General features: G+C 42.5%; 17 protein-coding genes, 1 long non-coding RNA gene and 1 other non-coding gene across 40 annotated transcripts in view; 9 read left to right on the plus strand and 10 right to left on the minus strand.

Moving 5' to 3' along the window:
- Positions 1-741: 741 nt before the first annotated feature.
- Positions 742-1402, minus strand: LOC115671159 (uncharacterized). The gene has a single exon (XM_030592629.2). It carries the CDS (start codon positions 1307-1309, stop codon positions 956-958), a length of 354 nt encoding a protein of 117 aa, XP_030448489.1. The 5' UTR covers positions 1310-1402; the 3' UTR covers positions 742-955.
- A 476-nt stretch (positions 1403-1878) lies between these two features.
- LOC115671152 (mechanosensitive ion channel protein 10-like) lies at positions 1879-4229 on the minus strand. The gene is made up of 5 exons (XM_056320854.1): positions 3669-4229; positions 3460-3583; positions 2942-3235; positions 2657-2856; positions 1879-2531 (listed from the first exon to the last, which is right to left on the minus strand). The coding sequence occupies exons 1-5, from the start codon at positions 3977-3979 to the stop codon at positions 2261-2263; spliced, it is 1200 nt and encodes a 399-aa protein (XP_056176829.1). The 5' UTR covers positions 3980-4229; the 3' UTR covers positions 1879-2260.
- Positions 2031-2677, plus strand: LOC130140710 (uncharacterized). Its single transcript, XR_008818686.1, has 2 exons — positions 2031-2079; positions 2177-2677. It is a non-coding gene; the product is annotated as an uncharacterized LOC130140710 (long non-coding RNA).
- Positions 4161-6767, minus strand: LOC130140753 (mechanosensitive ion channel protein 10-like). The gene has a single exon (XM_056321065.1). The coding sequence runs from the start codon at positions 5250-5252 to the stop codon at positions 4161-4163; it is 1092 nt and encodes a 363-aa protein (XP_056177040.1). The 5' UTR covers positions 5253-6767.
- Positions 6768-6900: 133 nt separating this feature from the next.
- LOC115671158 (vacuolar protein sorting-associated protein 2 homolog 1-like) lies at positions 6901-9328 on the minus strand. Its single transcript, XM_030592627.2, has 5 exons — positions 9027-9328; positions 8032-8162; positions 7751-7855; positions 7377-7637; positions 6901-7292 (listed from the first exon to the last, which is right to left on the minus strand). The coding sequence occupies exons 1-5, from the start codon at positions 9061-9063 to the stop codon at positions 7155-7157; spliced, it is 672 nt and encodes a 223-aa protein (XP_030448487.1). The 5' UTR covers positions 9064-9328; the 3' UTR covers positions 6901-7154.
- A 10583-nt stretch (positions 9329-19911) lies between these two features.
- On the minus strand, positions 19912-21021 carry LOC115671156 (protein BIG GRAIN 1-like A). The gene has a single exon (XM_030592625.2). The coding sequence runs from the start codon at positions 21019-21021 to the stop codon at positions 19912-19914; it is 1110 nt and encodes a 369-aa protein (XP_030448485.1).
- Positions 21022-26283: 5262 nt separating this feature from the next.
- LOC115671154 (protein Brevis radix-like 4) lies at positions 26284-32843 on the minus strand. Of its 2 annotated transcripts, XM_030592624.2 has the most exons (7): positions 32510-32843; positions 32308-32409; positions 32003-32174; positions 31450-31853; positions 28456-28591; positions 27509-27909; positions 26284-26650 (listed from the first exon to the last, which is right to left on the minus strand). In XM_030592624.2, exons 3-7 carry the CDS (start codon positions 32126-32128, stop codon positions 26572-26574), a joined length of 1146 nt encoding a protein of 381 aa, XP_030448484.1. In that variant the 5' UTR covers positions 32129-32174; positions 32308-32409; positions 32510-32843; the 3' UTR covers positions 26284-26571. The 2 variants fall into 2 exon arrangements, with proteins under 2 accessions (XP_030448484.1, XP_056176878.1); XM_056320903.1 differs by having other exon boundaries at positions 32003-32409; positions 32510-32842.
- Positions 32844-41167: 8324 nt separating this feature from the next.
- On the plus strand, positions 41168-47520 carry LOC115671125 (phospholipid:diacylglycerol acyltransferase 1-like). Of its 2 annotated transcripts, none has more exons than XM_056320902.1 (7): positions 41168-41655; positions 42892-43114; positions 43202-43485; positions 44637-44961; positions 45215-45474; positions 46276-46768; positions 47183-47520. In XM_056320902.1, the coding sequence occupies exons 1-6, from the start codon at positions 41183-41185 to the stop codon at positions 46757-46759; spliced, it is 2049 nt and encodes a 682-aa protein (XP_056176877.1). In that variant the 5' UTR covers positions 41168-41182; the 3' UTR covers positions 46760-46768; positions 47183-47520. The 2 variants fall into 2 exon arrangements, with proteins under 2 accessions (XP_056176877.1, XP_030448460.2); XM_030592600.2 differs by having other exon boundaries at positions 47206-47520.
- A 6433-nt stretch (positions 47521-53953) lies between these two features.
- LOC115671074 (nuclear transcription factor Y subunit A-3-like) lies at positions 53954-61064 on the plus strand. Of its 2 annotated transcripts, XM_056320908.1 has the most exons (7): positions 53954-54026; positions 54138-54325; positions 57695-58089; positions 58402-58514; positions 58586-58657; positions 59192-59371; positions 60345-61064. In XM_056320908.1, the coding sequence occupies exons 3-7, from the start codon at positions 57780-57782 to the stop codon at positions 60714-60716; spliced, it is 1047 nt and encodes a 348-aa protein (XP_056176883.1). In that variant the 5' UTR covers positions 53954-54026; positions 54138-54325; positions 57695-57779; the 3' UTR covers positions 60717-61064. The 2 variants fall into 2 exon arrangements, with proteins under 2 accessions (XP_056176883.1, XP_056176884.1); XM_056320909.1 differs by lacking the exon at positions 53954-54026 and having other exon boundaries at positions 54073-54325.
- Positions 61065-65242: 4178 nt separating this feature from the next.
- Positions 65243-70224, plus strand: LOC115671075 (alpha/beta hydrolase domain-containing protein WAV2). 2 transcript variants are annotated; one of them, XR_008818704.1, is made up of 8 exons: positions 65243-65526; positions 66168-66203; positions 66354-66432; positions 66546-66600; positions 66677-66793; positions 67600-67764; positions 68687-69026; positions 69866-70224. XR_008818704.1 is itself a non-coding variant. In XM_030592546.2 (8 exons), exons 1-8 carry the CDS (start codon positions 65289-65291, stop codon positions 69880-69882), a joined length of 960 nt encoding a protein of 319 aa, XP_030448406.2. In that variant the 5' UTR covers positions 65246-65288; the 3' UTR covers positions 69883-70224. The 2 variants fall into 2 exon arrangements, 1 of the variants encoding a protein (XP_030448406.2); XM_030592546.2 differs by having other exon boundaries at positions 65246-65526; positions 68687-68939.
- Positions 70225-71721: 1497 nt separating this feature from the next.
- LOC115671076 (PHD finger protein ALFIN-LIKE 4-like) lies at positions 71722-75411 on the plus strand. 3 transcript variants are annotated; one of them, XM_030592552.2, is made up of 6 exons: positions 72051-72140; positions 72321-72353; positions 73710-73795; positions 73872-74100; positions 74184-74319; positions 74901-75411. In XM_030592552.2, the coding sequence occupies exons 3-6, from the start codon at positions 73792-73794 to the stop codon at positions 75165-75167; spliced, it is 636 nt and encodes a 211-aa protein (XP_030448412.1). In that variant the 5' UTR covers positions 72051-72140; positions 72321-72353; positions 73710-73791; the 3' UTR covers positions 75168-75411. The 3 variants fall into 3 exon arrangements, with proteins under 3 accessions (XP_030448409.1, XP_030448410.1, XP_030448412.1); XM_030592549.2 differs by lacking the exon at positions 73710-73795 and having other exon boundaries at positions 71722-72140; XM_030592550.2 differs by lacking the exon at positions 73710-73795 and having other exon boundaries at positions 71722-72140; positions 74904-75411.
- Positions 75412-76293: 882 nt separating this feature from the next.
- LOC115671072 (ankyrin repeat-containing protein ITN1-like) lies at positions 76294-78787 on the plus strand. The gene is made up of 3 exons (XM_030592543.2): positions 76294-77100; positions 77430-77874; positions 78153-78787. Exons 1-3 carry the CDS (start codon positions 76519-76521, stop codon positions 78584-78586), a joined length of 1461 nt encoding a protein of 486 aa, XP_030448403.2. The 5' UTR covers positions 76294-76518; the 3' UTR covers positions 78587-78787.
- Positions 78788-81238: 2451 nt separating this feature from the next.
- On the plus strand, positions 81239-83071 carry LOC115667992 (threonine synthase 1, chloroplastic-like). Its single transcript, XM_030589511.2, has one exon. It carries the CDS (start codon positions 81350-81352, stop codon positions 82907-82909), a length of 1560 nt encoding a protein of 519 aa, XP_030445371.1. The 5' UTR covers positions 81239-81349; the 3' UTR covers positions 82910-83071.
- A 10630-nt stretch (positions 83072-93701) lies between these two features.
- TRNAK-CUU (transfer RNA lysine (anticodon CUU)) lies at positions 93702-93774 on the minus strand. Its single transcript has one exon. It is a non-coding gene; the product is annotated as a tRNA-Lys (tRNA).
- A 106-nt stretch (positions 93775-93880) lies between these two features.
- On the plus strand, positions 93881-96508 carry LOC115671179 (UBP1-associated proteins 1C). 2 transcript variants are annotated; one of them, XM_056320910.1, is made up of 6 exons: positions 93881-94043; positions 94168-94242; positions 94705-94835; positions 95204-95708; positions 95885-96001; positions 96086-96508. In XM_056320910.1, exons 1-6 carry the CDS (start codon positions 93957-93959, stop codon positions 96146-96148), a joined length of 978 nt encoding a protein of 325 aa, XP_056176885.1. In that variant the 5' UTR covers positions 93881-93956; the 3' UTR covers positions 96149-96508. The 2 variants fall into 2 exon arrangements, with proteins under 2 accessions (XP_056176885.1, XP_030448514.2); XM_030592654.2 differs by having other exon boundaries at positions 95888-96001.
- Positions 96509-97411: 903 nt separating this feature from the next.
- On the minus strand, positions 97412-102743 carry LOC115671180 (uncharacterized). Of its 10 annotated transcripts, none has more exons than XM_056320915.1 (7): positions 102505-102743; positions 100868-100939; positions 99875-99991; positions 99079-99193; positions 98890-99007; positions 97803-97858; positions 97412-97703 (listed from the first exon to the last, which is right to left on the minus strand). In XM_056320915.1, the coding sequence occupies exons 2-7, from the start codon at positions 100875-100877 to the stop codon at positions 97697-97699; spliced, it is 423 nt and encodes a 140-aa protein (XP_056176890.1). In that variant the 5' UTR covers positions 100878-100939; positions 102505-102743; the 3' UTR covers positions 97412-97696. The 10 variants fall into 10 exon arrangements, with proteins under 10 accessions (XP_056176890.1, XP_056176887.1, XP_056176886.1 ...); XM_056320912.1 differs by lacking the exon at positions 102505-102743 and adding an exon at positions 102119-102496; XM_056320911.1 differs by lacking the exon at positions 102505-102743 and adding an exon at positions 102079-102496.
- Positions 102744-108812: 6069 nt separating this feature from the next.
- LOC115671233 (mitogen-activated protein kinase kinase 2) lies at positions 108813-113713 on the plus strand. 6 transcript variants are annotated; one of them, XM_056320907.1, is made up of 10 exons: positions 108813-109017; positions 109179-109263; positions 110039-110173; positions 110833-111057; positions 111153-111335; positions 111444-111667; positions 112279-112324; positions 112581-112675; positions 113100-113158; positions 113327-113713. In XM_056320907.1, the coding sequence occupies exons 1-9, from the start codon at positions 108935-108937 to the stop codon at positions 113122-113124; spliced, it is 1101 nt and encodes a 366-aa protein (XP_056176882.1). In that variant the 5' UTR covers positions 108813-108934; the 3' UTR covers positions 113125-113158; positions 113327-113713. The 6 variants fall into 6 exon arrangements, with proteins under 6 accessions (XP_056176882.1, XP_056176880.1, XP_030448605.2 ...); XM_056320905.1 differs by having other exon boundaries at positions 113330-113713; XM_030592745.2 differs by lacking the exon at positions 113100-113158 and having other exon boundaries at positions 112581-112679.
- Positions 113714-119092: 5379 nt separating this feature from the next.
- On the minus strand, positions 119093-133828 carry LOC115671056 (uncharacterized). Its single transcript, XM_030592519.2, has 15 exons — positions 133577-133828; positions 130716-131219; positions 130366-130645; positions 128668-128966; positions 126487-126657; positions 125452-126201; positions 125249-125343; positions 125060-125119; positions 124891-124979; positions 122790-123368; positions 122436-122510; positions 122257-122327; positions 122102-122159; positions 120407-120599; positions 119093-120135 (listed from the first exon to the last, which is right to left on the minus strand). The coding sequence occupies exons 2-15, from the start codon at positions 131090-131092 to the stop codon at positions 119429-119431; spliced, it is 3804 nt and encodes a 1267-aa protein (XP_030448379.1). The 5' UTR covers positions 131093-131219; positions 133577-133828; the 3' UTR covers positions 119093-119428.
- A 2121-nt stretch (positions 133829-135949) lies between these two features.
- LOC115670937 (protein ALP1-like) overlaps positions 135950-137218 on the minus strand; it is a 1879-nt gene continuing 610 nt past the window's right edge. Inside the window, exon 1 of the mRNA XM_030592345.2 lies at positions 135950-137218. This exon is cut by the window's right edge and continues 610 nt beyond it. Within this exon, the coding sequence (XP_030448205.2) occupies positions 136266-137218 (953 nt within the window). The 3' untranslated portion in view covers positions 135950-136265.

Genomic DNA, 137218 nt, shown 5'->3' on the forward strand with positions numbered 1-137218 from the left:
CTGTTACGGAAAAGAGAACGAAGGGGAATTTCTTTCAGGCAAAGAAGGCGGGAACGAGTTTCGCTGATGTGCATATCTTCCTGAAGGTGGATTTTCGTTTTCCGGTCGTTATCAGAGTGAATGTTACGAGTTGCCTGGGGGCGATAAGCGTGTCCGAACTTAATGGCATCGGGCATCAGACCAACAATTGAAACTGGACATCGAGAAATCGACCGGAGAACCAAAGGAAGACTCGATGGCATGCTATGCTGTCAGGATGGAGCTTCCATTGCATCAGCTACTGTACTCAACAAGACTGTCTACAATTCATAAGTTCGGTTTCTAAACTCTTAGTATGACAATTGGAAAATTCTCATGCTCTAAATCGCCGCAAACTCAAGTTTGCATCTTCGGCAGGTTACTGAATGAGACTCATGTTTTCACAGAAGAAGATGTGCGGTTCGCCTGCAGACATGGAATCACAGACAGCTCGTGCGTTTCTGAGAATATGGAGGACACACCATGAAACTATGAAAACCAGTCACCTAGATTTAACCATTGATCTCCTCGAAAGTTCTTTCGCATATCGGAGCTCCATATAGTTTGAATCTGACTGATCAAATGAAGATTCATACAATTGCTCTGTTTCTTTACTGGTCTAAATCCTATTACTCGTGCATCATTCAGCTTCATCATGCCTTTCGAATCGGTGTCGCTGAAATGCGAATCGATCTATGCTTCAATCCATCAGTGGAATGGATGTGTGTGAATTCAGGATTTTTATTTGCCTAAAATTTGATAGTTCATTTAATGCATGGACGAACTATTTCCACCGGGCCTCAATCAAAGCACATCTCATAAGTCATAACGAACGCAGATTATACAAAGATAGTAAATTTTGTTGCAGACATGACACTGGCATATATACTTATGAAAAGAGGGACTGCATACTCGAAAGTCTCCCAGCAACTTTCGATCAGGTCCTCTTGACGGGATCGAAATTGGCGACACCGACCACTGCACCGATGAGTGCCCCGAGCACGACTCCCCCGGCACCGATGCTGAGCAGGAAGTTCTTGAGCGACGGCGAGACCGCGGCCTCTGCCACCTCTGGCACCACCATCGAAGCCGCCAGGGCAGCCACGGTGGCGGCGGCGATCGCCTTCTCCTTCAGGGACGCGCTCACCTGGAACTTGGTGGATGCCCGGACCGCTCGCGACGGCCTGACCACCACAGGCAATGGCTTGACAAAAGCGTCGGAGCTTGGCAGCTTCCGGCGGTTGCTGTGAACCAGCGGCGTGGCCATCGAGACAGCGGAGGTAGAAGCCATTGGTGGTGGTGTCGAGCTTCGAAAAATGCAGGGTTGAAGACGAGAGAGAGAGAGAGAGAGAGAGAGAGAGAGAGAGAGAGAGAGAGAGAGAGATAGTGAGTGAGTGTGGATTTTGCGTTGGTTGAGAGGTGGGAGATGGAGATACGGAAAAGCAGGCGTTGGTTAGTCCAGTCGACGACGACAACCCTCGCTGATGTGGCGGGTTCTCGTGCAACCATTGGTGGATAAGGTTATCTCTTAATCTTTTTGACGTGCGAATTCATCAAAATGAACAAAAAAGAACAAAAAACTATCACAGTTTCATGGTTGAAGACAAAATAATGTGATCACATTCTGTCAAAGATGACATCCAACGTTAACGTTGTCGCACACAAAATCAGAAGTAAGATAAGAAACTGCGCTCAAACAGGTCATCTGATCTCGTTCCACTACAACCTTCCGGCCGTAACCGAGGGCGAAGTGCAAGGTGAGCTTTTAGTTATACAAGAAGAAGAAAATGGAGTTCTGATCCAACCAATCTTGTCGAGAAGCCTCCGTTCGTGAAACAGTTCACGACCTGCTGGTATCGAGAATGTCTCCAGTTAGCAAAGACGTTTCGTTAATGCAGTGGCAGCGATAAGAACTTGTTCCTTGGCCAACTAAGATGATGAACAAACATTAGAGCATGCGAGATCTTGAATCACTGATGTCGAAATGACAGTGCTCCAAACTTTTCATGAGTCCTAATGGTCGGATGTAATTGTCGTGCATGATCATCCTAAATGCTGGTGGTTAAGAGAATTCGGACTTCGCTTTGAATTCTTCTGTGTTGAAAGTTGGTACTTTATAGATTATAATTTGTGGGTCTAGACCAACCATGTTCGATAGGGTTAATTACTCGAAGAACAGAAGAGATTACTTACCACAAACATTATTGCCCTGTGCTGTCGGTGATTGCGTATAGAGGGTAAGTCACGTCGGACCGGCTGCAGCTGAGGATGGTGAGCCGACATTGCTGAGGTGGACTTCATGAGGCAGCAGACGGTATGCAATCCCGACCTCCTCGAATATCTTCTTGAGCTCCAGAACCAGCTCGCATCTCCGGCTACTCCGATCCCCGGATTTCTGAAAATTTATGGTGTGAGTGACATAGAGACCCATCTTCATCTTGTTCACATCTTCAATCTCCTTGACCAAGACGCTGTGGCTGGGACGCCAGTACTGAGGCTTGCTCTCCAGATATCTGAAATTTTGCACAATCTGAGGCGGGTCACCTCCGTTGCAAATGAATCCTTACAGACCGACCATTCATAGTACATGTAAACTACTTGCCAATGCAGAGTACATGAGGGATAATAGATGGCGTACTCTTTTATTTTAGCTTTCATATCTCCGATGCTCTTGATTGAAGTGGAGAAATCGATGGCGAATTCCACGGAATCGCTCATCTCCGGACTCCTGTACAAATTGCTGATGGGTTTTGTCGCCAAAACTGAATTTGGGTAGTAAATCTTTTCGTTGTCATATCTCAGGACTGTTGTTAAGATGTTCATTTCTTCAACCACCATCTGCAATACATTTTGACCAGTAAAGCCAAATAAAGTACCAACAAAATGAGAGAGGCGATACGATTATAGGATTATGAAAAGTGACCTGAACTCCATCGATTACGCAACGGTCACCCACGTCGAACGGATGCATCACAAATACAAATATGATCGCATCAAAAACAGTTTTTGCTGTGTTACCGAATATGAACACCACCAGGAAAAGCTGGGATGAGATGAACAAGAGCACTTGGGTTGTCAAAAGTCCCATCACCAATAACCAGACTTTGAGGATCACTATGAGCACAACCCCCGAAGTGAGCCTGTTCAGCTCTTCAATGGTGGTCTTTGTATCGTTTAAGGAATGCGCTAGCGACTTGCGTTCTTGGTAAACCTTCACCTGCAACAATAAAGTCTCCTTAATGAAAATTAATCGACAATGGGAAGATGTACAAATCTCTATCTGCCATACTTTACGAAAACCAGGAAACTAGGAAACTTTGTGTGGTTACAATGACAGTGCAACCATCTACCACAGGAAAGAATTTTTACTGAAGACTGAAAACAAATAATTGCTCCTCAAATGAATCATCCATGAGACAAGAATATCGATCGTGGACTCACCAACCACTTTTTCAATGATGACCTGGTGATCTTTCCGGTTTCTGTGGCTCCTTCAAACAACAGAAACGCATTGTCCGCATCTGCCTTTTTCATGAAGTGCAAGAGGTCCTCTTCCTCAATGTACCTGAAAACAACAAAAGAAAAGAGGTAGTGAAAAATTTATCCATCACTAGTTTGCAGTTAAATCTCCAATTAGTCGGTATCCTCAATTGTATCCAGGCTTAGCTACGTTTCTGAATATCTGATAAGCGGCATCTTTAGCACCCCACTCACTACTAATCTTGCTCTCTTGTTTCTCTCCCTCCTCGTCATCATCCCCGTGGTTGAGCCTACCCATGGATAGCCCAGACCTACTTATCACGTCAATCAACCCTTTCATCATCCACGCCGAGACCTTCCCTTGGTTGATCCTGTGTAGCTTCTCCAGATCAATCACTTCCTCTTTCTTCTGTTCCGATACTTCATTCGAAGTCTTGAAACTTAACTGGCTGTTGCTCTTCGAATTCCCGTCCATTTCCATGAAGGGAGGCCCAGAGAGCGAGCAAACAATGTACTGATGAAAGAACGACTCTTGAATCCGATCGAAGAACCGTGTGCATTGGAATGAAGAAGCCAGTAATTTTATCAGCAGAGTCTTGATCAACCAAATGGCAGATGCAATAAGACAAGAAGCCAGAGTCCTCGTGACGTAATTCAGGATTTTAGCGGTGTGCGTCGATCGCTTCACACCGTGGTTTATCAGCAGCGCCCAGGCCAGTAGGACCAGACCTAACCAGAATAATTCTCGGGCACTCTTCTTCAATCCATAGACAAGAAGCCAGAGTCCTCATGACGTAATTCAGGATTTTAGCGGTGTGCGTCGATCGCTTCACACCGTGGTTTATCAGCAGCGCCCAGGCCAGTAGGACCAGACCTAACCAGATAAATTCTCGGGCACTCTTCTTCAATCCATAGACAAAATAAAGAACTTTCTTCTTGAGAAGGAAGTTCCTCTCAATCATGAACACCCATATGTTTATCAACCATTCAGTGACCAATTTGCCACAGAAAATCACAAGAACTAGAATACACCATTTCCACAACTTCAAACTCCAGATCATTTTAGGTTTCGACTCATGCACGGTCAAGCTAGCAATCAGAAAACCTGTGATGCACATGAACGCAATCCACTCTACCAAAACCATCTTCTTAAAATTCTTACCCGACATTTTCTGAACTTCCAGATTTGCAGTCTTGTGCACCTCGTCATCGTCGTCTTCGTCATTGCCTCCGCCCGACGAAACAAGAATTGGTGTTCTTGGAGTGGCTGGAGCTGTTTTCACATTTTCATTTGAAGTAGCAGAACCGACATGAGCACCTGGTGAAGCCACACTAGGTGAATTCCCGGAGGACGAACTCGCACTCTTCGACTGGGACTTGACTTCGGCTAACTCTGCCTTATTAGGATATGACTGTTCGACAAATCTCGATTTCGGCTTCGAATATGCGGACCTCGCGAGTAATGATTTTCTTCTAGTCAAAGTGCCGGTTGGAACCATAGGAGGCTGACCTGAGGCAGTCTGGCTTGGTTCTGTGGACCCTTGTCCAAAAAACGAGCTATTCAGATTCGGTACTTGCACTTTCAGCGCAGCATCCTTAACATCTTTCAACTCAGGATCGGGATCCATTGAAAGACCCGACTGCGAATTCTCCAAAGAAGAGCCGGGCTTCTCGACTTCACCTCTGGAGCCCGAAATCACAGCCACCACTTTATCTTTTCCTTTCTTCGCCACCGCACCATTATTTGCCTCCATTTCGTTCTCCAATCTTCTATCGCGCGCTGCTCCTCGAAAACCGCCACAAGTACAACGCTTCAGTCTCCCCTGTCATGAATAAAGCTCATTGCACAAATGCTTTTTCCAATTTGGTGAAGTAAAAGTTTAGCTGACTGAACTATATAAGCAAAGGGAAAACAAACTTTCGCAGCAAGATCGAAACATTTCAGCCGAAATCTGTAAGTGAACCATCGAAAGTGCGCACATGCAAGAGAACTAGAGAGGGCTCAACGATTCAATCGAATAAAGAAAAACAAAGAAAGAAGAAAACCTGCTTAGCTAATATTTTTCAGGGAAGAAAAAAATAAATTTCCAAACAAGGAAAGGTGGTTTTGAACGTGCAATGGGGTGGCTTCTTGGTTTCCCGGGAAAGGATATTTAAATAGTAGCTAGGCTACTGGTGGCTAACGGTCAAAACCTGGTATTTCTTATTTTTTGCAAAAGTTAAATGGATAAGAACATGAAATCCAGCCTCATGCCCGAATCATATGTTTTGTCCACCCTTCATGATGATGATTCGTATATTAAATCTTGGTGAGGCCAGTTGTCTTTGAGGGGGCGCCAAATAAGAACTCTACCCATGCAAAAAATAATTAGGTTGCTCCACATAAATTATTGCAACTAGTTTGCACAGATTGTTCAGTGAAATAAATAGATAAGTCATCATATAAAAAGGTGAAGAAAAAAAAAATTTAATTTGTGGGTTGCAGATGGAAGTGAAATGGGGGGAATAAGTTATGTTGCCTTGGGGGGTTCCATGGACAAGATATTGTCACTGTACCTGTAAGTCATATTGGCATCGGTATGAAAATAACGACCTGGCTCGTGATGAATGTGAATCCACAACCATGAAGCAGTCACAAGTGAGCTGTCAGCTGAGCATCATATCTAAACCTAGCGATTGCTCGTCGAAGTGCTTTCAGTAGCTTAACGCATCCGATCCGAGTGAAGCGTAGTTCAAACGAGCGAGGCCTCCAGCTCGGTACAAGGCGAACCACAGCTTTTGGTGGGCTGGAACGAAACCGGTATCTGTCGAGGAAAGAACAAGACCAAGAATGGTTTTTTGGCTCATGGCAGAACTGGTCATTGCATCCTCTTCCAGCATTAGGCTTCAATATGACGGAGAGATACAACTAGATACAAGTCAACCGTATCGCTACTCATGAATGATGAGATCTTTCGGATGAGAACAGCCGTTTGCTTATGTTGGATTTCGCATCGGCAATGCCGAGTTCCACAATAGGCATAACAGAGTTCGAAAAAAAAGAACAACTATGAAAGTTATCTTCTGTTTCTTTCTTGTTCCTGGGCAATGCCAGACTGTAGGATAGCCGAACAGGCAGAACCTAATGCGATTCTTTTGCTTTTTTCTTTCGTTTTGGAAATATGAATTGCTTCGCCGAATTCATTAGCAACTCTTCCCGTCTTACATAATATCTGCGAGCATTCTAAGTACTAACTACTAAGCTTCCCTCAATAGATATCAAGCCTTTATCAAAATGGCACACATTGGACTGGCAATTTCACAACTGAGGGCAAACAAGCAAAACACTCACCAGAAGTAAACAAATCCAGACCGAATGACATTACATGATCATGAAGATTAAATGCAAAAGGGCCAAAGATGTAACATAAGGTTAAATTAATTAACAGATAATAGTTCGACTACTGATTAAACCATCGGCAATATTTCCACGATACCTCTCAATCTCCATGTTACATGAATGAATTTAGAGCAAGTAAATAGAAGTATCTCCATAGAATTCTCAACGATTCAGGTCCAAGTAAAAGGAGGCACTATTTCAACAAATGATAAGATCGCCAGATGAACTCCGAATTCTTTACATCAAAGCTGATGTACACGTCGTAGGACGTGTGCAACTACATCTTTCTTAAATTATCTAACCTTGCCTGTAAGTCACTGTCTATTCCGCTGTCTTCGTTCGCTGTGGTTTCTACTTGTGCAACTTTAGCTTTTGCAGCTGGAGCTGCAACCGCAGTTGATGGTGCATTTACAAGCTGTACAAAATGATTGAAAATAGAGAGGTTAAGATCATCATAATAGCTCAATCATTTCATAGACGTATTGAATAAAGACAATACCTCTTGGTTGACATCAATACCGATCTCATCTAGAACCTGGTTAACTAATTCTTCCGTTTCCTCCTCTTCTTCATCACCTTCCAGAGCATCGTCAATGGTATCACCCATCACTTCACTCGTCATTTCCATCCTCTCGTTCTGTCTCTCGAATTCTTGCATAATTTTCTGCAACGATGGCAAGTTCATCTGCCTGTTCATCTGACCCATTGCCTTCGTCACGCCTTTCATTGCCTCCCCCATTGCTAGTGTTGATTTCATTGTCTGTGATAAATTCTCTCAGAACCACAAAAAGGCAAAAGCTAACAGGACTAGAGTCTCTACAGGGCATGCATTTACAGGGAATACAGAGAACTTAAGCAGGAATGTCGGCGCACCTGAATTCTAAGAGAAACACCCTGAAGCTGCGACTTCAGTTTATAAAATTTGTCAATCTGATGGCGTGTTCTAATAAGGTCCTTTGCCATCAACCTTACAGCTCCCTGAAAGTAAATTACACAAGAAATCAATGACACAGTTGAGAAAGCTGACCATCAATTTGTCATGCATATAATCAGAATCACCGTCCAAAAGCAAGCTGAAACAATGGTAAGCCAGACTAGCGCAAACATGTACATGAACTGAAATGAAGATGTAACAAAAGAGTCGTATGACATACCATCTGCCCTTGCTTGGCATTCTTCTTGATCTCTAGGATCAGCTTCTTCTCCTGTGTTTGAAGTCCTTGTCTCTCCCTGTCAATTTCTCGTATGGACTTGTCCAGCATCCTCTTATTCTCCCGTAGAAGCTCTAAAGCACAACGAATTCATCAGTTCTGTATTTTTTTTCTTAAGTTCTGTTCATAAGATGACAGCTTTGATCACGCAAAAATCCAAGTAATCTACCATTTTCAACCCGCTGAAAGAAAAAAGTATAAATCCGTGCTCTATATGAAGGATCACGAGAGTTGAATCGGTCATGACATGAACAAAACAAGCATGGCCATTCCCCCAACATATCAATCACCAAAATTCACCATGTAAATACCATATCCTATCAATCCCCGATGATTTCATAGCAATAGCCTGATCGGGCGAAGCACCTCACGCGACAATCACACTCCCGACGGCGTAATCCCAAAATGAACAGTTGGAACCGCAATCTCATCTCCGCTCCTTCTACATAACTACTGAAATTCAAGCTCATCACGACAACAAACTAAAATCAAACAAATGACATCTACAAACCATCCGAAGCTGCCGTCAAATTTTCCTTCTCAAATCTCTCTCGATCATTCCTCTATGATTTTATAGCAATAGCTGACCGGGCGAAGAACCTCACACGAAAATCACACTCCCGACGGCGTAAATCCCGAAACGAGCAGTTCGAACCGGAAAATCATCTCCGTTCCTTCTACATAGCTACCGAAATTCAAGCTCATCACGACAACAAACTAAAATCAAACAGATACATCGACGAGCTATCCGAAGCTGCTGTCAAATTTTCCTTCTCGTGTCTCTCTCGATCATTCCCTCGTCGGCCCACACCACCGCTCGCAAATCAAACAGCGCGAAAGGTAGAACAACAACACAACGGTCGGCGATCGCCGGCAACGGATTAACGAATCCCAGGAGCCGCACGAGCGCAGCGATTCTCGCGATTGAAGGTTCAAACCTGCGGGCGTCTTGCGCTTGCCGAAGATGAAACTCATGTCGATCGGCTCCGACGAAGACCGCCGCGAGTTGACCTGAGAGAGAGAGAGAGAGAACGGATCCGGCGAAACCCGAGCCCCCTGGCCTGCGCGCGCGCGTTCTTGCGGATTCGCCGATCTTCGTTGGAGATGATTGCAAGGGATTTTGCAGCAGCAGCAGAAGAAGAAGAAGATGAAGAAGATGAAGATGAAGGTTGAAGATTGCTTCGACGCTTGGATGATCGATGGCGCTATATCGTACACCTCTCTCTTCACGCGGTGTCAACACCTCCTCCGGAAAGGAAGAAGAGAGGAAAAAAGTGGAGTCGTTAAGGAATTGGGTGTGTGTGTGTGTACTCAATGCATCCGAACCCTTAATTTTAGTGGACCCCACGTGGGACCCGCGTGATCTAAGGGATGGGATGCACCGCATTCACGTGTGGCCCTATGTACCGGGAACAAGTCGGAGCCGGATCGAACCGTCCAATTTGCGCAAGTGGGGCTGTGCTTACGTGTCCGAAAGTGGACCCACGCGTATGGCGTATGGAAACACATCGAATTCTTCTCGTCTTTCAGCCTACCTTTTATAAAAAGAAAATTCCACAAAATGCTCGCGTCCCTTTTTTTCTTTAATTAATAGCATCAAAAAATCCAAACTAATATAATCGTACCATATTTATTCTCAAACTAATTTTCGTGTCAAAAAAATTTCAAACTGGTACACCCATGTCACAATTACCAAAAACTAAACCTGTCAAACGGATGGGTTGAATAAGGTATGGGTCGAGTTGAAAATGGTCCGACCCAAATTGATCCGTTTAACCCATTCCCATGCAATACAAATTTAGTGACTCGTGCGCGATCCAGCTTATATTGCTAAAATACTTTTATATTTAATCACATTCAAAAAAACTCATACCTAAACTAAGGGGAGAGCATGGAGTGAACAACCGCGAGATTGAGTGAGGGTGAGAGAGATTGAAGAGAAAGTCAAAGAAATGGGTTGGGTTTAAGTAAGCAATGAACTCATCTAACACTAATAATATTTTTGACCTTACCATTACTCATTTATGACCCTAAGAAGGTAGACGTAGCCACAAACTCTAGACAGGTCCTCTAGTGCACTTGTTTGATGCAAGTGGTAATCCTATTTACTATTTTAAAAACTCAATTACAGGACATTGTTACCGGAATGTGGACTAATAATGTGAACTTTGTACTGCCCCTCCAAAAAAAACTAGAGATAATATTGCAATAAATAACAACTCTGTCCATCAAATATATATTAAGAAATAGGTCTATGACATATTTTGACAGGTCTATCCAAAAATAATTTTCGTGTCATAAAAAATCTTAAACCGGTACATTTGTGCCATTACCCCAAGCTGATTTTCGTGTTACAAAAAATCTCATTATTTTGGGTAAATGTGGCACAAATATTTCAATTTGGGGTAAATGTGGTGTATATGTATCCATTTGAGACTTTTTATAACACGGAAATTAATTTAGGGTAAGTGTAGCACGGTTGTACCGGTTTGGGGTTTGTGACTAGAAAATTAGTTTTGGGGTAAAAGTAGCGCAAACATATCGGTTTGGAATTTTTTTATTATATTAGCCCATTTTGAGATGTAACATGATATGATAAAGTGTACAAAATTATAATTTGAAAATACAGAATAATTGTCAAATAACATTACAAATATCTTAGATTCCCAAAATTAATTGTAAGTCTCTCTCATAAAAATATAATTAAACTTATTTCCAAAACTCATTTGCAATTTAAACAGTTATATCACTCCACAGTCCACGCACATTTAAAAAAATTTTCCCCAAACAGGTACGTTGGTGCTCTTTTACTAATCTTTTATCAAGATGTTTTGGTGACAGTACGGTACGATATAATTGATAAAACCATAATCTTTTTTGCCGGGTCGTAATTTTAAATTGTAAAGACAATTGTCGACTAATTTGACACTTACTTCAATTTGAGTCTCTCATGAACCATTTTAAATAAGGGATTAGAAAGGAAAATGAAGGGCTTAAAATGATTATTATTTAAAGGAAGATAAAAATGAATAAAAAATTATGTGATATTCTCCACTCTGATCAAGATGGTATCTGAGGCCCGTTCAGTAGAAACGGGCCTTGAGCCCAGGCCCAACTTAGCCCAATCCAACGGAGGTGGCTTCTTGGTTTTTTCCCATTGTCTGCCTCTCCTTCCTCACTTCTAGGCCCGGTCAAATAGTGCACATATAGAGTTATTTTTTCTATAATAATAATAATAATAATAATAAAAATGCTAAATTTACTAAGACCGGTTCACAAAATTGGCTTATTAAGAGATGTATCGGGTTGTCATTGCTTTTTTTTTATATGGTTTACTTGTTTAAATGGTCACTCACGGTCCGATGGATTGATTAGTAAATAAGTTTTATAAACCGATCTTAACAAGTTTAGTATTATTCTTTAATAAAATTTTAGGTTTACTAGTGAATAGTTAAAAAGAACAGAGAAATTTCGTTATATCTCTCAAAAGCTCGGGGACAATGCAATTTGCACTAGGAAATTTAGAAGGTTGCATTTTAATATCTCGTTATCGCAACGGTAAGGCAGGTGAAACAAGACTTACTACTAAGTGGCTTGGAGAAGTCTTAGTTCCGATATTTCATTGTCTAGCTTGGAAACTCCAGTTTTACAAATAGAAATCGCATTGCATCGCTAAAGTTGCGGTGATGTGATTGTTCTTCCAAGCTCAAAAGGGATATTTCGTATCGAGCTCTCTCTCTCTCTCTCTGCGTGCGTTTGATTTAGTATTGGCAAGTGTCTTTAGAGCCCTAAAGTTCCTTAGATAAATTAAAATAGCGTGTGGCAAATTTTTTGAAGAATTTTGAGGAAATGCAATTGTATTAAACCTTTGGCTTAAAATAGGTCGAGAGGTCACCCACTCTCGCCCAAGGTAAGGCGAGGCGGTCTAAAGGTCACCCGACCTCAGGCGAGGCCTGGGTTGCGCTACTCAGGCGTCGCCTGAGGTGTAGCTGTCGCCTGAGTTCGTGCAAGGCCACCTGGGGTCACGTGAATTATCTCGTTTGGGGTCGGGCAAGGCCACCTGGGGTCGACAAGCCTGAGGTGCGGCCGTCGCCCGGGTTTGTGCAACGCCACCTAGGGTCGCGCGAAATTATCTCGCCTGGGGTCGGGTAAGGGCCACCTGGGTCCGCGCGAGTTATCTCGTCAATCATTTCTTTTCTCTAGTTCGACGGTCTCTTCGTTCGAATTATATCATCAATCATTCCCTCACGACGAAGGTTCTGCTTCTCGAAACGCCTTTGGGTGAAAACCATTCACTTCACATTCATTTTTTTTTTTTTTTCGTTTGACTCTCTCGGCGGGCTCGCGCGCGCGCGCACGCACGCAAGATGCGAGCGCACGTGATTGAACGAAAGCGCGTGTAGGCGAGCGAAGTCCAATAGTACGGTCAACAGGGGCTTCTTCCTTTCAAAAGGAGGGGGGGCGACATTATTACAACATGTGCTTTCCAACAGGGAAAACCGTGTCCCCCTTTTATAGATTCTTCCCCCCCCCCCCCCCCCCCCCCATCCACGCGCCGAGCATGAGGATTGACGCGCACGCGCCGCATCGGACGGCCAGGATTGCGTCCTCAGTCGCGATCCCCGCCCCCCCAATCATCGCGCGTCTCGCGGGGAAAAGTCGACGTGACGTGTCCGGTGCGGTGCGCACGAGTGCATGCGGGACCCGCCCTCCCCTTTTGCATTGCCAGGTTGTCACGTGCGGTTTTGTCGTCCACGATCGCCAACGACACGCGGGGCGGGGGGGGCGCGAATCTACCGTAAAGAGAAAGACCAACCAAACCAAAAGTATATATCGGCGACGGTCGTTAGGCAGCGGACGCAACGATTACAAAAGTCAATTATAACAAAAAAAAAAAAAAACACGAGTGGCTCCAAAATTCGAGCCTAATTATAATTTGGGAGATACTCTTTTCCAATATCAAGACGTTTTTTTTATAATTAATTTTTTTTTTGGACGAGGACATATGAGTTGCGCAGAGGAAAAATAATCTCGATTCATTAATGGAATTATGGAGTGATGACGCATCAGGACATATTGTGTTAGAATTATGATGTAAACGTCGTGGCAACGGTTCATTATCGGAGAATCGTGCCGTAACGATCCGATCCGACGAGGGATCAAAGAGACTGGAGAAGGAGCAGCTCCCGATGGGCTTCTGGGATGACGAAGGAGCATACAAAACCAATTCTGAACGTGGTAAATTCGGCCAATCATGAATGGGTATTTTTCATGGATGGATCATACGCATACTCTAATTAATTACATTAGAGTTTATGTGCATCCATTGCTCTTATAAATCAATTTCGCGTGTTATTCTTTATATCCCTAATACCATTCAAGCATATATTACCTATTTCGGCAGTGCTTTTCAAATTCATCGCTACCGACTACCTGATATTCAAATTTTTTTAATTCTTTTCTTTTTTTGGAATGGAGCATTTCGAGTTTTTAATCAAAATCCTATTAATTTTTCGGGCGAACCATCGGCATGAAATATGGCTATTTTTCATCGAAAATTGCTCGATTTTCCGAGCACGGTGCATCAGCTCCAACGGAAATTAAACTTTATATCCGGTGATTGAAATTAAAGTTTAGTTGCATAATCACAAATTAAAAGTTAGGGATCTTTCCAAAAACACAAAAGTTCTGTCGGCACGGTAATACGTGGGCCCCGGAAAAGTTACTTAGCTTTGCAGACTTGACCAACTCCGACTTGATCGGGCCACGTTGGCAAAATAACGAGCAAAAACTTAATTATCTTTTACTTTATCATGATTCATTAACAATTTTTTTTTTCGTAATTTCTATACAAAATGTCAAAATATCTAAAAAAAACCTCAAAACTTTTACGATCAACGGGCAAGATTTGAAATTTTTTGCAACCCAACTGTTATCGTGGGGTTGAGGATCCTTTTTTCGAGAATTCTTAAAAATACCCATTTTAGGACAGAGAGAGGGGCGTTCAGATGATAATTACATTGTCTTTTAGCAAATTTATCGGGTTATTAGAAACAAAAACAACTTTATTAGCTAGCAATAATTCTTCTTTTTGTCAACTCGAGCAAGCCAAAGAAAAATCTGATGTGAATTTTTTGTGGGGCCGATCATTTTTTTTTTTTTTGCTTAAGTGTTTTTTACTTTACATGATAGGACACATTATCTTCTTAATCATGCCATTATCCCAACTCCAAAACTTTTTTGAATGTAGGTGGCACTTTATTCTCCTTTTGATTTTGCTCAAGTCACCTAATGATTAAACATAACCGCTTCAATCACATCTTCCGGTAGCTCTCTTGCCTGTTTTTAAAAAATTTACCCTCCCGGGTCAGGCAAACTGAGATATTCAACACGCGACACGTGTCCACATATTTTTCTTTTAGCCTCGTGACCGAGCTTTTTATATAAATTATGAAGTGAACGAGCATTAAGGGTCATAGTTGTATATGCTAATGACCTATTAGTTGCCTAGAGATACATATCGACTTGATCGAACTTTCCGAAATGGGTATAATTGCCCCTATTTCCCTAGGTTTCTCTTTATCGGGTAGGGGACGGTCAGTCGATTTAGGACGGCAATCATCTTTAGATTCCTTGTGTCCCAAATCATTTGCCTTCTTTTATAAGTTTTGACCCTCTTTTACTAGCAAAGGAAAATGGAGAGCTTCTTTTTATGCCGGTGACAAAAACTTGGGATATAAATAGTCTAAATAAGGTTTTTTGCCTAACATCGGTCCATGTCATTCTTCATATTCACGTTTCGATCTTCATTTGGGTTGATAGACCAATTTGGCAGACAGCTACCGATGGCATATTCACGGTTAAACATGCTTACTAGCTCATCAAATTGTGTACAAAGTGTGGTAAAATCTTTGGGATTTGGAACAAAATCTGAAAAGCTTAAATTCACGAGCAGCACAAGATGATGTTATGGAGGACAGTAACTAATGTTCTATCTTGTTAAGCTAATCTAGGTAGATTGCTTCACATCCCAGACCCTTCTTTCCCGTTGTGTGGGAACCTAGAAGAAAATTTAATCGGTATCTCTTCAAATCGTTGCCCTTTGGCCCATATTAGGCAGAGACAGAGCCCATGGGTTATTATCTCGTCTGCTTGGAACTTCAACTAACCAAAGGAGATGGTGCACTACTTTCTTGATCCGGGACAGATAGGACAAAGAACGGGCATGGAGTGCAATCTCTTCAACCTTTTTGTAGCCACTCTACGTGCTAGAATGTTGCGTATAAGAATGCAGCATTACATAATCAGTCTATTCCAAATCATTCCCAGGCAATCAAGTTGGTATTATAACATTTCATGGATTTTTCGAACACGCTCATGGAAGGGAACACAGACGTGAAAAGCGAAGAAACATATTCACTTGGGGAAAGGTTAGACCCTCGGCTCCCCTGCTGGATCAATGATTGAAGCTTAATGTAGACGGCACATCAAATGATAATAAAGGGGCCCTAGGTACTATTGCACGATCGGCTAGAGGCTCAGTTATCCAAACATGGACGAGATGCGGAAGATGGAGTTCACCAATGGAAGTGGAAGCTGCAGCTTTTCTCCTCACTTGCAAATTTCCTTAGTCCCTCAGTATCCACTCAGCGGTGTTTGAAAGTGATTGCAAAGTCTTAATTGATGTCATTCAATAAAAGGATCATTGCCCTTGGAGTATTTAGCCTTTTTGTCTCGGACTCTCGCTTTCTACTTCCCAGCAACCTGTGATAGAGTTTGTTGGGGACTCATAGACTCAACAATAGTGCTGCTTATGAGCTTGCAAAATGGGCTTTTCATCATATAAGAGCTGCATCTTCTTTTATTTTTAATAATCTCCCATCTAAGTTTAAAATATAGTGTTGGTGGAGTATTCTTTACTTTATCTCTTTAATGTTGGCATGGGTTTTCTTTGTAATGTTTGACTGTTTTGTTGGAGTGGAAAGTTTGTTCTAGCCAAAAAAAAAAAAATCTAACACCTTTAGAATAATTTATCTCTATGGAATTTCTTATCTCAACAGGCATTGGAAAATTTCAAATACTTTTCTTCCACCTGTAATCCATATTCCAGATTTACTAATTAACCTCTTTCTCACCCATAAAGTCCATAAAACAACTCATTCAACACATTCCCCAGAGAACTTGAGTAATATGCCCCATCGATCGGGTTTGATGAGGTTGAGAGTATTTGGCTGATGAGGGCATATTTGTCTATTTCCTTTATTATTTTATGTATTGTGGCAACAAAGGTGGTATTTTAATTTTGGCATATTGGCTTTATTATAAATAGCTAGCTTAGGATCATATCGACCTATAACCAGGCATTCGGTTCAATTTTTCTCTCAACAGATCAGCACGTGCAGATCAACGTAATTAAATTGCACGAATATTTTTTATGCAATTTCAGAGAGATTCATCGAGAATATCGAGAATTTCATAGGATCCCGTGTGAAGAAAATAATACTACTCCAAAGTTTTTATGGCCCACTACTTATCAAGAGGAAATGCCATGGGATCACTCCCATGCATATCGTACCGCAAAAGATGTTATCCGCCCAACATTAGACGAGTACAAGCGGAATCAACCAGAACCAACGGAATTTTCGCAAGACCCATGGGACTTGGTCCGATTCCTAATCTCGACCCAGTATTCTAAAAATAAAAAAAAAAAATTCCCAGAATTCTATAATGTTCTCTTGAATATTTTTTTTTAAACCTTTCTCCTCTAAGTCCGGGTGATATTTGAAGGATAGACTTACAATTACGATCAAATTGAATTACTCTTTATCTTTCTAAATGCAAAAAAAAAAAATTGCACATTATAAGATATCTATGGAAAAAAAACTAATTACTCGAATTAATCAAGCGAATAATAATAATTAAATTTTTATGGAGGAAAATTATTGGTCGGGGGGTATTATCTGAGTGTTTTCTGCATGTATTATACGCCTCAGATTGATGTTTGGTTGGTAAGGAACATATGCCCACTTTCATTTATTTTTTCACCGCCCCCCCCCCCCCCCCAAATTTTTTTTTTAGCACAGTGGCATGGTTGGTGCAATCGGCTGGTCCTGTTCATTTACCTTTTTTTTTTTCTTCTTCTTTCTTTTGGTACTAGTACTACTTTGATCATCGGTTTTTGTGGGGGGTCGGGTCGGATCAGAAAATTGCAATTTCACTAGCAATCGTCCCTTCGATTCTCGGGAAAAATTCCGATCGGTCGTCCGACTTTTCGCGACGTGAATCCGGGCAAATTTTGATTCGATCAAGGTCCCCCCGTTCATATCTTATAATGTGGCTCATCATGAAAAATTGTAATCTTGAAGGCCTGATGATTAGAAAGAGGGAGAGAGAGAGGAAACAAAGTGCTACTCGACCACAAAACATGTAGTCCACTACCACTACATTGGAAATCCAGAAGTGTTGGGGATGGACCGTACAGAAATTGATCTTCCTTTTTCTTTTCTCTCTATTTTCAATTATTTTCGCGGGAAACAAGGACAGGGAGGGACGAGCGGGTAGCGGGACTCCTCGTTCGAGTCTAGGTCTCTATAGGGTCAGCATTAAGAAGTCTCGCAATCGAGATTCTGCACAATATCGAGCAGTTTATATATATTAATCGGTTGGCAATTCGATGACTTAAGAACCTTTGGACGAAAGTGGGTCCGATTGGATACATCGGCGGGCTCGTAATTAAGTTTGGTAAGGTGTCGATGTTCTGCTACGCACCCGCGCGTGGCTCGACATGATCATATTTTATTTAATTTGAGTAATTAGGGGATGCATCAAAGAGGGAAGTGGAATTGAGGGTGGGCAATGAAAGTCAACCGAGGGGTGGCCCCACCCTTCAATGGAATCTCTCAGCACATCATCCAAATCTATTTTTTTCTATTTTTTATTCCCTTCTGGTGCAAAAAAAGTTGGTTTGGATTTTCTCCCACATCCTGTCTGATTCTGCTCCAATTCTTCCTCCTTGTTCTTGACTTGACTTGCACCACCAATTGCTTTTGTGTGGCCCTACTACTAGCTTGTTACGGGTATTCATACCTGACCCGATTCATTTTGATTCCAAATTTTCTGATTACACATTAGCAGTATGTTCGGCGTACCAAAACTGGTGGCTAAAAGAAATTTCAAACATAAAAGATCATGTCGGGTCAACCCCAATTGGGTTTTCGACGAAAAAAGAAAATCACTAATTGGCTAAGTGGATTAGAAATAAGGGAAATTTCACATCTTGCAGAATGTGAAGTTTCACATTTGGATGTTGCTCAACTTATCGATATATTGGGTTTAACCCGCAAAAATGTGATAACTTACGAATCTTTCTAATATGGTGGATCGATCAATGCCGCCGGTCGCAACACGTAACTCTGAAAGGTGACAAATGGCCAAAACCAGCATAGCTCCTCGGAAAGACGGCACCTCAATAGCTTCACGGGCAACTTTCACATTCATTTTTTGAGAGAAAGGTGGATTTCGATAAATCTCGATCCTCAATGAACACCTCATTCTCGTGATCAAACATTGTGATTCATCGAGACCACGAAAGGAGTAGCGTCCGAGGTACACGAATCAACATCCATAGCCAACTAAGGTAAAGCCCGATTGCTTACACAGCTCACACAAACAGCATTAAGACGCAAATGCTGGTGACAATGAGTCAGTCATTCAATTTGAATGCGATTGAATATTAAAGTATATGCTTTTTCTCTCGTTAATCTATAAAAGCGAAAATAGACGATCGATATCAGTGATAAATACTCTATATATATATGTGTGTGGGCGCGCGCGCGCGCGATAGCCCTAAGCCAATCGGCTTTAAGAGTGGGAAACAACTATAAGCACGATCGAATACTGACCACGGGGACATTCCAAGCCGAATCCAATCGCAATCCATCCAACATCGTGACACAATTATACGAAAGACGGGAAGAAAGTCAAAAAGACATATTCATGATGGGCATCGAAGAAGGAGGAACACGATCGAAGTCCTCCTCCTTCTCACTGCCACACACACCCCCCCAAAAAAAATTATTTTAAAAAAATAAATACAAAATTAAAAATAAAGAGAACCAATGTTTGTTTTTTCTTGCCTTTTTTCCGACGTTTAATATTGATAATGATAAAAAGGCGACGCCTTTTCTTTTTTAAAAACCAAAAGAATTGCATCCCCAATGTCGAGGCCATGTGCTGCGCAGGTTGAAAAACAAAAGCATAAATTTGCCTCCTCAGAAATTTTACCCCCAATGGGAAATGGAATTCGAATAAATGTTTAATAAGAACGCGATAAATTTTAAACGGTCCGCGACAAGTTGTAATTGAATTTTTGGCTCGAGAGAACGATGGGATCGAACATTCGGGGCAACGGTATGAAATCGAGAACGGCGGCGGGAGCCGGATCTGAATTAGCCGTGCGAGGTGAAAAACTGTTCCAAACGTCTTGCTAATCAGAGAGAGCGCGAGAGATAAATTTCATAAATTATTGTATGCATCCCTAAACAATACCACTAGTTACGGAGGTGGCAACACCTGCCGGCCTCCTTGTGGTCCGCCGTCGTATCACGAGTTGGATGAACTTAGGTAAGTTTGAAAAATTCGGGGGTAGTGGCATCTGGCATTTCGAATAATTCCGATGTCACAAAGGAAAAAAACTATACAAAAAAAGGAAAAATCAGGAATTTTATGCCGGCAAAAACAAATATTACACCGAAGATGCAGTCTAAAAAGGGAGTAAAAAGTAATAAAAAAAAAAAAAAGGAAGAAGAAGAAGAAGATGAAGGATTACAAGAACAAGCCATGAGCAATGGCTTGGTTCTTCTTCAAGCAGGTGGTCTCGTACACCGGCAGCTCCTCCCTGTACCTCCCGACGCCGATCAAGTGATCCAGCTCGAAGAGATCCGAGCTCGCGTCGCTCTCCATGTCGTCGTCGTCGTCGTCGTCGTCGTCTTCGTCGCTGTAATCGCTCACCACCACTCTGTTCTTGCTCATGCCCCTCGCGTCCATCTTCTTCTGGAAGTAGCGCTCCCTCTCCGCTTCGACCCTGGCCTCTCTCTCCCTCTGGGAGACGAGGCTGAGGCTCGCGCCGCCGTTCTTGGCCTTCCGGTCGTCCTCGTAGATGCATTTGTGGCCGCAGGGCTGAGAGTCCTCGCCGACGATCACGCTCACGGGGTAGAACCGGACGGACCTCTTCAATTTGCTTCTCGTGCTCGGGGTCTTGCTCATGCAGGACCTCGAGAAGGAAGATGCGGAGGAGCATGCCGACTTGGACTTGCGCTCGAAGCTCACGTCGTCGACCGCGCCGACGTAGCACATCTTCGCCTTCTTGACGTTGCCGGAGTTGAAGATGGAGTTGAGGAAGCTCGTGATCCGGCCTCCCGGCGAGATGGGCTGCTTCACCTTCTTCAGCTCGCCGTAGATCTTGAGCGCCCTGAGCTTGGTCTTCGAGAACCCGCCGGCATTGTCGCCGCCGCCCTTGCGGTCCTCGAGGAGGGCCCTCGGCTTCGCTCGGTGGGTGGACTCCGTCTCGGAGGACGACAACGTCGAGAACGTTGCGGCGGAGCTCGAGTCGGAGGAGTTGCGCGAGCTCTGCTTCTCCATCCACTCCTCGATCATCATGGCCCTCCGGAGGTTCGACAGCTCCCTGTGCGAATATGACGAGGAAGAAGACGAGGCTCCATGCCTGGTCTTGTGGGTGCCCTGTTTCTTGATCAGGGCCGGGTCCGGGAACAGGGGAGAGGCTTGGTCCTGGCCGCCGGACTCGTCGATGGAGCGGTAGATGGACTCGAGGAGGGAGGAGGAGAAAGACGGGGTCTTCCTTCTCTGCGGGGCGGTGGGCTGGGCGGCGGCGGCGGCGGCGGACTCCCTGCTGAGCGGTCTCTCTCGCTTGTTCATGGCGGCGTCACATGCAGTGAGGAGGATGCAGGGGGGGCAGGAGGAAGGAAGGGTTTTAAGTAAAGAAACAGAGGAAGCGAAAGAGAAGAAGCAGGGGAGGAAGTGGGGACAGCGAGGAGTGTTAGTTTAAGGCGAGGTTTGTCTGCTGAGAGAAGGTCAAAAGCTGCAAAGGACACACTGAAGTGAAGTGAAATCGCGAGCAGATCACGTGGAACAGAGCGAGGAGGAGGAGGAGGAGGAGGAGGAGGAAGAAGAAGAGACAGAGTGTAGAATTTGGACATAAAAATCACTTCTTTAAATGTCTACTATCTCTCTCTCTCTCCCTCTCTCTCTGTTTTCTTTTGGTTTTTGATTGAAAGGTGAGGAAGGGAAGTGAGCTTTTGGAGAGGGTGCACGAGGCAAAAGTTGGAAAAGCAGATCTCGCCCTTTTGGATTTGGGCAAAGTTGTTTTATTGAGGAAGTGTTGGAGGGAGAGGACTATAAGCTGTGTGTGCACTCTTGGAGAATTGGCGAGCCCCGCGGGGGGGCCGCCTCTCCATTTAATAATAGCCCGGAGCATCGAAAAGCAATTCCCCCTTGATCCCTAGCCGCGACATGGATGACTCATTTTCCTATCGGGAACAGTCCGGTGTTGGAGGGATATCGTCCGGGACGACGTGTGGGGTGACGTCCCGGGGGAAGAACGGGGGTGGATGTTGGGGGGTTCGAGGAGGTAGATAGAGACAGTATACTTACAGCTCGATTCGGTCGGCGCGGGTTGCGTGTATGATAAGAGATTCGGAGAAGTTTTAGCGAGAGAGCGTGATAATAAATAGAGTTTTTGATTCAACCCGACATTCACGTTGCTTCCGGCATTCGAGGAAACTCGCATAATTAAGTGTGCATTTAGTGGGGCTTTTACCCCTCATTTCACTGAGGCACAAAAAATGATTACCAATACGGTTCTAAACATATTGTGTGAATGACAATTCAGTCTTAAACTTCTCGATTTTCTCAATATAGTCCTGGACATTTGCACGAAATTCCAATGCAGTCATTCCGGCCAACTTCCATCGAAAATTACTAACGTGGCGGCATCCAGCCATCGTCCTACGTGTCACACCGACATGAACAACTTGCGGATCGCCACGTCAATGATCTTCTGGTGGCAATTGGCCGGAAAGGACCGCATTGGAATATGGCACAAAGGTTTAGAACTGCAATGGCAGAATTGAAAAGTTCAGGACGAAATTGACATCCGTGCAATAGGTTTAAAATTGAATTGACAATTTTCCCCCGTAAAGTCCATAATGCTAGGTTATCCGGTTTCTGACTTGTGGAATACTCAAATTGTACACTATTGCATCTCCACAATGAAATAATAGATCCTCAGGGCCAAAAGCAAGAACCAAAATCATTACCATCCCAAGACAGATGAACTATAGAGTCTAGCCACTCTTTTTCTCTGGATTACATATCACTACATCAAATGATATGATGGCACTTGTTTATTTTCAAAGGATTAATTTCACACGTCACAAGAAAAAAAAATTAAATTTTTAAAAAAAAATTTGAGAAAATTCCTCCATCTCTTACAAATAAAATCAGTGTTCATGGATAGAAATGTTTTGGATGCTTCGGAAAGTATCACCTTCGTGTCCGCCCAATCAATGTTGGAGCACCCAAAGTTATGCCCACTGGCTTCTATTGTCCACACCCACTTCTCTAAGGGACGTGATTGGTGAGACGATTCCACGTCAGTGATTCGATGTATTGGACATAAGCATGTATGGAAAAAAAATTTGTATAGCCGCTGTTCGAGAAAGAACCTTTGCGAACCTCACGGATTTTCGATGTATGATTGGCTCGATGTAGCAGAACGAGGCTATGCGACGCTTGCTTTTATGGAACATGAGATTTTCGTTCGGACTCGGGGTCCATAGATGCGGCGCGACCACAACAGTGGGAATCGGGCGCAGGGCTTCACTCGTAGACCCGTTAAAACGGGGTGGCTCGGGTCGGGTTCAGGTCGGATTAAAAAATGGTCCGATCCAAATTAATCAATTTAACTCGTTTCGATCCATTTCCATGCGATACAAATCAAGTGACTCATACCCAACTCGATCCATATTACTGAAACACTTCCGTGCTTAACACAATTCAGGAAAATTTATACCCAAATTGAGATGCGAGGGCGATATCGAGTGAGAAGTCATAAATGTGAGTTGGGTTTAAGTTAATTATGAACCCATTTTACATCCATACATATTAAACCCATTTGTTGAATATAACATGGGTTAAGAAATAGATAGAGAACCACCCGCCTGGGTGGCGCTGCTGGAGCGCGCACTCTTCCTCTCGCAAAAGGTTGAGTGTTCGAATCACGAGCGCCATGAGGGTGACTTTGCCGTGGCACGTGTGTGGTGGTAGCGCGTGTCGAGCCCTGGGTTTCTTTCCCATTTGTCGGCCATGCGGGGTCCCTGGATTACCAAAAAAAAAAATAGATAGAGAGACCTATTTTCGCATGTATAATTCACCCAATCAACGGTCCTGTGATAGAATCAAATTCCGGCAGGCCGGAAAGGAATTTCTCCATTCGAGAGAGCATAGCATAAAAGCATCTGCGTTGGCACGTGTGCACGAGAGGTTGGATTAATTATTGCTGTGGCCTCTCCAATAATTTTTTTCTTTTTTTCTTGGCCTTTTGAAGGCTGACAAATCCCCAGTGAAGAGCAGCGGTGGGGGGATTAGGGTTTTCGCTTTGGACTTAATTTAGAAGGCAAGCAAACATCGGCCAGCCGAGCAAAAACATTGATCACAGACAGGGAGAGACCCAACAACGCCTCGCAACACAGGATCAGAACTTGTCCCGTTTCCGTACGTGCTCTTCTCGTGCCAAATTAGCAGGCTTTTTTGAATTCGATTAATTTAGCTTTTCTGTCTTCCGAGACCGATCCTTCCTGGTAAAGAAAAAGATAAAAACGATTTTATGCGAGAAGCTTGGTTAGATCCTGTCTCTTGAAGAGTTAGGGCGTGCATGGTAACGATTCTGTGCTCGGAAACTGATCCTGCTAAAAAATGATTCTTTTTTATTACGTCCCCGGGAACAATTTCTAAGCATTTGAAAGCGGTTGGTAACTGCTCAAAATTCCTATTCTTGAAATAGAAAAAGAACATAAATGTGTTTGATAACTACACAAAATTTCTTTTTATTAATAATATTTTGAATTTTTTAATATTTTTTTCTTTTTTTTTTCTTTTTTTTTTCTTTCCTTCCCTTTCCTTCCTTGGCCATGGCCGGTCGCCGGCGTCAGCGACCGGCCAAAGGCTAGGGCCGGCGAAGGCGTTATGGCCCTCGCCACTGCCCTCGCCGTCGCGACCCATCTCCCTCGCCTGGGTCGCGACGGTGAGGTCGAGATGAGCCTCGCCAGAGGCCGACGAGGGCCACGACACCCTCACCGGCCCTGACCTGTGGCCGGTGGTCGGCGGCAGGCCAGGAAGAAGAAAAAGAACAAACCAAGAAGGTAGAAGAAAATCAAGAAGAATAAAAAATGGAAAAATTGTTCCCATAATCAATAAGCTATTTTTTTTTGCTTCTTGATTCTGTTGCAAAACTGATTTTGGGAACAGTTTTTTGCAAATTTGTGCCCGGGAACAAAAAATTTAACGAACGGATTTCTATTCCCAAACTGATTCTGGAACAAAAGAACAGAAATTTTTACTGTTTGGCAACTTGCTAAACAGGCCCTTGGATCTCGCGTCCACATTTTTGCAAAATGATGCAGTTATATCTACAGGTAAAAAGACTAAATTGCGCCACCGGACTTGCGACTTGCTATGTGTCGTGTGTGCCTTCGAGCTCGTGATGCTTGATTGACGAGAGACTCGAGTTGCACTCGATCTCGGAAAGGTCGGGTTCGAATGATTGGCAAGTTGAGCTCAGACAGTCCCAATGTAGCTTCGTTCCGTTGCACTTGGAGAACCCACCTAGTTACTTGTGGCGCCAAACATGGAATTAACAAAAGGCTTGGGCATGTGCGTTTGATCGACCAGTTTTCGTCGTTACCCCGAGCATTGAGATGGAAATGATTTTTCCTGTTCCTAGTGGAGCGACGAAGACAACTTGCTACAATTACTAAACTTTGAATCAAATGCAAAACTCACATGTTCAGAGCCCCCGGTTCCCCGCGATCAGTTTAGGGTTAACATTCGCTTGTCAGTCAGGGTAGTGCATGGCGCTGCGATCCTGTTTTGTATATGTAGACTGGAGTTCGTGTTCAGAATCATGTCAACTCATTCCGTTTATCCCGCAATGACTGAGGACATGATCGCATCAACAATTTGGAGAGGCGGCGAAGAATTTGGTAACTGAAAGGTGGTTGAACCTGAACTGGCGATCCAGCAACAGCTAAGGCGTGCTGAGCGTCAGGCAAGGTCTCCCGTGCATCTCGGCCTTGTATAATGCCCGGGGAAGAATGCATTCAGGGGATCCATATATTTCCAAATACTTATACGAGGCAAGTTCGAGGCGTTAGAAACAAATTTTGGGAGGAATGATTGCTTGAAAATTCTTGGCCTGGACACAAATGTTCATTTATGGGGGCTCATGCTGATGCAGCAGCAGCATCGGATGTGGCGGATTCGAAGGATGGGAAAGGAGCAGCAAAATTTCAGAAGAGATGAAATGGAAGGAACCATTAGGAGTTAGCAAGACGAGAACTGAGCGATGACAGACGTTGCCTTGATCCTCAGGCGTAACTCTTAACCATATCAGTGTGTTTTATTACATGGGCTTGTGAGTATATGTTTTACAGAATTTTATCAGCACTTGAAGGTCTGAAGAACGCAGGACGATCAAGCCCCAACCTAAGAAGCAGATTTCTCTAGTTGCTCCCCGCCGGAGGAATCTCACCAAGGATCAAACCGGCCGGTTATTTGAGCTCCTACCGCAGTTGTGTTTGGAAGAACTCGGCAGAGCAATGTAAGTGCTGATATGAATGCTCAGACTGCCTCTTATATGTCCTTTCCTATGTTACTAATATCCAGTACTAACGCATTTTAGAACTCACGCAGCACGTACAAGCTTGGTGTCTTTTGGCAAATTTATTGTTTCCCTACGATCTTTTTGACAGGACTGGTGGCCGAGATAGAAAATGAAAACTTTCGTGTTAAGTAAAAAGTGAAAGGAGATGGAAAACTAGTGCTACTTTGTGTAATATATGCTAATGTGCCGACTTGAAACTTTTAGTATACCGATGATAACCCCACAATAAACGAAAGACCTACCCAAAACTGAAGGATATTATAAACAAAATTTTTGTTCATGACCCGCATCCCGTGCTAATATCTCTGGAGCATCACAAGGAGTGAGCTCCAAAAGAAGTGGTAGCTTACAAAAGATTTTGGTAGCTGCCACATATGCCTAGAGGTGCCTGTATAAACACCCTTTAAGATATACATTTGAATAGGTTTCAGATGCAACATTGTAGAATAAGTGAAAAGGAGAAAAAACCGGCAAAAAGGAACAATTGGTAACCTCAGGAACCGCGACCATTGCCTTTGTGCTTTCAGTTACAAGTACTGTTCGTGGATCCTCGCCCTATTTTCTTCCCACCATACTCGAGCATGCATCTCCCCGAATCTTTCTCGACTGCAGCATAAACCACATTGTGAGAAAATCAACGTTAATTTTATTGTCACTTTGACAGCAGCAGTTCTAGCCCAATTGGGGCCGGTGCAGTGGCACCAATCTAGAGATTCGATGGTCATGGCCACAATGCCCATCAAGCAGGAATATATTGTGGGGAGCACGAGGCTCACACACTGCACAACCTGGAAGGGTAGCCAAATGGGTGCTGCCCATTTTATGCATTGTTTGTCAAACAACCATTTTGATAGCTCGAACACTTGGCATTCTGGTCACAATGCAGCCGCTTATCCTCATCATGCAGTAAGAGTTACTCCAGGAAAAAGTTCCAGTTAGCTTTGCATTGGTAATTATCTGGTGCTAGTGAACAAATAATTATCTGTTGTTGCTAGTACACACAATCCATGCTGTGGACCAAATTATTCCAAGGAAAGAGAAGTGCAGCAGAAACATGCATATTTGAATAATAGCATCTAAACATGAATGGCTCATCTTCATCAGTGTTACCATGTTTAGTCTGAGGATGTTGAAGGGACGAGTTCGTTATTTACAAATGAATGTGATGATATGATGCTTTCTAACAGAAATAGATATCCTCTATAGACATTCGTAACATTGCTCCAAGATGTGTAACTCGAAGCTCAACAATTATGCTATGTTGATTTATTTTACTTTCAGTAGGAATCGGAGAAAAAAGGACAATTAATAGATCAATAAACCTATAGCATGAACTCCTCACTCCTAGAGAACCATTTTAAGATGCGTGCATCAAAGGCAAAGTACGATTGCAACTGCTGTGTGGGTTTCGGATTAATACACTGTCAGTCGAGTAGATAATTAGAAAGTTCAAAAGAAGCTCACCTGAATCTGACTCGTCTGAGCTCTCTTTTACCACTTGGTAATGCTCTAATAGTTATATAAACTCCCGGTTCATCTTGTTCAACCCATTCAGTTTCAAGATCACTAGCATTGCTGATGGACAACTCTCCTGAGCGATCTGCATCCCTTGAAGAACTACTTCTCATTGAGGCATCAATTGATGAAGTTTCTGTCTTGGCTCCACTGATGCTGGAGAGTTTTGGGGTAGATGTGACACCAGTAGAGTCACGGCAAGGGCGTGGCAGTCCAGGGTGCTGATCAAGTGAATCTGAGGAGGAGTAACCCATCGCCACCCCTGGTGGACGATACAAGTTTCGCGGAAGACGTTCCTTTGTAAGTGGTGGAGTTACAGGGCTGTCTTGCACAGATTCTATTTTTGAGCTCTGTCATTAAGTAGATAAATAAGCATGGATTGTTCATTGAACAGTAAATGGCCACAAGCATGTGAGGTGTAGAAAGCTGTACAGATCGAGTGTAGTTGAGAAAAGAATGATTAAATCGCATATACATGAAGTCTTGTGTGCAAATTAAGGGTTTAAAAGTTGACTAACAATTGCACAGTGTTGTGTTGCAAAACCAATAACATGAGATGGCCAAGAGGTCTGTCGATGGTGTTGACAAAAACAATCCTCTGATATCATTTCCGGCTGTGATTTTCTCAGAAGAGTCCGAAACCAAATTTAGTATTTCGCCCCGCTAGAATTCGAAAACTTTATATATGCAAGTGGTGTTTAGCTCTGTTAAACATAATGGGCAAGAAAACATCATCCCCCCTCACTTTTTAACACAAACTCGACAGGTTTGTTTACATGAAATGGCCCATCATATGCCATGATCTGAGCATGAGTTGCACTCCTTACAGCCCATGGAGTACATGAAGCAGCATGGTTCCTGATATCATTTTAGGGAGGATAAAGTTCACGATTTACCTCATCTTCAGACCTCGGGGGGGTTGGAAGTGGAAAGGCTTGGCGGTTAAGCCTCTGGACATTGTATAGTTCCATGACCCTGTCATAATTCTCTGTCCACCATCTTTGAGCTTGGTATTTGTTGAACATGTCTCGGCTAACCGAGTAAAGTAAAAATACAGTCAATAATTCAGTCCAAACGTGAGAGCTGACATTCATATCAACAACAAAAAGGAAAACTAAATTTAAAGAGACATCATATGCCAGTTCTCTTTTGAAAATAGCGTGAATGTGTCCCGGATGGAATGAAGCTTATGCAGAGAACAATTAGAATTTCAGCCTCCGACTAATTATTGCTTGAACTGCAAAAGCTGAAGGCTCTGCTCGAGAGGGAAAACATGCCCTCATGAGCCACTCAGTTTGCTCTGCTAGTTTTCTGACGGTTACATTAGTAGTATGCCCTGCAGCTCACAAGGTTGCATCTTTTACCCCCCTTCTCCGTTGTTATCTTTCCTTTTAGAAAGTTTTCAACTGTCATATCGGGTACAATTGCTTCCTTCACAAATAAAAAGATTTCTTTCGTAGTATATTATGTCCTGCTGAAACGAGCTGCTCCTTTGCTGGTGGGTTTTACAAGTCAACAGTACGATATTTATGTTTTACGCCTTACCAGTCACCATAGTCATACAATTTGCATGGTAGTTATTAAGTACTAATCCTAGTTCATCTCCCCGACTTGCTGTAGACTTAGAGTTAGCCTTCAACCATTCAAAAGAGAGTCCAAGTGACTGTAGAAAATGCATAACATGCTCTAGAGAAAGCATCCTTCCCGTAAAAAAATAGACCCAATGAGGCCTTAGTATCGTAAAAGGATCTGGATCTGGAGAAATCCAACCGTTTTTCTCGTTTGCACTGGTAGATATATGTTCCATGACGGGAATGACTTACAGCGTTGTACACATACTCGAGGATGAAGGATTAGTCCAAGAAACTAGATCGCTACAGGGGCTAAATCGATGCGAGGCCTCCAGACAAAGTTGGGCACGCCTGCTGCATGGAGCTTCAACGCGAATCATTAAAAGTCAAAGCAGCTAATCAAGTAACTTTCACTCGGTTAAAAAGCTGTAGGTCGGCCCGGTTGGTGCCACTAATCCAAACTTGCTTTATTGACAAAAGAAGAAGCAGGCAATGAGAATCCAAGTACCTTTGGGGCAAAGGTACCACGACAGGTGGGGGCCCAATCTCTACCGCTACGAACTATATAATTCACCAGAGATTAAACACTATTATAATCACACTAGTCAAAAAGGCGCAACCGAGAGCGATGGTCCCCAGCGAACCGGATCGCCAACAACGGCAACACTAGAGGCCGGTTCCACTTGGGTTTTGTCCTCTTTCGTAGGTTTTAGGGTTGGCAGCATGTGTGAAGTGAAATGGGGTTAAACTCCTATTCCATTACGAACGCCAGCCATGACCGGGAACGCACAAAAGTGGGTCGGAACGAGACACGGCCGCGGAGAATCAGGCGTGGCCCCTCCTTTTCGAAAAGGAAAGGGGAAGGGGTGGGGGGAGGGAGCCTTCTCCGACACGAAGACAGGTGTCTCAGTGGAAAAAACATAAAGAGCATCCGGGGAGGAAAACACAATCGAGGACCTGTGTCCCTACAGCCACTAGCAAGCCACCATCATTCATAGACATCTCTCTCTCTCTATCTCTTTACTTTTTGGACTTTCTTTCTCGACCACTTTCGTGGGGTCGAGGCGTGAGAACTACTGTTCGTGTGGGGCCATCTTGTCTGGGATTGTTCGCCTGATAAAGAGGTTTCTTTCAGGCGGCTTTTTCTTCTTCATCCTACTGCCCCTCCACCCCCCCACCATGGATATTTCTTTCCTCAGATCAAAGAGAATCTCAATGACAAAAGTCGAGATTCGACTGGCCAATTCATTCAAAATCAGAGTGCTGATATGAAAAAATAACGAAGTTCTCTCGCATTTTTGGATTGAAGCAAAGATCCCCCCCCGTATGCTGTCGTGAACAGAAGTCGCAGAACTTCTCCAGCCAAGGACTAGAAAACAAAATGAGTTTTTCTTTTTCTAGACTATTCTCTGCATTTTTTCACGCCTTAAGAAGTTTCCATTTATTCCGTATAGTGTGGGACACATGCAATAGATTTCTTGTCTTGCTAGGCTCATGGGGGCCTAAATGTACAACAAGGTGATTCTCCTGTGTAATTAGGCCCTAATCGTAAACTCGATGTGTTACTTCAAACTATTTTTAAGGAATGGTCGGTTTACTGATAATTCACTATTGTCGGGTTTAATTCTTTCCTCAACTATTAATTTGGGTCATTACTTCTTAAGCTGATCGTTTCATCTTTGAAAGAAATTTCACATCTCCATTTTGGTGCTCGACATCCAAGGAGGATTCGCCCCGATATGTTGTGAATTTCTAGATTTGGTATCATTAACTTCTATTTTTCACTTTCTAGCAAAAAAAAAACTTCTATTTTTCACTTGTATTGGACCACCACCACCACGATAACGACATGAGCCGACTTACGGCGGGGGCCGGGGTGCCGGAACCACCTCGGGCATGCCCAATATTCTTTCAAGTGGGCTTGCCTAACAAATGGGGTAAGTTAGAACGCGTAACCAGAGAGCAAGAACAGCTTCCGACATTGCAAATTCATTATTCTCCGCGACCCCACTTTAATGGAGAAAATCACCCCACCAAAATGAAAATTAGATTTTTTTTTACCCAACAAAAAAAGAAAGCAGAAAATAGATTATTCTTCCTGTCCCATTGTCATAAATACAGTCAGAAAACTCATCGCTTTTTTTTTATTCTTTAAATTTTTTATTTTTATTTTTTGCCATTGAAGTCGTCTCGTCATACTTATCACGAATATGTTCAAGATAATTATTTTTTTATTATCTCTTTTGCTACGATCGGTTGAGATAATTAATTATACTTATTGGAAAATAATAATTAAAGGATAATCAGGGAGGGGCGCACCTGAACCGTATCCGCTTGAGATCGTTCCCGCCGCGGGGGAGCGAGACGAACGTGATCAGCACGCCGGGCTCGACCTGGGCCACCCACTCCTTGGGCTCGCTCTCCTCCACGAACACCACCGGCTCGCGGCGCCCGCTCGCCGACTTCGGCGTGGCCTCGCCGCTCGATATCCCCTTCAGCCTCGCCTCCAGCTCCGCCTTCCCCCACGGCTTGGGCGTGTTGGAGCTCGAGCTCCCCTGCCGCCTGTACGACCACCGGAACCGGTCCGAGTCGGCGTCCGACTCGCTCGAGTTCCGGAGCCGGCCCTGGCCGCCCCCCGCCGCCGACGGCGGCGGCGGCGGCCCCGTCGTGCAGGGGCTGCAGTGCCTGTACGCCCCGGAGGCCTTGAGCGCCATGTCCTTAAGCTGCCGGGAAGAAGAAAGAGCCAAAAAAAAGAGAGAGAAAACAGAAACAGAGCATGATCGAACAACATTAATGGCGTGATCAACTACAGCGACTCGAACTCGTACGAAAATGAACCGTAAGAAAACGATCATTCGACCAGAAACTTCACCTGAGAAGTGAGAGACTTGATGGATTGGTTCTTAGCGCCGGCCGCGGAGGCGGAATCGGCGGCGTTCTCAGGCTGACTCAGCGAGTCGTCGCCGGGCTGCTTCGAGCGAGCTATGCACGTCAGCATCTTCCCCCTTCCTTCTTCAGCTCGGGCCGCGAGATATATTATCTCTCTGCAACCGACGCAACGACCGTTAAAAAAAAGGCGTTCAAACGCGCACCACATTGCGCCACAGTCCGCTAGAAATCACTGTGCATATCTGACACGGAGCAGAGAGGCCGGAAAAAACGAATGAAGAAAGAAACCTCGAAACAGCAGGCTCGCTGATGATCGGAGCAGTCCCGCAGCCGCCGGGATCGTGATCGCGGTGGAGCGATTTCCAGGCGATCGAATCGATTTCGGAAAACCTAATTCGGCACAATCGCGCATCAGACGAGCAGATTACAGCAGTCAATCCTCGAGAGAAGATCCGCACACGCAGAAGAGAGAGAGGAATAGAGAGAGTACGGCGAGAATCTGAGGACGCCGAATTCTTGCGGATGCGCCGGTCGGCCTCAGCTTCAGCGCGCGCGGAGACCGAGGACGCTTTCTCGAACGGGGGCCCCCCAATCACGCGGCCGGAGATTCTCTCGCTCGCGCGCGCTCCCTCTCGTCGAACGACGCCGTCGCCGCCGTCATCGCGGAGGCGGCGGCGGGAGGAGTCGCGAGCGGAGCCGGAAGAGCTGGCTAGCTAGCTCTGCCGCGAGCGATTCGCGGTCATGGCGGCGGCGTCGTCTTCGTCGTCGTCTTCTTCTTCTTCTTCCTTCCTTCGTCGGGGTCGTGGTCGAGGTGATGAGAGTGATGAAGGGTGGGGAGGGGAGAGGGGGGAGGAGGAGTGGGAAACACACTCGGTCGGTTGATGGCTAATCGGTCATCATTGTGTGCGGTGCTGATTTGCTTTTCTGTCCGTTTACTTTTTTGCGCCTCCGAAATATGAAAGAGATATATAAAAAATAAAGTAGAAAAAAATGGAAAATTGAGGTCGCTGATCCCGAGCCATTAAATTAGGCCGAATTCCGCATTTCTTAAATGCTTCTAAATAAAGGCCAAATTTTAATTGATTTATATATATGAGGGGGGTGAGGTTCCGTGTTTTTGTTTGACGGAATTAATTTAATTAAAAGCGAGCCTTTTAAAAACTAAAAGATTTTCGCCCGTTCAAATTTATTTCCGGTGGACCTTTATTTTTCTCTTTGAAGGGGGGGTTGCTGTACGGTCAAAAGCGTGGTTTCGCGGTTCTCGGCTTTTTGAGGGAGTGGGGCGTGGGGTTGGGGGGAGCGATGAGCGCATGGGCGTGGCGATGCCTTTTTCTTATTCTTTCTCGTCTTTCTTTTCTGTTTCGGTTCCCTTCTTTTCTTGATGATCATCAACAAAAAGGGGATCGCTGGGTTTTGGGAAAGGGCTTGGTCGGTGCTACGTCGTTTTAGGGTTTTTAGTTTTCATAGAATGGGGGCCCGAAAAGGATGCGAAGGGGGTGGGGGAGGGTACGGATGGCCGGCCCATGGGCCCGGGGTTTTGTTTGGGGTCGAGATGTGGAATTTTTACGCTCCTTTCCGGGCCACTTTTTTTTTTTTTTGTTGATATATCGATACTAGACTAGGCGATGCACGCGCTACGTGCGTGTCGGATCTTCGGGGGAATAGATACTGGGCCGGTGCTAGGAGGGGATTCGTGAATTAAACGCTGGGGAATCGCGGCGGCGAGCGCCGTCTATGCTCATTTTTGTGGGCGCTAGTGTTCGCCTGTCGAGTATCGAGTCGGGAGGTTGACGGAAGTGGGGCGGCAGAATGGTTAATGCATCGGGCTCGTGATCGTCTCACTTGAAGGAATAGATCCACCTCTATCGTGCCCCCGCCCCCCCTAGTCGCCTGTTCTCGAATATCCAATTCCAATGGAAGCGTATAAGTTCACAAATGGATTTTTATGTATAGCCACGGGCATCCGTCCAATGCACATTCTTTTTTATCTTTAACCCCTATGCAGGCCTGCTTCACATATATATGGATTTTGAATTCAATTTCGAATATATCTAAGACTAGTTACCAAATGGGTCGAGGATGTTGTTATCATTTCCAAACGTGACACCAAGTTTAAGCATGGCCTTCTACAATAGCATAGAGTCAACGAAACCGATAAGGCCTTTTCTCTTTTGCTTTTCCAGTTAAGAAAACCTCGAAATTGTCAAGTAAAGAGAGCGCAGCAAACGTGCTGATTGTGGGGAATGTACGTGACATTCTTGTCCCCTACCAACCACATCATCGATTCTCAAACTTACCTAAGTCAACGACATAGTTGTAGCGGAACCGAAAGCTGCAGCGGATTGTTACAAAGTAGAACGAAGAGATCTCCTACCAACAGCATCGAAATCGAAATTAAAGAAGAGGGAATCGAATGGGACTAGCGATGATGCCACGCTGGTTGATTCCTAAACGACGGGGAAGGAATCTTAGGTTCTTGTTCTTTGTTCCCCGGGTTGCTTTAGGGATATGTAAATTCGGATTCTGGGATGATGTTTGAGCTTTTAATGGTGCTGTGACCGACCATAAAAAGTAAACATGATCTTCGAGAGGGATAATTACCTAAAAAAAAAAGCCATAAACCTTTTATACGAATATCAATTCAGTCTGAAACTTTTCAATTTGGTCAATTTAGTCCTAAACCTTTCGATGATTTGCCAATATAGTTCTTTTGGCTAATTTTTTGTAGGAAATTGCTGATGTTGATTAATTTTTTACGGATTTTTTTTGAATTTTTCTGAATTTTTCTCCTTCTCTTGTTTTTTCACTTTCTTCCACTGCGGGTCGCCGGCGAGGGTGTTATCCAATTTGCACGTGAAAGAAGTGGTTAGAGATCTCGCACTATTCATCTACGGGGCTGGACTATCTAAACATTACTTCAACTAAAATGCCTTTCTTGTGAAGACGACCCTTGGCGTATTTCCTTTCTACCGTGCAAATCTCGAATTAATAAGCGATGTGACCGGACTAACATCGAATTAATTCATGTCTATCTCCAATTAAATCCGATTATCTGCAAGTAATCATTCATTATTTGAATTAAATGTGGCTCGATTTTCGATCCAAACAGGAAACGGAAGCAGTCAGTAAAAAGCGAGCCACCGAAATGAGAAGGAAATGAACAAAAGACGTCAGTAGGAAGAGCATCGTGTCCCCTCCCCCCTGCCACGACATTCTCGTATCTTACGATGAAATACAGTGCCAACACGCAGTGGTGCCTCTATTGTACAAGATAGTTCCTTTCTCTATTTCTCCTTGAACCTTTTGACGACGTGCTCAGGTCCAATGGAATATAATGCCAACACGCGAGAAGAAAATTGGAGAAAGCGGAGGAAAGAAAGAGACGAGTTGCCTTTTTACGACTTTCAAGTTGCGGGACGAGTTGCCTTTTCACGACTTCCAAGTTGCGGTATTACATCCCTGTAATTGCTGTTTTTTTGTGGGCTAATCTAACATGTACACCATCCCAAGGGCCTCTTGTCCCGGTAACGTGGCATCATAAAATGACGATAACAACTCGATGGTATTCGTTTTTCATGCGATATAAATTTAGTGATCCATACTCGACCTCGATCCGCATTTCTAAAATATTTTCATATTTAACTAAATCTAAGAAAAGTCATCCTCATACTAAGGTTAAAGTGCGGAGTAAGCAAGTATGAATGGAGTGAGGGTAAGAGAGAGTTATAGAGGTGGGTTTGGTCTAAAAAAATTGTGAACCCGTTTAACACCCATATTATTTTGGGCTTTACACATCTATGATCCATTTACTAAATATAACTAACTCGTATAACAACTCGGCTCATCCAAAATGAATTAAGAAATGGATTTATGACCCATTTTGGCACGATACATCAATTCGGGATTTTTTATGATGCAAATATTAGTTTGGGGTAAATGTGCTCGGGAGTTTTTGTGGCACGAAAAGTAATTAGAGGATAAATGTGGCACGAATGAATTAATTTGAGGTTTGCGGTGATATTCGCCCTTTAGACTTTTCACGTCCTTTAAAAGATTTCAAGCCACGAATATTTACGGTATAGATTTTGGGGGCTTAGGGGCTATAAGCACAGGCTTTTATCAGGTGCAGATAACACTTTGTTAATACACGAAGATAAACCCAGATATGGAAATGGCCGTACATCTCCAATTGGTTTTGGCTAGAGACGACGATGCCATGATGATTGGGACTTACTTGCGACAGAGAGACACAGAGGCGTCTCTGATCCTATTCTTCATTTGTTCTGGATTTGGCATATGAATACGAGGTTGTCTCGTGCAAGTGCCTTCCATTTTGTCCAAGGCTCTCGTCAGCTCTCTCCACATCCACGTTATCCTCGGATTCAAGAGCTCGAAACCGAGGGAGGTGCCAACCGGACTTTGCACTATCTTGAGCTTGAAGATGAACTAAGGCCCTAGAGAGAGAACACAAAGGTTGTGGGATAATTGTTCAAAAAGTCTTAAATTTATTGCACGACGGCCAATTTAGTAATAAATCTTTTAATGACTTGCCAATTTAGTTTTTCCGATCAATTTTGACCAAAAATTACTGATGTGCACGTCGGCCATCTTACACAGTGTGGCCGGCTCCGGCGAAGACATATTTTACATTTTTTTAAAGTTACTTTTCTTTCCCTTTGGCAGGCAACCTTCCATAGGCAAAGGTTGGCAAGGGCGTCGCAGCGTGGGCGAGGGTCACCCTTGCTGGCCATGGCTGAGTACCGGGCCAAAGGAAAAGAAAAGGAAAAAAAAGAAAGGGAAATAAAGGAATTATTTTTTATAAAAATGCAAAATTTGTCCACATCAGCGCCAATCACGCCATGTGGGATGGCTAGTGCCCGACTAGCATCTACGTCAGCGATTTACGGCCAAAATTGATCGGAATGGCTAAATTGGTAAGTCGTTAAAAGATTTGTGACTAAATTGGCAAATCATCAATATTTATGATTAAATTGGTACAATTGAAAGGTTTAAGACTTTTTGGACAATTTTCCATAAAGGCTACCATATTTGTAGGAAATTAGAAATCAAACATGATTATGCATGACCCAAAACAAAGAAATTTAAGCTCGTGGAACTACTTTCGCGAAAGTCATTAATGATAATGAGGAAAGGACAACGACGCGTCGTGATTTGAATTGAGAAATGAAATCGATGTGATCGATTCATACGGGGGAGAATACACAATTCAATTTTGCAAGCTAGAAAGTTGGATGTCAATGTGAAGACATTAGGGATCGTCTAGTATGTGCTGCCTAACGATGATTTGGATAATCTACTGAGAGAAACAACCAAATACGCTATACTTATATGACGGGAAAATTACCAAAAAAGTCCTAAACCTATTGCAATTGTGCTAATTCAATTCTAAACCTTTTTTTTTGCCAATTCAGTCCTAAACCTTTTGCAATTGTGCCAATTCAGTCCATCTGGCCACTTTTGGCCAACCGGTGTTGACTTGGACGCCGGCTGGTGCCGGTCGTCCGGCCGATGCTGACGTGGCAATTTTTAAATATTTTTTTTCGATTTTTTTAACTTTTTTTTTCCTATCTTCTTCCCTGGTTGCTGGTTCAGCGATTGGCTAGAGGCCGAGGTCGGCGAGTTGGAACTCACCGGCCATGGGCGAGGTCGAGCTCGCCATCGGCGACGGCAAGGTCGCCCAGATTTGGCGAGACCTCGCCGTCGTTGGGCAAGGTCGAGCCTCGCCATGGCCGGGCAAGCTCAACTCGCCCACCAACGGCGAGGCCACCCAGATCTGGCGAAACCTCGCCATCGATGGGCAAGGTCGAGCTCGCCCGGTCATGGCGAAGCTCAACCTCGCCCAGCGATAGCGAGGCTGGCCCTCGCCAGTGCTGGCGAGGGCCAGACTTGCCCATGGTCGGCGAGTTCCAACTCACTAGCCTCAGCCTCTGGCCGATCGCCGAACTGGTGACCGGGGAATAAGATAGGAAAAAAAAAAGAAAGAAAGAGAGAAAAAAAGTAAAAAAACAAAAAAATTGAAAAAAAAATATTAAAAAATTACCACGTCAGTGTCGGCCGGCATCGCTCGGCATCCACGCCAACGTCGGCCGACACCGGCCGACGTCCACTTCAGCGCCGGCTGGCCAAAAGTGGCCGGATGGACTAAATTGACACAATTGCAAAAGATTTAGGACTAAATTGGCAAAAACAAAGTTTAGGACTGAATTGACAAAATTGCAATATATTTAAGATTTTTTTGGTAATTTTCCCGTTTTATGACTATAGTACTTTCCACCTATTTATAAAACTGCCCCCTATTGAACCCAACGAAGAAAAGAAGATAACATCGACACAAAAACGATGATCCGCACATTCTTAACGTGTTTCGAAAGTACATTAGTTTCTTATAGTGCTAACCTCCATATACTTTCTCCATCTTTGTCCTTTTGTCGCTAGCTTTGTTTTCTTTTAGACTTTTAAGTCTTCCTGATCAATTACAAAGAAAGAAAGAAAGAAAGTACATTATTTGTTTATTATATTTGATAAAATGTATAGTGTTTTAAATCTAACATCAACTGATGTTGACTAAAGAATTATGTTAACTTTTTAGCTTTAGGAATGGAAGTCTCCTGAAAAGGGTTGAGATCAAACTAAATTGTGATTATGCTTTTGGTGGAAGTGTACTATATTTATTGTCACAAGCGGCAACGGCGGCAAGATTTTGCTAGAAACTACAGATTGCAGGTACTATATAATGACTAGGTTGATATGAAAATTGATATCGAATCAAATCAAGTCCGCATTCGCATATATACATACAAATATGGAGTTTATATCATGTAAAACTTACACAACCGATATATTTATAAATTGAGTTTTCTAATGTCAAGATTCAGTTTAATCGCTACATTATGCAAGATATGATCCAAACTTTAAGACCATGCACTTTTGGAGTTATAAAATGGGAATATGATATAAATATCTCATAAATTTTGGTTCAATGTGCATTATCGTCTCTAAACTTTTATTTTATTCAATGTAGTCGATGAACTTTTGTCCAATGTGCAATGTCGTCTTGAACTTTTAATTTGTTCAGTACGGTTCTTAAATTTTGATCAAATGTTTAATGTGATCCTTAAACTTTTAAACATTTTCCTTTAGTATAGAGACTACATTGAATATTTACCAATAGATCACGAATCACATTGAGCAAATGAAAAATCTATGGACGACATTGCACATTGGGCCAAAATTCATTAAAGGACCACATTGCAAGAATTAAATTTAAAGAGGACATTATATATTGGACCAAAATGTAGGAACCATTTGTACTAATATCCCTTATCAAATCTTGATTGGTTGGCCAATCTAACTTGAAAGTAGTATGATTAATTCTAGCTCACAAGTCACAAGAGGATACAAAGTCGACGTTGAGGTCTATTAAATGGTAGCACAATATTAGAATAAGACTAATTAAACCTCTTTCAATGTAGAAATGGCCACGGACCGACCCATTTCAGGTGGTCGGCCTTGTTCAAAATCGAGATAATGACATAAATGGTCATTGAACCTTGGCCAAATATATAATGTAGTTCATGAACTTTTAATTTGGTCAATGTGATTCTTGAACTTAACTCTAACGTACAATGTAATTCTTGAACTTTTAATTTATTTAATATGAACCCTATATTTTTTGTACATGTTCAATTTAGTCCTCGAACTATATGAAAATGTTCAACATTTTGATTTCATTAATTCAAGTTTATGGATAACATTGAACATTTTTATGTAGTTCAGAGACTTAATTGAATACGTATCAAAAGTATGGAGATCACATTGAGCAAATTAAAAATTTATGGATCACATTGCATATTGGGCCAGAGTTCAGAAATCATTTGTGTCATTTTTCCTTCAAAATCGGAAACCATCCCAAACTCGGGTCGGGTTTTCAAAATTCGGAGGACCATAATAGTCCCATTGGAGTCACAAAAAAGAGTAACTTGATTTATCTACATATGTTCTCGATAAATATATCAATACACTAACCCAAAAGGGAAGAGAATAATTGCCTAATAAGTTTGGTTATTTGCAAAATCGACTAGTCGGGTTTGGGTTTTTGAGTACTTGCAAACTAAATTCCGAGCCCACACCTATATCTTTCGATATTTTTCTTAATGGCACCACAAACTCGTCCCAAAACTCGAACTTGTTGTATAAAAGCTCAGTGATTGCCATGTTATTGCTTCGGCTCCATGCAATGACTCTACATTTCCAGGATTAAAAGCGCGCCCTTAAGATTATCGGGAGAGAGGTGGACTATTCGAGACGGGCGAAAATCAGATACCATCGGAGCGCTTAAAATTAAAATAGAAAGAGACCGAGAAAAATGTTATTCATCCATCACATGCTTCCACCAAATTCCAGACCCCTCCTATCCACGACTGCTCCTTTTTATTTTTCAATTTCGCCCGAGATCCAACATCATCCTTACAAATTTGAAAACCAATCACCTTTTTTTCTCGCGACATTTTTCCCTGGAAAATTCGGAGAACTTTCCCGTGCTCTCTCCTAATCTCTTACTTTTAGGAAGAAAAGAATGCTCTTCTTTTTTGTAAAAAAATGCATCGGATCGAGACCAAGATCCGATGCGTAAAGCGGTCTCCCAACACTGTACCACGCATACACACGACGACAAAACTCTACAATCGTCTAAGAAATTTGTCCTGAGCTCGCGAAACCGCGCGATGCAATGACGAATCCCGGGAAAATTACAATTTTCTAGGAATCCGGTAACCGACGGTCAATGACCATCTCCCGGGAGCCGAATTTTCCCACGAAAATTGCAGATTTTCTCAGCAACCAAACGGCACAGCTGGGAAAATTTCGTTCCCACTTCCCACGGCTTTTTTCCTCGCTGCCGAGCGCCTTCCTCCTGCTCGTTCAATAAAACACTCGAGCAGGCCCCGCCGTCTCCATTGGCGACGCCGCCGCTGCCGCCGCCGCCGGCATCGAGCAAATCTCTCGAGGAGCATTGAATCGCCGGAGATCGATCGCCTCCCGCCGCGCTCGGATCCCCTCGGGGGAGGGGGAGGGGGATCGTCCATGAGGTGAAGCTGCTCCGCGAGCCTTTTTTTCTGCCTCCTAGGCCCGTTTCCGGAGGACGATGTCGTTCCTTCGCCGCAGGAAGGCCTCCAGTTCGGCGGCGGCGGCGGCTCGCGCGCCGGGCGAGGACGACGGCGGCGGCGGCGGCGACGGCGAGAAGAAGGAGAGAGAAGCGAAATCGAGGAGGAAGCAAGGTCAGCAGGGGGGAGGGGGGGAGCGGCCGAGGAGGTGGTCGTGCGTCGACAGCTGCTGCTGGTTCGTGGGGTGCATATGCTCCATTTGGTGGTTCCTGCTGTTCCTGTTCAACGCGATGCCGGCCTCGTTCCCGCAGTACGTGACGGAGGCGATCACCGGACCGTTGCCGGACCCGCCAGGGGTCAAGCTGAGGAAGGAGGGCCTGACGGCGAGGCACCCCGTGGTTTTCGTGCCCGGGATTGTGACGGGCGGGCTCGAGCTGTGGGAAGGCCATCAGTGCGCCGAGGGGTTGTTCAGGAAGAGGCTCTGGGGCGGCACGTTCGGTGAACTGTACAAGAGGTAAGGGGCTATTCTCGCCATTCTTTTCAGCTGGTGCTTGATTCGATTGTGTTCGAGTCTTCGAGTGCCCAGGATTGGTGTCCTTAGTTTTGGTCGATTCATGTTTTATAGTGGGGGTGAGTGTAAGAACTGGTTTCGATCACTGAGGTTGGCGACTGTGGTTGGCAACGGAACTTACTGCTTTTACAGTTTATTCTGGAATATACTTTTTCCATTTTTGGGATGAGTGTGACGTGAGGGAAAGTGAATCTGAAGCTCAAATTGGAGGGATTGGAGCCCTGGAGAGAAAGCAAGCTAGAGCTTTTCGAACGTTTTTCTTTTTTGGCTATTTTGGCAAGTTTTTCGCCATTTGCTTGCTATTTTCCCTCCCCCTTCCCGGGTTCTTAAGTCAAATCGGCGAAGCTGAAGCGATAGTAGCTTTCTTGGCCATGTCGCTTTAGAATGTCAGTGGATTGGTCCGATGTATATCCTTTTTCGTTATGGCGATGGCTTTATCGCAGGCTATTGCTGTATGTCTCTCAACTTTGTCTCCAGGCCATCACAAGAATCTGGAATATCTAGTAGTTCACCCAAAAATGAGCCCTTTAATTTATATTCGAAGTTCTCGCTTCTATGTCTCTCTTTGCTTCACGGAGCTCCTTCTTTCTTTGTTTTGGTTTCAAGATCCCCATAGATTGTGGAGCAAATGAAAGCTGAAACCATTCTTTTTCTCTGGAATCATTTGCAGGTGTTGCCAAATATTCAGTTATTGCCTTGTTCTTGCTCAGTGGGAAAATTATTTTTGAGAAATCATTTGACAGTTTTTGATAACCGACTCTGCATCTTTTATATTGAAAATGTATAATGTACAATTACTGTGCCCATTCTCCTGACATTTCCCGTCTTTGTTTGAAACTGAAGCTTTTCTAGTTTACTTGCACAAACCTGTGGGATCCTGAAATCTTATCCTTCAATATCCAAAATCTCATGGAACACTTTCCTCGCGAAACAACAGGTCCATTTCCAAATGACTTTACTTTCTTCTGTGGCAATGTTGAACAGCATTTGCAATGCTTCAAGGTGTTGCATGCACATGCTTTTCTGTACAGAATGTTTGCGCATTATTTTACACTACAGTTTTATGTATCTGTTGATGTTTTCTCCTTAGTCCATTAATCAGAAATGTTTAGCTGGTCTGGCGATGTTAAGTTGATGATCTAATGGAGCTGTATCGGTGTTTGTCTTTATTTCCTGCAGGCCTTTATGCTGGGTTGAGCATATGTCGCTAGACAATGAAACTGGATTGGATCCTCCTGGCATAAGGGTTAGACCTGTATCTGGACTTGTTGCAGCTGATTATTTTGCTCCTGGATACTTTGTTTGGGCAGTCTTGATTGCCAATTTGGCTCGAATTGGTTATGAGGAGAAAAACATGTACATGGCAGCATATGATTGGAGATTATCATTTCAAAACACTGAGGTATTCCTGTTGCGCGATCCTTTTATCTGCTTCTGAATTTACTGGTTTCAGTCGCTTGTATTGAATCTCTGAAATCAAATTCATTAGGTCAGAGATCAAACTTTGAGCCGGATAAAAAGTAACATTGAACTCATGGTGGCTACTAGCGGTGGGAACAAAGTAGTTGTTATTCCACATTCTATGGGTGTCTTGTACTTTCTGCATTTTATGAAGTGGGTCGAGGCACCAGCTCCTATGGGTGGTGGAGGAGGATCAGATTGGTGTGCAAAGCATATCAAGGCAGTCATGAATATTGGAGGACCATTTTTAGGCGTTCCAAAAGCAGTTTCAGGACTTTTTTCAGTTGAAGCAAGAGATATAGCAGTTGCCAGGTTCTTCTATGAACTCAGTGTTATATTTCTATCATCCTTCTTCGAAGTGATGTCTTTGCTGAAAGTAGCTTTTTTGCCAAATATAGAGGACGTTCTCTTTGTTGTCCTGTTTTGATGTGAAATAGACATTTGAGTTAGCTATTCTGAATTCATTTCTGATTCGTTAGTGTGAATTTCAAAAAGACACCTTTCTGAGGTTCTGCTAATCAAAGAGATGGTACCGTCTAAAGCTTTGAGATTTCTCTCACTTCCTCTCATTTTTCCAGCAAAATGCATCAGCATGTGACAGCAGTACTGATACATTGTATAAAAAGGAAATAGTGTTTCACCCCTTGAACGGCATATGCACTTCACACCCTACTTCAAAATGATTACTTGACCAAGTTGTGTTGTCTGTAAACCCTGTCAACGCCCTCCACTGGTTGTCTACTGCCATGAGTTGAGGGTGTTGGGCGCTGATGTAGGTGTATAGCGCAATACCCTCATAAATCAGGAGGGTACAATGCAATTCCCACTCTAACCACCCCCCCACCTCCCCCCCCCCCCGCCGGGGCGATGTTAACGTTTTATCAAATTCCAAGGTATTGTGCAAGAGGCTAGCTTCAAATTTATTTTCATTCATTCAACCTTCCTAGGTTTATTTTAGTGTTGTGGATAGTCGCAAATGCTTGAGGAATATACTGAGAAAGACTAAAATACCGTATTGTTCATTGCCTGCTCTCGATCAATTTTCTAGAAATTTAAAGTGGAGGAATATCTTTATTTCACCAGACAAACTACGTATGGTGGTTATTTCAGTGTAACTATGTTCTTAGGAATCGATATATGCTATTATTTCTCTTATGTTATTTAGTGTTCAGACATTGGTCTTATACTTTTCTCTCTCACAGGGTAGTACTTTTTCAAATGATTCAAACCATTGCTCTAGATGAAATTGATTTTGCTAGTATGTCTGACCAAACTAGATTGAGTATTTCATGTTGGTATTTGAAGTGTTATCTATGCTGCACTATACGATGCTTTATTGCTGGGTATTCATGTAGTAGTTTATTATGCCTGAACTACTAAATCAAATCTATACTTAGAACTGTCGAGTTATTATGTCTGGTCCCTTTGTGGGCTTCTTATCATCAAGTGCTCGTGTTGTACAGGGCGTTTGCACCAGGTGTTTTGGACAAAGATGTATTTAAATTTCAAACTCTGCAACATATGATGCGAATGACTCGTACTTGGGATTCAACGATGTCAATGATACCGAAAGGCGGGGACACTATTTGGGGTGGTGTTGATTGGTCACCTGAAGGATTCTTTAACTGCAGCACAAAGAGGTCAAAGAACGTTGACATTACTACTTCAGAACTCAGTGCAGTCAAGGATCTGGAAAATAGAGCAGGTGTAAATTACGGGAGGCTAATATCATTCGGTAAAGATGTAGCTAAAATACATTCTTCCGAGATTGAGAGAACAGATTTTAGGGTATTGTCCCTTGCATTTTTTTCAGTCACTCTGTTTATTGTGAAGTCCCTCACGTCCTCCCACCCCATCCCACCATGCTGGCTCCCCTCACAATTGAGATGTGATATAAAATTGACTGAAGTTTTTCATCTGAAATTCCTGTATTAGAAATTTTAGAAACTTCTTTGAAAATTTTAGCAATTTTTTTCATTGTCAATACGGTGCACTACTTCTTTTTCATCGTTGTTTTTTGAACTGTTAAATCGGTGTGCAGGGTGCTGTCAAAGGCAGAAATCTATCAAATACAAGTAACTGTGATGTGTGGACAGAGTATCACCACATGGGAGTTGGAGGTGTGAAGGCTGTTGCAGATTACAAAGTCTATACAGCAAGCTCAATTTTGGATTTGCTTTATTTTGTGGCCCCCAAGCTGATGAAACGTGGTAGTGCTCATTTTTCATATGGAATTGCTGATAATTTAGATGACCCCAAGTATCAACATTACCGATATTGGTCGAATCCCTTGGAAACAAAGTGAGATGATCCCTCCCTTTCTCCCAGTGTGTGTGTGTTTGTGTGTGTGAATCAATGAATTGGGCAACAAATCTACTTTTATGGGGCATTTACTTGCACGTATGGAGTGGGTCAGTGTTAGGCGAAACTTTTACTTTTTACTTTTGCCTTTTTTCTTTTCTTGTGACTCTTGACAGACTCTCATTTAACACGCCACGCTTGAAATTTTTTTAAAAACTCATATTTATTGAAAAGAGCCATGTATAAACTTATTTTATAAAACATTTTAAAACTTTAAATGCTACTTTTCCATTTTCAAGTATGTAAGTTCTTATTATAAAGAGCATGACCAAATAGGCCAATGAATACACTAATCTCAAGGACTCCAATAAACTGCCTATGCATTAACATATGAGTGAACACTATGTCAACCGTGTTTTTGAAGTTTTGACCCGATTATATTACTATGCTTAACCTGTTAAAAGAGGACGGACTTGTTCAAAAAAAAATCCCCAGAAATTCTCCCTTTTAAACAGGAAATTTTTAAAGTTTCGATCAAAGAAAAGAAAACAGAAAATTATGAAAGTTTTGTAGCAAGCTGTTCTTTTGAGCAATTGTTCTAGAAAACACCATCTGGATTTTTTTAACAAATTCCGGGAGATTTAGAGAGATTGCTGGTACTGAATTCTGACGGATGGCTGTCTGTTTGTTTAGACATTGCTGGCAAAAGTACCATTAGGAATCAGTTATTCATGGCATGTGCTTGCTGAGGAAGAAGTAAACTCATTGCTTATGCTGCTTTCATTCCCTCCACTTTTGCAGATTACCTAATGCTCCGGACATGGAGATATATTCCCTGTACGGAGTTGGAATTCCCACGGAAAGAGCATATGTCTACAAGGTGACTCCTACTTCAGAGTGCTACATTCCTTTTCAGATAGATACCTCAGCGGATGGTGAAAGGGAGGACTCATGTCTGAAAGATGGTGTTTTTTCTGCTGATGGAGATGAAACGGTTCCTGTCTTGAGTGCTGGTTACATGTGTGCAAAAGGTTGGCGAGGCAAAACTCGTTTCAATCCATCTGGCATTAACACATATGTAAGAGAATATGATCATGCACCGCCAGCCAATCTCCTGGAGGGTAGAGGTACCCAAAGTGGAGCTCATGTTGACATCATGGGGAACTTTGCGCTGATTGAGGATATAATTAGAGTGGCTGCAGGGGCTACTGGAGAGGATTTGGGTGGAGATCGAGTTTTCTCAGATATCTTCAGATGGTGTGAGAAGATCCAGCTGCAGCTCTAGATTCACACGGTGAGTTAAGCTTTCTCAGAAGTACGATGATGCTTCACTTACTCACAGGGATACAATATGTATTTGATTGGTTTTTGGATTTCTTGCTTCCTTTGGTAAATCGTCCTTTCATATCTGCAACTCCCAATTAAATTGCTAGACTATCTTTTGGCATACAAAGTTATGAACATGCAAGGAGAATTCGTTGTAGTTCGTTAGTTCCTTCTAAAAGGAGCATCGTGTTCTGCTTGCTTGCATATTTAGTTCGTTCTGCAAGAGCAAAGTTATTATATGAAGGAGAAAAAATGCGGCATGCTCGATCAGTTGGAATATTCTATGAGGAAAAGGAAAAGGAAATTGTTAAACTCTATAAGGAGATCTGAAAGTTCCTTGTTTGAGTTTTGTCGTGTTTACTAGGTTTTTCTGATGCTCAAGGTTCTTTGCAACTGTTCCTGCAGACAAACACTTGGGCATTGCTTCTGCACTTCAGGAGGCACTAGGCAGACGGTTTGCACCGAGAAGTGACCGAGACATGGTCACGTCACAGCCGGATCATCTGCTCGCCTCGGCCTGCTGAACTGAATTGAGGAATGTACTGTTGAAGAGCAGAATGTGGTATTGAACTGTAATTCCTTGTCGTTTGGGCTCATATTGGCAATGCCGCAAATTATGTGCAATAACTTCATGTAGCCATTCCAGCCCTGCCACTGAATTGGCCGCTGTTCTGCAAAATTTTGCATATTCAATTAATTTAATTTTTGTTTTTCGACCAATATTGTTAGGCATTAATGTAAATCTCTATCTCTCTCTCATGCTTTGTCTACAGAATAGTTTGTGAAGATAAACTGGACCTTCCTGAAGGAGAAACTAGTTCTTTTCTGGTCTTTCTCTGTCAGCAGATGTGACTGGAGTCTTCTGCTCTCCTATGGTTCCTATATTGTATCAGATAAAATACCTCATCCGTACGCCCTTGAACATGAATAATTAAGTTGATCAAGTACGCAAGTCGAGCATCGAGCCCTGGTTTTCGCGTCGAACTGGGCATTCTTTGCCCTGCCTGATGAGTCGCAATCATGCCGAACATAAACTAAAATGTCCTTTGATCCAACACCTCTCTCTTAAGCTTTCAATTCAGTAAGTGCTATCCTCTTCACCTTTGTTTGTATCAGTGTTGTTTCATGACCGTCTTCAATAAGCAAAACACACAAAACAAAAAAGGGAAGAAGTCGCAAAACTACAATCTATATTCAGTGTGACAAAAAAATCTTAAACTATGTAAACTGTGATATATTTATCATAAAATTTTTATTGTAAAAACCTAAATCTGCACTTATGCGACATATTTATTCTCGGTTAATGTTGCCTTAAATAATTCTTCAACTAAAATAATGTCGTTTTTATTCATGTCAACAATGTTCGCTTTCTGGCGTCCATGTAGGCTGATTTTTAACAGTTCTCATTAATAAGACTATGATGGAAGGTAAATATATTACACAGATATAAGTTTGGGAATTTTTGTGTCACGGAAAAAAGTTTAGGGTAAATGTGTCACATGTATATAAGTTTGAGATTTTTGATATCATAGAATAAAGGGAAAATTTCAAATAAGTACCCAAAGTGGAGTCTTTTTCTCAAAAGAGGGTTCAAAGTGGACATAGTATCAAATAAGGGCCTGAAGTGCCTAATCAGTCTCAAATAAGGGCCTGAAGTGCCCAATTAGTCTCAAGTAATGGCCTGGGTTCGTCGGCAGATCAAATGCTTATCGGCCGGCAAGCACGTTACTGTTCTGGCGATCGGAACAATGGCAGTTTCGTCTTTTACTTTTTAATTTTTTTTTCTTTCTTTTTCCTTTTTCTGTTTTTTTCTTTTCCTTTTCGTTTTCTTTTTTTTTTTTCCTCTCTTCCCTCCCATGGCCATAGCGGGGCCGACGGAGGTCGTTGGCCTCAGGCGGAGGTTACCCTCGCTGGCGTCAAGCAAGGGCCGCCCTCGCTCGACGCCGGCGAGGGTTGCTTTAGCTCGACCCTCGGCAAGGGTTGCTCTCTCCGGTGTCGGGCGACCCTCGCCAGCCCAGGCGAGAGCAGCCTTTGCCTGAGGCCGGCGGAGGTCGCCGGCCCCGGCTATGGCCAGCAGAGGGAAGAAAGGAAAAAAAAAAAGAAAAGGAAAAGGAAAAGAAAGAAAAAATTTTAAAAAATAAAAGACAAAACTGCCCTTGTTCCGATCGCCGGAACAGTTATGTGCTTGCCGGCCGGTGAGCATTTGATTGGCCGGTGAACTTACCGGTCGGCAAGCACAGGCCCTTACTTGAGACTAATTAGGCACTTCGGGCCTTTTTTTGAGACTGATTGGGCACTTCATGTCCTTATTTGATACTATGTTCACTTTGGACCCTCTTTTGAGAAAAAGGCCCCACTTTGGGTTCCTATTTGAAATTTTTCTCAGAATAAAATTTAAGGTAAACGTGTCACAATGGATATATTTTAGAATTTTTGATGGCTATTATCTTCACTTGGAAAAGCTTTAGCAGGCCAAAAAAGAAAAGACGAAAAAAAAAAAGACAGACAAATGTATTTTTTTGCAATTAAAATTCCTAGCTTCCTCAGATTCGAAGCGCTAAACACTAGACAACATTGGCAAAACGACAAACTACCTCTTTGTCCTCGGCGTCGACCCTGATTTTCCCGAAATAGCCTCCTCGCGCGACGTGATTTTCACAATTCGATAATCGCGATTTTCGCCCGACCACGAAATTTTGGCCCGTTCTAAACGTGGATTAGTTAATTCATATACAAAATTTGATGAATTCTAGGAAGACTTCTCGCCATTATTTAATTGTTTTCGTGGGGTCTTAAAAGAAAATTTTTATACTTATCCGTTGCTTTCAATAGACAAGACATGTCGGGTTACGTTCTATTCAGATTGGTAGACTTATTTTAATAAATATATTTCTAAATGAAAAATATTATTTTAATTTATCGATACTTACGAACGAATTTGTGATACTAACACATAGTATTCGTACGGTTTCGGAAGTATAATAAAGCTATAAAAAAAAAAGAAAGAAGCAAAACCATACATTCATTTATGACAAATTATTTCACAATAGGATAAGGTATTATTTGGTAATCTATAAAGTTTTTGACATTTTCCTCCCTTGAGTGCTTAAGTTTATTGCAGTGAAGATGACATTTCAATTGTTTAGATGTTTCGTAAGTGCGAAGTCATTTATTTTTTATTAATTTTTTCTTGCAAAAGCAAAGTTCCATTGCTCTAAGTGGTGTCATTATCTAGAGATATTTTTTCCTTTTTATAATTATGATTTTGACCTCTTGGATTTAATCATCATTAAGTAGCGATTCTACCGGAAGTGGTGGCGTTGTAATCGCGCAATCTCACCTCACCCCGATGAACGACACGTGTTCCTCATCATTTCCAGTAGTTAGATTTTCCTTTTTTATTCGGGAATTATGTGCTAGTTGAAAACCATGATAGTAAAACCGCCGTTTCGCCGCCATCTCTTATGTGAAGCGAGGTAACAAAGGTCGGAGCTATCAAACTCTACAAGCCCAACACCTATCACCATCGCCACTCGATGCATCGCTTGCCCTGCGCCTCACTTCGTTGACTTAGCCCCGCCTCCATCAAGTGCCACAATGTTGTCAACGACCTAGCAAGATCCGTCGCGCCCTTGACTACCTCAACCCCCGTATCTCTCTTCCACTGCCTTCCTATTGTGAGAACTCCTTCGTCGGGGGTTAGTGGTAGCCGTTGACCTCCAAAATTTACTTGTAGCCTCGCCTCTGTCAACCTTGCTTGACCTCGAGTTGACCCAGATCCAAGGTCGAGTCGAGCTGAGCCGAGCCGAGCCCTAAATCTTAGGTCTGGGGCTCCCTTGAGCTCATATCCTAAGATGTTAGACTTGAGCACGCCGGTTGAGCTCGGGCTCGACAGGGGCGATGACGAGCCGCGGCGAAGAGTGGAGACCGGAGGCGACGGGCTCTCGGTTCATGCGGATCTTAGCTTGACGGAAAATGTCGATGCAGCTTAACCTCCAACATGGAGCTCTATAGCCAATCACTTGTTAGGACGTGAATCACAACCGAAGATTGGAGTGCATTGTCATAGTATCACACAGCCATTATTTGGCTTACCACTTTTGATAAGTGAAGACAGACAAAGCAATCATAGACATAGTGTCATCTTCAATATTATAAGCACCACGAACGATGAATGATTGAGCTTGATCAAACAGGCAAGTCGAGCATCGAGATCAAACAGGCAAGTCGAGCATCGAGCCCTAATTTTCGCGTCGAATCGGGACAATTTTGGACCCCGGCCGAGGGTCGCAATCATGCCAAACATAAACTAGTAGTCCTTTGATCCAACACCCCACTTTAAGCTTTCGATCGCTAAGCCTTATCTCTTCGTCTTTGTTCGTATCAGTGTCGTTTTATGACCGTCTTCAATAATCAAAAACACCCGAAAAGAAAAAAAGAATAAGAGAGAATTGAAAATTATCTTTTTTTTGGTCGAAAATTGAAAGTTATCTTCACTTCACATAAAAAAAGCCTTAGCAGGCCAAAAAAGAAAAGAAAAATGGATGATCTATTTAATATATAAAGATTCGATGAATGCTAGGAAGACTTCTTACCTTTCATTTTAATTTTGATATCGTGGTTTTCAAAGGAAAATTTTTTATTCTGGTCCATCGCTTTCAGCTGACGAAGTATGTTATGTTTAAATTTTTTTTTTCAGGTTTTTATATCGGTTTGGATTGAATATCCTTCTTTTTTCCAGTAAATACATTTCCACCAAAATGAGAAATAATATTTTAATTAATAGAAACTTATGTACGAATTTGCGATACCGACAAAGAACATTCATACGGTTTTCTATCGCGGGTTTCTAGCGTAAAAGATCACTCGCTAGACATTGGAAGTATGACGGAGCAAAAATGAAAAGAGAGAAAGAAAACGAGCCAAGTAAATTAAACACCAAACTAAACATTCAGTTAATTATTTCTTCATTGTTATTATTGCCCCAAGTCGAGGTATTGTTCGACTATAAGATATTATATTATTTGGTAATCTATAAATTTTTTGACACTTATTTTGAAAGCTTGAGTTTATTATCAATCGAAAATTTCAATTGCTAGATATTTTTAACTTTGATTTATGGGATGGTTTAGTATGAACCATTTTACCATGTTTCCTCGGTCCTTAGATATTTGTGCTGTGACTCAAAATTAGATGTTTTTTGTTGGTGTAAAAGTCATTTATCGATTATATTTTTCGCTAGCAAAAGCTGAATTAATTTACTCTAACTGGTGTGATTATCTAGAGATCTTTTTTTATATATATGAAATTATGATTTTTGACTTTTTTGTTTGCTGGTTCTCATTTTCAGCTTCAACTTCGATTTAGTCATCATTGAGAAGAGAGTGTACCGGGAGCGGAGGCGTCGGATCCGGGTACTTTCACCTCGTTCCGATGGACGACACGTGTCGCTAATAATTTTCGAAATTCTTTGCGCGTTGAAAATCGCAATTTCGCCGCTCTCTCTCTCGTGTGAAGCGGGCTAATAAAGATCGAAGCTATCTAATAATTTTTCCTTCGCAAGCCCCTCGCCCATCACAACCGCCATTGGACCCGTCGCTTGCCCTACACGCCACTCCGTTGGCACAATTGGGCGCCACGATGTCATAGGCAACCCGGCACCTCCCTTCCGGACGACGACAACAACCAACAAGCCCCGTCGCGCCTTGTGGTTGCCTCGGCCCCTGCATCTCTCTCTCTCATTGCAATGATGCCACGAGAACTCGCCGAGGGGTTGATGTTAGCCATTGATCCCCAAAAATCCAGCCAGGGCAACCATCAACCTTACTTGATCTCGAATCGACCTAGATCCTAGGTAAGGTCAAACCCACCCTCGATTCCAGATTTAGGGCTCACTTGAGCTCAAATATTAAATCTTAGGCGTGAGCAAAAATCTTCGGGTTCGATGACGGTGAGGGCGAGCCATGGGCAAGTGACAATCAGAGGTGAGGGCCCATCGCTTGAGAGCGGAGACGTCGGTGGCGGAGATCTATAGCGAACAAAACATATCACAAGTAATTCTAACTATATAACATCATGCAAATAATAAGAGCAAAAATTAGTCCTAAGCAAGACGTTAAATGATTTCATCCAGAGCCTCGTCCAGACCTCGGGATCCTCTGAAATATAAAGCAAAAGGAGGGTGTTTCCTCTCCTCGGAGAAGATAAATATACAATGGGAAATTAAGGGTACGAGGTATGCGGACACCAAAACGTTAAAATAAGGAATGCATTTGTGAAATCCGTCGTCCCTGTAAATCAGACAAACGGGTCACTGAGGCCCTCTTAGGAGCTTCTTAGCTCCTTTCTTTTGGTGAGGTTACCGCTTAACCGAACATCAAAGATTTAAGGGAAGTTCTTAGTTAGGAAAAAGGCCCTAAAAGACGGGAAAAAAAAGAAGAAGACAGCGAATGATAATTACAAACAAAACAAATCATCGCGCAAATAATAGAGTAAAAATTAGGAAAGATAATTTTTTTTTTTTTTTGGGTCAAAAGAAGTTGTCTACAACCCCAGCTATATATATGCATTGTCCGAATACAAAACCCAAATTATTTCCCAGGTTGTCTCCAATCAAAAAACATAATGAATAAATAAATAAATGAAAACAAATAGTATTTCAGGTGGCGATATTTAATTCGATTTTCTTTTTCCATCGCCCAGTCCCCAGCCCACGCGCGGGAGCTGCACGCGCCCCGAAAAAACCCATTATATGGATAACTGCAGCTAAATAGATCATTCATCTTTTTTCACCGAGAGGAATTTCACTGTAAAAACGGAAGGGTTTAACTCAGAGTTCTGGGTAAACGTGAGAAGAAGGGAAAACAAGAACACCTGATGCGGGGGTGGAGTCGACGTTCAGCGGAGGCGCGTGGAGAAGGATCCGCGACAGTGAATGGCGGCTGGCGGGGGGGGGGGGGGCAGAGGGAAGAGAGAGAGAGAGGGAGGGAGGGAGAGAGCGACGGCTATGGAGGGTTAAGGGTGGTGGAGGTGGAGGTGGAGGTGGAGGAGGAGGCCTGTTTGGGTGCGTGGGCCATTTGGAAAGGGACGTCAGGGTTTAAATTTTTACAAAAAACAAGCAAAGGTGGAAGAGAGAGAGAGAGAGAGATGAGTGGCGGTGGGTGGTGGATGTCTTTATTGTATTCCCCTCGTCTTTCCAAGGTCTTATTTTTATGGGAGTTTAATGGGTGGGTTCTCTCCCTCCCTCTCTCTCTCTCTCTCTCTCTCTCATCTGTACTTCTCCTCCTTTTCCTTGGATTTTAATTTGTGGGTGTTGTTTTTTTTTTTAGTCACGGCAGAAGGAAGATAGAAACAATGAGGCACGGAGGGGGGGTTTTAGTGTAGAGAGAGAGAGACACATAAGAGAGAGAAAGGGACTTCGTGGAGTGGGAGGAGGAGGAGGAGGTTTCGAGGGGGGAGACATGTTCAGCTTGATCCCAACAGTACTGTTCTTTGCTTCTTCCCTCCTAAACCAGATCCTACACAGGTGTCTATCTCTGGCTTATTCTTGCTTATCTCTCCAGCTTTTCCATTGCTTGTGCTATTTCCCTTTCTTATTCTCTCCCTTTTTCCTCTTTGGAGCTAGTTTTCTTTTTTGTTTCTCTTGTGCTCTTCTTCCTCTTCCATGGAGCTTGTTTGCCTATTTTTTTGTGTGGGTGGCATGGAATAGGATAGAATCTAGCTGGGTCGGTCTTATCTTGTTGATGCATGTTGAGTTTCAAGTTGTTGCTTTACTCATCATTGCTTCTTCTTCCTTTTATTGAAGTAGGGATGAGTAGGTCCCTTATGAAAAATCTTTTCCCCGTTGCTTGTTTGGTAGCATGGGGTCCTGTGTTTCCTTGCTTTCGCTCTTTTGGCTGGGAGTTTCTTTGCTCTTTCACGTATATACATCTTCTTCACCGCACTTATATCATGTTTATTCTCTTGGTTTTTAGTGAGGGTCCTTCTCTGTTGCTGAAATTTCCCCCCCTTTTTTTTTTCTGGAACGCAAAGGAAGGATTTCTGCTGAATTTGTCGAGGCCCCGTATGACCCTTTTTGATTCTTATTTGAACGAGTCATGGCCAAGATGGGGTTGTTGAGAAATTATTTATTAAAGGGTCCTTTTGGCCCTAGTGTTTTGGCTGATTCATTGGCCAGTTGGAGTTTAAACTTGAGACCCCCACCACACTCTCAGGCCATCTGTTCCTTTTTGTTTCTTGTTTCTTGTTTCGATCTGTTGCATGTTGTCCACTTGTACAAAGACAATCCACCTGTCTCATGTATTGACTGGAGGACATAACGTTTGCACTCTTTTGAGCTTTTCTGGAGTTAGGGTTCTTTTCTTTTTAATTTGTTTTCTTTTTTCCTTTCCTTTGCCACATGAATCCGGTGAATTGCATTTGTGGACTAGTACACTGGAGCTGCTCCTTCCTGTGAACCCATTTGTTGGGTCAATCATTGGTCTGGATTTGACATAAGAAATGAATTTAGCCATATCACATTCCAGGTTGTGATGCATTCTTGGAACACTCATGCATGCTTAACATTTGACTGCTGATACCAGCAATCTCTGTGGTGGTTGGATATGCTAGCTTTGTGTCCATGTCTCCTTTTTCTTATCTTTTCGTTTTTCGTGCAAGGGGTTTTTTGACTGAGAGTTGGCTTATCTTATTTTGCCTTTTCAAGATTCAATAGCCATGGGTTTTGTGTTTAGGGAACCTAAGATACATCTCTATAAACTGCTAGGTGCAGTCAAACTTACTGGCTAAATTAATTTGCTCTCAGTATTCTAAAATTTGGTTTTCGAAGTCTGTGGCTTTCTATGTGAACCTTTTGATGTTGTGGGGTAGAAAATATATGGTTTTACTATAAGCTAACCTTTCTCAAATTCGTTATATGAAAAGCTTGTAGTGGTTGGTAATTCGTAACATGCTCTTTGGTATAATATATAGATAGATGTTATTACGATTTGGAATGATTAATTGTTAGCATTCATCAAATTTTAAAAGTTGTCTCATAGAATGGGAATGGGACTCCGCTGCCCTTCAAGGGCAAGTATCTTACTGAATTTTTCCATATTACTGGTGGGGAGGTCGATGGCGAACAAATTTTGCACACTTTGTAATATAGAGGATATCGATGCTGCATTACCTTATAAACTTAGTCATAAAGGTTACGGAGGTTTGTATGGCTATCACATTTCCATGGAAAGAGATCTATCACGGATTGTGTAACAGTTTAGAAGAGGCCACTTATAGGAGACATTGGTGTTTTCTTGCTGTCAAAGACATTGGTGTATTCTCTCCATAATGGAGTTTATCTTACAAATTTTCCTTGTATCTGCTGACTTTTGATTGATGGTAGACCTTAGGTATTGATAAAAGTGCATGTTAGGAATTTAATTATTAAACAATGCCTTCATCTAAGTGCTTCAACATATGAGCTGGAATTGTCTCACAAGTTTTTTCATGGTATTGGACAGGAGGTGTGGTGATCAACTCTCTCTAGGCCCTTATTTGCCTCTCCATTTATTGTTATTTCTATGCTTCGTTCTTAGGCAAAGTCAAGCTTACGTATGAGAGGAGAGTTAGGCACACAAACCATGTCTTTATGTAATTGAAAACTTAAACTTTTAGATTTTTTGGTAGTGGTTTAGCAAAAATCTGTAGTGTGCATAGGAAATGAAGGTCAATGAATTATCTATGAAAGATCTCTCTCTCTCTCTCTCTCTCTCTCACACACACACACACACACACACACAACCACACACAAAATACAGATTTACATGCATATGTATAGCTTCCTTCCATATGAGATAGTCAGAAAGGAAAATTAAAAGTTAATTACATGGGTGCCTTCAAACAAGATATAGGTGATATGACAAAAAAAAGAAAACGAGATATAGGTGAACATCCTCATCTAAATCGTGAATGTTGCAATCTGCTTAGAAAGCACGACTTTGCAAATCAGCTGTGCATGGAGAACTTTAACATGTTGATTCAGTATCCTAAAACTTTAGACCGTTTGTGATTGCATGTTCTTGTTCTTTTGGTGCATTTAGATGGGAATAAGCCTGGCTGCTTTAGACGAAAGTGTTTGATTTCTCCAGATGCTTCTAATCCAGTCTTCTTATTTGTGTCTTCTGTGTGTCACAACATCCACAAACACTCACCCACACACAGTAACTTCTTTTTTTCAAGTACTAGACGTGTTTATTTTTTCTTCTTGAGGTGCAGATTTTATTAGTTTCAGGCATTGAACTTTGTATCTGACTTTCTTTATTCTTTTCCAGATCCCAAAAAAATCAAGAAGTTATTTTTTAAAGCACGCATCTAAGCACAGAGCAGGATTTATTCCACAGGATGAACTTTTGTCAACATCTCGTGGCCTCATTAAATTTGTTTAGTTTTTGCTTGTCATACTAATTCTTTGGGACCTTTATAGTAGGAAGAAATTTTATGCTTTAGGTATTATGGGTTTTAGTTTGCATGCTACTCCAAGATTGAAATTCACTTCCATTGGTGAGTTTTCAAGTGAGTCAGATAATGACCATGTAAACAGTCCCTCCGGCTACAACTTAAAATTTAGGCCATCCTTGATTCTGGTGCTATTGTTGTCACGAATAAATCCCTTTATTGGTTCATAGCACCCCCTTTTACTTTAACTGTTGATGTAACCATTTTTCATTTTGTATGTTTATTGCATTAAGTTCTTGTTAGGTTTTTGCCTTCCCTTACTTTTCATATGTTTGATAGAAAATTCCTCACGTGATGCCATGTTTCTTATCTCAAACTGTACCTCCTTTATCAGAGAGATAGAAAGAAAATGGACTTTATATGTCCAACTCATTGGAATTCATTTTTCTTCTGTGAGCAGCTGATATCTGAATGAGTTGAGAGGAGCTCATTTCTTGTTCACCGTCTACTTGAATTTGGATCACTTTAAAAATTGCCGGAACTAGATGCCTATAAGAATCCAGAACTTGCCGAAGAAAAGTTTCGATCAAGGTTCGATCCTCTCAATGCCTCATGTCGGGGTAACTTACCCACCGTGGTGGAACCCAAATGAACAGCAACTTCCACCATCTATACCCAAAAGTAGTGGTTTGAAAGTGGAATCTCCACCCGTGCTCCATCACCAAGCAAAGCATTTAGGTCTTCAAATGCAAGAACAGGAATCGTCTTCAACTCAATCAGCTGGCAATTCTTGCCATGAAGTGAGTGTCGTGGGTGGGGCCAACTCTCAAGATCAAAGCATTTCATCTGAATCTGGTACTTTACTTTTTTCGATTTTCTGCTATTCTTTTTGTTTTTGTGGAGGAGACTAGGGGAGGGTGTAGTAATATAGGTATATGTTTGTATCTGTATGCTACCATTTATAGATTTGGATTTGGTTCATTTTCGAGGGCGCATTTTATGATGCTACGGGACTGTCTCTATGACTTTAGAACTAACCTGAGAATCTAGTTCTGGTCCTCATTAGTCTTAGCAGTTTCTTTCTTGACTTAAGTTCTGTAATTCGCTGCTCGAGTGTGCAACTCTGATTGGTTTAACTTTTCACTGGTTGCTTATTCTTTGATCTAGGTCAAGATGAAAGTTGCGGCAGGAGCTTTGAAGGTCAGACAAAGCCAATGTTCTTATTCAACAATCCGGAGATTGTCTTCAATTCTTCACTAGCTGATCAAAGCCAACCTCTGGTATGCTGAGCCATTATTTTGGTTTCTCTGTGTTGGTAGATTGTTCTTCTTATGCTTGTTTCACTGTCCAGATCCGTGTTCCATATCCCCCGGTCGATCCTTATTTCGGTGGGTTGCTGACTGCTTACAGACCGCAAGCTATTGTAAGTGAAAGTTCATGTCTCTTCATTAATTTTTTTTGTCAAATAGAATGCACTTCATTTGCTGAAACGACATGATTTCTTTACATTGTGAGTAAATTCCACCTATAATCACTACGCTTACGTTTAATCGAGTCTTTGAACTTTAATTTTGATTACCCAATGCACTAAACTTCCATTTCTTCTCAATTGATTTATTTCAACGGGAATCCACCCATTTATCTAGATGATGTGGATGCGGTAGTGCATGGCCAATCTTTTGACCATCATGTCATTGTCACATGGGCACCACATGGGAGTCTCGCTGAGAAAGTGGCAGGATTTTAATCAAAATGCATCCATTGAAAGAGATTTGAAAGTCTGGTGCATCAGTTAATTGAAGTCAAACTTCAGTAATTGATTGCAAAATCCGGGATAGTGAAATTTACCTGGGACCTTTTGTAGGTTGCTGATTTTTTTAATGTTCTCTAGATGTTCCCTCCCCCACTTTCAACTATCTTTGGAAACTTTTAAGACTTCTTTTATTTGGGAGCCCAGATTCAATCCCAGGTAGGATCTCAAATGTTAGGGATGGCACCTGGACGTGTTCCATTGCCACTTAACCTTGCAGACGACGGACCAATCTACGTCAATGCAAAACAATATCATGGAATTCTTCGGAGGAGGCAGTCACGTGCAAAGCTGGAGGCTCAAAACAAACTAGTCAAAGCTCGAAAGGTGTGTGTTCATCTTCATTGACGAGTTGATCTTAGGCTGCACTGCATCTGGTGTCATGAGTCCAGATCATGAACTCCAGTAAACCTTTCTCCTGTGTGAAACCATTTGGAATTTGTTTTGAGCTGTGGCCGACAATTACTTCAATGAGTATGCATAAGAGGTCACATCTGCATGTATATTGGCTTTAGCCGGAATAATATGACACCATTAATAGCACAAAATAATGAAGGGAGAAAAAACTGAAAACTGAAATTTAAAGAGAATTTGCATATGTTGCATTTTCTAGAATTACTCCTCAGAAGATATAGTGTAAAAATGATCGCACGTGATGTAGCAGTAACAAGTTATCAACCAGTTTCTATTTGTAATCTTGTGTCTTTTCTCACTAATTGGGCAAAGAGGGTGCTAGTTGGGCACCCTCCCGCTCCCTCATGTGGGCTTGTCTCGCACATTCCAAACATGAAGGAATTTGACTATAGAACTCTCGAATGTTAGATAATCTGATTGTTTCTTTGTGTCTCCAAAATCAATTGGCAGGAATAATCAAACTCTCTCTTTTGTTGTAAGTATTCAACACGGAATGATAATAAATTCTTTTGTTATCCAACCGAGGAAGTATTTCTTTGATACTATACTTTCTCTCCGCTGAATAACGCTAGGCTCATAAGTTGTGCGTGTACATGGCACTGAGAGAATGGGTTCCTAGATATGAGCTAATGTAACAATTGAGCGAGTAGGCTCTGCATCACTTTTTAAACTTGAAAAACAATTAGTTTCTTCTTGGTTCTAGCAAATTAAGACATGTTGGATGAGATGTCTGGTGATCTGATGTTGACTCGAAGTTATGCTGACATAAAATGAATGAAGCCTCACAGATTGCTAGTCCCGTCAATCACAGTGGTTGCGAAGTTCTTCCTAATTAGATGGTGATAATATTCTTTTGTTTCAACTTTTTTCACCTGATCAAATGCAGCCTTATCTTCATGAGTCGAGGCATATTCATGCCCTAAATAGGGTCAGAGGATCAGGCGGCCGCTTCCTCAGCATGAAAAAGCTTCAGCAGCTCGACCCAGCTTCAAGCAGTCACAGCCCGTGTGGCACTGGACCCAGAGCTCAAAATAAAGACGCTTGTGGACCAGAAACTCACCACGTGGGAGCCAGTGAGCGGCAGTTCACTTCGACCATGGCCAGTTCCAATGTCTTGAGCATGTCAAACAGCAACGCGGACTTCTACCCAGATAGCAGGTTCTCCGGGATCTCCGCCCACATGGCAGGAGCAATGCAGTGCAACGAGGGGCTCATGCACGGCGGCGCAGCCCAGCACTGCTCTTCATCCGTCCGGTGAGCGAGTGGTGCAAAGTCCTAAACCACTACAGCACTGGACAGGGCAAATCATCCTTGGCTTTGTTAGGTTTAATTCCCAACCGTTTCATACTTCGGTCGCACGATGACGCCGTGTTGTCACTGATACTGTTTTACTGATGTTGATTGGGAAATTCAAGTTAGATGTGTCGGTAGATTCGTGGATGTGTCCATGAAGCATTCCGGGTCATCCCGGTTCTTCGCGGGGTATGTTGTAGTTGTTCACTGCATGTCTCTGTCTGTGTTTGCTTAAGAAATTGCCGTACACATTACTTCTGGCCTGCAGGAAAAGAAAAGTTCTGCACATTAGAGTCAAGCTTTACTTGGTTAACTTCTTTTTTGGGGAATGAAATGGAGTTGGGACAGTGAATGATGGATAGATTGGGACTTGCAATTGAGCTTGTTGAATGCCTTGATCTGCGTCCAATGTAGAAGTAATCTTAAGTATGGGTGATCGGTTCCCACCCTAAAACCGAAAACCTCCCACTAAAGGACCGGTTTCATAAAATGGGAATTGAGAACCATCCGGTCCGATTCTTAGGTGGGCCCGTGAAATTGGTCTTCTGGACATTGTGTTGTTTAAATTTTAGGGTTTCAATCCCTTTCCCTTTTGTTGGGGGTGGAGATGGACTAGAAATGAAGAAGAAAAAAAAGAAAAAAAAATTTACGTGGATATATGGATCATTTGCGATAAGAATAATTTGAAAAATATTTTTCTCAAAAAATAATTGTTGTATTGCTTGAAATAATTAGTTAATGAAAAATATTTTTAGTATTGACAAAAATTTATATTAAATTTTTTTCGTGAACGATGAAAATATTTTTTGTTAATCATTTTATGAGTGATATAAGCGATCATGATAATTTAAAAGGTATTGAAAATGAAAGTAATGAAAAACCAAAATCATGAGGCAACGGTAGAGCGGGGAGGAGGGCATGGAATCTCTTCTTATAAAAAAATAAAAGGGAGAATAGAAGGGGTTTTATCGACCTAACTTTAGTTAATTATTGTTTAAAAAAATTAAACTTTAGTTAAAGTGTGCACGTAAGACTCTAATCTGCCAATAAAGAGGTGTAAGTGGGGTCCTTTTGGCTAAAGATAAGATTTCATCGTGCAGTTCCGGAACATATCCCATCTATAAATAAAACTAATCGAAAATGAAAACTTTATGTTAAAGAAGATAAAGTAAATTTAGCGAGATATCTCGTGAATTTATCTGATTTTGAAACGAGTTTTTTCGTCGTAAAAGAAAGAGTTAAAAATCGGCTAGTCTTGCCTGTGGTGGGTTATAATATTCTTTTTGTTATTACGATTTGCGAAGGAAATCAATAAGTGCTTGTTATCCAAATAATTGTTTGTTGGTCGAAATATTACAAAGACGGGCAAGTGTGTCTATTTGAATGCATAGTGGTATTTTTGTTTGGAAAGTTCGAATGAAATTGTACATGGTACTTCACACATCCAAAGCGAAAATAGTAGATAGAGTGAAGAAATTAGTAAAATTCACGAAAGAAGTTATTTCTTATCGTCGTATGGAGAATTATGAAAGTGAGATAGTTCGAGAGTGATGAGTCGACGTGATCGATGAACGAGTCCGAACAGTTGGGACAGGTAGCGAGCGTAAAATTTCAAACCCCAAACTTGTATTCAATTGAAAAAGCATCGAATTTTCCTTAATATATGTTTTGATCCTAAAGGACGCAAATGAACGAATTAGGGTGTATTTGGTTCGCGAAAAATTACTGATTTGCAAAATATTTTCCTAAAAATGATACTTTGGATCGCTTACAAAAAAAATATTTTCATCGTCCATGAAAATGCTTAGACATAAATTATTATCTAAGCATTTTGAAATTATTTTCACCGACTAATTATTTTAAGTAACACAAACGATTATATTTAGGAAAATAATTTTCAAATCATTTATTTTCAGCAAAACAAATAATGCTTCAATCCCGAAAAACTTCTTATCTTAGCTCACGTGCCCAAAGCCCCTTGAGCCAAAACGCGGGCGTTTGGGAACAATTTTAGAAACGCCATTTAAGAAAAGTCAGCCTTGGGAAGGCTAAAAGCCCATGACATGTCCCAGGCTGCCTTGGGCTTTTAGCTTTCTCAGCATGCAAGGCTCGGGTTAGTGATTTTTTTTTAGCTTCCGAAACTATCCTAATCAATTTTTCGGTTTTACCCTCGTTTATGATTGGTCATCATCTTCTTTGTTGAGATTGGCCGACGTGGTCGCGCTTGATGGCAAGGGATCGAAGAGGGGCTGGTGACAGGCCGGAGAGGGGCCGGCGTGGTCGCATGACCCAGGCGACCATCGCCTGGGGTCGCGTGACCTCATATGGCCCTTGCTGAGGTTGCGTGACCCCAAGCGTCCCTCGGTAGGAGTCACGCGACCCATGCCAAGGTTGCCCGAGATCGCGCGACCTCAGGCGGCCCTGCCTGGGTTGCTCGACCCCAAGCGGTCCTCGTCAGGCGCTTATCCGAGGTCGTGCGACCTCATACGACAGCCGCCGACGCTAGATCTAGGTTGCCGATGGCCGCCTGCCCTTCGCAGGGGTTTGAGTTGTTTATTTATTTATTTTTAAAAAAATAAGAAAAGTCTTTTATAAAAATAATTTTTCCAAACACAGTTTAGCTAAAATTGCTTTACAAAGGACTTTTAAGTTACAATTTAACAAACACAATTTGCATTTTGGAAAAATCTTGCATTTTCCCAAAGGTTCAACCAAACGCAGCTGATATATAGTGTGACAAATTACTTCCATGTATTGTAAAGCAAATTCGAAATTAGCCTTCAACATCAAATTTCACCTAAATTCCGGCAGAAATGCCATGCTTTCACCATAATATATGTATTAACCTTGTATTACCGAATAATAGACAACTTGGTAAATAATTTAAGATGAAAACAAAAATATCAAGTTATCCTCCCCCCCCAAAATAAAAAGAGGCCCTCGTAGGAATTCTATAATCCATAATTTAAATAACCTTTAATAGTCTGTCTTAAGCTAAATCTATTTCTTATAGTACCTCAAATTAGGGGTGATCGGTTCTTGATTTTAAGACCGAGGATCGAACCAGTTGGTCCTAGGACTGGGAATCAGTCATTCTGAATTTAGTTCGCATTTTACAATAAAAATATATATATGTACTCGGTTCGGTCCGAACCGATTTGGTTCCCCCTTGAAACTGGAAACCGGACCGCTCGGACACTGATTCCATTTTTGGGAACCGGGATCTAATCAATACTCCCGGGAACCGGACCAAATAGGCCGATCCAGTCCGGTTCGAGCGATTTCTTATTTGGGCAGTCCATTTTGCATACCTCTACCTCAAATCACATCACACCTATTCTTTTTCTATTAAAATATAGCGTGTCATTTTTGCTAGTGTAAAAAGAAAGAGGATTCAAATTGAATCTAATGTATAATTATTAGCTGAGCTCGCCTTATTCCTTCTTAATTACCCTAACTAGTTACAAATGATTGATTTTGGCTTAATTCTCCAAAAAAACTCACAATTTTAGATTTAATCCCAATTTAGCCCCGATCCTTTTTTTTGTCTTAAAAAAGTTACGAAATTTCACTATACTCGCGTTCAGAAATTGCCTCTGGTCTCTTCAAAATTATCAACATCAAGGCTGATTCACAATCAAAACCCACAGCTTTCACCAACACTCTCATCTTGGTACGGAACAACAACATCCTCTTGAAGAGACCATAGGCGAATTTTAGATGCAAGGTAAATTTGAAATAATTTTTTTTGTAAAGTTCGGGGCAAAATTCGAATTAGACTTAAAGTTGGAGGTTTTTTAAGAAAAAGGATAATGAAACAAATAGTCTCTAAACTTTGTCACAATTTGTAATGTGGTGCTCGAATTTTTAATTTGGCTCAATATGGTCCATGAGCTTTAGCCTAATGTTCAATATATTCCTCGAAATTTTAATTTCTTCGACGTGTTCCCTAGATTTTCGGAACATGTTCAATGTAGTATTTGAATTATATGAATATGTTCGATGCTATCCTTCCTTCAATTTAATATCATAGACAACATTGAATATTTTCATATAGCCCAAGTACTAAATTGAATATGTACAAAAATTCATGGACCAAACTGAACAAATCAAAAGTTCATAGATCACATTGCACATTATTGAGAGGGGCAATATTAAACAAATCAAAAAAATTCAGGAACCATACTGCATGTGGAACAAAATTCATGGACTATTTGTGTTTTTTTTTTTTTTTTTGTGTAACTCGAGTTCGTCGTCACGAAAAGAGAGAGAGAGAGAGAGAGAGTACGGTCGTCATCGTCAACAACCTCCGCATCACCTGAAACGCCGAAGGTCTCGAGCTCGAGTCGTCTTCGTCTCCCTCTCTATCTCTCTCTCCTCCTCACATCGCAACAAGCAGCAGCAGCAGCAGCAGATCATCGCACGCCCTCTTCGCACTCCTCCTCCTCACTCTCCTCCTCCGCCAGAGCCAGAGCGAGCGCGAGCGCGAGCGCGAGAGAGAAGGGAAGGGGAGAGAGAGGGAGAGGGTGTCTCGGAAATGGTGTCGTACGTGAACGCGCTGCTGTACGGGGTGGGGGGCATCGTGGTGGCGGGCATGGCGCTGCTGGTGGCCTTCCAGGAGCGCCTCGTGTACGTGCCGGTGGTGCCGGGCCTCACCAAGTCCTACCCCTTCACCCCCGCCCGCTTCCGCCTCCTCTACGAGGACGTCTGGCTCAGATCCCCCGACGGCGTCAACCTCCACGCCTGGTTCATCAAGCTCTTCCCCGACTCCCGCGGTCAGTCCCCCCTCATCCTCCTTCCCCTCTTCCCCCCGTCGCTCGAATCCGCGCCTCGCTTCGGCCTTCGATTCGATGCGAGATTCGCGCTCGAGCCTCCTCGAATTGAGCGTCGTAGGGTTTGGGCAATCGTGTGATGTGGATCGAATCGCGCGAAATTGGACCTTCCGTTAGCTCCTGCTGGAGCTCCGCGTTCGGCCGGGGTTTAACCGGATCTGGTCTCTTCGGTCGCTGGATTAGTCAGGTGGCGCTTTGGTGCATTCTAGTGATTGCTAATACGAGCTTCTTAATGAGGCTAAAAGAGTGCTTTTTTGAAGCTTCAAGGCTCGGTAGGGAATGATGCTTTGAGGATTTTTGTTTGTTTGGGGGGAACTGACGCAATTGGGCTCGCGATCAACTGTTTGATCGAATTATCGACGGACACGTCGTGATTTGAGATGGATTACTGCGCTTTCTTTGCTGAAAGTACTGAATTGCCGCTGAACAGAACATGCGGCTGCCGTGTTTGCACCTTTTGCGGGCGTAATCATTTCTCCATTGGTTTTGGCGTGCTTTGAATGCCGCTGTTTTGCTACTGTAACCTCTTTCATAATCCGGATTTCGACGTGCTTACCTCTTGCGGGTTGTCGTCTGTTTTGCAGGTCCGACTGTTCTGTTTTTCCAAGAGAATGCTGGAAGTATCCTTATTGTCTGCGTCTACACTCAATCGTTACTGTTTGTGCTTGTTAGTTGGCCCTAGATATGAATCATCCAGCTCTCGGTCATGCTTGCTTATGATCCAGCTTGCTTCTATTGCTATTTAGTATCCTTAACATTTACATCAACAGATATTGCTCATCGTCTTGAAATGGTTCGCATAATGTTGCAGAAGTTGCAGTGCAATGTGTTTATGCTTTCGTATCGAGGGTATCTATCTCCTTTTTCATAAAGCAAGTTCAAGTTACATTTGGATTTGAAATACCTGGTGGCTTTCATATTTTTTTCTTCCATTTAATTGAGTATGTCCCGGTGCCTTGCAGATATGGGGCGAGTGATGGCTATCCTTCTCAGCATGGCATCACACTAGATGCTCAGGTGTCGTAATCTATTATTTGTTTACCTATTAGATTTTTCCAAATATCGATTGTCATTATTCAATTTGTTTGGTTAGGCTGCATTGGATCATCTTCGTGCAAGGACTGACATTGATACCTCCAGGATAGTTGTATTTGGAAGGTCACTTGGAGGAGCAGTTGGAGCAGTTCTTACAAAAAACAACCCCGATAAGGTATAGGTTTGGTTTTCTCTTCTCATTCTTTTACTCTCTTTTTTACATTTTTTTCCTTTTTGAAGCTGGCTGTAAGGACATTTAGATTATAGACCTTTTTTTCCTGTGAATTTAGTACTTTATAAGCTGAGTTGTGTATGAGGAAGGATGTTGGTGTAAATGACATCACTCCGAGAGAGATGCATAAGAACCATACTCGATTAAGTAAGGTATTAATGGAGCGGGTGTATGTTTAGTGGTGAGAATGTGAAGGGGGAATGTGGTGGTCCAAGCAGTCGAAGTTGAGTTTAAGGGGTTAATGGATAGCAGATTTTCTCTTGTCCATTGCACTTGATGCTTTTTCTTGTTTAACGTCTTTTATCTTGATTTAAATCTCTCCGCTGTACATGGTATGTTCTCGAGTTTGCACCTGATGAACCTTTTCAAATTTCTTTTTGTTGAATTGCCGAGTCTAACAATTTATTCCTTCAAATTTCCGCTATTCATACAGGAAACCCAAAGGAAAAACAGGGACCGATCATCTCCTTTTTACTTCCGTACTGTTAAGATTTAGATATAAGGCTTGTCATAGATAAGAATCGGGTTACCTGCTTCCTGCCTATGTGCATCTGATTGCTAGGTTGTCCTGAATATCCGACGGACAAGAATAGGCTTTTTTTTTTCCTGTAAATCGCATTGTGTTTATAGATATATCTCTCTCATCTAATTGGCCGTTCTTACAGAAACGGCGTTTCCTGGTTATACATGTTTAATTTCACATATTGATGGGTGGGGACATCATCTTTTTGCTACCCTGTTTTTGTCAGGTTGCTGCTATAATATTGGAGAACACTTTCACATCCATTCTAGACATGGCTGGAGTTCTACTGCCCTTTTTAAAGTGGTTCATTGGAAAAAGTACTTCTAGAGGCCTTCAAATTCTTAACATTCTCGTGCGATCTCCATGGAATACAATTGACGTCGTTGGTCAGGTTAGTTGCATGCTGGAAGTATGTCTTTTTCTTTTCTTCTTCTTCCAGGCGATTCTACTTATGCTGCTTGAAGAAAGCACCGAAAGGGGTGAAATTGCATTTATTTGATCCGTGTTTCGTTTTTGGGAAGCTCATCAAACCTTTTGGAGTTTATTGAAAATTTATGGACACACTTGCTATTCAAAATCTTCTTAACCCCCTTTTAGAGGTAGAGTTTCGACCTCTTTACCTAGAGGGTTGATTCCTTTTGTGTCAAAAGGCCCGATCCCTCAACTGTTGATACTTGATTTTCTATTGATATATGAATTGAAGATAGATCTTGATCTAATCTGCTTTAATTACTATGAAATTAGAAATTGTAATAGATGTTTATCCATTACATCTATGACTATGAAATGTGAATGGAATGCATAAAGTGGAGCTGAACCCTAACCCTTACTTCAAAAGGGGTTATCTTTTATGGGGATAAAAAGGAGATTTTAAAAAGTGGGGGTTTCGGTCGATTTTTAATTGAAGTATGTTGAGTGCCTGTGACATTTAATACTATTTTGCTGTGGGACTATTGGTATATGTGTCGAGCTTTTTTCTGCTAATATCAAAGGTAATGGAGCACCTGGTACTCATTAAATTTAGAGGTGGGTTCATTTCTGGGCATTGCCAGTGTGTTGCTCATTTTGGAGAAACATGTTTACATGGATTAACTTATATTTTCTAGAATGGTGCCTCTTTGCCAATAATGTCAGTTTGCATTTAATAAGATCATAGTCCAAAATATCGATCAGGTTCTTGTAGCTACTTGCTAATTCATGCAATGTGTCTTACAATGAACAATTTTGTGTTTAGTTTGTCTGAGCATTGCAGAGCGTTTCTTGTTAGTTTCAAATCCTCGCTTGGTAATTTCTTATATAATGTTTAATTTCAGATTAAACAGCCAATCCTTTTCCTCTCTGGATTGCAAGATGAGATGGTCCCCCCATTACATATGCAATTGCTGTATGCCAAGGCAGCCGCTCATAACAGGCAATGCGTTTTCGTGGAATTTCCAACTGGAATGCATATGGATACTTGGTTGTCAGGTGGAGATCGCTACTGGAGAACTTTGCAACTGTTCCTTGAACAGCATGTTCCAGAGAAGAAAGAAGAAAAACAGTCATCTCAAAATGAAAATTTTTCAGGTAAGGGAAGCCTGAAGTCACTAATGTGACACCTTGTTGCTTTTTGTTGATGAACCGTGGATGCAGAATACCTTTCTTCTTTATCAGGTAGTTTCATTAGTGTTGTATTTGCATTCTTCAACACTGGATGACAGCCATCCATTTCGGAAAACCTGTAGTTAATTTGCGTTTGGGGTGTTCATTTGTGACAAGGTTTTCTCTGTTGACATTCTTTGCACTTCTTTACACATGTCTCTGAATTGCAACTGCATTAGGCAATGTGACAGAGAGGTTCTCCTTCTTTTTCCACACCCTTTTATTTGGGCAAGAATTAGGTGCTGCTGGCTAGGTAACGCTATTGTATTGGTGGTTTTGTTGTACATTTTTCTGCACTCAATCTCACAATATAATTTGCGCTTAACCATCTCTCTCTTCTTCTCATTTAATTAGCCGGTCCACCACCTTCTAGCTCTCTCTCTCTACACATGAAGGAGACTGAAAAGTTGCACGTCTCTCTCTCCTCTTTTTTCTTTTTCATGGCTAAGAATCTCTCTCATGCCCTTCCTCCTTCCTCTTTATCTTCAACTTTTCTTCGTTTTCTTTTTCTCTTTCTTCTTCTCATGGCCATGGCTGAGCTTTGTAGCAGAGCTTGCGCGGCTATGGCCACTAGCTAGGGCTGAGCTCTGCTACAGAGCTCCCGTGGCCATGGCCGCGTTGGTTGCCATGGCCATGGACAAGCTTTGCTACAAAGCTTGCAGGGCTGGCCGTGGGCACGAGGCCTACCTCGCACTGCTCACGCCAATTGTGAGCAAGCGCAAAATAATGTTGAGTCAACTGATCAGAGTTGAGCGGCAGCTAATTTTAGTCCTGTTTTTTTTCCTTTTTCGATCTTTTCTTGTGAATATTGACAGTGACAACATACACTAATTCTTTCTGCCACTTGACAGATTTTGATGCTACTTAAGCTGCTGAGTACTTGACGTCCTAAATCCCAACGTTTTTCAATCTCCAATGCTGCAGCAATAGTGGTATGCATAGTCGGGGGGGCCCCATTGCTGCTTGGACAGGACTGATGTTATTGAGGAGGATGGGTTTTAGCTAAACCTTTCTATTCCCCTTGTGGGTGGAGACCAATAGGAATTGCTAAGTGTTATGAAGTACCTGAACTGAAATCATAGGATTACTGATGCAAATATTGATCATTCCTGCAGTATGAAAGGCTTTTTCCCAACCGTGTAACTTAGCAGTGATTTGTCTAACACATTTGACTGTTTAACTAGAAGTGCTGCCATTGATTTTGCCAGAACTTTTATTTGGTCCCGAAGGAAGTTCGTTCCTTGGTAAGGGAGGTCGAAGAGGCTTTCCCTAATCATCTCTTTCTGTGGTATGATGGTGAAATGATGCGGCGCATGAGAAATCGATGCGTAACACAGCATTTTAACACAAGTTTTCCCTAATCATCTCTCCAGTAATTTGATGAAGTTTTTTTCTCCTGGAAACAGAAAGTTTCCTTTCGCTTCAAGTGAATGAAGGCTTTGGCCGCTTTTGGCCGTTGCCTTATCAAATTCCTGAAGTCCTCAGGAGAGTGATCGAGTGCTCTTGCGAGCATCATCACTACGACCGGCATAGCATCTCTGTTGTCGCCATCTCATTCAATCGATCATTCTTAAACCACCGGTGTCATCGAGTAGCAACCTTTTGTGTGCCTCATTCGTGTCCTTTCCTTCCCTGATGGACATGTCTCGGCTTTTTGCACGCCAAATCCATTGCGCTATGGAGTCGCCTCCGAAGTCCTGAGCTCGAACAAGCGGTTCATTAGCAAAACCAATCTCCCCATAATTTTTGCTCCGGTGTCGTACGTCGAAGTCACGTTGTCCTCCGCCAGAGGAGGAGATCCATCTCCAAAAGAGGAAATCGGATCGTCAAAATAGTAGCCATTACACCTTTAGAATTCTTCCCTGGAAGTTAGGGCAGAGGAAGCGAGCCCCACGTAGCCTCCTAGTTAGCTAATTGTATTCCTGGCATTTTCCACGTAATAAAAATGGTTAATAAATAATAATAATGATAGTGATAATTATGGAGAATCATCGCTCCCGTAATTCAAAAAAAAATGTTCCATATTTTCAATGTTATAATTCACTAATTTAAGTTCAGGGATAATAATAGATATTTTTATATAGTTTATGAATTAATTTGAGTTTTTATAAAAAATTTAATGATTATATTAAATATATTAAAAATTCAAAGACGATATTATGTTGAGCTAAATTTTATGAATAATATTAGATAAATTAAAATTTTGGAAATCATTTTATACATCAAATCAAAATTGAGAGGTCGTTCGTATTAGATTTTCAAACTCGCGATTGCCCTTTAATTTTTCAGAAAAAGAGTAGAAAGGATTGGGCGGGACCCACAGAAAGTCTTGTCATGGACCCCACTACTCCTCCCCTTCCCCCTCCTCTTTTCTCGATGCATGATGCATTATAATATGTGAACCCGCAGATTGTGTGTGGCCCGGGAAAACCACCATGCGTCGTCCCCGTCGCTCCTCCCCCAACCCCCAGCCGGCTGCGATCCAGTGCGCACGCCAAGAGCAGCTCCCCCTTCGCACTCCAACGCATCGAACGCCGCCACGTGTTAGATTTCAGCCTTTTCGCCCGAGCGCAGCGGATCAAAAGCTACTCCCGGAAGCAGGCAGCAGCAGCTCCACAATTCGGGGTGGTTTTTTTTTTTTTTGTCAATATTTTTTACCGCTAAAACAAAAAGGGGGAAATTCCTTATTTATAGCCCCCCCCAATTTCCACCTCATCATCTCTTCGAGAACATCCCCAATCTCTCTTTCTCCCTCCTCTGCGCACTGAACAAAATGCTCGGTTTCTGCTCCCCTCCAGCCTCCTCCTCTCCCTAATCTCCGCCCTCCGCCGCCTCCCTGACCCCGCGTCGGCCCTCACGCCGCCGCCGCCCTCCTCCGCTGCCGCCGCCGCTTCTCCTTCTCCGGCGGTGCAGATTCGTGACCCCCCGGAAATCGGCTTGCTGGGGTTTTGAGTTTCCCTTCTCCGGTGGGGGAGGGGGGAGCGAGTGGGGGGTGGGGATTTCTCGATTCGGATTCGAGGGGCGTCGAGATGGACGGAGGGGGGCAGTACAACCCCAGGACGGTGGAGGAGGTTTTCCGGGACTTCAAGGGTCGCAGGGCCGGCATGATCAAAGCATTGACCACTGGTCTCTCTCTCTCTCGCCCTTTTCTCTCTCGATACCGTTCGTCCCTCTTCTTTCCCCCCTCCTCCCCTTCTGTTTTCCTCTCTCGCTGTAGCTCGAGTGAAAGATTTTGCGGACTTGGGTGTTCTTGATTCGGTTTCGCTTCTCGACGCTGAGCCGTGCTTTTTTTTTTTTTTGTTGCAGATGTTGAAGAATTCTATCAGCAGTGCGATCCCGGTTAGGGTTTTTACTGTTATTTCGGTTCTTCTTTCTTTTTCGGTCGAATGCCGCGGCTGCTCTGCGGGGGTGTTGAATTTCGCCTTGGCATTTGCATGGTTTTAGTAGATAGTTTTAGCTTTGCTCTTGCTCTGGCCCTGATTTCTTGTTTCGGGTCAGTTCGTTAGTCATCATTTTGATTCGCTCAGTTTGTTTGCATGATGATGTGAAGTATGACTGGTCAACGTTGGAGATTTGTGGGTTTTCTTCTTGTTTTGGGTTAAACTTGGAATCAGTCTAATTTCAGCAGTATTTGGTTTCCGTGACTGTAAGTACGTCCCTCTTGCGCCGGTGGAAGTTTTGCTTGTGAATTTATAGAGGACAGGTGCTTCCGCAGCTCATTAAGGTGCTAAAGTAGGCATCTTCTTGGCTTATGGTTGGCGCTTGGTGGCTTTTTCTTTACTTGCTTTGATTACAAGTAGTTGTTTGTCTTTGTTTTCTAGTTTTCCTTTTGTCCTTTCTCGTGAATGTTTCATGCATGAATGCCCTATGCTCCTGAATATATCACACACGCTCTTCGTAATTGTCATGTTCAACTTTTTATTAATGTCATAATTGCCTTTCCCCTCAACCAGTGCACTTAATGTGGTGGGTTAATGTTAATTGTCACTTCGAGTTTCCTAGAGGATTAGGAATGTTTAATGGAGTAATTTTTATCTGGCATCCATCTGTGGGAATGTTTCGTGCACATTAAGTGGCAAGAAGCTCTTATTGGAGTTGTTATGAAGTTTGTGGTTCCAAGTTCCCACAATTTAAATCATGTCGTGTGGAATTTGCCCTAGTTCCAGACTATGATTCTCCATCTGTTTGTCAATATTAAATGCACTTAGGAGTATGCTTTTTTTCATTGGAAAAAAGCTCGGGTTGACAATAGGTTCTGTTGGGTACTGTAATTTCTTTTATGCTAACATATAATGCAAAGCCTTCAGAAGGGCATTTAAGATCTGGAAGTTTACTTCCATGCCCTGCTTTGTTTGTTTTCTCTCTTACTTCCCTCTTGCTTGTTATGGAGTTTCTATCTTTAAGTACTTACTTATCTTCAGCATTTTCCTTATTTAGAGACCAAAAAGTAAAGTAGAGGCTACTGTTGCTGTTAGCCATCACATCTAATGTGCCTTCTGCATAACTGTGCACATCTACATTTTGGTTTTGAGAGCAACTATGTCAGTTAAATCTTCTCTCTGTTCACTTGGAGGAATTAAGTTCCCTCTCTTTCGTAAATGATACTATTCTATGTACGTTATTGCAGCATTTCACTTTCATGCATGAGATATGCTGTAAAGTCGAAATGCTGTTAAGATTTCATTTTGCTTGTAGAACATCCTAATGGTGGGAACAAAAGGCTCCACTAATGTTCTTGTTGTTGATGTTGCTGGAGCACCCTTGTTGATACACATAAATGAGTATGGCCTGCACATCTGCATTTCTCTTAGTGGCTGTCGATGCTTCGCACAACTCACTTCTACATATTTATACCAGAGAAAGAAAACCTCTGTCTCTATGGGTTCCCCAATGAGCAGTGGGAAGTTAATTTGCCAGCAGAAGAAGTGCCACCGGAGCTCCCTGAGCCTGCTCTGGGTATTAATTTTGCAAGGGATGGCATGCAGGAAAAGGACTGGTTATCTTTGGTTGCTGTGCACAGCGATGCTTGGTTACTTGCTGTGGCTTTCTATTTTGGTGCCAGATTTGGCTTTGACAAAACTGACAGGTACCTCAATTATCTTAGTAGTAGAAAAGCGAGTCGCAGTTTTTTTTTATTTTGCTTCTTATCCGAGGGAAATTTTGATGCAGGAAACGTCTGTTTAATATGATTAATGACCTTCCTACCATATTTGAAGTCGTTACTGGAACTGCAAAGAAACAGTCAAAGGAGAAGTCATCTGTTTCAAATAGCAGCAACAAATCCAAGTCAATCTCAAAAGGGGGGGTAAGTGGCTCTGCTTCTAGATGTCACTGTTTATGTTCTTCTTGTACTATGATGCAAAAGATTTATTAGGCTTGATTCTGATGATTGTTGGCTTGATTGAATATTTCAATAGCATTCTGAATTAGCTCAGGTAATATGGTGCCTGCTGTTTCAAGCTAGCTCTTAATTGATCTGCACAGAAGTCATATATATTAATGAGCTCAAGTAGTCGGGATTAATTTGATCGGTGGATGTCTTATGGAGCCATACCTTCAAAGTGTGAACCCCTTGACCTAGGGTTTGTCGACTATGTTATTTTAGTCTCATGTTAGACAAGTCTCCGGGCAATCCATTTTGGCTTCTTGTGTTTTGTTCTCTTCAGTTTCTTGGTTTGAAGATGTCAAAGGGAATGCTACATGAGGACCATATTCCTTACTACGGAATTTTTCATTTGATACATTCATTAAAATCATACTATCCATCATGCATTTGTCAGCTCAATGTGTGACCTGTTACCTTGCATTTGCTCTGTTTTGGAACACGGAGTAGTCGTTTGTTATGTCTTATCTTGTTGAATTCACCGTCTCTTCTCCGTTTGACAGCAGAGAGCGTCAGAATCCGGAAAGTTTTCGAAGCCAGTGCAGGCAAAGGATGAGGAGGAGGTTGTGGATGAGGAAGATGAGGAGGAGCACGGGGATACCTTGTGCGGGGCATGCGGAGAGAATTATGCCGCGGACGAGTTTTGGATATGTTGCGATATGTGTGAGAAGTGGTTCCACGGGAAGTGCGTGAAAATTACTCCCGCCAGGGCTGAGCACATCAAGCAATACAAGTGCCCTGCGTGCAGCAACAAGAGAGCACGGCCTTGACACGATGGACATCGCACGGAATCTTTCACAACGTCGTGTTGATTTGGGCAAGGCTAACTGTTTAGGGTTCTTATGTTTGTGTCCTGTAACGTACATTATTTGCATTGGATACTCGGGCCTCGGATCTCGTCATGTTGGATATGTTCATATATGGCAATTCGTGGGCCTTCATCTGTTTATTACGTTGCACGTGTAGTACTTTCAACTCTCTGGGTTAATTTGGCTTAGTGATAGCCTTCTTCTACTTTGTTTTCAACCGCGATCTTTCTGATCTCGTATAATTAGTGCGAGGTGTTACGGTCGCTGATGCCTCAATCGATCGTCATCCTCAGCTTCGAAATGTGAACGATGCATGGCGTTCACACAGTTTGCTTATGGTCAATGAGTTATCAGTAATTTTTCTGGGAGCCTATGATTTATCACTAGGAAAAAATGACACAAATGACTATAATGGCCTAATATGCAATATCGTCTATGAATTTTTAATTTGTTTAATATGATCATTGAATTTTAGCCTAATGTGCAGTGTCACCCATGAACTTTTAATTCAATTTAGTCTTTGGACCATAGAAAAATGTTCAATGTTATCCCTAAACTTAAATTAACAAATAATAACATTGAATTTTTTTCATATAGTTTAGAAATTAAATTGAACATTTACCAAAAGTTTAGGGAATATATCGAATAAATTAAAAATTCGGGAATGACATTACACATTGGGCTAAATTTTAGGAACCATTTTGAATAAATTAAAAGTTCAATGATAGTATTACACATTTGACCAACCATTTGTATCGTAATTCCTTATCAGTTTTGATTAACCGAGATTGAACGCAACCTTTAAGATCTTGTATAAGATCATCAGATCCATGAAAGACCCAAAAGCAGGGGGAAATTATTATACTCAAATCTATTGCATGATCTCGTAAAATTCTTACATCAGGTTGTTGTAGTATATTCATATGATGGTCATTTCAGCAACGTGAAATTTATAGTTTAGTGCTGATGTCAATGGCTTCTGCGATTGCACAGTTGTTTTTGACTCTTTCTCCTGACTGCTGTTTTTTCTGTTTTCTCTCTCTTTGTTCTTCCTTCCCTATCCCCCAAAACAAGGGCAGCTGACTAGTCATACGACACACCGTTGAAAAGTCAAACTCGGACAGCCATGGAAGCTTCCGACCTTTCCTCAGAACCTCCGAACCCACAAAAGTCTTCACAGCGACACAGAGAATGACCCGTCATCTCCCGGTCCTCCTTCTTGGCCAAGATTGTTTCTTTTCCACGATGAGCAATAAGATTCTGAGCAAAAAGATCAGCTAGAGAGAGAGAGAGAGAGAGAGAGAGAGAGGAGATGGAGATCAAGAAGCTCTCGGAGGCGGTCCAGAACGGCGATCTGTCGGCCCTCTTGGACCTGCTCGAGCAAGAACCTCTCGTTCTCGACAAGATCATCGTCCTCGGCTTCTCCGAGACGCCCCTCCACGTGGCCTCCGAGCTCGGCCACGCCGACCTCGTCCGGGAGCTGCTGAGCCGCGCCCCCGGGCTCGCCTCCGAGCTGGACTCCCGGGGCAACTCGCCGCTCCACCTGGCCGCCGCCAAGGGCCACGGCGAGATCGTGGGCCAGCTCCTCTCCGCGGACCCGGCGGCGGCGTCGGTGAGGAACCTCGACGGGAGGGCGCCGATCCACGTGGCGGCTGTCAAGGGCCGAGTCGACGCGGTGCGCCGGATGATTGGCGCCGGCGGGACCGAGTCGGCTCGCGAGCTGACCGACAGGGACGAGACGGCGCTGCACCTGGCGGTGGCGAACGGGAAATTGGAGGTGGTGAGGGAGGTGGTCGGGGCGGTGGGCGGAAGAGACAGGGCTGAGCTGTTGAATTGGAGGGATTGCGACGGGAATTGCATCTTGCACATCGCCGTCGCCATGAAGCAAACTGAGGTAAAGATATTACAGATCGATGCATTAAACGAATTCTGTAACGGGTTAAAGTTGAGATTTTGCTTGTAACATGCTTAACAACTGCCTCGGATTGTCCGTAGTTACACATGAAAATCATCGAAATCATTCGGAGGTGAAACTTGTTCCTGCTGATATTGATAATTACAGAAAATATGAACTTGCCTTGTGTTGATAAAGAGACGAACTCGATGCGTGTGTGATTGTACATGCTAGTGCTTGAACAAGAATTCTGAAGTTCTGGCTTGCTAATATGTTTGCCTAAACCATTTCATTGTATGACAGAAACTTATCGGCTGTGATCTTTGCAGACCATAAAATTCTTGCTTGCCATCCCCGATGTAAACGTAAACCTGATGAACAAGAACGGCTCGACCCCACTAGATGTGCTCAAGCAGTCTCCCAGGGACCTCCAGGACATGGAAATCGAAGACTCTCTTCTAAATGAAAGAGCTTTGAGATCCAAGTCAATCTACCCATTTGACCGCGACCCAGACCAGACACAGATCGCTCAGCTTTCACGTGAAGCTCCGACTTCGCCGTTACTCGTTGTGCAAAAGACCCCTTTGAAGAATAGACCGCCTGCAAGGAAAAAGGAAAACCAGATCAGCAGCCATAGATCCTCCCTCATGGTGGTTGCGTCGCTGATTGGCACCGTGGCCTTCCAGGCTGCCATCACCCCTCCGGGAGGTGTGTGGCAGAACGATCTCACCGAGGATGAGAATGGCCAACCCGTCAAGGAGCCTCATTATGCAGGTATTAGCTACTCTCTGTCGTGCGATGATCAAATTGGGTTGTATGTAAACACTCGTGCCATGTTAGCAAATCCTTCTTTTTCTAAAAGGATTAGGTTGCTGTAGTTAGTTCACTCGATGCCGATGTTAAATTGTCATACGCGAACAAGAAACTGATATCTAGGCCTTACAATTGCATGTTAAGAGGTTGTGAGAACATGCTAAAAAGGACATATATTCCTGTCTGTGATTAATTCTGTTTCTTATGTTTCGATGGACACTCCATGATCCACTATGCAGGGACTTCTATAATGGCCCACACCCAAAGTCAAGAGTACGGGCTCCTCTTCATCTTCAACACCATCTCCTTCCTCTCGTCCCTGAGCATCATCCTCCTGCTGGTGAGCGGGCTGCCCATAAAGCGGCGCCGCTATATGTGGGTGCAGATGGTGACCATGTGGATCGCCATGACCGCGCAGGTGATCACCTACTTCCTCGCGCTGAGGCAAATGTCGCCGGACAAAACCGACTCCGAATTGTTCCCCGTGCTGAAGGACGTGACGGAGGTAGCGGTGCTCGCCTGGTTCTGCCTGATGGGGGTGGTGTTCTTCGGGAACCTCGCGAGGTTGGGCCTGTATTACCTGAGGAAGAAGGGGTATATCAAGAAGAAGAAGAAGAGAGAGGAGGAGGCAAGGGCTCTACCAGATGATCCAGGTGAAGATGAAATGTTTTGAGACTGAGCGAGTTATATTCATGGATATGTACATAGTGAGTAATTCTGCAATTTTCTGATTCTTTGGTGTCTCCTTGATACAAAAGGAATCATGTAGAGTTTTTTTTCCCTCTTCTCTGTCTTCCTCAAAAGTCACCACTTCTGCATTGTTTGTTGTTTGTACTTTTGTCATCTTATACTAATATAAAGAACTTTATGTTAACCTGTTTGCTTTTTCTGTGCTTTCTAATTTCCGGTTATCTTGACATGCTTGCTCCCCAAAGTTGCAGGCTTTGCTACTATGATGTCTTAACAAGTCGACAGCAACTCCGAAAATATGAGAAACTACGGCGTAGACTCATCGTATGTACGATGTAGTGAACTGAAACTATCTGGCTGTCATTCTCTTCGCTGTATCGTCTCAGTTTGAAGCTTAACATGAGCGATTACTGGCGATATAGTTAGCCATTTAGTACGCAACATAACACGATTCAAATCGAGCAGAGACTTACAATATGTTGAGCCTATAAGTGCGTGTTGTTCCTTCTCAATCTCATTGCTACAACACTTTCTCCTCCGTTCTTGTCGGCTTGATACGTGTTTGGTCATCGAAGTGAGTTATAGTTTCAGCATACGAAATACTAAGTCCTCTCTTCTGGACCATATGAATAAGAAGGAAATCCCATCCCTCATTTCTGGAGTAGAATCCTTCAATCAGTGATGTATTTCAAATGCCTAACAGCTTGAGCGAAGTCGCATTGCAATGTCAAAGTATATTATATACAAAATAGATGGATATCAATAGGTTTTGTGATGATCTTGATCCACATGACATCATGAATAGTATTTGTGTCGTTACACGACGTTGAAAACATACTGAGAGTAATATAACTTGAAAACTTGGTCTGTCTGTTTTAAAGATTGGCCTTTTCCACTAGTGTGCTGAGCTTGTGGCTTGGCTCAATAATTAATTTTTTGGACTTTCACTCATTTGGTATGCTAAAACTGATCGATCAACAAAAAATCATTTACAGTAAAAATAAAATTATTCATATTTAGATTTAGGAAAATTAATTTCCCAATCTGGAAAGGGGAAACATTTTTTGGGAAAATGATCTCCCGGCCTTTGTGGACCCAAGCCCGGGTGCCGGGCATCAGGCATGGGCACAAGGGCCTTAGGCCCAACCTCGATGGATCTGAGCTCGATTGCGGGTACTTAGGAACGAGCTTTAGCATCGATGGCCACGATGGATTCGGGCTCGGCTGCAGTGACCTAGAAATGAGCTTTAGATTTTAGCGTCGACATGTATTACGTAGTCATATTTTGGAAAATAATTTTAAACTTTTTTAAAGAGAAAATCATTTAAAGTTTGCCTGGATAAGAAATCACAAAGTGCCATGATCGCATTTTTCTTACCCCTTTTCATTTTGTGCGCATGTAATAGTAAAACACGTGTCCCTTCGTTGCCGATAAGAAAGAAGCGACACCCCAGATACGAATGAAACCGGCTAAATTCCTAGGATACCCCCGCGAGTCTCATTTGGGAAAATTTCAATTAAGGCCCCAAGTGTGGTCAAATTCTCAAAAGAGGGCTCAAAGTGAATATAGTGTCAAATAAGGGCCTGAAGTGCCTAATCAGTCTCAAATAAGGACCCGAAGTGCTCAAAAAGTCTCGAAATAAGGGCTGAGTCGTGGTAGACCAAAATGTCCAGCCGGCCGTGAGAATGTTACTATTAGGCATCGAACAGTAAAAAATTATTTTTTTTTATTTTTTCTTTTTGTTTTTTTTCTTTTCCTTTTCCTTTTCTTTTTTTTTTTCTTCTCTTCCTCCGCCGCCCATAGCCGGGGCCGGCGGAGGTCGCCGCCGCGGGTGAGGGCCTCGCCACTGGGCAGGTGAGGGTCGGCCTTGCCGCGTCTTCGGCGAGGTCGAGCCTCGCCAGATTCGGCGAGGGCTCGGCCGCCGCCGGCCGGCGAGCTCGACCTCGCCGGCCTCGGGCGAGGCCGGTCTCGCACTCAGTAACGGCAAGACAGGCCTCGCCCGACGCCGGTGAGGTCGAGCCCTCTCTAGATCTAGCGAGGCTCGACCTCGCCGGCGTCGGCGAGGTCTGGCCTCGCTTGCAACGAGCAAGGCTCGGCCTCGCCGACGCCGGGCGAGGTCGAGCCTCGCCGCCCGGCGAGGGCTCGGCCTCGCCGGCAGGCTGCGCCGGTCTCGCTACCGGCAAGGCAGGCCCGCTCGAAGCCGTCGAAAAAAGAAAAAAAAAAGGAAAAAATAAATAAATAAAATTTTTACTGTTCCGGTGCCGGAATAGTAACATTCTCGCCTGCCAGCGGGCATTTTGGCCGGCCGGCTACTCAAGCCCTTATTTGAGACTTTTTGGGCACTTCGGGTCCTTATTTGAGACTGATTGGGTACTTCAAGCCCTTATTTGACACTATGTTCACTTTGGGCCCTCTTTTGAGAATTTGACCCCATTTGGGGTCCTTAATTGAAATTTTTCCTTCATTTTTTAATCCAATTTTCCGAAACGATAAATCCAAAAAACAAAAAAATTAAAATAAAATAAAATAAAAAAAAAAAAAAGCAAACACACAAAATGCAGAAAATTCAACACAGACCACCGAGGAACCAGCACAACCCCCCACTTCTCACTTCAAAACCCGACCCCCGTTCCTCCCACCCTTTCACGCCGCCGCCGCCGCCACCGCCGCCGCCCCCACGTCTCCACAGCCGCCTCCGCCTCCGCCTCCGCCGCCGCTCCTCCTCCTCCTCTCGACGCGGAAGCAATGGCGTCGGCGTCCTCCATGATGATTTCCTACTCTCCCTCCTCCCTAACCCCGAACCCTAGGCGCTTCCCCGTCGGCCGACAGCGCCTCGCCGTGTCCTGCGCCTCAACCGGCGACCCCGCCCCCTCCAACCACACCCCTCCCGCGCCGTCGCCCCCTCCTTCGGCGACGGCCACGATCCACAACATCCGGGACGAGGCCCGCCGCCACCGCCAGGCCCACGCCTTCTCCGCCAAGTACGTCCCTTTCGGCTGCGACTTCACCGCCTCCGAGTCCTACTCGCTCGACGAGATCGTCTACCGGAGCCGCTCCGGCGGCCTGCTCGACGTGCAGCACGACATGGACGCCCTCAAGAAGTTCGACGGCGCGTACTGGAGGAACCTCTTCGACTCGCGCGTGGGCAAGACCACGTGGCCCTACGGCTCGGGCGTCTGGAGCAAGAAGGAATGGGTGTTGCCCGAGATCGACTCCGACCACATCGTCTCGGCCTTCGAAGGCAATTCCAACCTCTTCTGGGCTGAGCGTTACGGCAAACAGTTTGTGGGCATGGACGATTTGTGGGTCAAGCATTGTGGGATTAGCCATACCGGTAGTTTCAAGGATCTGGGCATGACCGTTCTGGTCTCTCAGGTTAATAGGCTATGCAAGATGGACCGGCCGCTGGTTGGTGTTGGGTGTGCGTCGACTGGGGACACTTCGGCTGCGCTCTCGGCCTACTGTGCAGCTGCGGGCATTCCGTCGATCGTTTTCTTGCCCGCGGATAAAATTTCGATGGCTCAGTTGGTGCAGCCCATCGCGAATGGGGCTTTCGTGTTGAGCATTGATACCGATTTCGACGGGTGTATGAAGTTGATTAGGGAAGTCACGGCAGAATTGCCGATATATTTAGCCAATTCATTGAACAGCTTGAGGCTCGAAGGGCAAAAGACTGCCGCGATCGAGATACTGCAGCAGTTTGATTGGGAGGTGCCTGATTGGGTCATCGTCCCGGGTGGGAACTTGGGGAATATCTATGCATTCTACAAAGGTTTCAAAATGTGCCATGAATTGGGTCTGGTTGATCGGATCCCAAGGCTTGTTTGTGCTCAGGCTGCGAATGCTAATCCACTCTACTTATATTATAAGGCTGGTTGGAAGGATTTTAAGGCAGTGAAGGCGAACACCACATTTGCGTCTGCTATACAGATTGGTGACCCTGTTTCCATCGACAGAGCCGTTTATGCTTTGAAGAACTCGAATGGTATTGTTGAGGAGGCAACGGAAGAGGAGTTGATGGATGCTATGGCACAAGCAGATTCGACCGGAATGTTCATATGTCCTCACACTGGTGTCGCATTGACGGCGCTGATCAAGCTCAGGAATAGTGGGGTCATTGCGCCCACAGATAGGACAGTTGTGGTTAGCACTGCCCACGGATTGAAGTTTACGCAGTCCAAAATTGATTACCATTCCAAAGGCATCCCTGACATGGCTTGCCGGTATGCCAATCCTCCAGTGCAAGTGAAGGCAGATTTTGGGTCAGTCATGGATGTTTTGCAGGATTACTTGAAAAAGTATTAAGGTGTTGCTTTTTGCTTAACTGCTTGTATCTTAAGTTATGCAATGTTTTTATCTCCATGGTTAGCATGTAAAACTGTTAACGCAATTTGTCATTTAGGGTGCTATTTTTTCAATAACCATTTGGTGAGTGGAGATTATTGAAATCCAGCAGTATTTTCGGAACGTCCTCAGAACTAGTCGGAGCTTATGATCTGTGCATTTGGTTTGGTCACATTACTGCATGCCTGTGGTGGTTGCATATACCATTCTGGTGCCAATAACTCTTTTTAGATTATGTTGAAGTTGAATGGTTGGGGTCCTACAAAATACTCTAAACGGTATGTAGATCAACTTGAGAAAGGGAAAGGGACCATATGATAACTCTATTTGGAGCGCTTTGTTATTAGGACACGGAGTTCTCTCTGCACTTTCTGAGAAAGAACATGCTTTGTGTCTAACAGCCTTGTTTCTTGTTTATTGAGAACCAAAGTTAGTTGACAATGAAACATCCATCCCTTCTCTTCTCTTCTCCTCTTCTCTTCTCCTCTCCTCTCTTCCCCTACATACTTCCCCCAGAAATTTGGGGGTGGGGGGCCTGAAGCAAAAAGGGGTAGAAGAAAAGAGTAACATGCATATGGAGTCATGCATCAATTTGAATTCTGCCGAGAGATCGAGAGATCATAGGGGTTGAGTGATGGGGGTACAAATCACGTGTCACACATGAGAAATGGTTGGATGGGGCTTTTGTCTCTCAATATCCTCTCAGACACCTTTAGACTAGGAATGACCTGAGGGAAGTTGAATTTTCCCCGAGATTCAATTGGATTGACCTCCATCTGGATCCTTTAAAGGTTTTTTGGGAGCAGAAGTATCGGGTTTTTCATAAGGTAAGCAACTAGCTTTTTAGCTTTCACGTCTTGAACAAGATGAGATATGCACTTATTACAAAAAAGAGTTGGCTTTAGGGATGATGGTTAAGAGGTATTGAGTCTGGTTAAGGCACGGTAGCTCTGTGCTTTTTGCTCCATAGCGCCGAAAGGTAAGCAATGCCATCAAATGACTGAGAAAGCGGTCGGAGACATTCCGAGCTGCTATTTGCTGCATTCGGAAGCAGGACATAAAAGTCGCTGTATGAAGAGAATTTTGGTCCCTTGAGATGAACAAAACTAGAATGCATACACCAGCGTGCAGACATAAAATCGTCTGTTGGCGCCAGCGGAATCTATCTATGTTCAGTTCCACCAATTCCCGTAGTTTCGCTTTTCTCGTGCATCTCTGTCAATCATTTCCGGCACCATAGATTCTGCTTCTGGGCAGGTGTCCAAGTTATCTGGGAAAATTTCACATAACGGCCTAAAGTGCCCTCATTTTCTCAAATAAGGGCCTAAAGTGGATTTTGTGTCAAATAAGGATCTGAAGTTGCATGTTAGTCTCAAATAAGGACATGAAGTGACTATATCTATTTCGAAGAAGGCCTAACTTTTCTTATGGTGAGGGTATTTTCGTCTTTTAACTTTTTTTTGAATTTTTTCTTTTTTTTCTTTCTTTTGTACTTTTTTCTGGTTTTCCCTTCTTCCCCGATTGGCCGGCCGGCCACTGGCGAAGCTCGGCAAGGGTTGCCCTCGCCCGATTTGGCAAGGGCCGCCCTCGCCAACCATGAGCGAGATCGACCCTCACTAGATTAGGGCGAGGGTCGCCTCGCTAGTTGCCGGCGAGAGAGGCGAGGCCCCCCTCACCTAGATTTGGCGAGGCCGCCCTTGCCTGTTGTCGGTGAGGGCGACCCCCGCCCCACCATACCGGGCTTCACCGGTGGCCGGCCGGCCATCGGCAGGCCAACAGGGGAAACCAGAAAGAAGGAAAAAAGAAAAAAAAATTGATTTAATTAATTTAAATTTTAAAAAAAAAATTTGGACAAAAATGCCATTGACCTCGCTGGTCTCCTGTTGGAATATTTCGCTGGCCGGTGACTAGCGAGGCCAGGTCCTTATTTGAAACTCTCATAGCCACTTCAGGTTCTTATTTGAGACTGACATGCCACTTCATGTCCTTATTTGAGACTGACATGCCACTTCATGTCCTTATTTGACACAAAGTCCATTTCAAGTCCTTATTTGAAAAAATGAAGGTACTTTGAGCCCTTATTTGGAATTCTCCCAAGTTATCTTGCAGGCAGGTCGCGTTTCTTGTTTCTTGGAGGAGCCCCGCTAAACTACTCGGATGCAGCAATCCCATTTGAAAGTAATAGTTTTGCAACACGTTTGAGCTCGTACGTTCTTCATAATCCGTGTTCTGGTCATGTCTAGAAATTGTGTAAGCAGGAGAATTTGTTGGAGGGAAAATTCCAATTAAAGATCCCAAGTGCGGTCTTTTTCTCAAAAGAGGACCCCAAGTAGACATAGTGTCAAATAAGGGCATGAAGTGCCCATTCTATCGTAAATAAGGGGCCGAAGTACCCAATTAGTCTCAAGTAAGGGCTTGGGTTCTCCGGTCGGTCAAATGCTAGCCGGCCGGCGAGCACGGTTACTTTTCGGCGATCGAAAAAGAGCAGTTTCGTCTTTTTCTTTTTCTTTTTTTTTTGCTTTTTTCTGTTTTTTTTTTCCTTTTCCTTTTCCTTTTCTGTTTTTTTTCTTCTCTTCCCCTATGGCCGGCGGAGGCCGCCCTCGCCAGCGTCGGGCGAGGGCCGCCCTCGCCTGACGTCGGATCTGGCGAGGGTCGCCCTCGCCTTCTCCGGCAAGGGCGGCCCTCGCCCGACGCTGGCGAGGGAGGCCTCCGCCAGCCCCGGCTATGGCCGGCGACCTCCGCCAGCCATAGGGGAAGAGAAGAAAAAAAAACAGAAAAGGAAAAGGAAAAGGAAAAGGAAAAAAAAAACAGAAAAAAGCAACAAAAAAAGAAGACGAAACTGCCCTTTTTCGGTCACTGAAATAGTAACCGTGCTCGCCGGCCGGCTAGCATTTGACCGGCCGGCAAACCCAAGCCCTTACTTGAGACTAATTAGGCACTTTGGGCTCTTATTTGAAACTGATTAGGTACTTCATGTCCTTATTTGACACTATATTTACTTGGATTCCTCTTTGAGAAAAAGACCCCACTTGAAGTTCTTAATTGGAATTTTCCCTTTGTTGGATGGGTGTTTTTCTCCCCCTCCGGCTTCATTATGGACTACGATCCTTATGTCAGCCATGACTGGGCCTAAACTTGAAATTTGTTCTCCGCAGAAAAAGGGAAAATGGGAGGCTGGGAACATGACAGGTCCTTAATTATACTTTTCCGCCACTTACTCTCCTCTTGCCAATCTGTTATCCATCAAACTATACTACATTTGAATAAATTTCTATTTAATAGGATTATAAATGATGCGATCCCACCTCAAGCTCAAGGGCGAATTTCAGATAGTCCCATTGAATTCGAGCAATCAAAGTGCGAAAGGCTCCGTGCAGAGCACGGTTTTCCTTAATAGGGCCCGGCACATCACGAAAAGAAGAAAGGGAGTTTCAAGAGAAATATAGTCAAAGAGGAAACACACAGAGCAATGGCACAACAGATAGTATAGACAGATGCTGTTGTCTTTCTAACAAACCCAACTCGGTAACACGATCTTACAAACGAAAGGGGCTCTAGGAGGAGGCGATAAAAGATCCAACCAGAGCTCCCCAGTTCAGTTCACACCCCCCCAAAGATACAAAGAAGGCACCTCCTAAATCAAAGCACTCTCCTGTTTTGACTCTGACCAGACACGACAACCCCAATGACCAAACCACTCAAAAGGAAAAAATTAAAAAACACACCTTTAGGTGGTGGCTCTCAAGAGGGGATCCCCAAAAAAACAAACCCCACGATTGGAGAGCCTACCTAATGAATAGCATCTTCCTTTCTCACCAAATCGCAACACCCCCCCACTTCAAATCAAATCGTAAAACCTCGCGGCTAAAATACACCTATCCCTATCTTTTATGTTCATGTAACTCTCTTGTACACTCTCTACATATTCAAACTCGATTCGACTCAATTCAAATCTGTTCCTGTGCGTGTGTGGTATGGCAGCGACAGCAAAGTCCCATCATCGTGTTCTTTTCCTAAGGAAAAAGAAAAAGCCCGAAAAAAAATTGGGAGGGAAAGGTGAGATTTTTGCTTCACTTGCAATGGGGCGTTTCAAGTGGGTGGTGGTGGGGTGGACCCGCCGACACTTTGCTTCTCTCGGATCGAATTCATCTTCTCAAGCCTCCAACCATCCTTGAACCTCGCTATGAAGGTGTCGGCCTTGACGTTCACGTCTGGGCTCGGACAGAACATCCCGGGCCCACCAGGCGCCCCCCGCACCACCACGCCGCTCCGATCTCGGCTGTCAGCCGCCGCCGAGCCAGGCGACGACGGGACGTCCGCGTCCTCCAGCTCCGGCAGCTCCGGTGAGCTGCACGGGGAGCTGCGGGCGCTGCGTAGCCCGACGAAGTCCCCGCCGGCCGAGAACCTGAACTCCGGCACCCGGGGCGGCGGCGGCATCGGTATCGGCGGTGACCGTGCGCCGCTGCCGGGCTGATGGACGACCGGCTTCGCGGGTAACGGGGGCTTCGGGGCCGCCGCTGGGGGACTCCTCCGCCGAGGCTCCGGTCGCGGCGGGGGCGGCGGGGGCGCGGGTACCGAGTGGATTCTCTTGCTTTTGCTGCTCTTTCGGAACAGGCTGTGGAAGACGGACGCCGGAGGAGGAGGCGGCAGAGGCGGCGGTGGTGGAGGCGTTTGAACGGCGGAATGGGAGGTCGTCTCGGGCGCCAGTTGGTGAGCGGCGTCGTCACGTAGCGTTCTGGTCCTCTGCTTCTTCTTTCTCTTTCTCTGGTTGTACAGCACCGAAGCCAAAACCGTCTTTATCTCCTTCGCCGCGCTGCTCTTCCTCCGCTCGATCTTCGCGTACCTGTACTCCGTCGGCGGCGTGGGCGGTGGCCGCGGGGGAGGCGGAGGCGGCGGCGCTGGCGGTGCCCTTCCGATTTTAGCAAATTCAGCTCCATCGCTCGCCCTACCCCCCGTGCTTCTGGGAGCGACGCCCTCGTAGGTGCGCCTCACCGGCGGAGGAGGCGGTGGCGGCGGAGGCGGTGGAGCTGGAGATTTCGCCGCTGGTGGAGGCGGAGGAGACGCCGGAGACGGAGGCGTGCGGAGAACGAACGTGTCCACCGGAATCACTTTGATATCATCCTCATCGATGGCACTTCGCCATCTCCGAAGAGGAGCGACTCGATCAAACTCCGTCGAGCTCGAACTGTACTTGCTGCTGACCTCAAAATCGTCGAAGAAACGGAACCGGTCGTCGCCGGTTTCCCACGGCGAGTCCTGCTTCAGATCCGGGTACGAGCTGCTGCTCCTCCGCAACCGGCCAACCCCGCTCCCGGGCGACCTCATCGCCGGCTCGCTGTACCCAAACACCTTATCCTCGCCGGGCTCGAACCACCGCCGCACCGTCGTCTCGTGAGCTTTATCGTCGCTGGCCACCCTCGCGGCGCCCTTCTCCACTTCCTCCGCGGCGGCGGCGGCGGCGACCGGCGCCTCGTCGTCGCCCCCGCGCGCGAAGATCCCGCAGAGGATCGCGAAGAGGACGAGGAGCACGTTGAGCGAGTCCCAGCTCCGCCTGACGGCGACGGGGCGGAGGACGTGGGAGGAGAAGGAGACGAGCGAGGGGATCGCAAAGTACAGGAGGGCAAAGGCGAGCACGGGGAAGAGGACGATGAGGACCGGCGGGGAGAGGAGCGGGGAGGGCGGCGGCCGGCGGCGGCGGAGGACGGCGGGGGCGGGCGGCGGGGGCGGCCACAGGGGCGGGGAGTCGCCGAGGCCGTCCATGGGGCTGAGTTTGGTGAGGATTTTTTTTTTTTGAAAATTTTGGGAGAGTTTTGACAGGAGGACTGTGGGGAGCGGCAATGAGAGAAAGAGTGAGGGATATTTATTAGATTTTTTAAAATATAGCAAAAAATATATATATAAATAAATAAAAGGGGATGAAATTGAAAATAATAATAATGAATAATGTAATCGTAATGAGTGTATTACTATTTGCCACCTTCTTTAATGGGAATACTTTACTGTTGCTTTTCTCTTTTGTGACTTTAATCAATTGGGCCACTCATGTGTAGTTCCTTAGAAAAAGTGCATTTGTTTATGGTGTACTTGTACTTAGTTGGAGCTCCTTGTGCTTATTTCTCGATATATATATATATATATGGGAAAATTTCAAATTAGAGCCCCAAGTGAGTGCATTTTCTCAAAATGGGGTCTTAAGTGTAATGAGTCCCAATTTGGTACCCAAAGTGCCCAATTAATCTCAAATTGGTGCATGAATTCGCCGGCAGGCCGAATACTTACCAGGGCCGCTCCGGTGAGGGCAACCCTCCCCGACGTCGGTGAGGGCAAGGGTCGTCCTCGCCTTCCCCGACCGGCGAGTACGGATCGACTCTCGGCAACATCTTACTCACCAAACCTCCAATCCCCACCGCCACACTTTGCTCTGTGTCCGGCAACAAGTCCTGCAGAAGACGGACACGACGACGGAGCTGTGAGCAAGCGCGATGCGGAGCTTGCCCAGACCGACGGCGTCGTCCTCCCGTGCTCGCCGATTGGGACCCACGTCGGGGAGCCGGTGGCAGGAGAGGTCGCAAGAGGCGTAGAGGTCTCGGAGGGCGTCGGGGTCGACATGGCCGGGTCTCGTGGAGATGTAGATGGGGACCGACGATGGCCCGTTGACGGTGGGAACTGCAACTTGTGCGGCTTGCAGGTGTTGGTGGGTCTCTTCGCCCACCTCGGCTCCATGGTTTTGGAGAAGTTGGCGTGATGGGTCATCTGCTTCGAAGAGGCCACGGACGCCATTTTTGCTTGACGTGAATCTCCTCCTCTCTCGCCAGCGTCAGCGAGGGCGACCCTTGCCCTCGCCGATGTCAGGAAAGGCTGGGCGACCCTCGCCCGACGCCGGCGAGGACGACCCTCGCTGGGGCGGCCCTCCCCGACGCCGGCGAAGGCAGCCTCCGCTGGCCCTAGGGAAGAGATAAAAAAAAAAAGCAGAAAAAAATTAAAAAATAAAAAATTACTGTTCCGGCTACCGAAACAGTAAAAACTCGCCGGCCGGCCAACCCAGGCACCAATTTGAGACTAATTGGACACTTTGGGTACCAAATTGGGACTCATTGCACTTGGGACCCCATTTTGAGAAAATGCGCTCACTTGGGGCCCTAATTTGAAAATTTCCCTATATATAAATAGCCCCGAGCGATAGCCCTGGATATCTTATTATGTCAGGTGTTTTCGGGGTTGTTGATCGAGTCCGACGGTAAGAACTTGGCAAGTTCCATCAATGAATCATGATTTTGTTGGTCTCTAGGATTCAAACGACGAAATTGCAAAGACGCCCAGAAATGTTACCATACTTATTGCCCCTCTCTCTCTCTATATATATATTATTTGTTCCGAGCGTTATAAGATATACGGAATGAGTCCTTACGTACCTAGGATTATGGACAATTTCTAATAGTATAATGAATTCTCGTTTCGACATGTTAAGTCAGTAAGGAAAAGGAGACACCAAATACCTAGAAAAACTGTGTATTTAGACAATGCAGAACGTATTTTAGTAGATGGGAAGTCGGAATCTCCATGCTCCGAAAATCGAACAATTGACGAAATGAAGAAAAGGCGCAATAATGACAAAAAAGTCGAGTTCTTTCATAATCGTGTCCAAGAAAATTGCCACCCAAGTTACATTTACGTGCTCTTCCGTAGGCTTGAATTTGACACGATTTGACACAATGTGACCTGTGAGAATTGACAAACCAACTGCCTCCTCATAACCAGCCATAAATACCTTTGTAATCTCATGGACGAATCAGGCGAAACCACATTGAACGGTTACTTAAAAAAATAATCGAGACATAACATTTCATATCGGAGTAACAACAACACGAATGATCCGTAAATTTTAATTCAATGTATAATATTGTCCCTAAATCTTTTATTTGTGCGATTTGAGCCCCGAACTTTAATCCAACGTGTAATGTCGTCTCTAGACTTTTGATTTGCTCAATACGGTCCCTAAATTATTAGTAAATATTTGATGTGATCTCTAAATTACACGAAAATATTTACAAGTTCATGTACCACATTGAATATTAAATCAAAGTTCGGGAACTACATTAAAAAAAATTAAAAGTTCAGGGATTACATTACACATTAAATTAAAGTTCATTGACCATATTAAATAAATTAAAAATTCGAAAAATCACATCACACATTCATCAAAATTTAAAGATTATTTGCGTCATTTTATCTTATACGTCTCCAAAATACCTCCTTCTTTTTTGGTCCAAACTCCAGATCCGATCTTGCAAAAGATACGTCGAAGTTCCTTGCAAGCATTTATTTTTATTGCGTCTAAACTCGATTTTCCGGTTGGCCAAACGAGAGCCCACGTGTAGACCATACGACGGCGAAGCCGTATGTACGGTCACGGTCACGGCGAATTTTTTTAATTTTTTTTACATTTTTAGTTTTTTTTTATTTTTGTTTTTTTTTCTTACTAATTCGGATGATTGGGGGGCATGGGAGCAATGATTGAAAATCGTGTCCTTTACAGCAAAAACCGAAACCATATGTTAAAAACACCGCCTTTAGGCGACACTTTGTCAAAAGAAAGGCCCTGGGTTTCACCCTTTTCTACCTTTTGCCCCCCAAGCACATACCGTAAAAGTTACAAAAAAGAAAGGGTATCGTAAAAAAAAAATTACGCGCGACTCTACACATCGATACGAGCGCCTCGGTGCGTCGCGAAATCTGAAAAGTAAACAATAAACAAAAGCAAAAAAAAAAAAAAGTAAAGATCGCTCTATCGCTTTGAGGAGATCGCGGTTGCTGCACGATTTTATGCAAAAAGCGAGAAAATTCCTATCGGAAAATAGGAGGGAGTCGTTCGGGAGGCCCCTCCGCCCCTCCTTCCCCACTAGACTTTTCGATTCTCATAATGCACCTCGAAAAGAATTTGCGAATGTTCATCGACAACATGCGCGACAATCTCTAGTTATTAGGTATCATGTCAAATAGGCCCAAAATTGCCTTTATTGCAGAGCTAGCAATGGCCAAAAATCGCTTTTCATGTCCATAGGTCTCATTGCAGGTGCCCCCACTCCTCCCAATTCAGCCAATTTTCAATAAAAATTTAAAGACCATATATTATATAGATCCCGCAAGATTTTTGCCACACGAGTTGGGTTCTAGTATAATTTGGAGAATCATGATGTTGCATTAATCTTTCAGCCATAGCTTTATTAACCCTTTTGGCTTCAAGATCTAGCTATGCTTTTTGATTAGTCAATTGACGATCTATGATCGATTTGTGATGAAGTGGCTCGCATTAAAATATTGGCTTAATATCACGAAAAATCCCAAATTGATACACTCGTGATAAATTTACCATAAACTAATTTTTTTATCACAAAAAACTCCAAACTGGTATATCCGTGACAAATTTACCATAAACTAATTTTTTTATCAAAAAAAACCCCAAACTGGTATACCCGTAACAAATTTACCATAAGCTAATTTTTTTATCATAAAAAATCCCAAACCGGTACACTCGTGACAGATTTACCATAAACTAATTTTTTTATCACAAAAAACCCCAAACTGGTACGCCCGTGACAAATTTACCTTTGGTTACTTTTTGTTAAATTTTATCGTCAAATTGCTGAATTGGATGATACGTAGCAGTTGACAAATGTACCGGTTCGGGGTTTTACCCTTCATTTGTCACATGTGTACTAGTTTTTTATTTTTTGTTGCACTAATCCAATTTAACGGAAATTAATGGAAAGTAGATTTGTCACAAGTATACTGGTTTATGGTAAATTTATCATGGTTATACTAGTTTGAGGTTTTTCGTAGTACTAACCAATTTTTATACAACTTCTATCGAGTATTGTATGAAAATCCATGATCCCATCAAACTAGAGAAAATATCGACATTAAGAAGCACCGTTAATCTAATCAAACTTGCGGTTGAAGTCCAATAATTTAGTAAATAGAATTCAGTTGCACAAATGCTGAAATCTCAGAAATTATAATCCCTCGCGAAAATTAAAGAAAAATTTCCATTTTTCATCAGTAGTGGAAATAATGAAAACGTAGAGCCCGCCTTTGTGTTTTTGGGCATTCCTTACTCGAGCCAAACCATTGATTGCGTTAATTCATTTTGAAGGTCAGGCAACCCAAATAGCAACGGGTGTGTTGAAGACAAGTAAACACAACTGCGTTTGGTTGTCCGGATTTCTAAACAGGATAGGACTGGATATGATAGGATAAGAAATCCTGAGATTTTTTCATATCCTATCCACTGTTTGATGGACTACGGATTTAAAGTCGGATAGGATAATTTTTTTTTTCTATTCACTGGTCCGGAGGAGTCGGTGAAGGAAAAAAGCCGAGAAATTTTTTTGGTGAAAGCGCACAAGGTGTGGGAATGAAGATGACGGCGAGTGGAGCGTAGGGTTTGGAAAAATAGGCATTAGAAATCCTATCCAGGTCTATCCCACCCCCTCAGATTTTTTATCCGGCCATATCCACATTATCCTATCCTGGACCACCACCAAACACGGGATAGGATAAAATATGTCATATCCGCTTTTATCCTTGGCCGACCAAACGCATGACCAACCGTGCGCGAACGATTATAACAAATCGCGACTTTTTAAATAAATTCAAAACATGGCCTTGTACATCGAATTTAAAAAAAAAAAAAAAAAAGAAAGCAAATGACAAAGAAGGAAGGGAAACGAAAAATGAAAAATGAAAAAGAAAGCGCCCACCGTGGGGCTCGAACCCACGACCACAAGGTTAAGAGCCTTGCGCTCTACCGACTGAGCTAGACGGGCTTCTTGATGTATGGTTACATTTAATTTTAATTTAGTTTTAAATTTTCGGAGGCAACCTCGTCCAACGGGTTGAACCCTAATTGGCCCCTAAAACCTCGACGTCACGTCCCTTCTTCCTTCCTTCATTTTCTGCTGCGGAGCTTCAGAGAAATTTGGTGGGTGGGTAGGAGGAGAAGAGAAGGATGGTGTGGTTCCAGTGCGAGGATTGCGGCGAGAACCTCAAGAAGCCCAAATTGCCCAACCACTTCCGGGTCTGCTCCGCCTTCAAGGTAAGGTTTGTCTCAAGGAAGGAAGGAAGGAAGGAAGATAGGAAGATGGATCCTTCAGTTTCCGAACGCGTGTTGTCTGTGTCGGCTGTGCTGACGATCTTTCTCCCCCACGTGTATCTTGCAGCTGTCCTGCATCGACTGCGGAGAGACGTTCAGCCAGCAGAGCGTGCAGGGCCACACCCAGTGCATCACCGAAGCGGTGCGTCTCTTGCGCATTTCGATCGCGTGGTTGTTTGGGAAAATCTTGACCGTCTTGTTAGCTTCATGTCGAGGAGGAGTTAAAGATTAGATCTTTGAGAACGTTTCCGCTTGTCCCCGGTTGTCCCGTCGGCATTCTTGCTCTGATGTCTCGTGTTCCTCGGCGTTCTGCTCGGGATTCTTTGTTTTTGAGTCTTCTCCCTGCTCGAGTTCATTGTCGCATAGCATTGTGTCGTTCTGCCAATTGGGTATGGCATGCCGGAGTGCTTCTAGCTACCGATGAAGTGGCGAAAAAAAGAGAGTAGCTTTGGTGTTGCTCGCGGGCGCATTTTGTTTAAGTGCTCCACGTGTTGTTAGATCGAACTGTTGAATCCATCGTATTGGGTTATGGCTTTTCCTATTTATTTTTGGCCATCGTTTCCTTTTGTGAAGCGCGTGATGTGATGGGTGCTTTGATTTGCAGGAGAAATACGGTCCTAAGGGTCAAGGAAAGGTTTCGAATGGCACGCCTGCTAAGCCCAACAAAGATGGGAAGCAACAACCTGATTTCGACATAACGGTCGGATTGACTAAACGGCCTCCATGGTTTTGCAGGTATAGAGTTTTATGCTGATTTTAACCTATATGCGGCTATGTGATTGTATTGTCATTTCGCAACATCTGTTCTTATGGTTACGGGGAGGAATACTGATGCAGATTGGGCATTCGAACGGACTGGTCACGTTTGTGTTACAACCGGAGCATAAGTGTTTTTTTAAGTTTGAAATTGAATAGGACTGTCAGTTGGTGTTGTGGAGACACAGCTTTGGGCTGCACTCTTAAAGTTGGCACTCATCACTTACAAGCCAGAACTTGATTACTTCTGTTTAAGTTGCTGAAAGAATATTAAGCGAGTTTGTTCTAATTGTCCCTCGCACTTGAGATGAGATGTGGTTTTCATTCAGCATTTGGGTATTGTGCAGTCTTTGCAACACGAAGGCCACTAGTGAGCAGACCCTGCTCCTACATGCTGAAGGGAAAAAGCACAAGGCAAAAGCACGAGCTTTCCATGCTTCGAAGCAACAACCTCAACAAAAACAGGAATCTACTTCTCCTGCAACACTTCCTCCTGAAGACGCTTCGAAAAGTAGCATAGGTGACAGTGAACACGTAGAAGAACCAAAGATTAAGGATATTTCTACAAGCGACAATGCACACGACAATTCCGAGGCAGATAAGGGAAACTTACAGTCAAGTAAAAAGAGAAAACACGACGGATCTGATAAAATCGATCATAAGAAGAAAACAATGCATGATAATCTCAATGAGGTTGGGGATGGGGAAGTCATCCAGGCTGAAAAAACAGAAGTAAAGAAAGACAAGCATCTTGCGACAGCCAGAGAAAACCAGGAGGATGCTTGTCATCCAAATGAAGATGGCAAGAAGAAAATAAAGTGGAAGAAGTTGATTAAATCCACTTTAAAATCTGTAAGTGTTTTCGTCTCGTCAGTTTTCTATCTTTTGATGTTTCAGCATGTTGTCAATTATTCAATGTTTGTCCACAGCTATGGTGTGAAATGTGTGGATAAGTTTAGTCTTGTGGCTTTTTTACCGAATTCGAAATTACCACTTCTGGAGGTATTTATTCCACTCTACTTGTGAAGCAGAGCCCAGATGGAAAGATGAAGATGAAAAAACTGAAGAAACTTGTCATGGAGGCTGTCAAGCAGTCCGGCATTACTGAAGATGAAAACCAGCTCAGCGAGAAACTTGAACGGAAGGTGAGAGTCATGAGATCACATTTCTCAATCCTGGTGGAGTGTAAAGCTACTTCTAAGCACTCGTTTCTTGCTTTCTTGTTGCAGATAAACTCTAGCTCAAGGTTCGCTATTGACAGCAAGAATGTTCGTCTAGTCGCTTCAGACTGAAATATTTGGTGACTGGCTAGTGAAAACTTCGCGCCATAGCGTATCATTTCTCGTATGCGACCACATAGCTGCCGACTTGTTCATTTAGTGCATTCTTTGCGAATCTATCAGAAGAACATTTTTGGGCATTTTTGGGTAGGAAGGTTTGCCTTCAGGTAGAGGATTTTGCTTTGTACCCCAGATTTGGGTGGGAATTTTGGAAGAGGGAGTTTATCCAGAGAATGATCGGGACATATAGATAAGAGTTATTGGACAAATTATCTGCAGAGAGATAGCAATGTGAGGAGAATTTTGTCGATTTTGTTTTGACAACTTGGTTCGTTCTTGAATATATGAAATCCTTTATGAACCACTTCAGTACTACCAGTCTTTCTTGGCACTTTATTGGCGATGTTCAGTTTGATGATTTATGGAAGATTGGAAATTTGGAAGCAACTTGTTCTTTAACATAATCTCTCTCTGTGGCAACCGTCTTTCCAATAATGTGACTCATAGCCATGTTGCTGTCCCCTGGTGATTTGTGGATTAATCTAAGAGATACAAAAAGTCGACAGGAACTGTCATTTTCCTGTAGTGTCACCTTGATGAACCAGAAACATACTTTCCTTTCCATTGCTGATCAAGGCAGAAAGGTTGTCGTCACTTGAACTGGATCTAATAAAGTCAGGAAAGTGGAATCTGGGGAACCATCAAGACATGATGGGGCTGGGAGCGGATCCGAGTAGATTTGACATTGAATTTATCCAACTACAGGTCGTTTAGGTTGAGCATCGAATGATTGTTTCTGTTCTTGCCAAATTTACACTATTAATAGACCATGGCACACATCAGTTACGACACGATTCAAGTCGATCGATCTGTCAATCTGCCTCGTGCTTTCTTGCCAAGGCTGTCCACAACTCCGACCGAGCCACAAGAAGAAAACGAAGTACAAGAAAAGGCAAAGAAAATTTTCACACAGTTGTGATCGGTAAGACATCATTCCCCACTTTGTAATATAAACACAAGCCAATACAAATTTCGAGTAAGCCTAATAATTAACGCTACTATCTTCTTGGTACAAGTAATAGCATGTTCATGTAGCATCGTTACTTCAAATAAAATAAGGAGATATTATTCCAGCGAGCATTAGTATGACCTTGAATGACACTGCTATTCTAATGGGTCAGGACAGTAGAATCTGACAGTGATCGAGGCACTGGGAGTGGATCCAATTGCATTTGACATTGGAGTTTTAACCAACTAAAAGTCGTTGAAACCGCATATTGAACGATATTTTCTATACTTCCCGAGATTATGTTACAGAGCATATTACACGTAAAATACCACACGACCCGAATCAACCAATCTGTCAATCCTTGTGCATTCTTGCCACGACTCCAACCAAGCCACAAGAAGATAACAGAGAAGTAGAAGAAAAGCAATGACAAATTTTATAATTCTATCAGTATTGTCTGGCTGAGATCCCTTGGTATGTAACTGTTCTCATAGCGCTACAATCGTGAGTTCACGGCGTCACTTTTGGCGCCGAGTTCCAGTTCCTTGCTCTCACGTTCTGGCCGTAAAACAATTATGTACACGTATATGACTTCTCCCTTTTCGAGTATTTTCATTCCAAGATCAACAAATCCTCGGTGAGGCGATCGAAATTCACCTGGTGAACATGACAAATGCGATGACAATGAGCAGCACAACCGAGCATACCATCGCCTGCGAAAGAAAATGCCACTGCTCAGTCCACAATGCTCTCCACGTAATTATGCCATCCAAATTGTATACACTTGCCATGAAAAGAAAGGATCATCTCGAGATTTATTTGCTCGGTGGTATCATCAGTCACGGAGCCTAAGAATTCCCTTTGGAATGGCCAATTACGACAACTATGTAAACAGCATCATTATTTGAGACTTCAAAGATGATTTATCAACCAAGCTCCTGCAAGAATTTCTATTTACATGTGCCTCGTGAATACTTGCATACTATCGCAATAAAAAGTCGGACTAAGTATTTCAAGAATTTCCAACTCTAACAGATGGTACTATAATCTACACCGTAGCAAAGTCTTCTGAGATGTATACTCTCTACATGAAAATAATAAAGAGAAACATGGTGGAACATGCAAGCAAAATTCGGTCTATAACACTCCACACGATAGACTATCAATTAAAAGCGCATTGGTGTAGAATTAACTTCTTTTTTTTTTTGGTCGGAGTGTAGAATTAACTCGCTAGTACATTTTTTGCTATATTTGACTACTAGAACGAAAAGCTTTTGCCACAAAGAAAGTCATATTAACAATTTCACCTCTAAAATAGTTGGTTTCCTTGATTCCAAGTCATCTTCAATAACATTAAAAATACCTTGAGGGCCGTTTCTTTTATAATGTTCATCAATACAATATATGAAACAAACTATTCTGGGGAGAGGATCCTCACTAGGTCCCCCTTCCTTGTCTTTAGGTATTATCGATCAAACTTGAGAGAGTAAAGGAGAAAAAGCAAACTGACCGCAATCTATGAGACTTAACTCAATCAAGACATCGAAAATCAGTCCCACTAACATAAACTCCTCCAGAATGCTGAAGCCTTAAAATCAAGTTCAATAACCAGCAGCAACTCTTAAGAAAGGCAATCCAAAGGCAGCATACAACCACCCACCCGCGCGCGCGCGGTGGCCAGGGAGGGTGAGAGAGAGAGAGAGAGAGAGAGAGAGAGAGAGAGAGAGAGAGAGAGAGAGATTACAGCAATAGCAGAAGCAGCGAGGCCTGCTCGTTCTCTAGGATCCTTGCGGTAGCAGTTTCCAAAATAGAGAAATGCAGCGTAGTACCACATCACAGGGCATGCGAACCCCAAAAGGAACCTGAACGTAGATGTATGCATGAGATATGAGATTGCCAATGCGAGGAACAAAAAATAACAGAAGATACTTACGAAAACCATCCAATCCCGCACCCAAAGCACGGTAGAGGTTTGTCATAGATGCCTAGCTGGGAATCCTCTGCATCTCTGATGAGGGTATATTTGCCTCTTTGATGGTCCGATACGTCTGGTTAAAGGACAAGTTACTATGATCACGAAACACCCAGATAATGTGGAATCAAACATTGCTGACCAAAGTTAAATGCCAATTGCAAGAACAGAACATGCAAGGGGAAGAAAAAGGGGGAACTGCCTGCCTTTGACAACTGAGTAAATTATCTTCACAGAAGCCGTGAACCATCGTGTTCCTCAGGAAATAAACATCCAAATAGTAGAATAAAAGACAAAGCTGTGTTGTTACAAGATTGTCTCCAATAGCTCCATTCTCTTGGTGTTGATTAAAACACTAACATTGGAGACCGCGACAACGCACATGCAAAGGCAAGCACTCGAAACAGAGAAGGTAACGGCATTAACTAAACTAAGGTTTTTCCTTATTTCTTTTATCAGTGATAACTGAACTAAGACTTGTCAACAGGGTTAAATATATGAGAAACATTAACTTGGAGTCCTAGCTTTAATAGTGGGATCAGACATACCAGTACATGATAGTAATACACATAGAGCAACATCTAAAACCAGATCATTGCACATTTGATTTGACGGGTCAAGAAAATCCTTACCCAGAACAAATAAAAACTTTTCTTAATCCATGACACTGGACAAAATAATGATTATGTAGATTAAGTCGGCATTTTGTTATTGAATAGAAGCAATGTCATTATGCACCAGTGTAGAAACTGCACACCTTTCGATCCCGAAAAATATCGAGCTGATGGCCTTAAAAGATCAAGATGCTTGTCAGAAACTGAACTAGCCATCTCAACAGCATTTCTTAAACCCTCTGTCTCCTCCATGGATATACCTGTGACATCAGGAAATGCAATTAATGTCAGGTAATCTCTTCAGAAAAAATGATTAAGAACCTTCCTACCAAGCGGGCTGGTCACGTGGCTCCTAGTACATCCCGCTTAATTTCATTACTAGCACAGAATTCTTTTTAAGATCAAACAGTGTCAGTTTACATAAATCGCAAAGAGGTAGGAGCCCTAGCTTTTCTGATTCATACTTTCACATTGGTAAACAAAGCCCACAAGCATTTGACGTCATTTATGAGTTCAAATGTCAAACTGAAACAAGTAAATAAATACTCGAAGAGTCCCCAGTAGAAAATTTTCAGTTAATGGCAGCTTCATTGCAGGTTTATTGTCATGAACATTACCATGATTTCGTAAAATCTAAAACCAATAGGAAAGGTGACTGCATCTGTTCATATGTAGTAATAATAATGTAAGTTTTACTTGCCAAAGCTCAATCCTTCTCCGTGGAAAAGTTGAACAAAATCATTCTTTAGCAGAAATCAACATCTGGCAGCTTTAATTTTCAATTTGGACGTTGCCACAGAAACGATGATGATTTGCTCGAACCAAAATGCAATGAGGAGGCTCAACTGCATTTACTTATAACTAGATCGCTGATGTGTGTGTTGGCAACGATGCTTCTGAATTTTTGGTTCTACAATCACTTGTAAGATTTCTCAGTAATTGGCTTATGCGGTACACAAATCATTCTAGTGCAGTCCACGCAGAAATAGAAAAGTCCACCAAGGTAAATTAATTGACGTCGATTTGCTTTTATCAAAAGAAGATATCAATGAACTGTAAAAGAAACAATGCCAGGGTTGGGACACAAATTTACTTAAAGCAAAGACAACAGATGAGAAACACCAGGAAGTCAATACTTTTGTCCATGTTTAGCGTGCTAATATATCTGGCAGGTTGATGCGCTCACTCCTCTCTGCTTCCTAGAATAACTGAAATAATTGAGGAAATTCATTGATGTTAATTTCCCACTGATCTTAGGCAGTCAAAGATGCTTCTAACTTCAAAAGTAACATGCTCTGAAAATGAGAAATTCAGAATTCAAAAGTTTTCTTTACTATAGGTTGAAAAGATATAGTCTCCGTAATTTAGAAAATCCTTGCACACCAAACTTTGTAAGCTTTCTTAGGATACATAGAAATATGAGTTTGAATGTCGACGAATTGCTGCAAAATAAGACAATCATCAATGTTTCTTTCGATTATTTTTCATTTAAAAGGATAACCACTCATTTTCTAGTTTCTAGAACTGCAGGCCTATCAGTCCTTCAGTAAATTGGGCATGTCTCGTTTCTGTAGGAGTGTGAATGGCACATTGGTTCATCCTCACCAGAGGTGAGTAGCAGGAAATAGATATTACCAACAGGAAAACCATGTCACTAGCCGCTGATTACACGAGCATCGAGCGTGCACCGTCGTGCATAATCTACAGGGAAAAAATGTAAAAACTAGCCACAAGTCTCATTCTATGAGTTACGTGGCATCTTTCCCTCCAGCTTTTATGATGCTAAGCAATAAAATCTTTTCAATTGCCATACGCAATGTTGTGCAACTATGAACTCAGGGAAATCTAATGCAAATGGCACATCAAAGGCTTGTTGAACTCTGGCTACAGTTTCCGGATCTTCATTTGCTCAAAGAAACATAGAAGCAAACAAGCTAACGAGACTCCGCAAATAGATGACTTCTTGAACCCAAGAGGCCACTAAGCACCACGAGCTCTAATCGCATACAAACACCTAAATGAAACCCCTGAATCCGCTACTTAATATACTCAACGTTTCAGAAAATCCATTCACACACGCCCACTGAGTTATCGTCTGTAAACCCAATTCATCAGAAAATTCCAGTGCCTGAACACCATGGGCTATAATTGGCAAAAAGAACAGGAAGATTCAAACCAAGCACACAACCGACACAGCAAAGAAGGCAGCTGAATCGCGTTTCTTGAACACCCAATTCATCAAAAAACAAGAAGTGAAAAAGGAAACAAAAATCTCCACACACCCATCAATCATCGAGGCCGACTCTACCTAACCCAGAAGCCAAATCATCGCCAGAGAGACAATTACCACGAGATCAAGCAATCAGGACACAGAGAGCAATCGGAACCTGCGGGAAGAAGAGGGAGGACGAGGGCTGTTTCAATCCTTCAAAAACGGAGCCTTTCTTGTCCCTCCAATTCAAGAGATAAGAAAAAGAGAACCCGAGACAAGGGATCTCAGCGAATTGGTGGAGTGTATTCAATGACAAGCATTAAACAACTGAAAACTGAAAGCCCAGTTCGAATCGAGTACTGGGTCTCTCCTCGTCCTGCTTTTGCTCGTTCACGCAAAGAGAAGAACGGTGTACATGCTTGTCGGGCTCGCTCAAAACGTATCTTCCGTGTACAGTTTGGCCAAGCGTACATATGGATAAACAATGATAAAAGCTTATCATTCCGACCACTGTGGAAATCATTAATGGAAAGGACGAAAGGAAATGAATAGTTCATCCACCTGGGGATGATCAGTTGTTCTTCACATGAAATCTGGTAGCTGAAGCTGCAGCCCGGATTGGCCTAAGGATCTGGAGATTCAACGCTGGCTTCTGCTGGCTTTGACGTGCGACGTGCAGGGACGAGATCCGATTGGTCTGTGTGACTCAAAAAACAGGAGAGTTGGGTAACCTTTGCGTTTCAGTTTTCTGGCCCGCGACAACCCGGTCGGCCATCATTGGGATTTTAATATGGGACTTATGTTGTTTTTACCTACTTCTGTGTTCATCCATGGAAATGACGTTTCGTTTTGCAAACTTCTTTTGAATTGACCGTGTTAGCTTCCATCTCGGTAGGGAAAAGTAAGAATGTAGCTTCGTTGGAAGAGATCGCGTGTTTGCGTTCGTCGAAGTATCGTCGGCGGTGCATAGAGTTGGGTGGATTACGCTTTCTTAAACCCGACCCGTGCAAGGCCGGTTCCCCAGGAACGTGGTACAGAAAACTCGAGGCTCGAGCCCTCCCGACGGCGGATTCGAGAAGATGAGGATTTCGACTCGATGGGATCGATCGATCACCGCACCGGCCCCGGGTCAATGGGCTTTTTGGGCTGCGTTTCGCCGGACGTGGATGGCGACCGGAGGGCAAACCTCGGAGAAATGGTCGCAGGGAGGGACCGTGTGACTCGGCTTCTTTCTTTTGTTCCCACCGGAAAAGTCAAAGACTCCAACCACCACCGACGGTGGACCCTTCGATTAGCTGCGGTCAGGCTCGCTTTCTTGTTGGCTCTAAAAATGGTAGGTTACTTCTTCGAGGGGACAATTTTTAGCCTGTGATATGTGATCCCGACTCGAGTGAAAGTAGATAATCCCGTCGTCGGATCATGCGGGGCTCATATGGGATCCTCAAGATCCATCGGCATATATGCAATGGGCTCGTGTGAACCGTGAGCACGTGTGTGAACCGCACGTGTCTTTGCTACCGTAGCTTTGCAATATTGTTTTCCTTTCTAGAAGCAAGAGACCTGATCGATTGAAGTTACATTTGCGAGAACGCGATACTTGCGATTAGGAACTCATCGTGATCGCGATACTTTAGAGACATGGCATGTTCACGTGGCGTTACTAGAGTTAGTGAATTATGGTCAATTTATATGTTTAAACTTACGTAAAAAAGCGATAGATTTGACTCGAAAGTGCAAGCGTGAGTACATTTTGAAAATTCTGAATAATCTACCTTCCCAGTAGTCCAACGCATAAAATTAGGGAACTTGGCATAAAGTAAGAGATGCAAAGTATAATTGTTAAAATCAGCACAGCGGGGTAACAAGAGAGAAAGGCTCAGGCATCTAGCTATACCTGCTAAAATCGGTTATAAATCCATTTTTTAATCGGTATTTGATGGGTCGAATTGTTATATGAGTTAGTTATATTTTGTAAATGGGTCATAAATGGATAAAGCTCAAAATAATATTGGTATTATACGGGTTCACAACTTTCTTATACTCAACCTACCTCTATGAGTCTCTTTCTCTCCCTCAAACTTGATCTCGAGCTCGCTCACTTTGTACTTTCACCTCAGTTTGGGTATTATTTTTCAAAAATTGTGTTAAATATGAAAGTGTTTTATCAATATATGTTGAGGTCGAGTATTGATCACTAGATTCCTATTGCGTGCAAATGGGTCAAAACGGGTTCGACCGGATCCAAACCCATCCCGATCCACCCATTTGACGGGCCTAGCGTCTACCGCGTTCCGCCACGTGTCGAATGCCGATTGGGTAATCCGGCCCGCTAAATTGTCACCAGACATGGAAAATTTGGACAAAGAAAATAGACGGCATGGGATGGCCCAACGGATGGGAGAGCGGGCGTTACCTGTGGGCCCCGCAAGGTCCATGGACCACATCGGGTCGTGCCCCAAGTTACTCCTCTTGCATTCTTTAATTCTTTTCAGTTTTTAATGACAGTATATATATATATATTATTTTCAATTTTATTTTTCCTTAAATTTTATTTTCACTCGTACTGTTCTAAAGTAAAGACGAAGCCCACTTTTTGCATCACAAGCTTTTGTTTTCCTCCTTCTTGTTCTATTTTCCCTTTCAATTTAATTCAATATTTTTATTTTTATTTTTTCCAATTTGGGAACGTCAAAAGGATATATAAATGTCAAGTCATCAGGGTGATAATGGCACAAGCAGTCCCCGAATTTTGGCCAAATGTGTAACGTGGCCTCTTAACTTTGATTTGTTCAATGCAATTCCTGAACTTTAGCTTAATGTTCAATGTAACCCATGAACTTTTAATTTGTTCAATGTGATTCATAGACTTTCGGTACGTGTTTAATTTAGTTTCTGAACTATATCAAAATATTCAATATAGTCCCTGAACTTATGGAACGACTACATTGAACATTTTCATATAGTTCAGGGACTAAATTGAACGCATACCAAAAGTTCAGGGACCTGATTGAACAAATGAAAAGTTTAAGGACCATATTGAACATTAGATTAAATTTTAGGGACCACATCAAATAAATTAAAAGTGCATTGACCAAATTGCACATTAAGCTAAAATTCAGAGATCATTTGTATCATTTTTCCAATCAACATGCCACTTATTTTCAACTATTAAATTTTTGTTACTGTTCCTTTTGGTAATGGTAATTCAACTTGATAGCATCTCCCCTGTCGAGCTCGAGATACTAGACCAAGAAAACAAGTCAAAGTGGGACATGTTGAACTTGACATCCATTTTAATTTGTTGGGAAGCGGGTGTGGACGATGTGATAATATTCTAATCGGTTATCTCTTTCTTAACCGAAGTACCGTCGCTTGTTCCCTACCCTATCCCGATACACCGTGCACCGGGGCTATAGACCCAAACCAAACACGTTATTATCGTTGACCATGCGCAATCCGCGCACGCGAGTAGAGTACAGGGAATCTCGCAATTTCAATATCGAGAGAGGATCTTTCACACGGCGTATTCATTCCTTCAAATCATCACCCATTGCCGATCATAAGCAACTCTCTAATTGCCCTTCTCACCATTGCCTTTTGCCTTGATTATAATCATCATCATGGCAAAAAATCCTTTCCCTGTTTTTTCGGTTGGTGCATCTGCTCTCTAAAGTCTAAGGCGGAGAAATGCACAAGACTCGCGAGTGTCAACGTTCAATCACATGGCCGGAAGAAAGCAGAGGATGCACGCAACGCAATTTGACCCCTCATGTCAAACGCTTCTAGATCTCTTACCCTTCAATTTCTGCAAGAGGTCAGCATTCAATCACATGGCTTCCCTTTCCTCTGTCTTCTCATTTATTTATTTATTTGTTTTCCATCGACATACCGAATTTTGTTTTCCCTCGAATTTATTCCGCGCTCGAGTACGAATTTCACGATAGTCCGGCTGTCACTTCCCGAGTGTCTGATATGCATCATTCTCGTACCGGTGGCAGCTTCCGATAAATCATCACATGTCGATTCTCTTTCTTTGAAAATAGGGAAAATGACACAAACAGTTCCTGAACTTTGGCCCAATGTGCATTTTGGTCCCTGAACTTTTAATTTGTTCGATATAGTCCCTAAACTTTAATTTAATGTGCAATGTGGTCCCTGAACTTTTAATTTGTTTAACGTCATCCCTGAATTTTTTGTACATGTTCAATTCAGTCACCGAACTATATGAAAATGTTCAATGCAGTCCTTTCCATTAATTCAAGTTCAGGGACTACATTGAACATTTTCATATAGTTCAGGGGCTAAATTGAACATGTACAAAAAGTTCATGGATGACATTGAACAAATTAAAAGTTCAGGGATCACATTGAACATTGGCTTAAAGTTCAGGGACTACATCGAACAAATTAAAAGTTCAGGGATCAAATTGCACGTTGGGCCAAAATTCAGGGACTGTTTATGTCATTATCCCTTGAAAATATAGAAGAAAGAAAAATGAGTATGTGCCCCGATACCTGCCATGAAGGGACCAAGTCATGACATATGAGAAGCCATAACAAAGAGTATAACCGGCTCTTTTAGGTACTCTGAATATTCCCCAGCCGTTCTGGTCCATCTATGGTTTTTGCAGCTTTCTTTGGACCTTTGTGGGGGAAAAGTTTGAAAAGAAGAGGCTTGAATGATACAATCATGCCGTCACCATGGAATGAAAAGGGGCGATCTTGTGATCCTTGGTCCGTGAAGGTACGGTATTAGGTATTTCAATTTATTTTCCCATTGAGGCCAATCTAAATTTGTGCTCAAGAAATAGTTTGTCCATACACTGATTAGGGATTGTATAAATTCTCGAGAAGAGAGGAGCCGTTCGCCTCGTGTTTAAGGGTGCGCGATTCGAGTTCGGTTGTAATTAAGTTGAGTTTGAACTTGGGGGCGGTTGTGGGTCGATGAGCTTTAGAGATAGTCAATTTTTTTAAGGAAAATAAGGTCATACTCAACCCATATATTATAATGCCAATTGAACTCATTTTCACGCTTTATCCTCCAACTTCCCTAGACTCGATCCTCGACCCATTTACACTAGTACGCCACTAATTATGGAGGAACATATGGCATTATAATAATTGCACGGTTCTTCCTTTTTTCCTTTAATAAAACAAGCGCGACCGTAAAAAGATCGGATTACCTAGAGGCTCAAACCGCTCCATCCGCATCAACCGATTAAGTTTGAAAACTTCGATCCGTACAAAGGGTCCCGATACAGAGTAATTTGCACGCAATTTACGAGATTTTAAACGGGGCGAGAGCTGACATATTTCCCGACGCCACAACCAATCACGCCAATTCGGCGGGTTCGATTTCTCTCCTTTTTTTTTTTTTATCTTTTTATATTATTGATGTTATCCTGCTAATATGTAGCATTAGATTTCAGCAATGATCTGCTAATTTGCATGCACGGGCATCACATTGGATTATGGCAATTGGAAAAGCATCGTCCAAAGCTAGGGGGGAGGGAAGTTTGCATTATTGCGCATTTAAATCACCCGAAATAAATATCTTCCTTGGACTGGCACGTCAACTATGTGAACATCGAGCTTACAAAGCTACTTATCATTTAAGGAAACCAATTGGTCAATGCTGCTCATGATGTGAATTAAAATTGCCATCGAGACGATATAGTGTCGAGCCCGAGCTCGACTGGACTCTTATATTCTATGCTAAAATCTCGGCTTGAGCTCGATCGAATATTCAGATTTCCACTCAAGCTTGATTACACTGGAGAATCGACATGTTTGAGTTCAACTCGACTATAATCAATTCATGAAGGAGCTCGAGCTCGATCTTGAAAAAAGAGAGGATAATGTGGGTATATTATTGAATCATGAGGGACAAACATGTCTATTTTGAACTAATAAATATATATTTTTGAAAAAAAATTGAAACTCGATTAGACATTTTGTCTTCGAGTCCTTCGTCGACAATTTTCACTTTTTTTTCTTGTGAGACAGATACATTAAAAACCTTAAAACTTGTCACGAAAGTGTAATCGAATCCTGAAGTGCCCACGAAAGTGCAATTGAGTATTAACATTTTTAAAAAGTGTAATCAAGGGAAAGACTTGAACGCGATAACACTTTTTGAAAGTTTTAGGACTCGATTGCGCTTTCACGACAGATATTAGAATTTAATTGCACTTTCATGACTAGTTTTAGGATTCAATTGCACACGCACGTATCCCCTTTAACTTTTTAATGCGAGAGGGAGAGAGAGAGAGAGAGGAGTCAAAGTTAAATTGCGCGGGGTAAAGAAAAAAAAGTGAAATCGAATCCTAAATCTTATCGAGAAAGCGAATCGAGCTTCTAAAATTTATCAAAAAAGAGCAATCGAGCCCTAAGACTTGTTTCAAAAAGCGCAATCGAGCCCCCAAGACTTTTAAAAAATGCAATTAACGGAAGGATTTAATTAAATAAATTCGACGAGATTTAAGACTCGATTGAACCTTTTTTAAAGTAATTTTAAGACTTGATTGCACTTTGTAACGAATTTTAAGATTTAATTATATATTTTAAAAAATTTTAGAATTCAATTGTACTTTCGTAATAAATTTCAGCACGCGACACCCTCATCTCTTTTTCAACTTTTTTAACGGGAGAGGGAGAGGAGTCAAAGTCAAACTTGCGCGGGTAAAAAAAGATCGAAACGGGGGGGGGGGGGGGAGAAGGTGTGGTCGTCGTCGTCGTCGTCGTCCTCGTCCTCGTCTTTCTTTCTTGTTAATAAAGCAGCAGCAGCAGCGGCGATTGAAGAAGGAGGCGTGACTGGTCTTCGCTTCGGTCGTCACCAACCACTTTTCTCCCCTCTCATTTAATCTCCTCCTCCTCGTCCTCCTCCTGCTGCTCCCCCTCTCTCTCCATCGTCTTCCCCCTTCGTCCTCCGATTCTCGCCTCCTCCTCCTCCTCCTCCTCCGCCGCCGCCGCCGCCGCCGTCCTCCTCCACGATGAAGAAGGCGGGCTTGAACCCCAACCTCAAGCTCAAGCTCTCCCTCCCTCCTCCCGATCAGGACACCTTCGCCAAGTTCCTGTAAACACTCTCCCTCTCTCTCGATCTCTCGAAGTGCGTTTTTTTCTTTCTTTCTTCTTTTTTTTTTTGTGTTGGTGGATCGCGTGCATTGTTGCTCGGTCCCTGTGATTCGCCGATCGGCTCGTCTGAATCTGGCTGGCGCCCCGGTGTCGTCGTGTCAGGACGCAGAGCGGTACGTTCATGGATGGCGACCTGCTCGTCAACAGGGACGGGTTTCGGGTCGTGTTGCAGAGCGAGGTCGAAGCGGTATGAGATTCGAACTGCTCAATGTAATTGGTGGATCTTACTTTGCTTGAATTGGTTTCTTTTGCGTCCTCGCATCTGGCTGAACTGGTTTGGATACTGAGGCGGCTTGGGAGGAAGCTGACGGTTCTCGCTTTTCGAGATTGAAGGCAAAATTTTTAAGTGGTTTTCATCGGTAGATATTTCCTGTGCACGTGTATTGGTGGGATGATCATTACATTTCTCCCGTCGATCTAGGCGTTTTGTTCCTGCATTCGTCTTCGTTTGTACCATCTCAGGTGTTTCTTACAATTCCTCTATTATGAATGGTTTGGTGAACTCTCTATAGCGTGGGAAGAAGCTCCAGTTGAGATGGAAGGAATTCCTTAATATCGGGGACGCAGAAAAGCCTCTCTTTTTTTCCCCATAGATAAGCGTCTGAGTTCATTATGTGGCTAGACATATCTTCATTCTTAGAATCTTAGATCTTTATAATGCTAGCCTCGCCAGAGATTATCTAGCTCTAGCTTATCAGTGAAGCTGTGTGCTGAGTTGCTTAACGCTAATTTGTTTCACTTGGATTGGGGAAGCTATCTAAGCTCCTAGCTGAGCTGATTCACAGCTTTTGTTTTAGAGTAATTCGATACTCTGTACTGAAACGGTGTGCATGTTTGTCTCATTTTGAACATCTTTTGTGGTCTCTCACTTTATGTTCAGACTGATCATAGTACTTGAAGAATATTCACTTTGTGCCTTGAATATCGTAATCTCTTGATGCATACTCTCGTGTCTGTTTCAGCCCCCCCTTATCAAGCCAACAGACAACCAGCTGAGTTTAGCGGACATAGACACAATTAAAGTTATCGGAAAGGGGAATGGCGGAATAGTCCAATTGGTCCAACACAAATGGACTGGGCAGTTTTTCGCATTGAAGGTATTGTAACCAACTTGCGTGCTTAAGCTTCCCATTTTTACTTAGTGCACCATTACTAAATATTACAGTGACTATGCTTTCTGTTATCCCAAATTTTTTTGCTGCTATAATTAATATCTTGGGAGAACAGATTCTACAGTTATACTTTCCAACTAACATAGCGAGTTTAGCCACTTACTCGTGTCTGAATGATGTAATTGGGCTCCTGGTCACGACCTATTCCCATTTCGGAGAAAGCTTCCACGTTGCTTTGACATGGAAGAGTCTTCTGTCAGGCTACTAGATTATGAAGCTTACATGCTATCAACACCATTAATGTTTGGTATCGTATGATCACACATTCCGATGAAGACCTATTCCCATTCTGGTGAAGCTTCCACGTTGATTTGACATGGAAGTCTTCTGTCATGCTACTAGATTATGAAGCTTACATGTTATCAACACCGTCTCATGTTTGGTATCATATGATCACATGTTCCGATGAAGACCTATTCCCATTCTGGAGAAGCTTCCACGTCGCTTTGACATGGAAGAGTCTTCTGTCATGCTACTGCATTATGAAGCTTACATGCTATCAATACCATCTAATGTTTGGTATCATATGATCACACGTTCCGATGCATGATTTCTCATGCTTTTCTGTTCAATTGTAAATCCAGGTCATCCAAATGAATGTTGAGGAGTCTGCAAGAAGGCAGATAGCACAGGAACTCAAAATTAATCAATCTTCGCAGTGTCCATACGTTGTGGTCTGCTACCAATCTTTCTATGATAATGGTGCCGTTTCTATTATATTAGAGTACATGGATGGAGGGTCGCTGGCAGATTTTCTGAGAAAAGTTAAAACTATTCCAGAGCCATTCCTTGCGGCCATTTGTAAGCAGGTGAAAAAAGATGCAAATCATCTATATGATTAGTCAGTTCTATTCTATTTTCTCTTCCGTGAGACTTTTCAACCTATACAAGAAAATTGATGTAGGTGCTCAAGGGTTTGTTGTATCTGCATCATGAGAAGCACATAATACACCGAGATATGAAGCCTTCTAATCTGTTGATAAATCATAGAGGAGAAGTCAAGATTACTGATTTTGGTGTGAGTGCTATAATGGCTAGCACATCTGGACAAGCTAATACCTTTGTCGGCACATACAACTATATGTCTGTGAGTAACATGCACTAATATTCTTTTGCTGCTTCTCCCTTCATGTGAATATATATCCCCTTTCACCTTACCCTTAATTCTCATGTTTGTTCCTCACATTTTTTGTAGCCTGAGAGAATCATCGGAAACAAATATGGTTACAAAAGTGATATTTGGAGCCTGGGCTTAGTATTGCTAGAGTGTGCAACAGGGAAGTTCCCATATACACCACCTGATCAACAAGAAGGATGGACCAATTTCTACGAGCTCATGGAAGCCATCGTCGATCATCCACCACCTTCGGCATCTTCTGATCAATTCTCTAGCGAGTTCTGCTCATTTATCTCTGCTTGGTAAATCTTCTATATCTTCTCCTCCATTCTTAATGGATTGAGTTGGCCTTTTTGTCTATTTTATGCAAGATCAAAGTTTAGCATAATAGCAAGGTATTGATGTGATGTGTATTTTCTACTTGACATGATCAATAGGTGCTTATTGGCTAATTTAGATCTGAAGTTGGTTGTATCATATCCATATCAGAATTTTGAAAATGATTCAAGCACTAAAAGATCGAGAAGTACTCACCCATGGGTAGCTCAGTTGGTTAGGGCGTACTTGGGATTGTGTGGTTAGGCGCACTGGTCCCAGGTTCGATTCCCCAGCTGAGCACTTGTGATTTAAGTGGGGGGCCATGGCGGTGGGTTGCTGTGCTAGTCTCCCCCGAGGAATAGTCGAGGTGCGCGCAAACTGGCCCGGACACTTCGGTTACCAAGAAAAAAAAAAAAAAAAAGATCGAGAAGTTAGTTTTGTTGAGAATGAGCATAGCTAACTCTCATTTTTGCTGCTCCAACATAGTGTACACACATATTGAATTGCAATATAAGTTGAGTTGTTTTTCATCTCGTTAATCTGTCATCATTCTATGCAAAACCTAATTTCTTCCCTGCAATGTTTTTCTTCGCAGTGTACAGCAGGACCCAAAGAATAGATGGTCTGCAAGTGAACTTATGGTATATTCATTATGTCTTCTAAAAACTTTTTGGTATCTCTTAGTGGCCCTAGTGGTCTCCACATAGAAGCCACTCCTAAACCCAATACTGAGCGAAGGGGATTAAACCTCTTTCCTTCGACCGCTCAAGGTGACTGGTGCCACTGCACAAAGTCACCAGGGTCATCAAGTCATCTCAATTGCCTGTCTTTAGTGTATCTGCACTTCAGGCATACTGACTTTGAGGGTGCTCTTTCTTGCTTTGATTTGAAACACAGGGTCATCCTTTCATCAGCATGTATGAGGACTTGAATGTTGATCTTGCTTCCTACTTCACTAATGCAGGCTCCCCACTTGCAACCTTTGAAACTTCGCTGGTATGCCTAGAGCCTGCTTTCTTGCCCATGCACATATGCAATTATCGTCTTGTCTCTTATCCTGTGTAAGGATAATGATTAGTAAGTCGAAAAATTTTAGTATGCACAAGGTTGAGGCTTACTGGAGTGCTATTTGTTTAAGAATGCATTGTTGTTTGAATATATCATCCATTTGTTGTCCAAACTATGCTTTAGATTTTTTGGTATATTTCCTGCTTATAAGTAATCAGAAAAAAGTGACCAGTCAGACCATTTATTTGAAAATTTGGTTTTTTTTAAACAGCTGGTGAATATATTAGTACCTGCAATTCCACAAAGGAATTGTGTTTTGGCTCCCAAAGTAGAATCTTTCCCATTTCAATTATTTTGCATGGTCTTGGAAACCCATCAGCTGTTAATTAAAATCACACTGCCAATTCTGCTGCTTTTACCGAAGATCTCTTGAACCGAGTGACTATGCAGCTGGCATGCTTTGGATGGTTGGGTAACTTTAGTTTTCTTGACAATCTATAGAGTTTCTAATAGGTTTTCTGATAGAAGAAAAAAAGAATTTCAAAAAAGCTCTTTGCCTTTGAAAGCCATTAGCTGCATTCACAGGCTAACTTTCTTCTATATGAATTAGTAACTGATGATCATTCTCCTTGAAGTAGGGGTTCCAGCAACTGGAGATCTTTGGCTCTCTCAGAACTCAGTGAGCAGTTTCGAGACAAATAAGTGGATAACTTTAGGAGCTGGGAACTATCTGCCCCGAGTCGAGTCTCTGAGTGTTGGCAGTTCAAGAGGATTTCATGGGCGTGATTACTTTGAGCAATGAAGGACAGCTGATGTAAATTCGCATTTTCTTTCTTATTGCAAGGTAGATTATTGGTCCTATGCTGGAATGTGATATGCGAGAAATCCTGATCAGTGCATACGTCAGTTGAGAAATGATCTTGCTAGAGGTCTGCAAAGATTCATGACGGAAACTATGAGATGGCTCTTTAAAGCCCGGAAATGGAGAAACTCGCGATATTAATAGCGATGATTTTGTCAGACCGTGCTTAAATACACTTCCTGCATCGAAGTATCATAGTTCTTTTTGAGCTAGTCGAATAGTTGGATTAAGTTGAAATTACGTTAATACGAGGATTTTCAGGCCCAACGCTGGACGAAGTTATTGACGGACTTCTAAGGTTTTTTGGCTTTTGACTAAGGTAAACTATTAGACATAATTTGTTGTTGATAAAGAAAATATTTTGTATTGACTAATTATTTTTTAAGAAAATATTTTTTAAATCATTCATCTTTCATGAAATAAATGGAGTCAGTCTCATAAATAACATTGAATGAACCGCATTCTTAGGATGGTCTTAGCAGTTCATAAATAGCACTGAACGAATTACCTTCCTTTTGAGCGTAGAGAAGGTCACTGCAATTCTTGATAGCAATTACCTAAAGTTGGTGAATATTACCAAAAAAGTTTTAAACCCATTGCATTCGTGCGATTTCAGTCTTAAATCTTGATTGTTTTAATTTAATTTTAAACCTTTTGACGATTTGCCAAAGTAATCCTTCCGACCATTTTTTATAGAAAACATTGACATGGCGGTTCAGTCAGGCCAGCTGTCCTATTTGGCGTACATGCGCTAATGTAAACAAATTTTAAAAAATTTTATGGATTTTTTTCCTTTTTTTATTTTTTGTTCCTTTTTCTGTTTTTGACCTTTTTGCAAGTGGCTGGAGAGGGCTGGGCCCTATCTGGGCAAGGCCGCCCTCGATGGCCATAGGGGAGGCCAAGCCGGCGGTTGATGAGGGCTCACATGCCCTTGCCCAACCGCAATAAAGACAAAACAAAAGAGAGGAAAAAAATTAGAAAAGAATAAATAAATAGTAATAATTCAAAAAAATCAATTTTTTTAAATTGCAAAAATTTTCCACATTAGCATCGACGGTGCCATGTAGGATGGCTGGCTGGCTGACTGGCGTCCATGTCAGTAATTTCCGACCAAAATCAATCAGATGGACTACATTGGCAAATGACTGGATTTGTCAAATTAAAATGTTTAAGACTGAATTGGTACAAGTATAATAGGTTTAGGATTTGGTAGTTCTCCCTCTAAAGTTGTCCTAACAAAACACGATCACCGACCAATCTCCAGACTTCTCGAGAAATAAAACAGCAAAAAAGAAGATAATCTCAACTTTTAGGGATCAATTTTAAGAGAATACATGCGACATCGACAATTGGATCCCATGCGATTTATCCTTAGTTGGCAACCGGTGATAAATCCGTGCCAAAGGCATGATGATGAGAATAACAAGACAAGAAAAATTATTTCAACCATTTTTTTCTAAGAGCCAAAGTTTACGATGAATATTCTGTTGATGTAAGGGAGAAAAAGATAGATATACAAGGAATTCAAATTTTTTTCGATGTACGTATTTCTTATATTAGATGTACGTATTTCTTATATTTATTAGTGAGATGAGTGGATATACATTGAGCATGTGTTCTATTTCTTTAATCATTTGAACAGAAATTTTCTAACATGCGAGACATCGAAAAAAGGAAGTTGAAAATATTAAGGGTGATTGATTCCCGGTCCAATTTCCAAAATTGGAAACCGGATCCAATCCAATAAAACCGATCACTAAGGATTTAGTTCACATTTTACTAATTTTTATCAATGAAGTTCACCTATGATTTAGTTCACATTTTACTCATTTTTGTCAATGAAGTGCACTTAGGGTTTAGTTCACATTTACTATCAGTCTGGTCTGATTCGGTTCAGTTCCTTCTTAGAACCGGGAACCAGACCGCCTAGACACCAATTCTAGTTTTAGGAACTGGGAACCGGACCGACACTCCCGAAAATCGGACCAAACCAGCAAGTTTGGGCGTCCCCACTTTAGGCTGTCCATTTTGCAACCCCCTAAAAAATATCACTTGTTTCAGATAATAATATGCATATCAAAAGTAGCTAGCTAGTCGATAATGTTCTTTTCATTAAAAAAAAATCACCTTTTTACGTGATAAATTAAGAAGCACATAGATGACTCGAAAGATACCGAAGGAACATATGATTAGCAGGTATGGTTTTGAACCCATATAATTATTAAGGAACACACTGCAAAAGTTACAGGCCAAGAAATTAACAACGCATGCACATAACGATGAAAGTCAAATTAACCGTGGAATACATATACTTTTACAGAAACACGACTAACACGAATTTGCACTACAAGATACCGTGTTTGTACCGTAATTTATCTCGTGCATTATTGCCATGTACATGTAGAAATAAACTTTTTGAACAGTTGCATAAGAATAAAGGAAAAACACACTCAAAAGCTTCTTACATTTTTGAAAAAAACTTGAAAGTGGGAGTGAATGGAGGTTGGAGTAACATTGAAATTAGGATGTAGACACAATTAACGGTTCCCATTCAACTAGCGCTGCAGTTCACTATATCACTAATTAAAAATTTGAAGAAGCTAAATAAATGATCATAAGTTTAGAAAATAATAAAATGATTAAGCGTAGTTAAGCATGACACGATGCCTTTTGGCGCTGCAAATAAAAGGCAGATACTGTCCATCTCAGAAAAATAACCTTCTCTAGCAGTTCCGATCGATGCATGCTCATCTCTTCTATTTGACTTTTATTACCTGCATATCGACATTGGCCTCCACCCCTTGAAACAAGGTGGAAAAACATCACATGGATCGAGCAAAAGCCAAACTGCAGCATTCAAATTATCCAATCATGGGAAAGATTTACATCAGATGGACTCCAATCATCAATTGTCGGCACAGAAATCATCAATTTGCAGAAAAGAGAAGAGTGAGTCCCTTTCTCATTTATCTTTTGGTCATTCTCCACAATGGAATCAATTAAATACTTCCATAATCCGACAAGAATGGCATCGACGTTTGTTGTACGTTCACTTACAGGCCTCACTCTGGAGTCTTGACATAGAACCTCCTTCCAGGTCGTGTGATCCTTTATATAACCAATTCCCCTTTGGAAACCAAATGAAAAGGCAGAAAAATACTACCCTGAGAAAATCAGACGATCACCTGATTGTGGGCACTTGCATATGGCAAATATACTTTGCACTGCAAGAAGAGCAGCAACACACAGTCCATCTCCCCACATGAACTTTTGCAATAGATCCCATCCGTGCTTGCTCATCTTCTCCATCTAGACCTGACAAATTCAGTCGTCTTCGTGTAATACAGAACTTTTGCATCCATGCTTGAAGATAAAGGAAAAAAGAAAACAATAGATAAACTAAGCAAGAGCTAACTACATGATCAGATCGTATCATTGCACAACTCACAAAAACCTCTTCTATTTATAATTTCAGTTCTCCCTCAAATTCTATCTTCATCTTCCCCTGTAAAATATACTTTCTACCACTTGGATACAGTATGTTGAAACTTCTTTGTTTAACGCTCATCAGACAAGCATGACACTGTAGATTGGCAGTCATAGAAACCAAACCTAAAAGCGACAGCATCTGCATGTATCAAGCAAGTGATTGCCATCGACCAGTGGTGCCAATTTTGCTGATAAGATCATTCAACATAAATGGCATTTTTTCCAAATAGCTGTCAAGTTGTGAAACCTCCAAAATGGTGTAGAGTGTAAGGTTCAGGATCTGCTTACAGTTTCCTAAACTATCTGGGACGATAGCACCTGCTTATAAGTGGTTGATTAGATAATCAGAAGATGGACAGCTGGGGAGCCAAGGATCCAAAAAGAAGTGTAATGTAGAAGCCACTCAAATATGGAGAGGAAAACCACTGTTCCATGAGGATAAAGGATAACTTAAGCCTATGCAAGATACAGTAACCTCCTGATCTCTTATCATATGGACTCTTCTGCATTTAAACAGGTCTGCCCGAAAAAGTAGGACCAATAAGGTTTCTGTTATAACCTTTCAATTGGCCCTAGAACAAAATTGTTATACAAGAGCCAACTAGTTCTCCCCACTGAATGAGTCTGCATTTAGCCAGTGAAGTGTACCTTTGCTGAGTCTAAGTAACCTGGGCATAAAGTGAGACAATATGTAAATTCCCACCCAAGAATGGGGGGGTTGGGTTTTGGTGGGGGGGTGGGGTGGGGTGGTTTCGTTGGAAGGTGGGGGCATGCAGGCTGCCGTTAGTGTTGGGTGATGGAAAACGGGCATGCTCGCATCTTCGTAGAGCTATCAAGTTAACAACTATAACTGGATTTTAAACAGCATTGGTGCAAGTAAAGAGGTCTAAGCATTTACTAGCAACCAAGAATAGTATAGGACAAGAAGAGATATATAAAATATGCAGAGGAAAGCATTTGGTGGCGAGGATAGACTGGATCAAAGTGCATTCTGACCCTAATGATGTTGGGCATCTCTGCATATAAGTATTATTGCATGCATCTTTGAACAAAGGAGGATAGGTCGGAAAGATATTTCAACTGAACATACGAGATTCTTTAGAATATCAATCTCACAATTTCATACACCCGCATGATAGATAAAGAGTGGAAGTCCAACAATTACCTTAAGCTCTTGCAATCAACCTCACCAGAAAAGACAGAAGTTCGTGGCCCATTTCACGACAAATGTGCATGACACAAATGGCTTCTGACAAAACGAGGAAGATCTTAGTGGTCCTTCTAACTTCTGAAGTCATAGGTTAATAAATATTTAAAAGTTGGAAACAATTTCAATGCATCTTTTACATTGTATAAACATTCGTCAGGCAGAGAGAAACCACATACTAAAGATAAGGTCTCCCAAGCAATGCAAATATATATGCTAAATCGGGAAAGATTAAGCCCAACTCACGCTACTCAGATTATATTTGCAACTGATGCAATGAGTCTTTAACATTTGCTACCTTCAATTAAAACAGACAAAATATCAGAAAGAATTACCAATAAAATGATGAAATCACCTAAAATATCAATACATAGACTTTGACTGTTATCCAAATCTACACATAAGAATGCAATTTGCCGGCAGAATTTTGTTAATGATCCTCTGTCTTTATAGCCAAGTACCTGCAAGAGAGCAAGGCTTTCCAAAATCTGCCCCAACTTAGATCCAGTGAAGTAAAACACCACTTCACACATGGGTCAATAGCTAAAATCTACTAAATTCAGTGTAGACATCAAAGAAAACAAAAATCTTACCATTTACCACGTATTGCTAGGTACAAGATGGCTAGCAAACCATCATAGAAGAAACTTCCCAATCCTAATAAAGAGATATACAGCAGGGACAAGATATTGAGATTAGATATATTGACCCAGCAAAAACGATTAATTCACATTCTACTAAAACTTCGACGGAGAAATGGCAGTTCACCAATAATTCACATCTATTTATGGCCAGTAATTAAAGAGAAAAACACCTTTAAATATGAACATAAATGCAGAGACCTTTCCTCCAATGAAAAGATGATATTATTTGAAATCAGAAATGTATGTACAAGAGGCATTGTACATTCTTTGCGAAGATATAGTCCCTACAAATACTAACTTGTACGTTGAGCAAGATCTTTACATTCAGGGTCACCACCTTAGTACAGAGGCAAAATCGAAAACATCTGAAAGGCTCACTTCATGATCAACTTCTGAAGAAGACTACAAAAGAATCTATATATCCTAAATTTGTTGACCTGATTGCACCCCTTCAAAGTAGGTTGTTCCTTTAACAACTGCAGTTTGTGTCTTTTTGTCAACAGTATAATTAATAAAACTATACAGAGAAACAACTTCAAACCATCATATTTACGTCTGAAAGATCATCCATAGGAATTTCAAGCCCCATAAAGTCATTATCTTGCAGATTATCATCATCAATGTTCAACCACGAAGCAAGGTCTTGGCCATGGCCATCCAAATCATCGGAAACACCAAGTTCATCAATTCCTGGTAGCTGCAGACTTGACAAATCAATTGGGTCCTCAAGCCCATCAAAACTAAATTTAAGTTTTTCCTTGGAATTACTACTGGCTGTCACTATCTTGGAACCAGAAGGCAATGCTGATTTTGACTGTTCTGATGTTCCAAGAAGTCCATTGATAGATACAGATAATTGAGTCATTTTCTGCTTGGGCTTCGCCTTAGATTTTCTCTCTCCCTTGGCATTAAATACCGCTGGTCGATTGCTTTTATTATTTCCCGTTCTAGACAGCACCTTTCCTTCTCTGTCCCTCTCACTCCTCTTTCCTTTTGTGTTGCTAGATAGAGAAGTTCCAAGGGCTGATGGTGAAGTGGAAGAATTTCCAATTGTACCACCTACAACCTCATGGAGCAACAACTCCCTCTTCTTTACTCTATTGAAGCATGTATCTTCTTTACCAGTACTTTGTTCAGCCACGAGATTTCCAGGCAGTGGCACATCCATAGAATTCATGTCACAATTATCCATTTTTTGACCCATAAGGGACATGGAAGGACTTTGCTGTGAACTCTTGGAGGCTGCAGAAGGGAGGAAGAGCTTAGTTGGTGAACAATAAACGAAGTGGACTTTACAGCATGGGCAACTTGAACAAAAAAATTACAAGATGGAGACTACATATCCTACTGTGAAAATTAGAATATTTATTCAGGGTCTCGAAAGCAGCACAAAATAGATAATAACCAAATAAGTTCTAAGAGAATACCACTGCACAGAGATTGGAATATACTTCTAAGATTCTAACATCCCAAGGATGGATAGAAGTGAAGGGATTTAATTTGGAAGAATTACCTTCCAAAGCTGCTCGACGAGAAGTCCCGGTCAGAAAGATATCCCTAAACAAGGGCTCACTGAAGCAGCTCTCGCCAGTATTTTCATATTGTTTGCAACGGTCTAACGTACGTTTAACAAATGCCAAAGCAGCTTGCTTGGCCATCTTGTTGCTTGAACTCTTCCCACCGGTGGCATTTGGACCCCAGCACATCTAAGAACAAAGTTGATTGTTATTGATGATAGGAAGATACACATGCAAAAAGATCGCTAAAAGTTGATGTACTTATACAGTAATTTCTCAAGCCCCAGTATTCCTCTTGGACTTCTTAGTTCTTCTTGCATTCACTATCGCAGTGAATCCACCATTTCCCAAACAGACAAGAATTACGTAATTTCTCTCCGCTCAATCATTCTCCAACATTCTATTAACGAAGCATAAGAGTTGTTGTGGACCAATCTTAGAAATGCGAGACAGAATTTTTTATTGATACCATTTTAGAACCATATTCTAAAGTTAGAGCTTTTCAGCAATTTGAAGACTGCTTCTATTTTTGAAATACCGTCTTCAACTAGGTCAGATACTTGGTTCTTTTTATGTTTCTTTCCTTAATTTTTTCTTTTCCTTTCGCGTGTGCATGCATGTTTGTGTCTGCTATAGTTGGGGGGAGGATAAAAAGAGCTCGGAACCAAAAGCATGAAAGCATACACAGAATGAGAATAAGTTAAGCCCATCCATCGAGCAAAGTGGGAAGGTAAATGTTGACTGAACAATTTGACATTTCTTGGCACTGAAGGGGGCATGGTTCAGCAAAAATAGTCAGTCTTTTCAATTGGCATGTCAAGTGGGCTAGGGCTAAGAATAAAATGATAAAAGCAATTCAAAGAGGGGAAAAGAATGAACACAGGAGAAAAGGCCATGAGGTGCTTCAGGAGACTCTTACACAGGTAAGAATGGGATCTGATAAAGACTTCAGAAGTTTATTCCCTATGAATTTTTAATTGTTGGCTTAAGTAGAGAAATGGAAGTATTATCCTTCAATATGTAACGCCATATATAATTATTGTTGAAATTGGAGGGCTAATACATCAGACATCTATAGTCCTCATTCTCCATCTATTGGATAGAAAAACCTCTTTAACTCCCCCCAAACCCTCTTCCAATCTACAGTTTCAACTCTTTCAAGGATATTGTATTAGCTTACATGAAATCTTCAACAAAAATCAATGGAGATAATTCCATTTAGGTGATTTTGAGTTTGAAAAACTGTTTCAATGGAACCGTCTCAACAAAAAACACCTTTCCATAACTATTTTCAGCACGACCAGGATGGTCAGAGGGTTTGTTTTATCCCTTATAGCCTTGGTTTTCAGAGCGCTCTAACTGCCTATTAGTCTTTATCAACAATATCATCCAGTTTCCTTGTAATTCCAGCATAACCACCAACGGACAGAAGAATATCTCTTAAGCACTCTACAATCTCTTTCTCCACTCTACAGTTCACAGCAAATAACTAAAAATGTTCCATTTCTAAGCAAATAAGAAGAGAGGACGTTTTGCAAGAACGAAAACAAGGGCCAACGTATATATCCCTGTATACCCATAAAAAAGGAGTCAAAGGGAGTTGTAACTCGACCAGAGTAAGAGGATATCTAGAAACTAAATGCATGTTTACAATTACGATAACAAGAATAATTCACGATGAGGAAACATACCATATACTTCTCGTAAGCCATTACTACAAGCTTGTCCATGGCATGTAGTTCGAACTCCCTAAGCAATCAAATAAATAAACCACCTATAAGTCACTGATGCATCAGAATATCAAGTAAGAGGAAAAATAATGGAATCTGAACCAAAAAAAGGTTACTTTTCTTGAGTATCTCTTGTTTCTGCAGCAACCTTGATCAGTCTTTCCAAAAAGCCTTTGTTCTTGGATACCTATAATAGGAATAAACATGTGACAGCTGAATTACAGATAAAAATGGACAGATTCATCTCCGCAAAAGGTACCCAAAAATAAAGCATACAAGAACTTTGAAAAAGCACCTGCATGTGGTGTTTCTCCACTAATTGCATGATCTCATCATTGACTCCTTTGCTCTCCATTTGATCACCATGAGGCTGGTTTAAAAAGTAAATTTCAGATAAAAACCAGCTAAGCATGATTCAAATGACAAAAGTACTCATCCAGGTAATATATTCCCCCAAGCATATCAGCATTTCACACGGCACAAAACGCCAAAAGACAGAAACATGGTAGATACATAGCATTATCCACAAAAGAAAAAACTAGCGACATAACTATAGCATGAGATTAAATGGAAAAGTTTCCATTGCAAAAAATTTCAGTAAATACATACAGACAAAAGCAATAGGCATTCAATGTACATATGTACCTACCATGGCCTCAGGGAAGATCGCAATACTGTGAACCTCCAGGAGAAGTCTTTCATCTATACTCATGCGATCATATTTAACTTCTGAACACCCTGTGCTCGGCATCATTATTTGGTCTCTGACTAATCCGTTTATTGGATGATCAAAGCCTGAGTTTATCCCTGTCCTTATCATGTCGACAATATCATTTTCATGCTCTTCATGTTCAGGAATGTGAGATACCATATGACCATTGACGGCCAGGGCACTAGAGTACCAATGGTTATGAAGTGGTTGGCACCTAAAACTATTTGATTCCGTTTCTCTATCTAGCTTGAGCCTTGATCCATGTGCATCATTTATGAGGTCATCATTTTCAAAGCTGCCACAATCAGCCTCCTCCTCTGGAATTAGGGCCGCTATGAGCCTCTGACAAAGAGGTATCATGTTTTGATCAGACGCTGCAACTTCCATTTGTCCAGCAAGATCAAGCCCCATCTGTCTTTCTCCTTCAACCAACCCAAACCCATTGGGATAACTACACCAATTATCTGTATCAGTAGCAACAAAATTTGGTGTTTGAGTTGCAGACCCAAAATTTCCCTGTAAATTCATAAGAACAAAAACTTCAATTAGCGAAGTTGCAGAGAAACCAGAAACATCTCTCTTCACACGACAGGACTCGCCCATTTGTATTCAAAGTAACTATAAAAGAACCATAGAAGTTCTTAAGAATATATAAAACATGAGTTATACATTTAAAGGCATATCAGGAAACTCTTTTTATACATCTGGTATTGTCAAAAGAGCTATAATTTCACGTGCCCTAGGTATAGTTTGTCTCCTCCTATAAAATCACTCCTCAGACTTCCAATGATGAAAACCTCTTCATCTCCAAACTGCATCTATTGGGAAAGTTATATAGATAAATGCAAGGAATCTGAGTTTGCATCCCAGTGGTTGAGGTGAATCAATCAATCAATTTCATCTGTAGACCAGCAATTCTTTGATGATGAATTGAGATTCACAGAAACTTTCTCAATTTGCAAGGGTATATTCATGAAGAATTTGGCTCTCATCCAGAATCAGAAGATGAAAATTGGCATCTCTCGGTCATGCTTTCCTACTCCAAATTGAATGAACCACTTAATAAAGTGATCTGTTGAGGATCTCGATAACTAAAATGAACTGACGCAGCCCAAGGTCTACCTTAAAAAATTCCTTCTGGTCCTAGCTTAATCCAGATCTACCTAAAGCATACCTAAGTGCTTTAGACATCACAGAAAGTCACTTGGATGACGAGTGGTTTGGTCCAGTTCATTCCGTTCCGAGGAGAATACTACCTCTACCAAGTTAGTTTATAGCGCTTGGAGCTGTACCAATGAAAGATATTACAAGATAATCCTTGAAAATGTACCATATTTTGAGATGGTGAACTATCTAAATGTATGATGGCAAAAAAAGAAACACACTCTCTCGAACCTACTCTTCCTACAATACGGACACAATCCATATCCAGTCCTTACATGTACTGCATTCAACGCAATCATGGGTCCTCAGCAGCCAACTTAATTTTCCCCTTTGTCATGGACACTTTTACTCTAACCAATCCTTCATTAGTATCAGAGTCCATGAAACAATCATATAATTGAGGAATCCCAAAACCTATACCTGACAATGAATTCCATCTAATCTGCATTTCCCATATTAAAGAAACGAAAAGAGGATAATGAATTATATGCGATGTCAAACATGTTACAGGGTGATCAATGGGCCTGTCCAAGCCCTCTAGGTTGGCAAGTACACATATTTGAGAATTCCATCTACACTAGAGGATTATCAATTTACATAAATGAAAAAGTCCAAGACTAATAGATGAGCTTTGTCATTGAATATCCCACCCGATAATTTTCACACTTCCAACACTGGGTAAACAATAGCAGGCACGTGCTGAAGAGATTTGTCAAGAACAATGTCCTCGTCCAATTGCAATAAAACATCTTACAAAAAAAATTTATAGAAGTGAATATGTAGAATGACTAAGGACATCATCTAAATTCACAACAAATCAGTCAAATAGTAGACTCTTAATAAGTTTTCCAGAAGAGGTAAGAAAGAGAAATGCCTGTTGCTTCAAATAAGCAATGTCTTCATCGAATATAAAACCAAAGACCGCTTCCATTTGCATCAAAAACTCGTTCGGGAACACATGAGCTGCAACCAAAAACCAATCAAGTGAAAACAAAAGGCTAATGCAAATATCGAAGGGAATGCAGAATTCTTCGAACACATACATGGATTAACGACAGCATTGGCAGCAGCCAATAGCTCTTCATGCCCATCATCGGAGCCAACTAAGATAATCAACAAAGAAAAATGTGACGATATCAGAAAATCTGGGTAACATGAGGCTAGCTCAACAATATGTACATTAGAAGTTGGCCAAAAATGAAAAACAAAAAGAACAAGACCAAAAACAATACCCAGAAAATCTGCAGCCACATTGACTGATGTATGCCGTTGACGAGGATAGGCCTTTCTGTCAGAAAGTTTCCTAGACGTTGGACGGCCAGCTTTGCTGTGAGTATGATACAAATTAAGAGATCGTAACCAATAGATAACACCTAAAAGTCTCCTTGCATTAGTTAGAATTCCTAAAAAGAAAAGACTGGAAAGTATGTCGTACCTTTCAGTTCTGTCCAAACCAAGTTTGGTACTTTTAAGCTGTTGTGCAGTGTCCTCATTGCCAAGCTTCTCACTTGATACTGGCAAGAGGGATCTGGAGGAAGTAACACCACGCCCACTCCTCCCTTGCCTTCGGATACCATCTCCTAGGTCATCCCTTGGAATTAACTTATTCTTCCTTGATGATGATACTATAGTTGAAATCTTCTGTACAGAATGGCCAGATTTCTCATCCACTTCATCGGACTTCTTGGTTTTATCCCTCGATTTAAATTCAGCAGCTCCCCCGTCCTCACCTTCTGATAACGGGGTGGAAGATAATGGTTCAGCTTTTAGTCTAACAGGCTGAGGAGAACTGCTCGGCATACGTCTAGGAAACCCCAATCCAATTTCATTTCCCACAACATCGGAACTGGTATCCATAGGAGAGGTTTCATCGTTACTCGGAACAGATGGAACAAAATTTCTTCTCCTAGCAGTTCGGGAAATTTTCTGAGGCCTTGGCCAGCAAGCAACAGGTGGAGAAGAAGATCGCCCTGATGTTGTGCGTTTGCGACTTTGTGCCCCGACAGTAACAGAAGGCTTAGTTGTACAACTGGAGATCTCCCAATCATTAGACACAGTTGGACTGTTGACAACTGGGGACAACTTGGGTGCGACACCAGAACTTGATCTTGGACCTCTAACAGATGCATTCATTCTTGTGCTAGATGTAGGACTTGCAGAAGTTAAATCATCACGGGCATTTGTCCTGGGTTTAACAAGATAGAGAAATTGTAAATGATTACAAAATGTACAGAATGTCAAATCGACTAAAAAGTTAAACTATTAAGCCGTTCTTGCAGTGAGAAAAAGAGAACTCTCATCATGTCAGAAACTTGAAAGTCAAGAATTAAGAAGCTATTAACTAAAACAAACCAAGATAATATGTGGCACAGCAGATTAAACTGATAGGATGCAAATGAGAGCCCGCTTACATACAACAATAATTCGATATCTATGAGCTTATGTCTGAAGCTAAGGCTATAATTCATACTTATTGACGGCTTTGAGATTTATCCGTTCCTTGTCTGAGATAGGACGATCTTTCTTGTCACGGGAACTGCTGTCCAGGTCAGGCTTAGGTAATGAAGTACGTGCACAGAAGCTACCTTGAGAGATAGCTTCTGCTTTTCCAACTCCAGGGGTTCCATTACCAACTCCTGGCCTACATTAATAGGCAACAGAAAGAAAGACTCAGATACATCTAATTGAAGTTTCATAAGAATTACATAGTGGAAGAAAAGAGCTGGCTACTTCTTTGACAATATGACACTTGAGATGGTGATTGCATAATAAATCATAAAAGAAAATGGGCTTCAACTTTGCCGCTGAATCACTTCAATAACAGTCTTTTGCCAGACAGAGTGTTTGACGACATGCAAATAAATATCATGCTCGTGCCCCTACATTGTTATGAAAAATGCCATGCTAATATAACGTCTTTCAATTACTGGAAATATAATGTCTTTCAATTAGCGGAAGTTCCCATTAGGATTACAAGTAGATAAACCACCAACTCCAGGTAAAGATAATCATAACTTGGCTTTGCAGTCTAAAATTGTGAATAAATAAATATTTCGATCCTGTGCAGCTCGAACGGTAGCAAGTAATGCTAAAATCTCTTGTATGTGCAGAAAATTTTAAGTAAAATAAACAAAAGAGGATTTCAACCCTTTCATACAGAATTATACTTGCAAAACACATTAAAAATCTCACACTAAACTTATTTAAGTATCCTATGAACAATGAAGCAGTTGAATTGGTGATGCCCGTGTCGATTTAATGCTGTTAGCTAAGCTAGCCAGGTACCTTTCTCAGGATAAACATGCAAATATCTGTGAAAAAACTAAACTAATTTGAAATGTCCAGTTACATATATAAGCCGACTACAAGGATCCCCGCTTCTAGTCAAGTGAATTAATTATGTAAATTTTCATTTTGTTAGGTGCATGAACTTTCAAGTTTATGCAGTTTATAATATCAGCAGTTAGGATGGCATTTCCACTTCTCCTTCAGATTATCCAATCCCGATGTAAAATCTGAGTCGAGACTTGCTGCCATGGACTCTTCCTCATGCACACTTTCTCTAAAACGAATGCCTAGCATGGATAGCCATATGATCCAGATACAATTTGAGAGTTACTTACAGAATAAAACAGACGCGCATACCCCCAACTCAAAAAACTTTCAGATTTCAATCTTTCATATTTAAACAATAAAACATTATACTGTCCAACTTTATTTTAGAAGGTTAAAAACAACTTCCACTCTCAGCAGGATATGACATAAACACAAGGAAGATGCAGTCAGTGATCAATCCACCATTTTCTTTTAATGCAAAATACAGAAGAATCAATAACATGCCATTGCTTGTAGTATCAAAACCAGAGATGAAAAGGATAGAAATTAAAAAATTTACTAGCGCGAAATATCACAAATTCCTCTATGGGTGCAGATCGATTGCTTCGTTGACCACTTATCAAGTGCCTACAGTGATTTCCATCCTTTGTAGCCAAAGTATAGTCAAATAAACTTTTAGCATTAGCCAGCCGAAAAAATGAAGGTGAAAGAGGATAATCCGTACTAGTGAAAGCCAAAATTAGTCACCTCGGCCATTACTGAGGTTACTGACTGAAACAGCAGTCTATCTACACCAAACTTTTTGCATATCTATTCCGATTAACTTTGCTCACTCCTGCTTGTGACTTGGGCCTTGCCCCAATTGTGGTATTCAGAAATTATTCAGAAATTGTGCATATAACAAATAAATAATGAGTACATGTTTGGTGAAACCTGAAATGCACAATTGTTTTGCAATGATAGGAAATATCATGCACAAAGAATGTTGATCTGCAATGATTATTCTTTTCCCTGGTACTTGAAATATCATTGAGTTTTGTTAACACCATGCTTGGTCTATATCTATTGCTTGAATTTATAAGGATAATGCACTTTTTGTCATTATTATTTTTATAAAAATGAAGAAGAAGAATAGAACCACTAGGAGGCAATCTTCAATAAGAGATTTACAAAGTTGTCTTAGTTCCTGAACTTCTTCCACCAACCACACTCTAGAGTAATGGAAAAGCACGAGGCAGTCATACAGAAATCATTTCTGTGATACTAGCATAACCGAATAAGAAAGGTTGACTATACAGAGAATTATAAGATGTACCTGAACTCATTTGGCTCATTATTCAACTTTGGTCGGGCATCATTAACAGATCTTTGCTGCATTCCTTGTTTGGAATCCCGGTAACCATCAGCAGGTTTAGCGGAGATTACACTCGGTGGAAAATCCAACTTTATTCCAGACCGCTTCTTCTTCATTTTAGACTTTTCCCAACCATCAACGCTGATTGACAGTGTCCTTTCCTCACACTGAGAGGCACCACTATTTGCTAGCTTAGGCTGTTCCCTTTCCCTATCAGCAGGCCCGAATGGCCTTACTGATGTATTAGCCCGTGCATCCGTCTATATCAATCCGAAAGAAAATGTCAACCCACCCAATGTAACAATAGAGCAGAAAACTTTTGCAGATCAAAAAGACCAGTAAGCTAATGACACCACACAAAAAAAAGTACAATCCACAGTTACCATTTACCCAATATGATGAGCAACATCATGAACCAAGAGCACACATAATAAGGCCTTACTGATATTCCTAGAAAGTAAAGTAGCAAGATACTGATTTATTTGCCAGTAAACGCGCTTCAACCAAATCAACCCAAAATAAAGAGTTGGGCGGCAATTTTTAACACAAACTAGAGCATAATTCAAATATGACACTATACTAGCAGGGTATGGTCTTATACTAGCCTTGTTCAGGTCCTAACAATGTTAAATAAAGAGGCGAACTACTGGTTAACAAGCGTATCCATTTATCTATAAAAAAATAGAATTAGCTTGTTTATCATAACAGTGTACACGAAAATTATTTATCTGCATTCGTTTAGCGACAAAATTAGCCATCTTGGCTGCCAAGGCTTCAGCTTGTAGAGGATCATCATTGTCAAATTTGCAAAGGTTCCACAGCTGTGACGTCTTCGCCGACTGCTGCTATTAAGCCATAGGGCCACATTGCTACATCTCCATTTGGTTTTACAAAACCAATGAGGAGGAAGAGACAACTATAATCGAACTCAATTTATTTGGTTTTGGATTCTATCATTCACAAATACTCGTGTGATTATGTGCTATATCGATACTAACTGTATTCACATTAAGTAGACATCTCTGTGAAACATTTGGTTGATAAAAAGAATAAAAAATAAAATAAGAGAGAAATTTGGAACCTGGAACGACCCTAGAACTTGTGGATTCCACCGGTTCCAGTTTCAGGGTGGTAATAGGGCAAAAGATAGGCTTCAGGTTCAAAAATTAGGAAACAGGGTCCATAGGGTAGGTTCAAGGTAAGGCAGACACCCTAGCCACCTTGGAAACTTGACAACCACGGCAATTAACATAATGGGTCATGTTTCAAATGGGATCTGGACATGATAAATTGAAAATGTCGAGCTGGAATGATTTATTTAAGTGTACATTTTTTACTTAACACCACACAAACAGAGTCCGAGCACACAAATTGCCATGGCATCCCAAATACAATGGATGAAAGAAAATCTAATGGATGCAGAGTTTTAAAACAACCGGCAATATTAGTACGAAATAATTTCATCGCAACTAAATAGGTGAAAAATAAATAACAAACAACATGATAACCAGGGCAGGAGAATTGTCATTGTTGAACATATTAGCTTCATTCACAGCAGAACTAGCAGATCACCAGCCAGCACTAAGAGGCCAAATGCAAATTATAGCTAAAGCACAATCAATTCTCTAAATTATTAAGATAGCTCAACGGAAAGTAAACCTTTGGATCCACTAATGAGGTCCGAGTGCGTTTATTTGGAACCGATCCTTTAGTCCGTTCGTCTGACTTTTGCAGACCAAGCTCAAAACCAACAGTGGTGGTGTTATTTTGGGTTCCTATCTTAGCAAGGCCGGATCCAGCCATAGATCGGTCACTTGATATCATGGCACCAGAGCGATCGTTGATAAAAACATCAGAACGAGATCTCTTCTTTCCAGATAGACTCGGGAAAAACTTGTTTAGTTTCAATAATGCCTCGCCAAATATTCTTGCTCGTTCCCTGCCGAATAAAGCACTTTCACAAACTGATCCGATTTCCAATTTTTAGAATGAGATACACAACGAATTACCTGGCCTTATCACGCAAACCAGTTACGATCCGTTTAAGCTCCTCCAGAGATGGCGAACCTAATAGCTTGCCTTTTGAAATGCTTGAAGGAGCATCATCAGCTGAAAAGCCCAGAGCACTTAGACCGCGTTTTAAGTCAACCTGTTTATTAGACCTATGATCCGCAGCCTTCGAATCAAATTGTAAGGATTGGAAGAAATTCATAACTTCCGTCTTTGTTATTAAAGTACTGTTCCTTAGCATTGAATTCTCCATGCTCTCACGAAAGCTGCCTGACCTCTCCATCGGAGATGCTATGTGGGATCCACGCGACCCACTGCCATATAGTGACCTATCGGGGCTGCTAGAAGACAGATCAAATTTACTGGATGATGCCATTGCATCAGCTTCTCTAATTCATCAATGTCACATATCTGATCAGCAGACTGAAACATGACAAAACTGCAGTGCTGCCGGACATATGGATCAGTTATATGCCCTCAAGAAAAAGGTAGAACTGAGTCACCTGCAAAAATTAGTAGGAAAGCTAAGCGTCAATAACTTTGAAAGAGTATAACACTGCTTCTATCACTAAGGTTTGGACTAATACCAAAGACTAATATATGACCAGCATTATGAGCAGCATGAGCGAAGTCCAGAAACTGCCAATGCTGGTTCAACCGACAAGAAGTTCGAAAAGTTATCTTATTTTAAAGAAAAGGTCTGATATGTACAAAACATTCTGTCTAAAGCTGTTTATCCAGTACCAGAAAATCTTCAGTCATCTTTCATTGTTTGGATAATCACTTCACTAAATTTGACAACAGATTCCCACGTTAACTTATAATCTTTGTATTATATAAATGATTATTCAGCTCAATCTAGTGCAAGAGATTGGAGAGAGCTCTTCAGCAAGAAGTACAACAATAAAACAAGAAACTGCTGATACCAAGAATCAGGAGATGCCATAACATTACTGAATCTGTGTAGCATAATACTAAGAACTATTTCTAATAAGATGATTGCTGTTAAGGAGAAATTATTCAACAGTGTTCTGAACATCAACTGGACTGTCCTTTCCGGCCATTTATTCAACCGTGTTATCTCTCTTCTGCCATTGAACTTTTCTTAGTCTCAATTTGATCACATGCCGATAGTATCTATCATGTAATATGCTTGATTACAAATCAGCAATAAATGCTTCATTTTTTCAGGAAAAATGACTAATGAACAAGGAAAGCACCAGTGCACTGACATGAGTACACAACCTATTCTTGCGGTTAAATAAGTTGAGTCAAATACTCAGCATCCTAAATTGCAGATGCGTAAGTTTTTATTCTGCAAAAAATTGTCCTGATGTCCATTTACTTGTCTTGGTTTCAGTTAAAAATTCTTCCACTTCACTAGCACGTGTGCTTTCCATTGCTCTTAACATCATTCTGTAACTCCCACTTCCACTTTTTATTTCGATATGATCAGTTCACAATTACTATGAGCCGAAACATCAGGGATGCAAGATCCTATAATCTCTCAGCAGAGGAAAAATTATAGGACATCCAATCTGCTCAACTGGAAAGCTTATCGACCCTAGTTCCATAATTTACTACATTATCCTCGTGTGGTTCTTTAGATCTTTTCTGTGCAACTTGTAGATGCACAAAATGTCTTGCTCTTCAACATTTCTTGTTCTGAGTATCAGCACTGTAACTTCCCAAAAAATACCCATCGAAAGAGATTTTTCCACTCGTGCAAAGGCATGCTATTAAGCATGAGACTTGGGCTAGAAGCAGAAAGTTGAAAGTTGAAAGTTGCTTCCACATTATATGTCTAAAATCTCATCAGAGTAGTCATAGCACCACACATTTTTTGGTCCAAACTTTTGTAAATTGAGATCCCAAAAACAAGGAGCTTCCTGGCACTCATTGGATATACCGGCATCTAAAGATGATCTAGATAACCATAGTGGGCCACATTCAAACCCCTATCTGCCTACACAATAAGTCAAACAGACAGAGAAAAGTCCATGTCAATGCGATCAAACATCAAGCAAAAGAGCAACTTTAGTATTTCCCATTAAGGGCAAGAAATTTAAGTTCTCAGCCCGATAATGCTATCAATCGACTATAGCATCTAGCTCAAACACTGTTTCACACTTGACGAAGCAACTAAAGCCCAAATAGCCAAGAGAAACCTAAATGCATTTCAACAGGCGCTCGATGGTTTCTTTCCTTATTCTACTGCCGCTACAATCCTCATCAATAATGTAAATAGAAAGTCTAGTTCCCTCGTTACCCTTCAACTTAAAAACTAATACTAAATATCTATTATTCCACAAACTTCAGCACGACGTCAGGATGCAACCAGTCGCAGCAAAAAAATTGTACTTCCTCATGCTTGCTCCCTATCAAGCATGCACGACACGAGCATTAACACTTTACTCCGGAAAGATCACATTCTTTTTCCTCTATTCGGGCCAATGACAGCTTCCCTAAAACTAACTCCCCTTCTCTGCTCAGTTCAAGTTCAAAACCCCTCCCCCCCTCTCGTCCCACCACTTAAATCAGAGAGAACATTTCCACACACTCAAGATACTCCACCCCCACGGAACTTGACCACCACGTTTCCTCGGAATACACATTCATCCAAACTCCAGTCCAATCACAGCTGAACACGCGAAGAAACCCCGTCCAAAATTACACCGAGCATCAAAGCACCGCCGCACCGGAAAACCGTCGAATTGCAGATGCCGCCACTCGAATCAACGGAAAATGCCGGAAACAAGTGCCCGGAATCCAGCTCAACGCACCGACAACCAGCTCTCGATCGGAGAATCAAACCCTAGAACTTCAATCAAGCTGAGCAGCTAATCAATGCAGAATTTACCTCTCCAATCGCGGACGCCGGAGGGAGGGAATCAAAACGGAGGAGACGAAACGAGCTCGCTCGATTCCGGCGAAGGAATCGGAGGAGGAGGGGAGGGAGCGAGCCGGGCGCGGCCGCCGACGGGAAAGCGGGTCCGAATTGCGGGTTCGGAGCTCCGAATCGGAGAGGTTCGTTCGTACGAAGCTATGGAGGTCGAAGCCACCCTTCTCCTTCCCCCTGGAGTTTTTGATCGGCAATGAACTGGCCCGCGCCGGAATTACGCTCTTGCCCTCGTCCGGCTTCGCTAATAATGGAAAATAAATTCCGAGTGCCCAGACATTTCTGGAAATTTGGAAAAATATTTCCGGCTCATTTAAAACGGGGACTCCCCATAGCTCATGGGTGTTATGCTATATACCAAGATGCAAGTTATCATCCTATAAAAAATAAATGATTTTATTATTATTATCACAATTCTTCTTCTTTTTTTTGAGGATATTACTTGAGTTTTTCACTGTAGCCTTGCCGTGCTAAAAAAGTTTCAAACACCTCAACACTTTTTTCTCCGCCACGAAACATTTCAATGCTTAACTATGTATACGATCCCTAACTAGTAATTTCGTGGCCTGTCACAAATGGAAGTTATAGAGACCGTTATCTTTAACGGCCGTAAAAGTTACGAATGTCCCGGAAATAAAAAAAAAAAAAAGGTGCTTGAATTGCAGTTGGAAGCTCTCGAGCGAATTTCTATTTAGTGTTGATAACAAATTGTGAATTGATTTCTCAATATAATCTCTTTCGTGTTTATTGTTCACGAGGACCCGTGTCGTCATGCAATTAGATGAGCATAATGGAAAAAGCAATACTGAATGATGCAAAAAAGAGTGTAACCAATCTAATGATTCTCTTTCGACCAAAAAAATCTAATGATTCTCATCAAATCAATGGACATGTTGGGATGCATAAATGACTTCATTTACAATAGTCTAAGGAAAAAGGGAACATCATTTGTATGCAGGTCTTTTAGATCCCGTATATTTAAAAGAGTTGAGATGCATATAATTTGAGGGTGATTCTTCGTACAATACGAACACACTCAAAAACTAAATTGATCTATCAATCTCAGTTTTTAAAACCAAGCGTCGTGACTAACACTCCGTCAATTCCTTTTTAGCTTTCGAAATCTCGCGGATTACATAAATCGTATATTATCTACTAAATTTCGCGAGAGGTAATTATACTTCCTCTTATTTTCGGTATCCATTCACATAAAAAGAGGATTTTCTCCCCCGAGTTTCGAGGCCAGTAATTTTTACCATTTTTATTCGAAATTACATCAACCCGCATTCGATTTCCCACGGGAGCGCAAGAGATGGAGATCTCGTCCCCGGGCGTTCCTTCTTTTTCTTTCCCCCTTTCCCTTTTTCGGAAAAAAAAAAAACGAACTCAAAGGAAATTAGCAGTAACTGGAATTAAAGGGCTGGAAGCGCAGCTCAGTTTCACGACACATACAACAGTCGGATGGACCCGGGAACGAACTGGATTTTTAGGTGTTTTACCAGTAATAAAAAGTTCAACGGAAAACTGCCATTTCGTCAAACAAGGTGTGTAGTGACAGCAACGACCGCGAGAAATAGTTTTGTTTTTCATTTATTATTTTTACGTTTTTTTGTTTCGGCCCATGTTTTTTCCTAAGAAGTCCACAACGATCAGACCGTGTCTCCATTTCATGGGCCGTACGCACTTAGCATCTAAGCAAAGCAATCTGTCCAGACTCCCATTCCTTCCGGCATCTGAGCCCGGGGTTTTCTACAATCTCTCGAGGGACCAATTCACCCTTCTCAAAAGCGTCTTATCCCGGGTCCGTCTCGCCGTCTCGCCGGTCCCGGTCGCTCGATCGGACGAACGAAAAAGTGCTCGCGGGTTTCCTTTGGCGGGGGGGTCTTCCTTTGATGGGTTGCTCTTTTGTCGAAATCTAAATGCTTGGTTTCTTTTCATTACAGAAGTTCGTCATCTCAACTTCTTCGCAGCTTCCTAACACATTCCAAGATCTTCAGATATTGACTGACCCCCTTCCGTTCTCGAACGTTTCGACAAAAACCCCCCCCCCCCCAAAGCATAAGCAGATGATCGCATTGAAGACGAACCGTGCGAGGGCAGTAAAGAAAAGACAGGAATTGTCGATTGATGGTGATTCATTTCGCCCCCCACGAAACTGTTCTGCCCGGCGGTGGTCGAGATCTCTCCGTCGGGGGGGAACATTTCCGTGGAGGTCCCGTACAAAACCGGCATGGGCCACCGGCGGCATGTTTATCTATTCATCTCGAGGCTTATTGTGCCTGCTGAATAGGTGCATTCGGGCTGCTAAGCAAAGAAGGCTCAAAGCAAAGGGAAGGCAAGAAAAATCATAATTTTATTTTCAACACATGGAAAAAGAATATGACCGGACCTAAAAATACATCGGAGGAGGCCTCAAAAGAGAGAGAGAAGAAAAAAAAAGAGTGTAGATCCTATGGTTTCCGACCGGTATCGTGCCGTCATTGCGATGCTTTTACTTTCCGATCGGCCGGCGAGAGGACCGGGACCGATCGTCCCCGGGGGAGCCATAGACTCAACCCGAGAGAAGAGCTCTCGAGCTAGCAAGGAACGTCAATGAACAAAAAGCTCACGGAATCACTGTACAAAAAACACACTGCACGCCAAAGACAAACTATAGGAAAGCGGTCACGGCCGGGCCGTGGTGCAACAGATTGTGGGCGATGTGCTCCCGGGCCTGCTGGGCCGTCGCCGACCTCACCGCGTTCTCGGCCACCATCTCGTCGTCGAACAGCTCGAACTGCTCCGCCTCCGTCACCGGCTCCTCCCGCGACTCGCATATGTTGTGCAGTATGCAGCAGGCGCCAAGCACCACCGGCAGGTCCTGCAGCTTCACCTCCGTCCTCTTCTGCAAGCACGCCCACCTACCCTTGAGCCTCGCGAAGGCCTCCCGCGCGACCCGCTGGACCGCCCCGACCCGCTCGTTGAACTCGTGCTGGGCCCACGTTTGGTTCTTCTGGGTGTACGGCACGAGGACCCAGTCCGTCAGCGGGTGGCCCGAATTGCCCACGATCCAGACGTCGCGCAGCAGCCCCCGGCTCGCCCTCTGGTGCAGGGCTGACTTCTCGAGGACCTGGTCGTCCGGCAACGAACCCGGCCACCCGATGCAGATGTCGGTGAAGGCGCCGCGGTCGTCGACGACGCCCTGCACGGTGATCGAGTACGACGTCCTCTGGTTCCGCTCCGTGTGCCGCTTGTTGTAGTAGTCGGCGACCCGGGCCTTCGGGGCGATGATCGGCACGTGGGTCGTGTACATTGACCCGGCCACGTTCGGGATGCCGGAGAGCGACTCGAACCGACGCTTGATGTGGCCCAATTGGGGCTCGTCGGGCCACTGCAGGAACTTGGGCATCAGGACGTCCTTGATGGCCGCGCACACCTCGAGCACCAGCTTGTGGCAGGTGGAGATGCCGAGCCCGAACCGGTTGGACACGAGCCGGAGCGGCTCCCCCGTCGCGAGCCGCCAGATGCAGACCGCCACGCGCTGCCGGACGGGGACGGCCTCCCGGAGCGCCGTGTTCTTCTTCGTGACGGCCGCGTCGAGCTCGTCGCAGATCATGTCGAAGG

This window comes from Syzygium oleosum, unplaced genomic scaffold (assembly GCF_021117445.2).
Source record: "Syzygium oleosum isolate NSW1041296 unplaced genomic scaffold, Sole_v2.1 Sole_v2.21, whole genome shotgun sequence".
Lineage (NCBI taxonomy): Eukaryota > Viridiplantae > Streptophyta > Magnoliopsida > Myrtales > Myrtaceae > Syzygium > Syzygium oleosum.

Coding starts and splice junctions, on each gene's coding strand:
- LOC115671159 (XM_030592629.2), bottom strand. CDS start 1,309: ATGGCTTCTACCTCCGCTGTCTCGATGGCCACGCCGCTGGTTCACAGC.
- LOC115671152 (XM_056320854.1), bottom strand. CDS start 3,979: ATGGAAATGGACGGGAATTCGAAGAGCAACAGCCAGTTAAGTTTCAAG. Junction 3,584..3,668: donor GTAGCTAAGCCTGGATACAA/TTGAGGATACCG, acceptor TGTTGTTTTCAG/GTACATTGAGGAAGAGGACC. Junction 2,532..2,656: donor ATGAAAGCTAAAATAAAAGA/GTACGCCATCTA, acceptor GCAAAATTTCAG/ATATCTGGAGAGCAAGCCTC.
- LOC130140753 (XM_056321065.1), bottom strand. CDS start 5,252: ATGGAGGCAAATAATGGTGCGGTGGCGAAGAAAGGAAAAGATAAAGTG.
- LOC115671158 (XM_030592627.2), bottom strand. CDS start 9,063: ATGAGTTTCATCTTCGGCAAGCGCAAGACGCCCGCAG. Junction 8,163..9,026: donor CAAGCGCAAGACGCCCGCAG/GTTTGAACCTTC, acceptor GTTGTGCTTTAG/AGCTTCTACGGGAGAATAAG. Junction 7,856..8,031: donor ATGCCAAGCAAGGGCAGATG/GTATGTCATACG, acceptor ATTTACTTTCAG/GGAGCTGTAAGGTTGATGGC.
- LOC115671156 (XM_030592625.2), bottom strand. CDS start 21,021: ATGAACAAGCGAGAGAGACCGCTCAGCAGGGAGTCCGCCGCCGCCGCC.
- LOC115671154 (XM_056320903.1), bottom strand. CDS start 32,227: ATGTGGTGCGCGTTTGAACGCCTTTTTTTTAACGGTCGTTGCGTCGGT. Junction 27,910..28,455: donor CCCCGAGGTCTGAAGATGAG/GTAAATCGTGAA, acceptor ACTTAATGACAG/AGCTCAAAAATAGAATCTGT. Junction 26,651..27,508: donor CTCAGACGAGTCAGATTCAG/GTGAGCTTCTTT, acceptor TTTATGCTGCAG/TCGAGAAAGATTCGGGGAGA.
- LOC115671125 (XM_056320902.1), top strand. CDS start 41,183: ATGTCGTTCCTTCGCCGCAGGAAGGCCTCCAGTTCGGCGGCGGCGGCG. Junction 43,115..43,201: donor TATCATTTCAAAACACTGAG/GTATTCCTGTTG, acceptor CAAATTCATTAG/GTCAGAGATCAAACTTTGAG. Junction 43,486..44,636: donor AGAGATATAGCAGTTGCCAG/GTTCTTCTATGA, acceptor CGTGTTGTACAG/GGCGTTTGCACCAGGTGTTT.
- LOC115671074 (XM_056320908.1), top strand. CDS start 57,780: ATGCCTATAAGAATCCAGAACTTGCCGAAGAAAAGTTTCGATCAAGGT. Junction 58,515..58,585: donor CTGATCAAAGCCAACCTCTG/GTATGCTGAGCC, acceptor TTCACTGTCCAG/ATCCGTGTTCCATATCCCCC. Junction 59,372..60,344: donor AACTAGTCAAAGCTCGAAAG/GTGTGTGTTCAT, acceptor GATCAAATGCAG/CCTTATCTTCATGAGTCGAG.
- LOC115671075 (XM_030592546.2), top strand. CDS start 65,289: ATGGTGTCGTACGTGAACGCGCTGCTGTACGGGGTGGGGGGCATCGTG. Junction 66,204..66,353: donor TTTCCAAGAGAATGCTGGAA/GTATCCTTATTG, acceptor TTACATCAACAG/ATATTGCTCATCGTCTTGAA. Junction 66,433..66,545: donor TTTATGCTTTCGTATCGAGG/GTATCTATCTCC, acceptor GGTGCCTTGCAG/ATATGGGGCGAGTGATGGCT.
- LOC115671076 (XM_030592549.2), top strand. CDS start 72,044: ATGGACGGAGGGGGGCAGTACAACCCCAGGACGGTGGAGGAGGTTTTC. Junction 72,141..72,320: donor GATCAAAGCATTGACCACTG/GTCTCTCTCTCT, acceptor TTTTTGTTGCAG/ATGTTGAAGAATTCTATCAG. Junction 74,320..74,900: donor AGTCAATCTCAAAAGGGGGG/GTAAGTGGCTCT, acceptor TCCGTTTGACAG/CAGAGAGCGTCAGAATCCGG.
- LOC115671072 (XM_030592543.2), top strand. CDS start 76,519: ATGGAGATCAAGAAGCTCTCGGAGGCGGTCCAGAACGGCGATCTGTCG. Junction 77,101..77,429: donor TCGCCATGAAGCAAACTGAG/GTAAAGATATTA, acceptor TGATCTTTGCAG/ACCATAAAATTCTTGCTTGC. Junction 77,875..78,152: donor CAAGGAGCCTCATTATGCAG/GTATTAGCTACT, acceptor TCCACTATGCAG/GGACTTCTATAATGGCCCAC.
- LOC115667992 (XM_030589511.2), top strand. CDS start 81,350: ATGGCGTCGGCGTCCTCCATGATGATTTCCTACTCTCCCTCCTCCCTA.
- LOC115671179 (XM_056320910.1), top strand. CDS start 93,957: ATGGTGTGGTTCCAGTGCGAGGATTGCGGCGAGAACCTCAAGAAGCCC. Junction 94,836..95,203: donor CGGCCTCCATGGTTTTGCAG/GTATAGAGTTTT, acceptor GGTATTGTGCAG/TCTTTGCAACACGAAGGCCA. Junction 95,709..95,884: donor TTAAATCCACTTTAAAATCT/GTAAGTGTTTTC, acceptor CTACTTGTGAAG/CAGAGCCCAGATGGAAAGAT.
- LOC115671180 (XM_056320915.1), bottom strand. Junction 99,194..99,874: donor ATATTTTTCGGGATCGAAAG/GTGTGCAGTTTC, acceptor TCCTTTAACCAG/ACGTATCGGACCATCAAAGA. Junction 97,859..98,889: donor TCGCTGCTTCTGCTATTGCT/GTAATCTCTCTC, acceptor TTTCTTTCGCAG/GCGATGGTATGCTCGGTTGT.
- LOC115671233 (XM_030592741.2), top strand. CDS start 108,935: ATGAAGAAGGCGGGCTTGAACCCCAACCTCAAGCTCAAGCTCTCCCTC. Junction 112,325..112,580: donor GGTCTGCAAGTGAACTTATG/GTATATTCATTA, acceptor TTTGAAACACAG/GGTCATCCTTTCATCAGCAT. Junction 112,680..113,329: donor CAACCTTTGAAACTTCGCTG/GTATGCCTAGAG, acceptor TCCTTGAAGTAG/GGGTTCCAGCAACTGGAGAT.
- LOC115671056 (XM_030592519.2), bottom strand. CDS start 131,092: ATGGCATCATCCAGTAAATTTGATCTGTCTTCTAGCAGCCCCGATAGG. Junction 130,646..130,715: donor GGTTTGCGTGATAAGGCCAG/GTAATTCGTTGT, acceptor TTTATTCGGCAG/GGAACGAGCAAGAATATTTG. Junction 120,600..122,101: donor TGGCTTACGAGAAGTATATG/GTATGTTTCCTC, acceptor CTTTGTTCTTAG/ATGTGCTGGGGTCCAAATGC.